General features: G+C 36.0%; 3 protein-coding genes across 6 annotated transcripts; 2 read left to right on the top strand and 1 right to left on the bottom strand.

Moving 5' to 3' along the window:
- Nucleotides 1-2,164: 2,164 nt before the first annotated feature.
- Nucleotides 2,165-79,116, bottom strand: LOC149072130 (phosphatidylinositol phosphatase PTPRQ-like). Of its 2 annotated transcripts, XM_089247425.1 has the most exons (24): nt 77,506-79,116; nt 74,023-75,172; nt 54,240-54,518; nt 48,066-48,368; nt 47,487-47,759; nt 46,639-46,935; nt 45,639-45,953; nt 42,755-42,885; nt 42,243-42,435; nt 39,782-39,928; nt 35,736-35,852; nt 30,315-30,459; nt 26,030-26,094; nt 25,376-25,508; nt 21,839-21,931; nt 19,211-19,292; nt 16,267-16,357; nt 15,228-15,304; nt 15,007-15,141; nt 11,464-11,589; nt 11,150-11,301; nt 10,749-10,884; nt 10,083-10,172; nt 2,165-2,852 (listed from the first exon to the last, which is right to left on the bottom strand). In XM_089247425.1, exons 1-24 carry the CDS (start codon nt 77,638-77,640, stop codon nt 2,826-2,828), a joined length of 4,692 nt encoding a protein of 1,563 aa, XP_089103551.1. In that variant the 5' UTR covers nt 77,641-79,116; the 3' UTR covers nt 2,165-2,825. The 2 variants fall into 2 exon arrangements, with proteins under 2 accessions (XP_089103551.1, XP_089103552.1); XM_089247426.1 differs by lacking the exons at nt 2,165-2,852; nt 10,083-10,172; nt 10,749-10,884; ... (3 more) ...; nt 15,228-15,304; nt 16,267-16,357 and having other exon boundaries at nt 19,212-19,292; nt 21,803-21,931.
- Nucleotides 79,117-103,328: 24,212 nt separating this feature from the next.
- LOC149072131 (transcription initiation factor TFIID subunit 7-like) lies at nt 103,329-114,714 on the top strand. 3 transcript variants are annotated; one of them, XM_089246969.1, is made up of 2 exons: nt 103,329-103,358; nt 103,696-106,397. In XM_089246969.1, the coding sequence occupies exon 2, from the start codon at nt 103,710-103,712 to the stop codon at nt 104,877-104,879; it is 1,170 nt and encodes a 389-aa protein (XP_089103095.1). In that variant the 5' UTR covers nt 103,329-103,358; nt 103,696-103,709; the 3' UTR covers nt 104,880-106,397. The 3 variants fall into 3 exon arrangements, 1 of the variants encoding a protein (XP_089103095.1); XR_016194479.1 differs by lacking the exon at nt 103,329-103,358 and adding an exon at nt 114,099-114,714 and having other exon boundaries at nt 103,477-105,324; XR_016194480.1 differs by lacking the exon at nt 103,329-103,358 and adding an exon at nt 109,598-110,760 and having other exon boundaries at nt 103,477-105,324.
- Nucleotides 114,715-120,518: 5,804 nt separating this feature from the next.
- LOC149072132 (mite allergen Der p 3-like) lies at nt 120,519-139,009 on the top strand. The gene is made up of 7 exons (XM_089246970.1): nt 120,519-120,720; nt 122,432-122,456; nt 124,636-124,727; nt 132,097-132,215; nt 132,336-132,625; nt 133,770-133,912; nt 137,278-139,009. The coding sequence occupies exons 1-7, from the start codon at nt 120,631-120,633 to the stop codon at nt 137,479-137,481; spliced, it is 963 nt and encodes a 320-aa protein (XP_089103096.1). The 5' UTR covers nt 120,519-120,630; the 3' UTR covers nt 137,482-139,009.
- Nucleotides 139,010-144,179: the final 5,170 nt, after the last annotated feature.

The raw sequence follows: 144,179 nt of genomic DNA on the forward strand, positions 1-144,179 counted from the left end.
TAAAGTGGATCAAGTCAATAAATTATACTTTTGAGATAATCAATGTTAAAGTTTATTAACACTAGTTGAATCCTAGTGATTTAGAGGAAAATTTTCTTTCTATTGTTGTAGTATTACGAATAACTTAAATATTGGTCATAAATTGAAAATTCAAAATTCTTTTTTTTGCACGTTCTTTCTCTCTCATTCAATCTAATTTCACACCATACTAAAGTCGTCGAACGTTCTACAACGGGTATTGCGGAGTATTTGCGCCATCTATATATACATATAGGAATGGAAAAGGTAAAATATTTTTCGCAATTGTTCCAAATGTTTGTTAGATGGCACCACCGAGTGAAGATCTGTAGCTGGTGTTGGTAATGTAGTCTAAATTATACACTAATGAGAGTATACATTCAAAAAAAAATTCCGGATCTATCAGAGCTTTTCACATTGCATTAGTGGTTAAAGCATAGGCAGCGATACGGGAAGGGCATGTCAAAGGTAGTCTGATGTACAGGGCCGCAACTAGATATTTTGTCACCCGGGGCAAGAAGGCATTTTGGCGCCCCTTGTAATGTAGAAGCAGCAGGTAAAGAGTGAATTCGGCGCCCCCTTCTGGTTCAGCGCCCGGAGCACCAGACCCGCCTGCTTCCCCCCCCCCCTAGTTGCAGCCCTGCTAATGTATGTGTATATATGAATTGCCATCATTGTGCCCCCGCCCCCAGACTAAAGTCTATATCCTCCTATGAGTTAAAGGGCCGTGTTTTATTTAGGCCAGGTGTAATGGTGTAACATAAATGGGGTGCTTACATATAAACAGATGCTACCTAATTTCAGGAAGATAAGCAAGAATTATAAAAATTAATCTCTACAATATATATATTTGAAAATATATTTCGAATTTAAAATTCAAAACATTTCGAGTAATTTCAAAATCTGTTTAAAGAAAAAGATGAAGTGTCCAAAATATATATAGAATTGTTCATTTAAATGAACAATTTTTAAAAAAAATTTTTAAAAATTATTTGAAGACAAAAATTTTAATTTGAGACATTTCTCTTTTTTAATAGATTTTAAATTTAGAAATAAAAATTATGATTTGTAACATAAAAATCATGAAAAAAATTTGTAAAAAAAATTCCCATTCATAGGGTAAAAAAAAAATCTTATTCACAGGGGTATCGGGATGCGGGTTTTAGACCTATGGGTGTTGGATGTTCAACTAGAACTTCATGCAGACACGAAAGAACAGGTGTTCCTGATGCCTCGAGCGCTGAACTAGAGGGGGCACAGTCTTCAACTGTTTCTGCTATCAGGGCCGCAACTAGGGGGGGGGAGCAGGCGGCTCTCATGCCCTGAGTGCTAGACCGAGGAGGCACAAATTTCATTCTGAAACCTCTCTTTCAACATTACAAGGGGGCATCAAAATGCACGCTTGCCTCGGATGTCCAAGCATCTAGTTGCGGCCCTGCCTGCTACATTACATGGGAGTGCCAAAATCTGTGTTGTAGCTGATGATGCTTTCAAGACAGCCCTAATAGCCAGCCAGAGCCACAACTAGGGTGGAGAGCAGGCTGGCCTGATGCTCCTGGCGCTGGAGCAGAGGGAGCGCTGAATTCACCCTTTAACTTACAAGATGTGTACTTTCCCTCACTAACAAAGTACCTAGTTGCTGCCCTGCCCACAGCATTTAGCCAACACTAAATATTAATTAATTCTTTAATTTTCAACAAAAAAATTCACATTTTGAAAAAGGAAAACAGTCAAAATAATGAAAAAAATTCTTTAATTTCAACTTCAGTTTAAAATTGAAAATGTGTTTGCATCTAATGATACATTGGTCTTCAACATCATTAGATAACATATATTTATATATATATAACAATCAATAAGATCTTTTGATTCATCACAGATAGAAACATGATTATTTTCACTCACGAACATATAATTTAAAATGTATAAAATATCCACTATATTTCAGCACTCGGATATCTTTAGAAATATACCTCTATAAAGGATAATCTCCCTATGGCACAAATTTTTCTTTTTGTTTTAGAATTTTTCCTCATATATTATTATTTCCTCTATGAAGAAGCTAACTCCCCAAGGGGTTGTTACAGAAAGAATGATGGTTCTTTCTTACAGGAGTGTTATATATATACTGAGCTTTTTTTTCAAATAAACTTCTCACATTTTAATAAACATTTAGTCATGCATGTTGAAAAATGTATGCGATTTATCTTGAAAGCTGAAAATAAAAATCAACTATATCTTGCACAAAAAAATGAGTGTAAAAAAGAAGACTAACACTTACAGGGAACACCAAAGTATTAGAATTTTGTGGATGATTATTGGCATAAGAGTAATCAGATTCATCAGAAATGAAGAATAACAAAAAATAAATAAATAGAGGTTTGGAGATTCACAAATAAACAAACATTTTGTACGGATATCTTTCAATAACATTCTGATAACTATTTTATCACAATTTGTGGCATTTGAAAAATTTACATAATGCCATAGCATTTCACATACTGTCTCATGAAATATGCCAACATCGCACAAGACAACACATTTACACATAAATGAGTAAGCATACTTTTTTGGCAATGTATGCGATCACAGTTAGAACACAATGCTTCCATTGTACATATATACAACACATATACATATATGGTTCAAATGTATTTATGAAAGTATGTACATATATGGTTTGCAAACCATTACTATTCATAAATGAATTTTTCCATCTTTTTCAGATATCTTTACTTCCATATGTTCAGTAGGTCTAATGCCAAGCCAGTCTTTTTCTCCAGTCAACACATCAACTAGTGTGAACCTCAATTCTTCTGGTTAAAACTACTTTCCTTCATCCAAAAAAAAACCCAGAAAAAACCCTCTTGTCTGTGAAAATCTCAAAAATCTTTCATCGTAACCAATATAGTGCATATCAATATTAATCAGTACAAATAAACAAATGATAGAAGTGTCAAAAAAGGTATTTGACGTTTCAGAGATTATAGCAAAATGCATCATTAGTTAACATTGGTACTAAAGATTTATACAGTATATAATCATAACTTGTATGCTTTGTGAGAAATGCACATCTGGTGGTTGGTTTTAAATTATATTTCTCATTTTCTCACACTTTATATATATAAATGTTTCATAAAAAAAAGGTTGAGTTTATTCTTGATCAAAATAACTCCCACTACGGAGATATATATACTAAACGTCATGAAATAAAATATCACTGGCAGCCAGAAAAATTATCAACGACAACCAGAATACAGTAGAGCCTCGATAATCTGAGGTGGATGTGATCGAGGCTACCTCGAATTATCGAAAAACTCAAATTTTCCAAAAAACAATAAAAAAAACTTTAAATGGTAGTTTTACTTAAAAAAAGACAAGCAAAAGTAATACTAGCATACTTGTACTGTATTTATTATTCTTGAATAAAATATAGAGATGCCATACGATTTGTTTCAAAAAATGAAGGATGCGAAAAGGAGAGATTGACTGAGCAGAGTTAGAGATGGGATTAATGGTGAATGATGCTGAAAAACTGACAGCTTTTCAACTGCCTTTCCAGTGATTTTACATAAGCAATTAGGGAACAATGCCATTGTCCACTATTACAAAGGAAACATTCAAACTTACTCCTCTTTCTCAGCAATCCCCCAAAATTAATATATGGACTATGTCCATTCAAAGAAATCTAATATTTTATTACACCAATTAGCCATTATAGGACTGGGAGCTGCCTGGTCCCTTTCAAACTCAAAATTACTGTATAATATACATACTATATGGTATTAATGAAAAATAATAATTAAAGAAGTTTCGTTCTTGAAGTGGAGGGAAAAAAGAGGGTCTCTCAGTCTCTCAAGAAGGAAATCTGAAATTTTTCAGTGCCTCGGATTATCCGGAAACTCAAACTTTCAGGATCAGATTTTTTATCAACAACAGCTTGCTCACCATTGAGAAATATTGTGGTTGATTTTGAATAAGTTATAGGTGGTTCAATGCAATTCTTTTCAAATTTTCATGCATAGATGTTTAGTCTATACTCTTCTCTAATATACAAATACAGTAAACCTCCTCTAATGGCCACCTCCGAACAACGGTAATCTCCAAACAACGGCCACATTTTGTTGGAACTGGATGGGTCCCATAGACTTAACATTACAAGACACCTCCAAACAACGATTTCTGAATAACGACCACTTTGGACAGGGAGTCAGGGGAAAAAACACGCATATCACTATGAGAAAAATAATTTTCAAGTTGATTTTAAAAGGAGTTTTCTTGCTCCCCGAACTTTTTGGGGAAAAAAAGATTATGTATACTTTCTTTTCTTGGGTACAAATACTAGATGGGTATTGAAGGAAGTGGAGAGGAAAAATTTTTGAAGAGGTAGTATAGGGGACAACAGAAGAGACCTGTTGTCAGCAATCTACTAGAGGGATATACAAGTTCACTGCACTTCCTAGTCGAAGGGGTGGTTCCATCCAAAAGAAATGGTGCTTGCAAATAGGAATAGAAAAGAATGTAAAAGAGAAATGTAAAGGGTATTAATTTTTTGAGAGGGATGTGTCGATCTTTTTTTTAAAAAAGAATGTATGTCAGCGCCTATGTCTTCAACTATTGGATTAGACTCTAGAAAGGTCTAGTTCATAGTTGCCCAAACTTTTTGTTCCATTGTGCCCCTCCTTCAACATATTTTTGTTCTTATCGTCCCCAACTTAAGCCAATCCCCATAGGATCCTATACTAAATCCATAGCTTCTGCAGCCCCTTGGATCATTCCATCGCCCCCAGGGGCTGATATCATTCACTTTGGGAAACACTGGTCTAGTTCAAGGTTCAATGTGAATGAATAACTATTTGGGGGTTGCTGGTACACCGTCTTGGTCCATATAAGTTTTTCTCGCTTGTTGTGTTCTACCTGAGCATTGCAAGCCTGAATTTTAGAATGCCATATACTGATGTAGATCATTAATCAATTAAGACAAGTACATGGTCGCTCATTTTGGTTTAAACAACCCACGGTTCTCTTACAAGTTGAATGGTGTCACTATCTTGGATGCAACTAGGGTCACTGATTTGGGAATTTTCGAGCGGCTTAGGTTTTCTGAACATTGTTCAGCGGTGGTCAAAAAAGCAAATAGAATGCTTGGTCTCATTTTCAAAAAGGTCTCTTCGCGTTCTCTTAAGGTGATTCTTCCGCTTTTCCAAGGCTTGGTTCGTCCTGAGCTGGAGTATGCTGTAGGGTTTTGGAGACCATACCTACAGAGGGACATAGAATTGGTTGAAGGGGTGTAGAGAAGAGCTACGCATGTCCTTATTGGCACACAGGGCTTGAGTTATGAAGAGAGACTTCATTTTTTGAATATGTTTACAATGGATGAACGCAGGTGTCTGGGAGATATGATCGAAGTGTTCAAAATTTTCAACAGGACGGATAAGAAAGACCATGAATTATTGCAGTACACCGTCAATTGACTGCTTTTACAAGGGGACACCAGTATCTATTGGTAAGTGACAATGCGAGGTTATGGTGTCTCAGGGAACTTTTTTCTAATAGGGTTTTTAATAAATGGAATAGCTTACCCCTGGAGGTAGTAAATTGTAACACAATTGACACATTTAAAAAGAAATACGATAAACATGTTGGGGTAAATTGAAAAGTTGTCCATACTTAGAATAAGACAACCATAAGGATTCTTATGGGCATTGTATAATATTTCATCATGTATATATATTGCTTGTAATTGCAGTTTTAGTTGGGTTGCTGTATTTTTGAAATATATGACATCCATATTTATTATGAGCATCTTTTTCTCAGCCACCTCGTTGGGCATTTTGCCTGTTGTGGTGTTGTATTTGTATTTTTGTATTTGTATTTATTATATTATTATCAAAATACAATTATATATTTTAATAATGAAAATAATAATAAATTATATAACTATCGTAATTATACAAATACAAATACAAATACAAATACAAATACAACGCCACAACAGGCAAATTGCCCAACGAGGTAGCTGATTTAAGAACATCATGGATCCCCAAGACCCTACCTACTACTGCTACACCACACATGCACCCCCCCCCCGCGGAACCCCCCAACGAATCGGTACATGCGGGAATGTGCGTGTACGTGTAATGCAACCTGACGTAAAGTTTGTTTCTGTGTAATGCTTGTTATGTGTAGTGCTGTCATCTGCCCCCAGTTTTATTAACTATGAGTGAAGTGTTATGGTTGAATGATTTACCGTTGTAGGACTGTTGCTCTCTGTGGCGAGACTTTTTAACGGGGAGATCGGCTCGCATTTGCGCCTTGAAGTTGGGAACCACAGAAAACCAACTTCAGCCGACCACCACTGTGGGGTTCGAACCCGGATTCTCGCATCACGAGTCCGGCACTATAACCACTCGACCACCACAGCGGCTGAATGGATTGTCATGGATTGTCATTACAGAATGGATTGTCATTTCACATGCTAAGTACGTTCGTCACAAATTTTAGTTGCTTTCTTTTTTCCAGAAATAAAACTACCTCTCCCAATAACTGCCACCTCCCAATAGCGGCCACATTTTCTCGATCCCCTTAGTGGCTGTTGTTGGGAGATTTTACTGTACAAGGCCACAACAGACAAAATGCCCAACGAGGTTGCTGAGAAGAAGATGCCCATAACAAATATTCATGTCATATTTCTAAAATACAGCAACCCAATTAAAAGTGCAATTATAAAAACCAAAACTATGTATACGTGATAAAACGTAATACACTGCCCACAAAAAATGTATTTATGGTTGTCTTATCTAAGTATGGATAGCTTCTTGATTTACCCCAATTTGTTTATCGTATTTCTTTTAAATATGTCAATTGTGTTAGAATTCACTCTACCTCTGTGGGTACATAATTCCATTTTTTAAAAACCCAAAAAAAAAAATTTCAGTGACATCACAACTTGGAGTTGTCCCTTCCCCAGTAGCACAACGATATGATTAGGATATTGTACCAATTCCAGTCCAACATCGTAATGCTGAATGAATATTGAATGTCAGAAATTTTTACATGTCCGATATCGAACGATATAGTAAAAATGTATTCACTCAATAAACGCCAAAATATCTTTTTTTCCCTCTAAAACCGTTTTACTCTCATTTTTACAGCATTTCATTTTGAAAGATAATATTTTGTATGATAATTAGTCTCTTTTGAAATAATCTAAATTTCTCTATGTCAAACTACTTCGACAAATGTATGCCATTTATATGTTGAATGGTATCAAAATCTCATTCTATATCGGTGTGCTACTGGGGTTACCAATTGATACTTTTTTTTTTTTACCAATCAATACTGATGTCCTCTTGTCAAAGTAGTTGATTGATGCCGCATTAATAATTCATGGTCCATCCTATCCATCCCATTTAAAATTTTGAGCACTTCGATTATATTCCCCAACACCTCCGTTCTTCCAATGTAGACGTATTCAAGAAATCAGGTCTCTCTTCATAGCTCAGCTCAAGCTTTGTGTACCAACAAGAGGTCTTCTCTGCACCCCCCTCAACCAAAACTATATCCCTCTGTAGGTAAGGTCTCCAAACCTTTACAACACACTCCTGTCCAGGACGAACTAAGCCCTGGAAAAGTAGAAGAATCACTTTGGGAGTATGCGAAGAGACATTTCTGAAAAAGAAACAGAGCATTCTATTCACTTTTTGAACACTGCTGAACAGTGTCCAGAAAATGGAAGCCACTCGTCTTTGAGAATTTCCAAATCTGTGACCCTTGTTGCATCAAGGATAATGATACAATTCAACTTGTAAGTAAAACGTGGGCTGTTCAAACAAAAATGAGTGACCATGCACTTGTAATGCTAAACGTCATGCTCCACTCATTTGCTCATGCTGCAATCTTGTTTAAGTTGATCTGGAACAACTCCCTATTGCTTTAATTCCCAAATACCCCCATTAGCTTCACATTATCTGCAAATTTTGATACCCTGATCGAGTATATCAATAAAAAGTGAAAAAAATATGGGGCCAAGGATGCTTCCTTTGCTTGCATCACTTGTCCAATCAGAGAATTTCCCATTCATCATAACCCTTTGTGACCTATAGGTCACAATTCCAATCTCATGTAAACGCTTCAAGAGTTCTTGAGCTTCTCCCATGTTGGACCAGGGAGCACATCAAGCTCACTGGATGATAATTGGGCATGGCTTCTGTATTACCCTTTTTAAATATCAGCACCACATTAACAAGCTTCCAGTCCCTTGGGACGATATCCTCAGCAATGCTAATCCTGTAAATCTGTGCGACTGGCCCCACAAATTCATTAGCACATTCCTTAAGGACCCAAGGATAAACATCATCTGATCCTTGCTGTGCTTGCACATACATTCTTTAGAAGATTTACTCCACATCTTCCACTTGAATATTGTTGATGATTTTATCGCCCCATGTAACACCCATACATTGAATATCATTTTCTCTATTAAAAAGTGAAGTGAAAAATCATTTAATGCACTACACATGCTTTCATTATGCTCTGCCCCACCCTTCTAACGAGAGGGGGGTCAACTGTTCCCTTATATCCACTATTGACATACATGAAAAATGATTTTGGGTCAGTGCCAATGTTATCTGCCAACCTAGATTAAACTTCTTTTTTACTATCCATCTCTTCAACGCCCTTTTTTTATCAGTAAACCATGACAGGTCACCTTGTCCACTTTTATACTTTCTGAATGCTTTTTTCTTTTAAAGATGAAGATTCTGCATGCTATCCGTGCACCTGAGGGTGGCGCAATATACAAATATGCTTTGTATGAAACAAGGGTATGACGTCATGCAAAACAGAGGACAGCTTTGTACTAAATTCTTCCCATGACTTGTCACCCCAATCGGTCATTGAAAATTCCTGCTACCCTTTCTCTCACAAAAATCAAAGTTGGTTCTTTGAAAACAAGGAATCATTATTCGCCTTTACCCAAAGAAAAATCACAGAGAAAACTAATGACACAATGATCACTAGAAGAAAACTTGTTCCCCCCAAAACATGCTCAACAAGATTCTCGGAACTAGTGAGAACTAAATACAAAATAGCAGTACTCCTAGTGGTTTCTGATACCTGCTGATACAAAAACTATCAAGCACCAATTTAATAAAGTCTCTTTCACATATTGATCTCTAGTTGAAAGGTTCTCCCAATTGATGATACCTGGATAGTTGAAATCCCCTAATATAACAATCTTCTTAGGCTTACACATGTAGGAAATTTCATTATGAAGTTTGGTGATGTAGTTTGGCTCCCTATTCAGTGGATTATAACAAACCCCTACAATAAGCTTTTGACGCCTTTTGTTTTCAAGCTGAATCCAAGTAGTTTCAGTATCCTTAAGTCCCTGTACTCTGACAGAGACTCACTAATATTTATTCCTAACACATAATAATATACTCCTAATACATATACACACCAATATACTTTCTAATATATATAATGTATTAGAAATATTTTTCTCATCACATAGTGGAGCAACTACACTTTTATCATAGCAGAAGTTGAAATTTTATGAAATAAAAAAAATATGGACTTTTCCCTCACATTTTAAAATTTCAGAAAATTAATTTCTTAATCCTATGTTCCAGTAGTTCTCAAAGTGTGAGTCACAGCTCCTTGGGGTCTCAACAACCTTAGTCAGGGGCATCGTGATGACCAGCTAGTGAAAATGATATTTGCCTGTTTAGTGCTTGGAATTTTTTCTTTTTACAGATCATTCTGGGAAGCCACAGATAAAAAATGACTAGAAAACTATATATCGTTGGTAAATGTGTGGGGGGAGAGAGAATAACTATATATATATATATAACACTGTTATAACCTCATTGGTGCATTGTTAAAACAAATTTATTTTACATAGAAAAGTGATAGTTCAAGTTATGAATTCACTATTAGCACTGAAAAAAATGTGTATATGAAGATGTATCACAATTTACAGAGTTCATAAATCTTGTATACTTTGATTATTTTCAAAGCCCTTAATTGATGTATTGGATAAAAAATTTCAAAATTCTTACCACATTCAGTTGCGACTTGGCATAAGTATTGTTTGCCTTCATATCTAAAATAACATCCTTGAGACATTTATGTATATAAATGTACTGGTCCTTATAGGTAAAGAAAAAACAAAAAAAGACGTAACTAAAGAGCATAAGGAATATGAATGAAATTCACGTATTTCTGATTGCTGTTGAAGACTAGCACTTTTACTCAACCAAGATACATATCATACATACAAAAATGGGAAAAGGAAAAAGCATCAGCACCTAATTAAACATAAAACATAATACAATCAAAATCGAAAACTTGATAGATTACAAACTGCTATCTTATAAATATGTGCAATGTAAAACAAAGGTATTTTTAGTGTGATAAAGTCTGCGAGAAAGTATCCAATTTCAACAAATAAATATGCTAAACCCGCAGATTTCATTATGAATTGTCAGCTAAGTAATATCATACTGAATGAATGAATGCCAGAACTTTGCCACTGGACTTATCCCATAGTAATATCATACTGTGAGTCTAAGTAAAACTGTATAAAACATAGTTTTTCTAGATATGCTTTCTCCTTTCCAAAGTTTTAGTAACTGAAATTTTGTTGAAATTTACATTCTGTCAACAAATTTCAATGAAAACAATAACAGTTATGTTTTGTGAAATATATATTTTTTTAATCTTACCTCTGTTTGCACCATTTTTACTCTGTACCTTCTTAATTCTAAAACAGTGTTGTAAACATCAACATGATGTTTATTCTGAACCTGATGGAACAATCTATCAGCAGCTATAAAAGTACCAGTACGTCCAACTCCTGCACTAAAATACAAACATTTGTAATGTAAAAGTCTACAGGAAAAATAGTGAATACTTCGCAACAGCTAAATAACAGATCACTTCAGTTATTTGACTCATTTGGTACCGATTCAATAGAATTAAATTCATAACATGATGATTTTGCAACATCTCTTTTAACATGGTAAACAGATATATTTTCAACATGGTAAACAGATATATTTTCAACATGATAAAGATCTGTTATTTTGCCAGTAGTTTGTCCTCTGATAAAGTAAAAAACATTTACCTGCAATGTATCAAAATTGGTGTAGTTGCATCATGAGGATGGTGTTCTCTTACAGCTTTCACAAAAGTAATTAGTTCATCAGAACTTTCTGGACAACCGAAATCCGGCCATCGAGTAAAATGCATGTGTCTGAGAAATCTTTTCCTAGAACCCTATTCACATGATGTATAAAACATGTATATGAACTTGATACACATGTGTATAAATGTTCAGCCTAAAGAGTTTATGAATAAAGGTTTTTATGAATTTTCAAACATGCTATTCTCACATAAAAATATTACTAAGTATAATTTTGAAAGTCCATGCAAACTTACCAGATCAACTTCAAGTACCCTATAGATAAAAGATGGAAGTACATTTTCTGATTCCAAATGAACTTTGAGATCACCATAAAACTCATCTTCCCCAACTTTTGAGGGCCAGTACTGTTCACACTTTTTCTATAACATAAAAAATTCCTTTCACAGTGAAATTCCTTTACAATATCTTATATAATGATGATTGCCTATACAGCAATATTATTCTCTGGTGCTAGCACACTTGAAATAGTGTTAATATATCATACAATATGATTAGTTCTTTTTAGCAGTCCTTTGAGTATCGTTATACAGGCTGATTCAAATTTCTTGTCCACAGAACTATCTTAACTATTGACTTTACAAGTATACTTCCAATCATAAGCACTGTAACCTTTGGGCTGAGGCTATTTCACCTCCCCTCCTCAATAAGTTTTGTGAGGGGTGGTTGAGCCCCTTCTCAATAATTACTGAATATACAATGCAATGCGCGCGCACCCCTCCTCCTCTTACATATGTGCTTGAGTCTCGTATATATGGTACGACTGGCAACTTTCAGCCCCCTCAATGTTTTCTTCATGTCAGCGCCTCTACTTCCAATTACAAAAAGTTTTCTCATGACATGTGATTTCTTAAAGTGTTGTTGTAAGTTTTTGGAGGAGATATATCAATAAGAAAATATATGAACATTTTATACAGGCCCTGTGTGCTATAACTTCCAATTAATGAAATGTAGAATCAACTTCAAAAAGTCATTTCAGAAAATTCAATATTTTTAAATAGAATATTTTGAGATATTTGTACGTTGAAGCATTTGTAGCCAATGATTGAGGGTGTGGTTCGCAAATTCAAAAAACATCAATTAAATCCAAAGTGTTGTAAAAAATACTGTAAAAAATTTAAATGTCATTTTAACAAAAAAAAATGAAACCACCTTTCATTTGTGTTTCTCATGTGCCCCAGTGGTATAGAGTTTGAATTTCCTGTGCATTCGTTTCTATCTGCGAAAGATATATTCACCACACAGTGTTTTTTCCTTTTCATTTCACTTCTCAGTTTTCATAATTTTAAATACAGAACCTCGATTAACCATGCTAAGGAAATTCCAATTTCATGTTCAGCTCTTCCCTATCCATGTTGTTGTTGGATGTTTTTTATTCATTGGTTATGTAAAACTTTGTGAAGGTTGTGATGAAAAGAAACATTTCCATTTTGAAGAACTGGATTGTGTCCATTCTTTCACAGAACTGCCCCTCCCATTCTCAGAATCGAACTCCCATGTTAATGAGTTAAAACAACAGCCCCAATATGCACATATAAGAACCAGAAATTGTGTGAGTGTCCTGGGGCAGTCAGCACTTGAAGATTTACAGCCAATTACAGAAAATTCCAGAAAGTTAGTCAAAATGTATTGCTTTTTTGCAACTAAAAGATAAGGGATAAGGCACAAGAATGGTGTAACTTTGGATGTGGCTATGTGACAGCTTGGCTCATCAGCTAGACCAGTGCTATTCCTTGTTTGTGCCATTCTCATAGTACATTTTATAACTGCACAAAATGGCTGACAGGAAAAGAATAACAGTGTTTTTTGGCTATCCGTGATCACCTTACCCAACATTAGCCCAGATAACTGAGGTTCTACTCAGGGGCGTAGCCAGAACTTTCATTTCGGGGGGGGGGGACCAAAGTGACAGAACAATGGATTTGGCCATCTTTTTCCCTTTTTTCGGTCATTTTCTCACATTTCGGGGGGGGGGACCAGACCCCCAAGTCCCCCCCCCCCGGCTACGCCCTTGGTTCTACTGTATTTCTGCCATCAATGAAACCCAGTATATTACTAGTGTGGCTATCCTTCAATTAAACTAATTTTTTATATGTTTTTTTCACATAGATAATATGAATATATACAATGGATAGTCATTTTAAACAAGTAAAATACATAAATACTTTTTCTCCAATTTTTTTTATTTTAAATCATTTTTTTTCCTCCTGGTGGTTTAACTATGTTTTTTGATTACCAGTGTTCACCTTCCCCATCATTAGCCTGGATAATCGAGGTTCTACGTTACTTTTCTATAATGCAAAATAATTTTGTTCAAGATGATGAGAAGTGCCTTACCCAGAGAGTGATGAAAACCTTTTTTTTAAAAAAAACAATGTAATAATCTAATCAAAATAAAAATCAATAAGTTGAGTTCAACAGACTGACAGAACAGCAAAACATGGTAATTTTTCATCTTTATTATAATTTTAAATCCATAGTTTTAAAAAACTTTAGTTCTAAATTGTTATCCATAGTTTTAAAAAACTTTAGTTCTAAATTGTTATCCATAGTTTTAAAACTATGGATTTTTTTTATAAATGATTTTTTAGAATAACTTCTTCATTTTGATAATTGGAAGTTATAGCACTGGGTCTGAGAAAAAAAAGTAATTTCTTTTATTCTTTAAGTAAAAAACAGAAAATATAAAATTTTAAACAACTGAAAACTTTTTTGAAAACTTTTTGTAATTGGAAGCAGTGTTCACTGATATGCATCTCAATGCATTATTCACACACACTAAAATTCAATTTTGCTCCTTCAAATTTTAGATAATTTTTTTAATAAACTTATTTTTCTGTTTTTCATTAAAAAATACCTGTCTTTTTACAAAACTACCCTTTAAAATTTTACAGAAAAGTGAAATTACTCTACAAAATTATTTTCTCGGATAACATTGATTTGAAGTACTTAGTTACTTCTAAAATTTAACAGTTGCAAGAGACTTCTGTGGATAAATAATTTGAATCAACCTGCATAAGAGTTTTCCTCTGGTACAAAAATGGTAAACTCTCCAATATTTGAACATCCTTCGAATACCAGAAAGTTTATTTTTGGAAAGAATCAGGATAATAAAAAAAAGATTTTATTTCTTTTTCAGAGGAATTTCAGCATTAGTTATTGATTTTACTAATAGCCATTGATGATGTTGATGTGAATTTCTTCAACAGCAAATATTGAGGTAAAGGGGGAGGCATAATTTCTTTCAAATTAGCAATAACGTTGAATTTTATGTTAATAACTCAATACAAATTACCTGAATGTAGTGAAAATGTTAATTTTATTTGTTTAAAAAACAGTGCAATAAATTTTAACTTTATTTTTGTCATTAAATTTTTAAATGAGTGCATATTTCAAAAGTATTTAGGTTTTTATTTATTTTTATTAGAGTTTTTTAGGGTTCTATTCATTTTAATATAATTATTCTATGTAATCATATGGAAAACTGCATTATATATAGACATTCAAATTTTATTTTGAAATTTTTTTCACAATAATTTTTGTCAACATTCTTAATTAGTATGTAAATACATATGTTGCATTCATGTACACAGAGCAATGTTTACAGGGGTGCTGAGCAGGCTATAGCCCATGGCAGCAAGTTCAAAGTGGCAAATTTTAGTAATTGATGGTCAAGATCAAAGAACATTAAATTAGAACGGGTAAAGGGTGGTAGTGTATTTGAATAGCCTGCAGGTGGCAAAGCCATAAATCCACCTGTGATCATGCAATACTTTTACCTTTCCTCGCTCAGTACACTGTGCTAGCATAACTATCATTACAACTTTCTGTTCCCAAATCATTCGCCAAAAATCATTGACTGTTATGGGTAAAGGGCCTTGACTTGCTATGTACTCCTTCTCACCACAATTACCCTGTAATGATACATTATATTTAGATATAAAGTCATAATACATGCATTCGAATGTACTACTAATGATACTATTAATTTCTAACATACAGGAATATAACTAGCATTAATATAATCAGATCCTGGCCCATCATCCATTGGCAATAGTTTCACTCTGGAATGATCAACTGGAAGAAGAAATAACATTGTTCAAAATAATAATAAATAATAATAATCATATATTATTAAAACATGGTAGTAAGAAAACATTTTCAAACATTGTCTTAGGCTTTCAAGACCCACATACAATGAAATATATGAAGCTTCGAGGATATTAGACCATTGTCCGAAAAATAATCTTCCTAGTGCAGGGCCACAACTAGGGAAGGGAGGCAGGTGGGTCTCATGTCCCAGGTGCCAGACCAGAGGGGGAGCAAATTTTACCCTTTAACTTCTGTTTCAACATTACAAGGGGGCGCCAAAATGTGTGCTTGCCTTGCTGATCAACCATCCAGTTGCTGCCCTGTCCTGACATCACTTCTGACATTGATCAGAGCCTGACACATCCAGTCAAACAAGCCAATACAATTCTTCTGCACTCAATCAAACATCAGAGTAATCAAATATCAGTTCACATGTCAGTGATGTTGGACACATCAGTCCAATAGACAAATATCATCAAATCAACAGGCCAATATCACATCATGTCCAAGTTTGAATTTCTGCAGAATAAGTAATCACATGCTACCTCATAATGTAAAACTTATTGTGTGGGATGCCAGCAATGTAACACTTCATTATTGAAGGCAGGGCCGTAACTAGGGGACCAACTGCCCCGGCAGCAAAATTTAGGGGGGCGGCAATTTTAAGCTGGAACGAAGAACACCATTATAAAATTATCAAATTTTAAAGTTGTGGGGCAGCAAAATAATGTTTGCCCCGGGTGGCGAAAAACATAGTTATGGCCCTGATTGAAAAAATATGTGATTTTTAAATATTTTATTTCTAATTAATTTTATAGTTAATGTACACCAGAAATCATGCTTGAACTTTCAACTGATATTGAGAAAGTGTTTCAAACTTCACTGAACAATAATTTATAAATCAATTAGTTGAATAAGAATAAAAAGAACATAAAAAATAAACTCACAAGGTAGAACATTCATCCAACGATTTTTTTGTCTATTTTCTTCAGTCTCTGCAGCAGTGCATGGTAAGTTTGAGCTGTTTTTTTTCAAGTTCTATTCATAAATGATTATTATCGATAAAAAAAGTAATATGAATGTACAATAAGTTTTGCTAAAGTTTTATTATAAGTATCTTTTATGTCTAAAGTTTAAGTGTATATATGTTTCTATTAATCTCTTACATGTATATAATTCTTGTAAAGAAAACTTTGAGTTTTATACTTATTTAGAAGTTTGAAATTACTGAGCAAATTTATATCAAAATACTAAAATGAACTTTGAAAGGAAATGCTACAAGAAACTATATGTATCAATATTACACTGGTAAACAAGGTTTTTGTTTCTTGGATGCTGAGTACTCTTTCTTGTGTATTTTTCGATGCTGATTCTGAATCCGTCGTCAGAAATCATCCATCAGGCACCAGTTTTCTGCAATTGCATTTTCCATTGTTGCGGGTTAGCCTTACCAGCCTTAATACACTATACTTAGAAGATCAACATTTTTAACTTAATAATGGGTATTATGAATATTAAAACTTACCTCATCTGACTAAATATTATGGAATAGTACATCAAGATTCTTTTGAGATACCTCTGATCATGTGCTAGCCATGGAGACAAGGGAATTACGAGATCCTTTCACCCTTTCTAGGGAATTCCTGACCAAACTGTCCACGGTTTGCTCATCGACAAAAGCAATTTGAGTACCTTTTTTCGAAGGAAGACGACTTAGTCTATTGCAATGATGTCGATGCTCTGTACGTTGCATTGGGGCATCAGTATAATCCCCTAGAGTGGAGGTTATTCATAGATTCCTCTAAAACCAGCTTGAAAGCAGTACTTTTGCACAATGGTAACGAAAACCCCTCCATTCGCATCACTTACGGGGCCCACATTAAGGAGACATGAAATTTTTATTACAGATAGTTCAATATGAAAGACATGCCTGACACTTCTGCGGAGATTTGAAAGTTATTGCCCTTGTACTCTGTCTTCAACTAGGATATACCAAATTTTGCTGTTTCTTGTGCTTGTGGGACAGCAGAGATAGACAAAACCATTATTTAAAAAAACAATGGCCACCAAGAAGAAAGCTCGTTCCGGGAACCAAAAATGTCATTAGTCAGCCCCTGATGGATCCTCAGAAAGTCTACCTGCCACCTCTACACATTAAACTGGGATCGATGAAAAATTTTGTTAAAGGAATGAATTGAAACGGCGACGGTTTTAGATTTCTAAAAAACAAATTTCCATGGGTCAGTGGTGCTAAAATCAAGGAATGCATATTCGTTGGCCCTCAAATTCGAGAATTAATGAACGATGCTGAGTTTGATGCCACCCTAAATGAGCAAGAAACACCAGCATGGGAGTCATTCAAGAAAGTAGTCCAGAACTTTCTTGGAAATAACAAGACAGACAAATATAAGGACCTTGTGGAGGAATTACTTCAGAACTATAAAGCTCTTGGTTGCAACATGTCACTGAAGATACATTTTCTTCATTCACATTTGCATTTTTTCCTAGAAAACCTAGGTGATGTCAGCGACGAGCACGGTGAGCAATTCCACCAGGACATATCCATCATGTAATCGCATTATCAAGGCAAGTGGCGCCCAAACATGCTGGCCGATTACTGTTGGACATTAAAAAGAAATATTCCTGCTGCAAAATACAGAAGAAAATCATGTAAAAACACCTTTTGAACTGCCATTAATATTAGAATTTAAGCTATTTTAAGTTGTAAAGAAATGCGAAAAATATACATTTTTAAAAATTTTAAATGTGTGTTGCTCAAAAACTATGCCTGACACACAAATTCTGAAAGCAGATTCGGAATCAGTGGGAAAAATACTATAAGAATGACCCTATTTGATCAAAGAAACATGAAAAAGTGAAATTTTGTTTACCAGTGTTATCTCTTCTCTCAGAAAATGATAAAAAGGCAAGTTTTTACACAAAGTAAAATAATTTATCAAGACCATTAGTAATTATGTAATATTAAATAAACAGTAAAACTTGGCTAAATGAAGAGATATTGGTGTTTCAGAGAAAGAAAATTCATCTCTGCTCTCACAGGGACGTGGACCCTGGTCTCTCTCGTTTGCCAGGCGAGTACTTTACCAACTAAGCTATGAAGACAGAATTCTCTCCCTTGGAGTGTATGTATATATGCTGAATGGCTCCATGCAATGGATGGTGGCAACATTCTGCTAATAGCTCGCAAATGACATCAGGGCCACCAAATGGGGACAAATATGTAGAAAGACATCACTCTCCCCTGTTAATACAACAAATGTGGAAAATTGGCTGGATGAAGAGATATCAGTGTGAGGGAAGAAAAATTCATCTCTGCCCTCATGGGGGCTCAAACCCCAGTCTCTCATTATAGAGAACTCAAATGAGACTGGGGTTTGAGTCCCTGCGAGGGCAGAGATGAATTTTTCTTCCCTGAAACACTGATATCTCTTGATCCAGCCAGTTTACTGTATGTGTTGTATTAACGGAGAGAGTGACATCTTTCTACATGTACATATCTATGTGGTGGCTCTGACGCCATTTGCAAGCTATTAGCAGAATGTAGCCATCCTCCATTGCATGGAACCATTCAGCATATATATATATATCACGTTCCAGGAGGATAGAATTCTGTCTTCATAGCTTAGTTGGTAGCACTCGTCCAGGCAGTCTCTCTGTGAGGGCAGAGATGAATTTTCCTTCCCTTAAACACCACTATCTCTTCATTGAGCCAGTTTTCCATATCTGTTGCATTAACTGGATAGAGTGATGTCTTTCTAAAATTTAATTGTTTCAAAAATGAAGATGGGTAAAAATAAATATGGAAGGAATGTTTTTTCTTCATTGAAGCAAAGTGAATCTGAACTAAAGTTGGATACACATGCAGCTTACCTCATATTCTATAGAAAACTTGAGAGCGGAATCAGACATCATAACATCTACATGATCAATAAATTCAGACAGATCTAATGCTCTAAGTGAATAAAGAAATTAATATATCTCTATGAAAGTTATTATCACATTAAATTGAACAAAATAAATTATTATACCACAATGATTTTTGCACAGGAGAAACACTGCAATTAAAAATAAAGCATGTTATGACTGATTCTTATCAAAACAAGCCTGAACATGTCATTTATTTATAATGTTCAAAGAAGCATTACAAAATAAATGACCAGAGATTATCCCAGAAATTTCAATATACAGTAGAAAATCTCTAATCAGGACTCATTGGGACCTGGCTGATTCTGGATTAGGGAATTTTCTGGATTATAGATCAAGTATTATTTATTTCGTAAGTTTCCATATCTAAAGCAGTAATTTGCCTACTAGAGATACATTGCATTGATTCATATTTTTTATAAAAAAATTATTAGCAAATCAAAGAATATATGAATAATAATATGTAAAAAATTCTAGTAATTTGCTTTTTATAATTTACATACTATTACAACTGATATATAAATCACTTTACTTATTCTTATAAGATATTTTTTGCTAGAATCACACTGAACACATTGTTTATTTTCTGTTATTTCATAGTTGTTTTCTATCTATTCACGGATTTTGATAAAGAATCATAATCTCTCTCTTTCATAGTTTCAATGGTTCAATAGTCCAAAACACTAAGTAAGAAACAACTTATTGCAGTCAAATCTCTATAAGTTGAATGTGCAGCAGCCGACAAAAACTTCAAGTTATTGTTAGTTTGACGTATCAAAAATTCTGATTTCAGAGTGGGGAAAAAAGAAAGATTTATTAAAGTAACAGTGGCTATTTATGAATACTGTATCAGTAAAACATGTCAAACTACTGGAGATGAAGAAATTTGAATGATAAGTTATTCTAATTTATTCATACTTAATTATTGAACGAGAATATTTGGAAATAAACTAGACATACATACTGTATTATGGAAACATATTCCGACATGATATATGTATAAATGAAACAAATTATAAATAAGGTGTATACAAGATTATTTTATGTGACAAAATGCAGTGATTTTTTACTGTCTCTCTCTCTTTTGTCCTTCTTTTGTGAGAAAGTCATTCACTTTTTTGCAAGCAGACAAATGAATCTGTTAAATTCTATTGCTAAATGGTGAATTCTATTGCTAAATGATAAATTATATTGCTAAATGATAAATTATATTACTAAGTGCTAAATTGCATTGCTAAATTCTAAATTCTCTATTGCTAAAATAATATTTTTTAAAATTTCTTTCATTCCCAAAAACTATAACTTAAAGGAAAAAACTTCAAGTTAATGGAAAATTTTAACATTAAAATAAGAAAAAAGTTCTGGGGCTGAGTGAAAACTTAAACATATATTCAAATTATCGGAGTTCGACTTACCACAAATTGACTGCATTTGAAATTTTCAGTGTTCCTTTATCACTTTCTGAATTGATTCTTCTTGATTCCAAACCTAAATTTTGTAATTTCCCACCTTTAAATTTTTTAGCAACCAGCTTGTTTTTATCAATGCCAAATATTTCTTCAATACCCTTGTATTCTAAATTCACACTTATTATACTGCTGATATATCACAAAAAGATAGAAATTCTGACATTCAATAACACATTTTTCATGTACGGTAGAAACATTGAATTTGGCATCACCATGTGTTTTGGCTCCACATTGTGCCAGCCAATTCTTTAAACTTTTTTAAAGTTTCACTTTCTCAAACTTGTGCAATACTCTAATCTGCATGCTGTATTTACAACCCATAGATATGTACTACCATTTGAAACAAGAATATTTTGAAAATGTTTTTATGTTGTTTTCATTTAAACAAAAAGAAATATATGCAAAATGAAAATGCGACAACAAAAAACTGTTGGAAATGGTTTTGGTAAAAAAAAATCAAAGGTGTTAGGAAAAAACAAAAAAACCTAACAATGTGTTCAGATTAAAGAGTTTCTACTGAATAAGGAACTAAAGAGACTACAGTCATTTGAATCTCACACAGTACTGAACAAATACATAACCTGTGCAGAAATCAAACTATCAGCTAAAAAATAGATAGATAAACAGGATATCACAGAATCATGCTTTGACGAGGTATATATAATGCAACTAAGGGGAAGAAATATAAAATATATAAAACGCTTGAACCAAGAAATGAAGAAGGAAAGTGGTATAAATCACTGTATGAGTATCTCTCTCACCTTATTTATTTCATTACACTGAAATGAAAAAAAATTCTTTTTGAATTTCATGATTTTCTCTTCCAAAAACATTGATTCACACTCATATCTTTAATGATAAGGAAACCTTATTTCTGCCAACACATGAATACAAAATAATGCATAAATTGACCTATCTGACAAGTAGATCAGCCTATTGAAATTTTCCAACGTTTACATACTGATCTGCATTCAATTATTGTAATTCTCAATTGATGAATTAAAAATTAGCAGTAAAGAGAAAATTCAAAAAGGCAGTAAAAAATTAACATACATAATTTTATACATACATAAATGAAAAACAAGGGTATAAAGTAGTTTAATACCCAAATTTAGCTGCATCAAAATTGCCATCCCATTCATTATATCCATCAACAGAGTCTGGTTTGTCATTTTCTGAAGCTTTGCAAAAAAAAATTCTAAAGAAAAAATACACAATGAATATAAAAATAATTTGAATATTTTATTTTTATGACTTGGAAGGAAGGCATTAACATTCTTAGATCACTATTAGTTAACTTCTTTACCATTTCTTTATACCCGATGTTTCATTATTTCAATACAATACATATTATTTATTTACTCCCATTTTCATAATTCATTAAACATATATAAAATAAAATTGATTAATACTGGCTTTGAGCTTCTTCACTCCCATAAGAGTCTTTTGTTCTGTCTCAATAATCTGACTTTATTCAAGTTAATAAGCCGAACATGATCATTTTAATACTTCTCAACAGCACAGTTCATACAGAAGTTAATTGAAGAGAAATGGATATTTCTATCAATTTTTTTATCTAGAAATCAAAATATTTAGACCCTGTTATACAGGGTGGGCAAAACATCCATAGAAACTTTAAAAATGAATTAAAATCGGAAAAAAAACCGAAATAAAAAACGGTTTGCAGGGTTAGCATCGTTAGGTCACAGGAATATTTTAAGACAGGAAAAAAACTCAAACACAGCCCATAGGTGGCGCTGATACAAGCGACTTCGTGGAAATTAGCAAATGAGATGGTTATAAGAACTTGTGCTTTTAATCCACAACCAGTTCACCGTTGTAAACCGTGTATGTGGACCTGCTGCACTCTGCCGTTGCTGGATTTGTGACTCACCTGCAATGTGTTATCCCCTGTGGTGGTGATCATGTGGAATACATGCTGCTGCAATAAACGATTTGGGGTCATTCTGTTCGTTATTTGAATATTTTTTCTTTGACTTGTGTACATCAGCCCCACTTATCGCCTGTTTTTGACTTATTTTTTTTCCTGCATTATTAATAAATAATACAACAAATTTAGTACTGGTTCAAAGTTTAGTGCTTAAGTATGATAACTGAAAAATTAGAGTAGACAGTATTGAAAGCTACATATTATTGTTCTCAGGGCCAATGCTGGACATTTTTCAAGTGTAAGTGAATGATATTTTGATGATATTACCTCCCCTTCAGTTGGCACCCTAAAAATTCAGCAGTTTTGGTTAATGCCTTTTGCAGCTACGTGGTTTGCAGGATTCAAGATCCAGTCCTGATTGTTCCATGGCTATGATTTTTCTTTTTCACAAAGTGAAAAGAGTGCATTTTTATGAAATTAATTAGACATATTTCTGCGTTAAAGTTTGAATTTCCTTTCTGTGACTATAATGTACATTCATATTTGTTGTTCTTTTCTCCCTCCCCTATGATAGGCTTTCTGAATCAAATTAACATGATTAAACTACCAGATTGATTCTGATACATAAATCATTTTTAAATTTCAATGCACTAATTCATTCTTGAATTGACTTGATATAAAAATATGGATTAGCAAATTTTTTTTTTTATTCAAGTAAATGTATTTACATATGAATAAGTTCTACTTCTATTTGGGTTTGTTTTGAATCATACATCAATTAATCAGTATGCTAAAGCAAATTACAATAATTAGTTCTATGGTTGGACAAATACAAAATTAATGATTTTTTAATCAATTTTCACTTATAATTCAATCAATTTTGTAAATCAAATAGTGAATTATCACCAATAACTGATGAAGCCAGTTATAAAATTCAGCAGCATAAAAGCATTTTTAAGTTAAATAAAGTAAAATTTTTTTCCAAAAAATTGAAGCAAGTCAATGTACTAATTTCTAGTTCAATGAATATAAGTTAGAATCCCTCATGTATAGCATTAAATCACGATTGTAAAACCATCATTAATAATCAATATTATCAGTTTATTCATAGATCAAAATGCAATGATATCAAGGTATACGAAAAATAAGGCCAATTTTCAAAGAATTTCTAGATGACATGCTTAAAGTGTATGAACAAATTCTAAATCATTATACAAATACAAGGGCCAGATCAGGCAAAAAGGGCAATGAGGTGGCTGAAAAAGAGACATCCCATGTAACTAAAATACAGCAAACCAAAATAAGAGCAATTACCTTGAGAAAACAAGTACACACTAAAATAAAACAAAAAAAAAATGATTATGATAAAATAAAATATGCTGCCCATAAAAAATTATGGCTGTGTCTTATCTAATTATGGATAGCTTCTTGATTTACACCACTACGTACTTCTTTTTAAATGTGTCAATTGTGTTAAAATTCATGACCCCCCCCCCCCCCACAAGGGTAAACTATTTTATTCATTCACAACCCTATTAGAAAAAATTCCCTGCACCACCACAACCTGCAATTGTCCCTCACCAATCTATCAACTGATGTTCCCTTGTCAAAGCAATCAATTGATAGGGTACAAATAACTTGTATTCCAGGCACAGATCCAGGGTAATATGTTGGGAGGGCCGATTTACCATGTAGGTTTGTTGGAGCGTCCAGTATTTTATGGAACAGACAAATTTTTTCCATGTTACTCATGGCTCTTGGGAGAGGGCGATTGCTCAATTGCACCCCTCTGGATCTGCACCTGTCATGTTCTATCCTATACATCCCATTCAAAAATTTCAAAAGTTCAATCATATCCCAGACACCTGCGCTCTTCCAATGTAAACACGTTCAAGAAATCAAGTCTCTCTTCATAGCTCAAGCTCTGTGTACCAACAAGAACCCACATAGCTCTTCTCTGTACCCCCTTTGACCAATTCTACATCCCTTTGTAGGAATGGTCTTCATAACCATGCAGCATACTCCAGGCCAGGAATAATTTATACTAATAAAGTAGAAGAATGACTTTTGGGAAACAGGAAGAGACCTTTGTTAGAATAAAACTGACCATTTTGTTTGCTTTTTTGACCACCATGGATCAATGTTCAGAAAACCTAAGCTAGCTGCTCGTCAATTAGTATTACCAAAGTGGTGATCTTTGTTACATCCAGAATAATATCACCAACTTGTAAGTGAAATATGGGTTGTTTGAACCAAAATGAGTGACCATGCACTTGTCAATGCTAAAAGTCATGCTTCATTCATTTGCTCATGCTCCAATATTATCTATGTTTTCCTGAATGCATGAAATAATTTTTAAAAAGGATACAAGTTTTTATAAATTTATGTATTCAATTGTACAAATTTACCTATATGTCCGAAATAAAAAAAAATATGCTATAAAGTTTTTATGTAAAATTTTACAGAAAACATGAACATTTTAAAATTATTTTACAAGAAAATACACATTATTCAGCATTCACAAGAGCTTATTTTTTTTATATTTAAACAATGAAATTTGGTATGAACTTTGATAGAAAATTCCTATTGCTCAATATATGTTTTACTTTTAACATTAAAAAGGACTGTCTAAACCAAGCTATATTTGCAAATCTTGAGGGAAAATGTTTCTTGTAGAATAACTTAAGCGAGAGATTTAAGGGCAATTACAAGACAGAAAAGACAAAAATAATTAATAATTATTATTCTTACCTTATTTTTGGCAAAGGTAAGTTGAACGCTCTTTTTTTCCAAATGAAACAAGCTGCCATTACAGAAAATGTTATGATTGTGATGAAAGTCAAGCCCAAGATTAGTCCTATAGATATGTTTTCATCAGGAGTATCTGTAATAAAAAAATTTATCAGCTTTATTGACAATATGTGTCGTACAAAGGAAATGTGCTCATCTATGAGAATAAAATTCTTTAAATTTTAGATATTTTAAATTTTAGCTGCTTTGTCTATTGTATTCTACCGATTTTGCCTAAAGTGACTGAAATTTTAGCTAAGGCATTAATTGTATTTATTGAGTTCATGTTATCTTGATGAACATTCATGTAATCTTCAACAATTACAACTGGAAAAATGCATGCAGATCATGTAGCATCAAGAGATATTCTGATGCCATGTACACAAAAACTGTATGGATTCACAGCATTTGGTTACCGATATATATGAGAATCATGAAATCCAACTGATCAATAATGCTCTCTTTGCTAAGTAAATGGTCATTTCTGATAGCCATGTTTTATGCTCATAATAAAACAGGTTCTGAATAAATAACATTAATATATGACTGGGATGTTTATCAAATATAAAAATTTGCCAAATACACAACCACACATTAAGTAAAAAGAATTTTTACTTGTTAATACAAAAAGTGGATAAGTTTCAGAAAATCCAGCTCTGGTGAAAGCTCTCATCTTAATCCTAAAACAAAAGAAAAAAACTACTGTTACGTATTTCTAGAAAATAAGTCACACACCTAAATGACAAGAAAAAATGGTTTTGTAGGAAGATAAGCAACTCTTTTATATATATATATACAGGATGATAAGTATCGATCGCCCAATAATTTCACACGATTCCTTGCAAAAAACTAATATCGAAAAGTGTTTTCCGTTTTATGATTCGACAAATGTTTAGTGAGTTATGATGCTTTGAATTTTTGTTATGTGCCATTTTTCTAATGATCAGTTACCTGTCAAACACTCAACTCAAGTAATATTTTCTGCCCGCAGCAGGTTGCCACTTTTTCAAAATGAACTGAAATATTCAATCCCATTAGAAGCTAAGTTAGGCCGGCCTTCTTCTTTCACGATTGGCGCCTTTTGTCACAATGTAATGTGATATTATAACCTTGTTGTCAGGGTTGGGTTTTCGACGTCAAAAATCCAAAAACAGGTTTAAGCTGTCAAAAACCATCAAAAACCTAAACAAATGGTTTTTGATAATGTTTTGAACACAATAGGTATATAACATGATGAAAAACTTACTTTTTGTATATTACACTGTTTTATTTTTAATCATTAATTTATTACAATAATTACAACAAAATATTAATTATAATTTGAAATTTTGAATTTTTCAACAAAAAGTCTAGAACATAAAATATAGTTTTGTGGTTCATTTTATCTAAGCTACTGATTACCTGTGTTCAATTTGTTTAGTGTAATAGAACTGCTTATTCAAAATATGTATGATAAGGGAATCACACAAAGCCGTCTTAACGCATGGGTCCACCCGGGCACGACCTGAGGGCCTCAAGAGAAGAGAGGCCTCATAAAAATGAGATGCGGTTGGAATTTTCTAGGATTAACCAGGTAGGGCCTCCAAAAAACCACTTGGCCCGGGGGCCCACGATACTCTTAAGACGGCCCTGGCATCACAGAGTTAGGTTTTAGACTTCAGAAACTATAAATCAGTATTAAAACAGTAAAAAACTTATTTTCAATATTTTCAAATAGGTTTTTTTAAACCTGATAGATATGGTAAATAAAAAACACTTACTTTTATGCTCATTAAAGGGTTTTATATTCAGAATTATAATTACTGAGAATCTATTTTGATACTTCAAATTTTCTGATCTACCAAAAATTTTATTCCATGTAAAAATTCTCACACAGAATCTGTTAATACACTAATTAAACACATTTATTTTCATCTAAAAATTTCTTTGAGCTCAGTGTGTATAAATTCACAGAGTTTTAAAGAGTATTTTCAACCAAAGCATAGCTGATAGGACTTGATACCAAAAGCATTTGTTTTGCACATTTAAAATTAAATACAGCTTCAACTGGAAAACCATTGCATTATAAATGCTAGTAAATATCAGTGCAGAAGTAAGAATAACTAAGTTTGACTAAGGATAAGTTACAGGAGTTTCTTAAGCTTCATGTACATGCATTGCCAAATTAAATGACATTTTAGTTCTACAATTTAGTATTTTGATCGCTAGATATAAATACTAAATATATGTATCTAGTAAATAATGTATATTTCAATGTTATGCACAATAAGAGTATCTCAGTGATTATCTAGATAATTTAATAATAACAGAAATCAACATTACATATATGATGTAATAAACTTTTTTAAACACATGTATGCTGTAAAAAGGGTACAGCAGATGGTTTATATCAAAGCACATATATAAGCAGTTGAAGAAATTTTGGAAGGTCAAGAATCATCTTGAATCAGAGAATGTCAAATCATTCCATAGTTTTTCCTTCAGTGTTTATGCTATGCTTTATTCAAATTGTATATTTTATAAGAAAAAAAAACCATATATATATTTTGTCCAAAATAATTCTGTAGAGAGTAGAAAATTATTTTAGAATAATGTTAAATATTTATTCTTTGTATAACATAGTCACTTTAAACATTACATGCAATTAATGTGTGCATTTCCAATGGGAATTTTTGTATTAAAAAGCAATATTTGAGGTTTTTAACGAGACGGTTTAAACCGTTAAAAACCTACCAACCCTGCTTGTTGTTAAGTGTAATTACTTGTTGTTGTTGCAGCTTCATCCACTATATTGGTAAATTTATCACCAGATTTGGAAAGTGTTAGCTGAATGAGATGTACTTGAAATTTTTTTAACCAAATCAACAATTTTTTGGCAAATAAAATTGTGCAAATTTGTTCTCTTTCACTATCAATTAAAAATTTTTTAGGGAAGGTACATACAGTTAGTAGTGTTTATTACGCAATCATTTTTCTATGCTGTGGTTTTAACCAGATTACATATTGATTTATAAAACAGGGCAATATTTTTTGAATCATTTTAAAATTTCATCAAAACGGTTACGTGCAAAAAACTTCAATGAAGATTGAAAAAATGGTGGCTTGATAAAGGTGACTTGTGGAAACAGTAAAATAATAACAATGATTCAATCAGAAACTTTTAATCCAACTAGTCATATTATGAATTGAAATATTCAAAATAATTAGTGATTTCAGAATTTTCCTATTGATTATTCATCAATCACATTTTCATACCGATCTCTGCATGTTGCAATGAAGATTTTTCACTTCCTTTTGACCGCAATTGATTTTTATCATGCTGAAATATTAATAAATGTTTACTTTACCTTTTCACAATAAAAATTTGGATGACTTTGAAAGTTATTCCAGCCGGCAAGAAGAATTCCTGCGTAGAATTTGATCATTTTTTCAGATGAAGGTTTATTCTGGGACGTATTTATTGGATTGGATTTCAATTTTTATGGCACAAAAAAAAATTAGGTCAAACTGCGCCAGAACAAATTACCAATCAAAAGTAATTGTTCTTGTCATGTCAGGAAAGGAGGTATATTTATAAGGGCACAGTTGCTTCAGGATGTCGCCGCCCAAGGCAATTCTAATTTTGCTGCCACTTTGAGATGCTCTTATTTGTATTTCCTTTCTTAATTTTTTTTTCAAATCCATGTCTTTACTGTCTGATGTTCCAAATATGGTTTTGAGTAGGGCCTACTGTTTCATATGCACATTCATGACATAAATGCGATGCCATAAAAATTATAAACTGTAATTGTTTATACGATCACGTTGTTTATACGACATTGTTATACATCATGACAATTTGTAACTGATCGATTTCATTCAATAGGCTTATTGTGTACAGAATTACAATCTAAAGCTGTGATGCAGTATGTAAATCTTCCAAAACTTCTGAATTGGAACTGGAAAAAAAATCTCATCTCAAAATTGTTGGCGATACTTTATTCATTTAAGGGGTGTCATGACTACCAAAGACGATTTTTCAAACATGACTTTAAAACCATGCAAATACAATGCAAACAATTTTGTATCGATAGGGTTAATTTGTTTTTTTTTCAAAATAAAAGTAAAAATTTATAAAATATAAACGTAAACAAGAAAAAACGCTTCAAACTCAATTTTCTCAAATTACAGTTTTTGAGCTCATCAGCTTAAGAAAGAAAAAAAGCCTACTACACCAAAAATTCAGAAATTTTGTAGAAATATTCATACGTCATGTTTTAGTAAGATGAACTTCGTTATCTGATCAACCATTAGAATTTTAAAGTTTGAAGAAATTTTTAAATTTCATAAATCTGAATTTAAAATTTCTTTTAAAAAATACTGGGGTTAACTTTTAAATCTGAGGTTCATTTTACTAATACATGGCGAGTAAACATATTCCAAATTTTTGGGGCAAAAATTCAGAAAAACAAAATTTCAGAATTTTTGGGGCAGCAGTATTTTTTAATCTTATGGAAGAATTCAAAAATTATAATCTTAGAAAATCATAATAATTAACAACTGCATAGAAATTTGAAAAATGCACACACGCACACAACAAGAGGGAAAAAAACTGGTCTTGCTTTCTCAATTTTTAGGGTTATATCATTGTTCAGTTAAAACAAATGCCAAGTTATACATTTGGTGTGCATTTGACAGGATTTTGAAGTGATTTCATCAATTTTTAAAGCGTTATAACTCATTAATTATGGGTCAAATAAAAAAACTGAAAACACTTTTGCATATTAGTTTTTCACAAGAAATCCCATAAGTATTGGGCGATCGATAGTTACTACCCTGTAGAATACAATTTATATTCACATTTAGGAACAAATATAACTGGAAAAATGTTTATGAGAGTATACAGTTTTATGAGACTCACCCATATTGTGTCGCAGGTCTAAGTGGTCCATTGCAATAAACATAATTTTCATTTGAGCAATTTTTTTCCAATCCTATAGTGCAATGCAAAGTATCACCTCCTACTTCTAAAGAAATTTCACAGTTCAGTGGATCATATGTATTCCCTGAAAAATATTACTTATTTTTGTAAAATATAGACATTACAAACTTACAAGAGTGTTTTCATTCACTTTAATTATGTTTCTGGTAAACAAAAACTTGATGTTTACATAATTTATGAGAAGATATTTTTCATGATTTTTCTCCCCCAGCTAATGATAATTTTCATTGATATGGATGCATACACTAACATAAAACAGCAGTGTGTAGTGTTTTATTCTTTATTTCTTAATTAAAAAATTAAGTGTTAGAGATGTTTAAAATTTTTCACTGGCATATATAAGTACAAATATACAATCACAAATATGTGTACCAAATTGGAAATGAATCAATGTTTAAATAATATTTCAAATAATATTTCTGCTAGAGCATAGTTTTTCACCTTATTCGAAAGTATAGGGGACCCCCTTCCCTAATAAATACAGCAATACCTTGGGTTTTTTTACTTTGGTTATCGTCGGTTTTGGTTTTCATTGATTTTTTGCATGAAAAATTTGTCTTGATTTTCGTTGTTGCCTCAGATTTTGTTGCCGTGCACACGTGACCTCACTGCTAATTTCCATTCTACTGCTCAGTGTGGCATTGTTTCTCGTTGTGTGAGCATCACCCACGCATCCAGCCAAACAATTCCATGAGACCCAAGAAAGTTTCCAGAGCCAGCATTTTAACAGGCTTTGAGATTTTATTTTTAGTAGCACCCAGAGGGGCATTTATGGTCTTGCCACCCTTCTCCAACTCTAGTCTAATTTTCTTGACTACTCTTTAATCAAAGAAGGCTAGAAACACGATCGAGTTGTAGAAGGAAATCACTGAAAAATATGAGAACAGCATTAAGGTTGCTGAAATCAGCCGCATGTATGGAAAGTCGCCATCCATGATAAGTTCCATTGTGGTGAAAAAGGAAGCAATAAAGGAGGCTAATGTAGCGAAAGGCGTGAATCTGCTAACGAAACAGAGATTGAAACAGAGGCTAGTTCAAAAAATTCAAGAGGTGCACTCTAGCATACGCAGTGTTACTAGGCATGGCGAAGGTACGAGTTCTGACAAGTCTGGGGCCGAAAAATTAATGATAATCTCTTACCCCACTTTAGGCAAATCTTAAATAGGCAGTAGAGACAGACATCTTTGGATGTCTTTCTCGTGTGACATGGGTTCACTGAGTCTGAAGCTGGTCCTAGTGTCAAAAGACCAAGAAGGGAAGTGAGCCCAGATACTTCTTCGATACCTAATGTCCTTATGGAAGGGGATCGCTATATTTACTCTCTATAAAATTAGTTTTTTGGTATTATTTTGGAGTGTCTAGAATGAATTAATTGGATTTACATTGATTCATATGGAAGCAATTGTCTCAATTTTCGTCGGTTTCAGATTTCACCGATTGTTTTTTGGCAAATTACTGAGGAAAAAACCAAAGTATCACTGTATTCACTTGTGGTGTGGAACCTCAAGATGGCAATATTTTGGGCTGACGTTTGTAAGCAATTCATTCTAACCAGTTTGAAACCATTTTATGACACAGGCAATATGAATTTCAAGAAAAAGTTTTATCGCTCCACTCTAATCACATGCTAACATAAAACAGTCATGTTGTGAGCAGAATTTTCTCACCAATCATCAGCACTACTCTCACTCGAGTTCGATTAACTCATATCCAATTCAGAATTTTTTTCCCGATACAAAAAAAAGGAGCGTGTTTTTTCAGAGCACACATTTTTTTAGTGCAAGACTTTAGCATCAAACTGAAGAGTCTGGATATTCTAGGAGATTATCTTTTCTATTGTATGAATCGGACACAGAAATGGGCTGACCAAATCACAAACGAATGGGTGAACACCCATGAGCTTAACTAGGTTGTGTCAACACTAGCTTTAGTAAACTAAAGCTGGTGTTGGTTGCGTACATTAATGTCAAATAAAAACATCTTCAGTATCTCTCATCTTCTTGCAGATTCCCATTTATCCAATTTTGAAGCTGTTCGATTTAGCCTTTAATCAGTTTGTCTTTTTATAGCATTCCTTGGTGTTTTTAAAAACTCATCTTCAAATTTTGGGTAGAACCTGGAACTAATCAAACAATTTTTTATAGAAACCTATGGGAAATCATGTTTCACTTACAAAGATTCCAGCTAATGTACATGATTCTGGAACGAATCATATTCGTTAGCCGAGGTATCACTGTATTAATAAATTTAATTTAATACTACTATACAGATAACAGTAATGAGAGAATATGTTATTAAGATCAAGGCATTAAGATAAAGGAAACATTGGAGGGGGCTGAAAGCTGCTGGTCATCCCGTATATATGGGACTCAAGAGTGAGGTTCCCATCAAGAGAGGGAAGGTGCGTTGCATTGTTTTTTCAGAAATTATTGGGGGGGGGGGCTCAGCCCCTTACAAAATTTATTGGGGGAGGGGCTCAAATGGCCTCAGCCACTAGGTTCTGGTGCCTATGATTCAGATACCATCACAGTCCTTAGGATAGATTTGAACACTTTTTGTCTTACTGACATGGTGTTTGTACTTCCAAAAAAAAGTTATCAATAAAATTGTTTTGACACATATAGTAAAAAAATTTTCATTGGACCATTGAGAATTTTCTCAATGATTGCAAAACACAGCCAACTAGAGTTATTTTGATTTGAAATATTTGATACATTCTACACAGTATTGCTAGCTTTTTTATTTCAAATACAGTGATCTCTCACTTATACACCCTGACACTAATGCATTTCTCTCAATTTTAAGATTATTTTCTGAACTCCCAGTCAAAGATATAGGATAATAATGCTATTCACTTATATGCATAGGCGCCAGAACCTATAGGGGCTGAGGCCATTTGAGCCCCAAAATCATAGCCAAATATCATAATGACTTGTTACTATACCTAATAAATACTTCACTAATCAAAAGAAATTTCTATCCCGAACTCAAAAGTATCTATCGTGTACCCAATTTTTAAAAAGGTGATAAAAACCTTTTAGCAAATTATAGACCTATTTCAGCACTTCTGGTTTTTTCACAAATAGTTGCGAAAAGTATGAAAACAAAATTGATTAGTTACTTGAAACGTATAAACGTCTTCGCTGAGAATCAGTACGATTTTCAAACAGGAAAAAGCACTGAAATTGAATGAATACCTAAACCAGAGCTTTAACAACAATAATTATTCAATATCAGTTTTTATTGACTTAAAAAGAGCTTTTGATAATGTAGACTCAACTCTGTTATTACATAAGCTGGAGAGAGCTGGAATTCATGGTGAACTATTGCAGTGGTTTGAGATGTACTATTATGGACAAATACAGGCAGTCTATATAGAAAATGAAAAAAAGTGATCACCTTGAAATAAAAAAAGGAATATCTCAGGGAGCAGTACTCGGCACCACTCTTTTTCGGATATATATAAATGAATTTTGCCTTCTAAAATTGCATGGTAGAATAGTGTCTTTCGCAGATGACACTGTATTATATGTTGAAGGCACTGGTGTATGCAAAGGGGGGGGTTGGGGTTCTAATCCTTCCTCAAGCCGAGATTATAGTGTTACTTTGCAGGAAAAACGTAAACCCCCCCCCCCCCTGAGAAGAAGAAAAAAATTGAACCCTCCTAAGAAAATTCTGCATACGCCTATGGTTGAAGGTTAAAATATTTCTCATTTGATAACGAAAGTTGAAGATGACCTTAGACAGATTAACACGTGGCTAGCAAAAAATGAATTACTTCCAAACACAGAGAAAACAAAATTCATACGTCTAAAAATTAGAGATCAGAGATTAGAGATTAGAGATTAGAAAACCAGAGACTCCAATATCACTAAAATTGTATGTTTGTAAATACCCCTCCCAAATCTGTTCTTGTAGTCACATAGAAAGAGTAAGAGAATGTAACTACTTAGGTGCAGTTATACAAGATGATCTAAAATGGAATAGCCATTCTAACACACGATGTCCGTAATATGATAAGAAAACAAATTGAAGCTTTATATAGATTAAGAAACATTGTAAGTGCGAAACTCCTTAAAACAGTTTTCTGTGCTTGAATCAAGAGTAACTTATGCTATTACAGTGTGGGGAGGTGCTTACCACGATAATATCAAGAACTTAATTAACATCTATAATCACATAAAACGTATGGTAGTAACATTTAATAATCCAGATCTACTAAAATCAGAAATTTTAATCCTTGATCTAAGGCAAATTTATGTGTATAAAATTATAATTTTCATGACTAAAAACCATAATTTATTTCTCAAAACTAACAACAATAGAACCTCAAATAGATACAACTTCTTTTATTCAACTCCAAAAGCAAATAAATACCTTGTTCAAAAAAGTATAAATTACCTAGGACCAACCATTTGTAACAAATTTGGAAAAAATTGTCAAACCTTAGAACAAATAAACATCTCAAGAAAGAAATCTTCATATTTTCAAATTCTATAACAAATTTTGAAAAGTTTATTGAAAATATAAATAGGTAACCAAGGTAAAATTTGAAATATCTATTATAAAAAAAAAGTAAAAAAAGAGAGAAAAAGAAATAAATCAAGAGCATGGCGTTTATTACATATAGAATTTTTTTTAAGCTCTAGGATGGACCAAATGGGTCCCTAAGAGCTGTATAGTGTATGTTTTGTCTTTTGTTCTGTTGTCTTTATTTTTTTTGTATATTATTTGTATTCTGTATTCATGTATTTGTGTGTGCTGTTTTGCAATAATATATATATATATACTGCAAAAAAATGGTAAAGATTTTGCATATGTTGGACTGCTATATCCAATAGTTACAGGTGAAATAGACAACTTCAGTGATGTCAAAGCTTCATGCAGAGACTTCCTGCTATAGAGGGTGTTAGCTGAGTCCCCTCCCCCACAATAATTTCTGAAAAAAAATGCAATATACCCAGGGCCGTCTTAAGAGCATCATGGGCCTCCGGGCCGAGTGATTTTTCTGAGGCTCTACCTGACAAATTTTCGAAAATTTCAACCAGTTCTAATTTCTCTGAGGCCCCTGGGCCGTGTCGGGTGGGCCCATGTGTTAAGGCGGCACTAAATATACCCTCTCTTTCCTGCATACACACTTGAGTTCCATATATACAAGACAACCAACAACTTCCAACACCCCCTAATGTTTTCTTCATGTTGGTGCTTCTGCTTATATGCCACACTCATTTATACATTCCTTTTCCTTGTTCCCTTGCATCGACACACAAGTGAGAGATTAATAACATGATACTCTCTGCAGAAAACAAATGAAACTAATAACCTGTAATTTGTACATACTTAGCAGAGGATTCCAGTTATTTGGGGTAGCTTGATATACATCAGAATCATTATACCAGAAGTGAGACCATACAGGCATTTTGACAGTTAAAGGTAGTGATCCTTGCTCTGGTTCACCTAAATAGAAATATCAACTTAAAAATAACTTGATCACTATGTACATAAGTTATAGTGATGTGACATATCCATATGCATTATTATGATATACAGTGAAACACCTATGTAATGATAATCAAGGAACCAACATTCCCTGTTGGTTCTCCTCTCCTCTATAGCTTAGTTATCTCCTCTGTAGCTTAGTGGTCCGAGCACTCGTCCGGCAATCGAGGGACCCGGGTTCGACTCCCGGTAGAGGCAGAGATGAGTTTTTTCCTTCCTTAAAAAATTAACATCTCTAATAATAAATATCTTCACAACATCCAGTCTTCTGTATATCTTGAAATTGTTTTATGTTTACATTGGATGAACGCAGGTGTCGAGGAGATATGATCGAAGTGTTCAAAATTTTCAATGGGATGGATAGGATGGACCATGAACTTTTAGTACACCGCCAATCGACTGCTTTTACAAGGGGACACCAGTATCGATTGGTGAGGGACAATGCAAGGTTATGGTGTCGCAGGGAATTTTTCTCTAATAGGGTTGTTAATAAATGGAATAGCTTACCCCCGGAGGTAGTAAATTGTAACACAATTGACACGTTTAAAAAGAAATACGATAAACATGTTGGGGTAAATCGAGAAACTATCCCTACTTAGAATAAGACAACCATAAGTATTCTTTATGGGCATTGTATAATATTTTATCATGTGTATATATTGTTTGTAATTTGTGTTAATTGCATTTTTAATTCGGTTGCTGTATTTTTGAAACATATGACATCCATATTTTTATGGGCATCTTTTTCTCAGCCACCTCGTTGGGCATTTTGCCTGTTGTGGCGTTGTATTTGTATTTGTATTAACGTCAAACTCAAACAAATGACAACCTTCAAGTCCAAATAGCCAATTGTTATCATTAGATCCCGGGATTATATGCATATTTTAGTTTTTTTTAGCATTAATGCATATAAATGCATAAAATTTTCAGAATAAATACATATTTTTGAAGGTTTATTTAAGCTCAATCACTTTTTTTTACAAATTTTTAAATAAATATTGTGCATGATATTTTCATAACATCAGTTTTTTTCCTCAGGTAGAATTTAATGAATTGTAATAGCGATGTTTATAATGCAGTATTTTCCAAATATCAACCATTTTATTATAATGCTATTTCTAGAGATACGTCAAAAGTGTTCAATTTTTTTTAGAAATAGCACCAAAATTCTTTTGTTAGCAGTATTTCATTACTGAGCAGCTACAACAAACAAGGAATAAAAAGATACCAAAATATAAAATATGTAGAACTTATTTGCATATGTAGTGGTTACATATGTGGGGATATTTTTTTGTAAATAAATATGTACTGAGAAATAAAAATTATGTATTTCAAAAACTTTTTTTTGCATGGTGATTTTTTAATGCATATTTTCTCATTTTTGGTGCATATTTCAGAATTTTTAGTGCATATTTTGGCATTTTTAAGTGTATATTTGCATGTTTTTAGAGCATATTTTGCCAAACAAAAAAGAAATCAGAAGGGCCACTGTCTCCCAGAGGTTGAAAATAACTGTGATATAGGATATTGTTATATAAGGATTTTCGATATATATAGGTTTAAAAGATAATTAATTATTCCTATCGCACAGACATATATATATAGAATATATTCATAAACTTTTCAATTGGGGGAATTAGCTTCAATTTAGTGTCAATCAGTCTCTTTCTGTGCAAAAAAGTAAAAAATATATGTTCCCTTCTATATATTTTTCAACAGGTACACATTTACTCATTTTTATAGACATTTAGTGAATTGTAATTTGTATTTACAGTTTATCAGTTGTATTTTGTACATTGATATGTTGATGACTGTTATATATATATGATTGTTTATACTGTAATTTGTATTTACAGTTTATCTCAGTTGTATTTTCACTGAAGTTACAATTGTGCACAATTTTATGCTTGTAATTTACTCATGAATCCCTTCCAAGTGAAAATATAATAAGCTTATGTATACCAATATTCAGAGCCGCAACTAGTGGGGAGCAGGCACATTTGGTGCAATGAGTTCCGGACCAGTGGGGATGAAAATTTCACCCCTTAACCTCTCCTTCAACATTACAAGGGGGTGTTAAAATGTGTGCTTTTGCTCTGGGGCCAACCAAGCATCTATAGTTGTGGCCAGGAACGTCATTTCAACTTTTCCCGGGGGGCAAAGAACATGTACTCAATGTATGTATGTATGTATATATTTTTTTTGCTTTTTCACTTTTTATCAATAAACTCGATCAGGGTATCGATGGGATTACTAGCAAATTCGCAGATTATGTGAAGCTAATGGGGATAATAGGAAATCAAAACGATAGGGAGTGAGGGCGCGGTAGCCCGGTCGATAAGATACTCGCCTAAAGTACCAAAGGATGTTTAGAGGTGTCGCGAGTTCGATACCCGGTTCGTCCTTGTCAGAAAAACTTTCCTGACACAGGGGTACAACAAAAAAAAACGGCGACTTGACTGCAGCAAAAAATTGCTACCGCAAGGTGTCCCCCATCGAGGGGTTAGCGCACCAACCTCTCGACGAGTATAAAAAACAAGCCTGCCGTTCGGAATCGGCAATAAATTGTAGGTCCCGGTCTAATTAGCCCTCGTGTGCAGAAAATGACCGTGGTGTGACAAAAATGATCAAACGATAGGGAGTTGCTCCAGACCAACTTAAACAGGATTGCAGCACGGGCAAATGAATGGAGCATGATGTTTAGCATTGATAAGTGCATGGTCACTCATTTTGGTTCAAACAACCCACGGTTCTCTTACGAGTTGAATGGTGTCACTATCCCGGATGTAACTAGGGTCCCCGATTTGGGAATTCTCATTGACGAGCGACCTTAGGTTTTCTGAACATTGCTCAGCGGTGGTCAAAAAAGCAAATAGAATGCTTGGTCTCATTTTCAAAAAGGTCTCTTCACATTCTTCTAAAGTCATTCTTCCACTTTTTCGAGGCTCTGGAGACCATACCTACAGAGGGACATAGACTTGGTTGAAGGGGTGCAGAGAAGAGCTACACGTGTCCTTATTGGCACACGGGGCTTGAGTTATGAAGAGAGACTTCATTTTTTGAATATGTTTACATTGGATGATTGCAGGTGTTGAAGAGATATGATCGAATTGTTCAAAATTTTCAATGGGAGGGATAGGATGGACCATGAACTTTTAGTACACTGCCAATCGACTGTTTTTACAAGGGGACACCAGTATCGATTGGTGAGGGACAATGCAAGGCTATGGTGTTGCAGGGAATTTTTCTCTAATAGGGTTGTTAATAAATGGAGTAGCTTACCCCCCGAGGTAGTAAATTGTAACACAATTGACACGTATATCGTATTTCTTTTTAAAGAAATACGATAAACATGTTGGGGTAAATCGAGAAGCTATCCCTACTTAGAATAAGACAACCATAAGTATAATATTTTATCATGTGTATATATTGTTTACAATTTTTGTTAATTGCATTTTTAATTGGGTTGCTATATTTTTGAAATATATAACAACCATGTTTTTATGGCCATCTTTTTCTCAGCCACCTCATTGGGCATTTTGCCTGTTGTGGCATTGTATTTGTATATATATATTTGTATATGTATACCATTTTTAGTGTATTTTCAAAAGTCGGGGGGGGCGTTCCCCCCTGGCTTTTGAAATTTTTATTTTATATTTCCCCTGACCCCCCCAAATAACAGCGCTGGGTGCAGCCCAGGCTATATATTATTTTCACATCAGAGTTCATCTTCATGACATATCTCAATAAAATTTTTGAAATGTTGTAGAAGAATTTATTTTATTTAAATGATAAAAGAGAGAGCTTTTCATTAATAAATGTGAGTGTTAATAAAATAAAATTACATAGAAAATATCAAGTTTTTTTATGCAGCAAAAAGCTCAAACCTATCTTTTCAGGTTGTGCTACAATTATTGTATAATACAAAATATTGCCCATCTCTGTAGAAAACATTGTTTTTGGCCAAGACACTACAACCTCATCTTTCAATGCCTTTGCTTTCCATAGGCTTGTGTTTTCAGGAAAAGGTGGAACTGCAAAAAAAAAAAGATATAATTAAAAAAACTACAGTTTCAAACAGTACAGGCATTTAATAGATTTTGGTTAAACTTTCCATAACATATACATGTATAATGAATAGCCTCCCTACCCCACTGGAAAGGGGGTAGGAAGGCAACAGGGCACTAGCGATGAACCCTTTTACTTATTTATTTTATTTTTTTATGCTATAAATTTACTATAAAAGAGCTAGTCAAAAATCCTGACCTAACTCCAGAATGTGGGAACCATAGTTTAATCTCCAAACATCTCATAATGAAATTTGAAAAGTCTTATCGCACTAGAGCAGTTTTTCTGTCTAAACTATTCTGCAGAAAGATGGGGTGGGGGGCGCTATAGTGTCCGAGTATCCAGGTTGTATGAGGGTGAACATTATAGTGCTCCATAACCTAAAAACTTTGAAAACTACTGCACTAGAGTATTAAAAAGGGATTAAATAACTATTTGCTCATCTAATATCTTGTATGAATGAATGTGAATTTTTTTGTGTTAGATAATTCAGTCTATATTCTCATATTCTAGTGTGGTGAAGTCTATGATCACACACACACACATATGTAAAATAATTTAAGCAAATCAGTCAGCAGCTGATTTCATTGTAATTATACTTCAATGAATAATATTCTCTCAGGCTAAGAGGCTATTGTAATTTTCAGTATTAACTCAATGGTTTCACCAAAAGGATTACATTATTTATAGTTTTTTTAAAGTAGGAAAGAAAGAACTGTATATAAATTGCCATAAGAATTTTCACATATTTGTAACTATTCATCCTATTTATTTCTGAAGGTGGAATACTTATTTTTATGATATTATAGATGTGATCCACAAAAGAAAAAAAATCAGTCACAAATCTCATATCTCTAGTTTAGCTTATCTCTATCCAGCTTCACCCTACAAGGTGACCCCTTTCACATTTCTGATAAAATGTTTTTCATTTGCATATTTTTTTTCCAAAAAAAAATATACAGTGAAACCAGTATAAAACGGAATGTCAAGAGACTGACTGAATCCAGATAGGTTTCCATTTTATAAAGAAACATACAAAAATATAATGCAATGATTTATTTCTATCATTTTGGGTGAAACTTAAATTTTAAGAATATCACCCTAAATACTATAAACAAACGATAACCACTACACAAGGATAACTACTATAAGCCACTACTGATTGTGCTATTGGCAGAGTAATTTGATGAAAGAGGCAAACAATTTTTTTTGCTTCTATGAACCCCATTTTTATGTTCAAATTCAATACACATTTCTTGGAGCTGGTGGTCATCTCTACACTGAATGAAGACCTCTGCAGTAGCCAAAACATGGCATCGCTAAATTGTGAACAATAATTCAATCTCCCTCATCTAGTTCTCTCTGGAACTAGTTTAAATGGAAATAATCAACATTTTCCAAGGGAAAGGGGTGTTTTCTAACAAAAGAAACGCCAAACTAAATATTGAATAGGGAAATTTGCTTCCACCCATGCCCAACCCCTTACTTCTAGAACCAGCTCAGATAGATAACAAGCATTCGTCATTTTTCCAAGAAGTGAAAAAGTTTCCTAACAAAACTGGGATCAGTAAAACTTAACTTCCATAGAAAGGACAAAAACTTGCTTTTGGCCAACAATTCTTTCCATTTCAGCAGCTTTTTCTAGCCGAAAATTGATGAAATATGCCTTCCGTTTCTGTGTTTGACAGTTTACACCCTAAAGAGGTTTCCCTTGATTAGAAAATCATTAATTATCCACTAGTCTATTTTTCTATCCCATTCAACAGGGGTTTCTGTCTCATACAGTGTCTGTCTTTTAGACAGGTTTCACTGCATATATTTTCTTTAAATTTATATCCAGTGTCCTACAATACATTTTTTGCACTAAAAAACATCTGATGTGCCAAGTAATGCATGTTTATATCAAGAATATCTTATGTAAAGCAGCATCAATTTTGGAGTTAGTGAGTAAGTGAACAGTACATAGAGACAAACAAGTCACCACCTTGGGCCTTCCACTTTCTGACAGCCTCATAGATGTATTATAACTAAAATATACCTTTCTGTCAATTTTAATTTTAGAGGCCTGAAAAAAATAGGTGCCTGCGGCCTAGGGTGACCATTATTAATGAAGTAAAAGATTTATTAACTTCACTTATATACAAACTTGCAAAGTTGACAAATTCACAATTGCTTTTGTGCTAAATGTTAAGGTATCCAAACACCTTATTCTTATTATTGACCTGATGTGCAAGTTTGCAAAGTAAAAATGATACAATATGAGAAATTATGTGTACTTACTTCCAGCTGGCAATACACACTCATCGTATATAAATACTTCTGATCCATATCCATCAACACCAACATTTTTTGCTTTAACAGAAAAATTATACTTTTCTTCAGGTTTGAGACCAGATATTGTGGTAGAAAACTCTTTGTTCCAGCAAGAAGGCATGAATTTTGTCAATACAATATTCTTGTGAGATACATATTCCTAAAACAAAAATTTAACAAAAACTAGCTTTTAGTGCTAAATATTCACAGGGTTGATAATTGTGATTGCAAAATATACATTATTTTATGCTTTGCTTTACATCAATAAAACTATATCAGTTTAAACTTATTAAATTAAATGTTTTTTTCCATTAAATTCAAATTTAATTTGTGGTTCAAAAAATTATAATCATTATAGAGTTATTAAGAAATAGTTTTTAATGAAATAATCAAAATTATGAAGAGATGAAATCTGAGAATAGCTATGCATTCAAAGAAAAAAAAAAGTTGTAAATTATTTTAAATCGGAATATACTTACATTACCCTTCATGCATGTCACACAATATTCAGATATTACGCCATTTGGTGTTTTTGGACTTTTCCATGAAACCAAAACAAATGTTGAAGATTTTGAGCAATCTGTTTCAAAACTTTCTGGTGGTCCAGGCACTTAAAAGTAAAAAATATATTATCAACTTGATTGAAACCTGTCAGAAATGTTGATAATATAATTATTTTTGCATGAATTGTCAATCTAAAATTAGCTTTCTAAAAAAATAAACTATTTTAATTTTTCATATGAATTGCATAAAAAATATTCAAAAATGCAAACTTTTTAAAACACAAATATTATTTTAAAGTTTTTACAACTCTTGCAGATTTAGTAATACAAAACTATAAATATATATTACATGTGGTAATATGATAATATGCATAAAATATAATTACTTGTATGAGAAATTTGAGAGAGATAAATGGAAAAAACATTCAGATGAAACAGTTTGAATACCGTATTACAATGATTTATGGTTTTTTTTTAAAATTATGGTTTCTTTTTTGACTTAAAAACTTAGTATTTAACATTGTCTTTTAATCCAATTTGTTGCTGTGCAATTAATCTTTGAATCGAAGTGTAAGATGAAATATTTCACATTTTAAATGCAGTAAAAACAGTATCAATATCTGAATAATATATTGAATTAGCACATAATGGTTGTTAATTGCTAGGTTGACCATATTTTCTCAAGAAAAATATGGGCTATTTGGATTCCACATACAGGAAAATATAGGATGTTGTCAATTATTGACAAAATGATGTCAAAAGTAAGCAAAGTTACCAACTATTATGAAATTACTGGAAAATTGTCAATGGCAGGAAATGAGGCTATTGCAAATTGTAGTGGATTACAATTGAATTCTACGAAATAAATTTTTTAACATGACAAATGTATGAAAAGGAGGCTTGTAGTCAGAAATTTTGTTCGGAGAGGGGGACCACTTTCATTTTGGGGAGGGGGAGCAAAACAAAAGTGGTCAAACAATAGATTTAGCCATCTTTTCCCCTTTTCTCACATTTCGAGGGGGGGGACCAGACTCCCAAGTCCCCCTCTCACTATGGCTTTGATGAAAAGAATATTCTTATTTATAGTTATAATGATATAATTTATGAGTTGGGAAGATAATTTTAATCCTTGACTTCAATAAAGTATAAAAATTTATGTTGGCTTCAAAGAAAATACGTAAAAAAAACAGGACATTTTTACAAAAAAGTCGGGATGGCTAAAATTACATGAAAATATAGGAATGTCCTGGGAACAAGGACGTAGCAGAGGGACTTGGGAGTCTGGTCCCCCCTCCCCCCGAAATGTGAGAAAATGACCGAAAAAGGAAAAAAGATGGTCAAATCTATTGTTTGATCACTTTGGTCCCCCTGAACAAAATTTCTGGCTACGCCCCTGCCTGGGGAATATCAGACGTATGGTCACAGGGGTGGTCTTTAGCTATAGATAATTTTCTGAATGTTAAAATTTTGCTGCTCTTACCTCGTAATCCTGTTTTAATCAACAAAATATTATCTGTGCAAAATTTTAACTCAATCGGACAACTACTAGGCGACCCTCAAATGCCTTGAAGTTGGAACATAGTAAGCAACATTCATTCCCTATACGCAATCAGAAATTCTGTTCAAAAAAACAGTATAATCTTCCCTATCTCAACCATTTTTTCTCTTCTTAAAAAAATTTATGTGGACACATTCAGGCAACCCCAGTAATTGTTTTAAAAGATTCTGAATCCAGTTTCCCCCCCAAAAAAAAAAAAAAAAAAATTGTCCCAATTTGAAAAATACCTGAAATAACATGAAAAGTTAGAAATATTAGTTTTTTTTTTGTTAATAATGCACACAACTTCTATAAGAGAAACACATTCTTATTTACAGCAATAATTTTTATAGAATCAAAACATAATGCTAGCTAATGAACACTGAATATTATTTTTTCCAACAAATAGAAATTAGTAGCAGTTGGGTATTTTTTATGATCTCCTGCAACGATTAGTTTCACAGATCATTGCTGAAGACAATTTTTTTGAGAAATTGGATTCAGAATATTTTAAACAATTGCTGGGGTTGCGTTGGTTGAGATAGGAAAGAGTATACCACTTTTGAATGGAATTACTTATTGCATATAGGGAATCAATATTGCTTACTATGCTTAACTTCAAGACAATTGATAACTACCTGGCAGTTGTCCGATTGAGCTAAAATTTTGCACAAATCGGTTTTTCTTTTGTTGATTAAAACAAGATAGAGGAAGGGAGAGCTTAACTTTTTTTTCTAAAAAGTTGAAAAATAAGGGCTACCTTAATGGTTATCCAACTAACTGATAATATTTGGAAGAACTGCATGAGTATGATGATGAAATAACATATCTCATACTGATATGAAATCAGTGTATAAGGCTAACAAGAGAACAGAACATATGCTGCCACTTATTTGTCCCATGAAAAGAGCAGCACAAGGCTGAATGAATGAACGCCATGACTCTGCCACTATACTTATCCCGTTGCCAAGATCTCTTCCAGGGTATAGTATGGAATAAAGTGTGTGTACCTAACAATTTGGTGTTGTGTCTGATTTTTCAGTGCTGTCATCTATATTCAAATTGTGAGTGAAGTGTAATGATTGAATTTTTGTACTGTTATAGACCTGTTGCTCTCTGTGGTGAAACTTTTTAATGGGCAGATTGGCCTACTTTTGCACCCCAAAGTTGGGAACCACAGAAAATGCTGCACAAGGCTGAAACTATCTATGAAAATTTAACTGAGTGTATGAGCAATACAATAAGATAACTAGATGAAATATTGTAATTACAGTCAGAGGATAAAAATTACATTTGTTCGAATAACGTAAAACATCAGCTTACAATCAGGCTCAGTTGTTACTGGGATGGAGAAAGGGCTGATGGATCTTCCACAGACTGTTTTGGCTTCAACCCGAAAAGAATATGTTGTGTATGGTTCCAAATTTTCTAAAAGTGTAGAGTTTGCTTTCCAAAACAATAAACCTTCTGTATGGTTGAACAGTAATAAGATTTGAGCTTCCATACATGAATTCAAATGCTTCCATACTTGAACTGAATAGTTCATAGGACCGGGAAAATTGCCAGGATATGTCCACTCAACCATCACAGAGCTCTGGCCTTTTACAAAAGCATTAACATTAACTGGAGGCAGAGGCACTGAAAAAATGCATAAAAGATCATAAAGTGAAACTGTTTACAGTTTAATGGCAATTAATTACATTGAAAAAACACAAGCTAATCTGAAATCGAATGTCAAGAAAATAAATATACACTATTACGTTAGCCGGTTATCTTCATCATATTATCTATTTATGTCATGTCAAAAAAAAATTAAAAAAATTTCTTATAAAAAAATAGCGTTACTTTATTACCAGTTTTGTTGAAGTTTGTAATGAGAGAATTGTTCTAACATTAGTTACCCTCTGCCTTTATTTGAATTTCTTTCTGTTAATCCAGTTAATTTGCCAAACATTCCAATTTTGCTCAACTGTGTAATTGACTTTGTTTTTTGTGATTTTCTTTTGGAGATGTGTTCCATGTTGTGCACTGTATGTTATAATCCTTTTTAACTAAAATCGCTGTTTACAGATAACCTTTATGTTTAATTAAATATGTATCTGCCCTATTTTTGATGGTGTGAATCTGAAAATCTGTATATTGATAACTGTAAAAGGGCTTCAGCCTAGTGTGTCCAGTGATAAGAAAAAACAAATTATTTGACCTATAAACCCCATAATCATTATCTCATTTTCACAATTAATGGTTATTGGCATAAACAGAGAGTCCAGCAATCTGAAACTGTTTCTAATTCATATCAACAACAAATCTTCAAAAGTATTACCAGCTGCACGAGTTCTTGCTTCCAACTCAATTGGCAAACTGAAAACTTCTCTTTCATACTTGTCGATGTTGAAAGCTTTCACTGAAAATCTGTATTTTGTGTATGGCATCAAATTTTCTACATTTCGACACGTTTTGTTTCTGATCATAAGTTGTATACTACTTTCAGAGATAGAAACTTCATGGTAAGATACAACATATCCATTTAAGGGCCCATAAGGAATTCTTGGCTGTGACCATGTTAAATTTGCATAAGTAGAATTTACTTTGACTTGTAGTTCCAATGGTTCGGAAGGCTCTGAAATCATATTAATATAGTACTTAAAAAATAAACAATTAACAAGAATACTATGTAAATAAATATGTTGAAGAAAGTTAATTGCTAGGATAAAATAAAATTTTGATTAAATATTGTATTTTAAATGACACAGAAATATAATTTCCACACCATACTTGTAATACTTGATTTATGGAGGCAAACTTTTCTTTTTTAATTAAGAGTATTATATAGGACCATTGATGCATGGAATGAAAAGTTATTTCTTTTTTAGAAAAAGATTAATTTTAATTTCAAAGTGGTTTTACTTTTTATCTATAAAAGTGTTGTATCGACTCATTCATAGAACTGGTTTTTTATGCGCATTTTCAACCATTGGCAACCCTATAAGCAAAATTTTTTTTCGATTGTTTTACCCCTTTACCTTGGAATTACTATTCCTTTCTTCCTTGTCAGTAAATAATGCATAATTTCATCTGTTTTGTTTTAATTAACATTTGAAAGAGTAAAATAACAAAAATAGTTTGTAATAATAAGATGTATCCATACTGAAAAATAGTATTAAATATTACCTCCAACATCTGTCCGAGCTAAAATATAAGAAGGATATCCTGCACCAGCATTTGTTGAAGCAGCAATTGACATATTATAAAAAGTGAAAGGCATGAGATTATCGACGGTAAGAACTGTTTCTTTGGTAATTTCTGAAATAACTGAGTTTGAGTCATTGAAAATGGCAATATAATCAATGATCTTCCCATTTGGTTTTTTAGGTGGATTCCATGACAACGACATAGTTGTATTGGTGATATCAAAAACTGTCAAGTTTTCTGGTGCATCAGGTACTAAAATAATTACAAGAAACATATTTCAATTTCAAAAAATAATTTTGAAAGAAAATAATAGGTGAAAAAATATTGAATATGTATCAGAAAAATTTTAAATAAAATTTATAATTTTTTTAAATGTATTTCATAAAAAAATATTTTTATTAATTTATTTTATTTGCTAATTTGATATGTTTTTAGCAGGATATCATAAACAAATATTTGTAAGAATGCAAAGTACTTTATAGCATGAAAAAGTTTCTGGTTTAATGTAAAATTCATATTGTTGATGCATGAGTAAAAATTGGAAATTTATACACTCACTGTATTCAGACGTCAGACCAATAAATTTTGTGAATTCAGACATCAGTAGTTTTCCTTCTTTATCAATATTGAAACATAATATTTTTACAATATATTCTGTGTATGGCATCAAGTCTTGAAGCAAAGCATTTACGGAAGACTTGTGTACAGAATACTCATTCCATTTTGAAATTCCACTAGATATTTTATATTGGATTTTATAGCCATCCAAAGGACCTCTGGGAATTTTTGGTTTTTCCCATTTCATCAGAAGACAAAAAGGGTCTACTGTAACCACTGTAAAATTAACAGGAACACTCGGTGCTATAGAGAAAAAAGTATGTCACATATGTATCACAAAATAAATATATATATATATATAATATATATATTTGATTATTCAAAAAATAAGAGTAAAATATCATGATAGGCATTAACAAGATGCAAAACATATGGACTTTTTAAAACCATCTACTACTACGTTCAAACAGTTCCAGAACTTATTTTATTAAGGATGAATTAGTACAGATAGAGCCTGCTTATATGGTGTTTTCTTTGCAGTAAATATGTTATGCATTAATGAATTTTTCCCATCACTCATACACCGATGTGAATGTGGATTGCAAGCCTCCTTTTGCCACATCCTCCAGCGCCTTTAGCGCATCTCGATACACTTCTTCAGGATATGAGAACCGTTGCCCCTTAAGCAAATTTTCCTTATCCAAGGAAAAAGGAAAAAGTCACATAGGGCGAGATTAGGGAAATAGGCTGGTTGTGGAAGTATTGGAATATGATGTTCTGACACCAGGAGGGACCCGTGAATCCTTAAATGTCTACATGATTCAGTGAAGTGTGTTATTCAAAGTCATAGGTACTTCATCACAATAATGCGCAAACTCACAGGTCCCTCTTGGTGTCAGAATACCTATGAAAGCATCACATTCTGATACTTTCACAACCAGCTTATTCCCATGATTTTGCCCCATGTGACTTTTCCTTTTTCCTCGGATAAAGAATTTACTCAAGGGGGCAACGGTTATCAGGTTCAGAAGTGCAACGACGAAGGCACTGGAAGATGTGGCAAAAGGAGGCTTGTGATCTGCATTTACATCTGTGTATGAATGATGGCAAAAATGCATGATTGCACAGGATAGTTACTTCAAAGGAAACACCAGATAAACAGGTTCTATCTGTGCTCACTCTTCTGTAATAAAGTCAGTCACAGAACTTTTTGAATGTAATGGTATATACCTCAAGACTTTTCAATTTTATTCTTACATCATGGTATTGAAAAATTTCAACTTTTATTTCTATCACTTTCCTATGACTACACATGTATTGGTCCAACAAATAAGTTCATTAAGGTAGCTGTTTTGGTTATGCTCTGAAACTTATGCAATATATAAAATGACAATTAAAGTACATTGTAGATTATTGAAAAATGAGGCCTTAATTTTTTTTCCCAAAAGGCAGCAGTAAATAAGGGTATCAGAGTAGTTCCAGACTAATGGGTTCTTGGCTTGAGCTTTATGTAGGAGAATGAGATTCTTGAAAATATGGAGAGTGCTTCCTCATGGCGCGGAGATAGACTTTAAATTCTGGAGGGCACTGCCATTATTGCTGGGGGGGGCACGATGATGATATCAATTCATGTATACATATATACATTAGATCAGTCGACTCCACATTTGACGCTGGAGGGGACAACGCCCCCCTACGCCCCTCCCCCTATCTCCGCCCATGCCCATGCTATAAAATACGAAGTGCCTACAGCATCTTTGGCTTAAAGAGAGAGACTGACAATTTTTCAGGAATACCACCTCAATTGTTGTCAATTGTTTACTTGAAATAGAAAAAAGTATTCACACAAATTGTTCTGTATTACAGAGTTAATAAATAAATGAGAAGATAAATGCATAAAACTTGGAAGTATTATCAACTGTTGGTCTGTGGTAAAACTTTCAAGACATTTCATAAGTGAAATGTCATTAAATTCATTGTAGGAGATTTCAAGTATGTATTAATGAGATGACTATATGAGTTTGAATGCATTTGTGCTGAGTGAGCCCGATTCTTTGAAAAAGCCATGAATTGATGCCAAAATAATGACAGCCAAGAACAAAGGCATCTGAAGCATTTTACACCTATATATTGTATTTTAGATCTTTATGTGGAAGATTTTGATTTCTGAAATAATTTGGGAATGTTCTGGCCCATATTACAAAAGACTGTGGGCACACAACATCCTGGCTGTGACAGTATTAGTGAAGAAGCTGCAAAAAAATTTTTTTTTTGCTGATAACAATAAATAAAAATGGCAAGAGAGAGACTTTCTGGTTATTAATGCTGAGACGAACTGCAGAAAAATTGACAGTTTCTGACAGGAAGCGCACTAGCCAATACACCATAGAGAGACTGTTGGGGGCTGAGAAAAACATATCTCTCCACTGTCACCATCTATAAATACCTTAAATTAATCAAACATCTTAAAAAATTTCAATTAAAAAAAAAAATTTCTATGAGCTCCAAAATAATTTATTTTCATCCATTTGCATATCATCAGATTTGTTGTTCATACCGTTCTACAAAATAACTTTGTACAATGTTGCTCCAAGAGGAATTAAATGAACTAAAACATTATATAATTACCACAGACCTATAATGTTACAGCAGACACTTTACATCATGGGTGGAGGTCATTGATTTTGTCCACTCTGTTACGAAAACAAATATCGCTCTAAAAAAATTATTATTATTTCTGCTGTTTTTCTCTCTTAAAATAATGAAATCTTATTGCTTACACATATGCTAAAAAAAAAGCAGTTTTAAAAAGTTTGACTTTTTTTTCTGTCGTTTTGATGGTTTTTCATGGATTTTCGAAATAGCAAATAGAAAAGTTTATTTTTTACATAACTACTCAAAATCGAAACTTTTTATTTCTGGCGGACAATGGGTTGCTAATTTATAATTTAGCATTTTAGTTTGAAGTGTTCTTACAATTTCTTGCCTGTGAACTGCAAAAATGCTTCTCATAACAGAGTGGATACCATTGCAACAGAGTGGATACCATCGTAACAAAGTGAACATCATAGTAACAAAGTGAACATCATAGTAACAAAGTGCACAGAAATGTTTGACTCAGAGAAAGATATTTCAAATACTCTAAATAGGCTTTGCAAATACCCTTTTATTTCTGAAAAAGTGTATACAAAATGTTATAGGTGACCCAGAGACTCCTCTATAACTTTTGAAAAACATTCACTCCATGTGAGGAAATTAAAAAAAAAAAATACATGTCCCCCCCCCCCCCTCATAGTTTGAATTTTGGTCTGGTAAGAAATTTAAAATCTGGTCAAAGTGGACACTGGACTGCCTGGAAACAAAAATAATATAGAAAAATAATGGTTCTGTCTCATAAAATGCTGAATGTATTGTCAATTAACAATCTTTACTCGTACTGAAATGCTCCTTATGACACATCTTCCCGGATCTGTGCCTGGCAAGGATTTTGACGATCTGTACTACTTAACTTTTGTATATTTAATTGAGAAATAACATGATGGAGAAAGTTGTAAAGGGTTTGAATTGAATAGATAACTTGTTAAATTTAACTTACACAACTTCAAAACCTTTTAACTAAGAAACCTTTACTTTAAATCATAGTTTCCATTCTGTTGCGTTGCTTGAGTTTTTGGAAGACGTAACAGAGTGGAGACAAATATTAGCCTAAATTATTTTATTTCATTATAAATTTAAATGATTGATGAAAACTTTTTTTATGTTTTGAAGAATATCTCCCTGTACTATCACTTGATGTTGATATAGATGAAAAAAAACTTAATTACTTATGATAATGACATAACACAGGGGACATCTGACAGAGAAAAATCTGGTACTAAACACATAAAATGAATATTAAGTCATTTTGCAAAAGTCAAAATTGTTGATCAAGCATTAAAAGTAAACCTTTCAATGATCGCAAAAGTGTGATCAGATTTAATCTGGCATAAAAATATGTTTCCCAAATGACCGTAACAGAGTGGGCATTTTAAAATGGGAAAATTTTGGGACACAAACAAAAAACGTTTTTCACAAGAAAAAAAAATTTTTTTCCAAAATTTTATTGTCTGTTTTATTTATCTATGGCACATTTATAAAATGTGATTCCAAGTTTTTTGAAAAAAATTCCAGAGATTTGCACCAAGTCTCTTTGTTTAATACTTTTTTCAAGCTGGGACAGCCAGATTTTCAGGTTTTGCTACAAACAATCATTTTTTTAAAGAAAATTAGATACCATCTGAAACAAACTGAAAATGCCATATGACAGAAAATTGAACTAGAAAAAAATTAAACTACTAATTACTAGCAGAGTGCTCTGAAATTTTGTAAACAAAATTATGAAGTCTCGGGAATGGTTTGTACACTTTTTTGGGAATGACCCATACGCCATTAATTATATTTTAATTGATGATCAGTTGTAGGAAAAAATGTTGAAACTTGAACTGCATATATATATATATATATTAAGGTGATAATAGCCCCCTTGATATTATTGCCTTCTCAATCGAATACTCATCTTTTCAATGGTAATCAATCACTTTTATTAATCAATTAAATCAATCATTTATTAATCAATTAAATCAATCATTTATTAATCAATTAAATCAATCATTTATTAATCAATTAAATCAATCATTTATTAATCAATTAAATCAATCATTTATTAATCAATTAAATCAATCATTTATTAATCAATTAAATCAATTAATTGACAACTACATATTCATAAAGGACATCTTCAGATGTTCCTAGTGGGGTTATTCACCTTGCTCTGATGCCTACCCATGCAAAGGGGAAAAGATTCTCCCTTTCTCTCCAGGGTTGCCAAAGCAACTTCCTGTCGAGATAGGCCCGGTGGTGCATTTTCTGTGATGATTCACCCCAATATATATATATATATATATATACAGGGTGATTATAAAACAACTATATCCCGACATATGGGCCCCTAACTATCATACCATTCACAGAAACTGACTGAAATTTTGGCATAAGGTATTTTGATGTATGCGCTCAAGAATGATATGGAAAACAAGTGTCACTCTAGCAGTTACGGTTACAGTGAGAAAATTTCGAAAATATCAAATGGCAACACCAAGTTTTTTGTATTGGAATGCGATCTCCATTGTGAAAAACCCTAAATAGCGTTCGAACGGCAACTGTAGCATGAAAATCACCGGCGGTAGATAGGCTAAAAGTGAGGACAACCAATAAGGACAATGAAGCAGCATAAAATAAAGCATTTTATTGTGTTTCACAAATTTTCCACATGACCTTGTGGAGGACTAATCAAGCTGGGATCTCAGCCGAAGAAACGGTGTGACGAATGAAACGAACATTAATGCTCTGGTGCACGGCAAAGTCCTTTTTACTCTTTCCTTGCCTAGCCAAGGGCGTAGCGAGGGGGGGGGGGGACTTGGGGGTCTGCCCCCCCCCGAAATGTGAGAAAGTGACCTAAAAAAGGAAAAAAGATGGCCAAATCCATTGTTCTGTCACTTTGGTCCCCCCCAAAATGAAAATGGTCCCCCCCCCCGAACGAAATTTCTGGCTACGCCCCTGTGCCTAGCCAATACCTTCTAAAGCAGAAGGTGTTGGCCTAGCTCCGGCGATTTTCGTGCTACAGGTGCCATTCCAACGCTATTTAGTGTTTTTCAGTATGGAGATCGCATTCCAATACAAAAAACTTGGTGTTGCCATTTGATATTTTCGAAATTTTCTCACTGTAACCGTAACTGTTAGAGTGACACTGTTGTTTTCCATATCATTCTTGAGCGCATACATCAAAATACCTTATGCCAAAATTTCATTCAGTTTCTGTGAATGGTATGATAGTTAGGGGCCCATATGTCGGGATAGTTTTTTTATAATTACCCCGTATATATATATATATACAGAAATACTTTCTGTATACACAAACATATACAGAATTCGATATAATAATTCGATCAAATTTAGTGTGATTCACCCCAATATATATAAATACAGAAATACTTTCTGTGTATATCAGTGTTTATATGAAATTTCAATATAGAATAAAATATATATATTTCTGGATATATATAATATTTGTGACACACAATCAAATGAGAAGAATTCTGAAATTCTTTTGCATTATTCACCAGAATTTTCACTTACTTCCAACATCTGTTCTTTGTATTGTTGGCATTGACCAAGGTCCTCTATTTTCAGTAGTCCAAGCACAAATTGTGAAGTTGTAAATGGTGTAAGGTCTCAAGTGTCTTACTATGTAAATGTTTTCAGTAGTATTTACTTCCACAAAAAGTTCTGAAGACATATTCCATCTTAATGTGTACTGTGCAATACTTTCATTCATTGACACTTTTGGTGGAGACAACACTAAAGTCACAGAAGAGTTAGTGTAATCTTCTACATGTATCAATGGAACATCTGGAGCTATCAAGAGTAATAAAATATAATCTTATATTGCATTATCTCGACACAAAATACACAATGAAATAAAATTTTTCTTAGTACTTACAACATTTAAAACTGTCTCTTAAGAGAACAGCTTTTAACTAGTTTAAAATATATATTATAGGGCACTAATTTTGTGTTTTGTGGTATGAAAATTGAGTTCAAGGGACATGGTTGTGAGAAATAAAATCATAGTTCGTCCTCCCCACAACATTAGTGATTGATTCAAGTTGGTTTTCTGAGTTTTCTAAACTTGGGCGTAAATGCCATCCAAAAATTTCACCACGGATCCACAGCATAACAGAAAGTATGTTGTCTTTTTATATTGCAACATACTTCTAATTTGGATAAAAAATGGCAGCACACCTACTGAATTTGTAATCGCACTCAAGAAAAGTCAGGTACCAGCCGAAAAGTCATCATATAATCTGCGGAATATCGCCGATTTAAAATTTCTAGAAAAGAAAATAAATATCGGTAAATTTAAAAAATGACTATATAACTAATAAATTATTATTACGATCATAATAATATATTACGTACTATTTAATATCCTATTCCCTTATCTCATTAAGATTTTACTAGAATCTACCAAAAATCGGATTTCAAAAAGTTTATTGGGGGAGGTTATTGCTTAACGGCTATTTCAAGCTTGAGGAGAAATAGAGAACTTATGTTTCACCTCGATGATCTCAAGAGCACCATGGGACCTCGGGTAAGTGATGCTCGAGAAGAGGGAGCTCTACCTGGCTTGAATTACTGGCCTACCAGAGTGTATCCTTCCTCTCGAAAATCACGTTTTCAGACCTTACACTCAAATGAGCCCCCCCCCCTGCCCTGCACGGGGGCTCATGCGTTAAAAAGGTGGCACAGGGGCTCATGGCCCCCACAAGGGTGGGGCTGTCAGGGCTCTGCATGGGCGGAGATACGGGGAGGCGTGGGGGGGCATTGCCCCCCCCCCAGCCTCAAAGGTGGAGTCGACTGATCTAATGTATATATGAGCTGACATCATCATCATCGTGCCCCCCCCCAGACTTCCAAGTCAATTTCCGCCTATGGGGCTCTGACGAAAAATCTCGTCTTCTTTGTTTTTTCACACTATAAATTCATCATAGATGGGCCCCGTGAAAATTCTGCGCTGGGGGCATGGGTGGAGATACCGACCGGGGGTCGACGAGGGCAATGACCGATGAGCCGACTGATCTAATGTACATGCATACAGTCATCATGCCCCATCCCCAGCTTTCATTATCGTGCCGCCCCCCCCAAGCCTTTCATGCCTATCCCGCCTATGCCTGGGAGCCCCTCTCCAGGATGTGGGGGGGGAGGGCAGGGCCGTATTTGTTTTTTCCGCCTGTGGGCTATACAAATTTTGCCGCCCCTCCCATTTCAGTCTAACTTTTTTTACCCTCCCATGCCATTACCCCAGTAGGGCAACGATATAGTACAATTAAAGTTCATCTCCAAAATTTGCATGAAAAATTAAACTTTCCACTTCAGTCTATAAATTTTTCTCATTTAGGCCTACAATCACTATTCATGTGAGAAATTATATAGAAATACGACAGTATGTTACTATTATATTTCTAATTTGACACTGAAATGCGCTCCGAGTAGGCATTTTACAGCTGTCCCGTTTTTTTTAAATTAATTTTCGAGTAATGTCTCTGTTTTTATTAATGATCCGCTGAGACTGTGATCGGACATTGGTTGAGGTTAGTTTTTATTAATGAATTCCGGGATTTTTACCACTTTGCCACTCTTTCTTCCTTTCAAACCGAACACAGCTCAGGCCCATCACCATGGGCATATTACTTTGTGAGTTGTACCTGAAGTGTAAGTGTGTGTACCTAACAGTCTGGGTGCGTATCTAGTGTTGTGCCTGATTTTTCAGTGCTGCCATCTATATTTCAGAACTGAAGTGTAATGATTGAATTTACAGAATTGAATTGATTGTACAGTTTGTAGGCCTGTTGCTCTCTGTGGCGAGATTTTCAAAGTGGACTACTACTATTCTAAAATTTGATGTCAAAATCCATGTTTCCTCCAGGGTGCTGCTATTCATTACTTTTTATGAATCGGTTTTTCTTTGAAAATATGCTCGAATCTAAAATTTACTAATCTCAACACCGTGGAGGAATTCAAAAACTTTTTGCTTACTCATAATGGGTACGATCATGATAAATTGTGTGTCATTAATATTGTTCACTTTAACATACGTAGCTTAAGAGCTAATTTTGATCGACTTATGGTGTCCTTGAATGAATCTATCAATTATATTGATATACTTGTTCTTTCTGAGGTTTGGGTTTTTGAGGACGAGGTTGATCACTATAGATTACCAAATTATAATTTATTTACAAGATGCAGAGAATATAACAGTTCGGGTGGTATCTTTGTCCATACAAAAAAATCTCTTCAATTTGCTGAACTCGATTCCATCTTGATGCAAACAGTTGAATTAATAGTTATTCAACAACCCACACTAAAATTCATGATCCTGAACTTATACAGATCACATTCATTTCCAGCAATACAATGTGTTGATGAACTTGATGAAATTTTAAAAAATATTAAATGCAGAGATGTGTTATATTAATTGGAGATATAAACATAGACATTCTTAACACAGGTACTGGTATTCAATCCGATTATGAGGATATGTTATCCGGTCATGGATTTCCCCCTTTAATACTAAAAATTACAAGGCCGCACTCTATATTAGGGTGGAACGAAAAAAGGTGTTTTTTTTCACTTTTTTTAGAAATTGATGTTGCCTTAGTGTTCAAAAGATGCCTTTCAATGTTTTAAGAAGTTATACTGAAATCTAGGAAAATATTTTAATATCTTGAGGTTCCTCACAGACCCTAAAGGTCGAGCAAAAAGACTTTTCTAAGTACACATTATAAAAATCTTTTTAAACATAAACGAAGTTGATTTTTGAAAAGCATTCTCTAAAAAAAAGAAAAACAATTTAAAAGCTATTCAGTACATGAGAAAAACTGAATATATATATATATAAGCCCAGAGAAATACTCACAAAAGTTGAGTTTCATATATGTTATAACTGACAAGCATATTTGCTTATTTGCAGCTGTCATGGCAGTTGAAAGGAGAATTTTTCAAGCACTCCGACTATAGTGATTGATAGAGGGAGATGAAAATGAACCCTTTTTTTTGGGGGCGAGGGGACAAAACTATAACCATGTTCCAAATTATAAAAACAAAAAAACATAATTTGACGATATAGGTGTCAGGAGAATGGCTCTATTGCTTCCACTGTTATTACATTTTAACTTTTGCAAAATAGTCAACTTTTTTTCAAACGATGTAATAATTCATGTAACTCCTTGAGTTTATTCTGGCTTGAATGAAGCCTTCACGACTCTCAGTTGTTGATACAGCAAGAGATGCTTCAGTTACGAGTCGTACGCACCGTTCAACTGCTCGTGTGTGACACGAAAAATTCGGTATAGATGGAAAAGCAGGTTCAGATCATTTTTGTGGGTCCATTTCCTGATTTTTTATAATAGGTGGTTCAGTCACTCGCACTTGATCCCATGCACATAGTGTCGAATAGTGCTTAGCAGGAAAGTTTATTTTCGGAACATGGAATGTACGGATTTTTGCTTCTGATATTCTTTCATTTCTAATTTTCAAAATTCTCTTGATTCCCAGTTTTTGTAAATGAGATTCTGATCAGAGAGTAATGAGAGCAATAAATTCTCTGGGTGGACGTAGAAGTTTTTTTCTCCCATCGCCCCCAACACAATCTAACCCATAGGATCTCATGTTATACCCGTAGCTTCTACCGCCCCTCTGGAACATTTTTGATCATATCACATATATTGATCAATCCAGAAATGCAATAGGCATTTTTCTTGACATAAGAAGAGCATTTGACAGTGTAAATCATAAAATATTGTTATCAAAACTGTATTCCTATGGAATAAGGGGCAATGCTTTCGATTTTCTCAAATCTTATCTCACCAACAGAACTCAAAAAGTCAAATGCAATAATTGTTTAAGTAATGCCATGGAGATGATCAGAGGAGTCCCACAAGGATCTAATTTAGGACCATTATTATTTATAATTTTTATCAATGATCTCTGTAATTTGATTATTAAAGGTAAAATCATCACATTTGCTGATGATACTGTAATAGTTTACTCAGAAGATGACCTCCCAACACTTATCAACAATATAAAAATATAAATACTGACCTAAATTCGTAATTGGTTCATTGCTAATGATCTCCTAATCAATGTCTCCAAAAGTAAATTTATCAACTTTTCCTTACAAAATATTCCACCTATTGCCTATGACATAATTTTGCATGAACTAATTTGTGCTATCAATAATTCATGTAACTGTCAACGTCTAGAGCAAATATCCAACATAATGGCTCTCGCATTGTAATTATTTAAAAGCAAAACTCTCTCTCTCTCCGTTTCATTATTTACAAATTGTACAATCTGAAACCATATGTAAACCAATCTTTATCATTCAATGTTCCAATCACACTTACTTTATGGTCTGCCACTCTGGGGTAGAGTGATTATCTTACCACTATTGCTCCCTTAATTTCCTTACAAAAAAAAGCTATCAGAATTTTGATGGGAAATTACATCACACTCCTTCAAATGAACTTTTTCTACACCTAAATATCCTACCCTTAAGGCATTTATATTTGTTTAGATCCATACTTATGATCAAGAAAAAACAGTTCGCTTTACCTTTGAATTCGTCACGAACATCCCCAATAGACATAATTTCATATACTCTCTGCCTTTATTTCATAAAAATATTCTCAAAAAACATTTTAGCTTCCTCATTCCTAAATTTTACAATAACCTTCCTAATGATCTCATACAGCCATCCACATTTTCGACTTTCAAAAAACTTCTTAAACAATACTTATTTCAAATAGTCAATATTGAAAACTACTTTTGATTTCGTCCTCAAATTCACACTCGCTTCTTTGCTACAGATTGACTTCCCGCTCCAACTGGTTAATTTCTCATTTAAAATTCCCTTGTTGTCAACTCTGCTGTACTATTTCAAATCGTATTATATAAACTCATGTTGAGAGATTTATAAATTTTTTTTTATATGAGTAATAAAGAGCACCCCCCCTGCATCATTATATTGTATTTTATATATAACTAATGTATTATACTTTATGTGTGTGTGTGTACATTTTGATTTTTTCCTTTTATCATGATTTTTTTTTCTCTCCAAAATTACTAAACACTGTAATTACATTTTATATTGCCAATTGTTAGTGTGTTTATAAAAATTAACTTCATTGTAACAACCAGTATGGGACCTAGGTGTCTCCTTGGTGGTTTTCATTAATCAAAAATTTAATATTTTCATTAACCTTATATTAATTAATAGATTTGATTTGAGATCGCCTCGCATTCGTTCCGAAGCTGGAAACCACAGAAAACCAACTTTAACCGACGACCACTATGGCAACGGTGGGGTTCAAACCCAAGTCCTCGCGATCTGAGTCCATCATCATGACCATTCAACCACCACAGCGACCATTTCTTCCTTTACAAATACAAATACAACGCCACAACAGGCAAAGTGCCCAACGAGGTGGCTGATCAAAAGATGCCCATAAAAATATGGATGTCATATATTTAAAAAAAAACCAGCAACCCAATTAAAAATGCAATTAACACAAATTATAAACAATATATACACATATGATAAAATATTATACAATGCCCATAAAGAATACTTATGGTTGTCTTAATCTAAGAATGCATAGCTTCTCGATTTACCCCAACATGTTTATCGTATTTCTTTTTAAACGTGTCAATTGTGTTACAATTTACTACCTCGGGGGGTAAGCTATTCCATTTATTAACAACCCTATTAGAGAAAAATTCCCTGCGACACCATAACCTTGCATTGTCCCTCACCAATCGATACTGGTGTCCCCTTGTAAAAGCAGTCGATTGGCGGTGTACTAAAAGTTCATGGTCCATCCTATCCATCCCATTGAAAACTTTAAACACTTCGATCATATCTCCTCGACACCTGCGTTCATCCAATGTAAACATATTCAAAAAATGAAGTCTCTCTTCATAACTCAAGCCCTGTGTGCCAATAAGGACACGCGTAGCTCTTCTCTGCACCCCTTCAACCAATTCTATGTCCCTCTGTAGGTGTACGGTCTCCAAAACCTTACAGCATACTCCAGTCCAGGACGAACTAATTCTCGAAAAAGCGGAAGAATGGTCTTTGTAAGGTCTAGCTACCCTTACTCATACCAAGCCTTTTTTAACACAACTGGTGGGGTTTTTAGCTCACCAACCGTTTTATTTGGCCCAACAGTAAAGTGAAAAAAATGTTCACTAGTGGGCTATGATCTATTTTTTTTTGTGAACCATATTGACTACCGTTATCGTGTTGGGTGTCTTTCATTCAAAGTGGCCCACCAGGTTGAATTTCTTGTAAAATGACCTGACTCTCTCATACAGTGCCATCTTAACGCATGGGCCCGCCCGGGCACGGCCTGGGGACATTAAGAGAAGAGGGGCCTCAGAAAAATGAGAAGTAGTGGAATTTTTCGAGAATTTGTCAGGTAGGGCCTCAAAAAAATCTCTTGTCCCGGGGCGCATGATGCTCTTGGTTGACGGCCCTGGACTCCACCCATATATTATTACGGAGGAAGGACTTCACCGCACACTCCGGTCATATATCGCCATACGGCAATTTCCAATCAGTGGAATTGGGTGGGAAATGAAGGCACTATATCTATCGGTGGTCCCCCCTGTCTCGGTAGGTAAAGAACTTGATTCTGATGTTCCTTAACGGTAACCTTCATATGGAAGACTAAAATCTCCGTACAGCGCAATGCTTATTGTTCTGAATGAAAAAACAGTACCAGAATCCTTGGCGTGTTATGTTCAGCAAAGGTTACCTCAATAACTAGCTTATCGCTTAATGGTTTGTCGCCAAGATGGCATTATGCTGCCATCCCTTAAAACAGAATTAGATTGTTAAAATTATATGACCAATTAACGATTATAATATAATAATAATGATTTATAATGCCGCAACGCAAAAAAAAACGTTTCCGACTTCTTTATTAGTAAATACACCTGTAGGCTGAACTCCATTCGGCGCGAGCCTGCGGACGGGCTATGGCGGGCTCGGACGTCGCTTCGCTACTTCGGCCGTTAAAGGGGCCCCTGCTCGAAGACTGAAAATATCAACTCTGCTTTCACCACAACCACAAACATGACAAAACTGACAATCCAAACAGAATGTTCCAAAAACGGCCATGGGCAATACTATACCGCTTCCGGAAATGTTCCGAAGTTTCAATTTTTACTAGAAAGATCAGAACCAGAAGAATTAAAATTAATTTAAAATATCAAGAAATGCAGATGGAAGGGAGGAAAAGAAACGCAACAGCTGATCTGAGTGACCTTCGATGCTAGAGCCTCTTACGTTAACCACTACACCAATTGCGGTTGCGAGTTTCAAGTAAAATTAAGTAAATATATTGTTAAACGTAGACAGGTAATATGTTGGCGCCAACCAACAGTCGCCCAAACAGAATATCTCCAACTCTTCGCCAATGCTAAGCGCCAATTTTAAAGCAACCTCGTTTATGCATTGCGCTGTAGGGAGAAACTACATAGTGGAAGACGAGCATCTTACCACTGCGCCACTCGGGCTCGAGGAAAGACACTGGGCACATTGGTATTTTATATATTTGAGACTCTCTAACACGCAATTTCTTAGACTACACATGCTAGAAGCATGAAATGATATGATATGCAGTCATGTCCGTTGTTTATCACGAAATAATGTCTGAAGCATTTTCTTTTCCGCGTTTGATTACGATTACTTTATCTTTTATCATGGCACCGTGCATTATTAGCTGGTTGAATGTCCCTTGATGCATAACACTGCCATGATAACATTGTAGAAGGATAAACCCGACACAATTATCATTAATTCTGACAGACTTGTAAGGCCACCAGAGTATTGCTTTGTTCAGGGAACAAACAGTACAGTTAAGATGATCGACTCTTGTTCGATTTCCCTTGTGATGATGGATGTACTTTTGCAGCAATCGGCGTAAAAATTCCAAGTACCTCAAGTGCGAAAATGACTGTGATGGGATATAGCATAGTGGCCAGGGATTTTTTTACAATCACGGGCGAAATTTTAGAGATATAAGAATTTTTCGGGAATCCGGGAGATGTATTAGAAATTGGGAAGCCTCTCGGAAAATCCGGGATATAGCAGCTATGATATAGTGAACGAAAAGTCGGATTGGTATCTCTGAAAATATGAGCAAGAGCAACTATTTAGGCCCATGCCACGTGAGCGCGATAGTTACCATGGCTGGGCAAATCGCAAAAAAATCTAGGCGCCAGAAAAAATTTTTAGGAACCAAAAAATTTTTATCAGTAGAAAAAGGTCCAAAATAATGCTTCTTTTGACTTTTTCAGGCCATAGTGACTCTCTTTCATATTGGCCGATATGCTGCTATAAATTTCAAACATTTTGTGCTACTCTCAGCCTGCAATTTAGTAACTACACAAAAAAGAAAATTTTATTTTACCATTACCAATTTTTTAGTCGTAATGGCAACCTGGTGCCTGGGATTTATCCGGCCCTGGCTTAAGTATATGTCAGAATTACCTTATGAGTATAATCGGTGCTCGCAACTCGAAGAAAGACCCATGTAGACCACAGAGTAAGAATAATATAGAGCGCGCGCGAGGGGTTACAACGTGAAGCAAAGATCCGGAGTCACGTGACTCCGGTCAAAAGTCTGGTCAGGGAATCTCGCTTTCAATGCTTTCCTTATGGCTATTCGTATGACGATCTACACGCGCTGTCTTATTTTTGATTAGAATGGCCAACACTTGCGCAGCTTTCGGATGTTCTGAACGGTTTAGGAAGGGGGGGGGGGGCCAGTATCCTTTCACAAGGGAATACTTTTTTGCTTATTCCCCTTCTTATAAATTAAAAATTGGAATATTAAATTGACGATTCAATGGATTTCTGACGTAGTCTCAGTTTTTAACGATTCCATTTTGGATTTAATTCAATTAAAGTTCCAAGTTTTGGTAAAATTCAAATGTCATGAGCCATTATTAAATGTTTTAATAGAATTTTTGGCAATAAATGATTGAAATAATGAGTTTTATTAACTTTTAACTGAAATATACGTCTCCGCAAGATTTGGCGAGATTTGGCGAGCTAGTGAGTTTATTCGAGTTTCTCTCAACTTGAAGAAAATATGCTTTTCAGAATAAGGAATTTATGGCAAATATTTTATTTAAATAGAATGTAATGAAAACGTACCCTCTAGACAATGGCAGTTTTGCATAAAAATGTATAACTACCTCTAAAAATAGTATTTTTACCTCTCTTCACGCCTGAGATAAAACAGAAAAGAAATTTTTTTATTGATTAATTTGTATTTGTTGTATGTGAAATTGCCCTCAAACAACAAAAATCGATTAATTAATTGATTAATTAATTTTCAGTCAATATTTTTATTAGGACCATCTGAGTTAAGATCTGAAGTCACTATGTGTACCTCAGATGTTAACTGAATGAAAGAATCATTCTAAAAACTACTTAATGCCTAAAAAAAAATGAGGATTCACATATGTATACTTCTGGAGCGAAGAGGTTACACATATGTGACATGTAACATACATTTACGTACTCTAAATTATTACATATATACGCTACACGAAATTTCATTTCTTATAATTTAGAAAAGTACTGACGATGAGGTTTTGCAATTTTCTTGAAAAATTCATTTTATTCCTGAAATATTATGTAAGTGTTTACATTTTTGTGTGACAAGGTTATAAAAGGTTTTTCAAGAATGTTGGAAATGAAACTTTTACTTATTATTTAAATATTTCATGACTGAATATGGTACGAGTGTGAATGTGTTACATTACATAACATAATATGATGCATTATAATTATATACTCAAAATAAATGTATGATTAAAGTAATTTTAATGTTCTTGGAAGATAATTTTTATGTTTTAATAACCCCTAGTTAAAATAAATTTTTGAAATTAAAAGTGACAAAGTGAATGAGAAGAGAATATTTAAAAATATAAATGAAATAGGCTGTATATATAAGAGATAGGTTATATATAATAGGATTTAAAAACTCAAAAGTCTTAAATTATTAGAAATTATCCCTTTCGGAAAATAAAAAAAATTCGTTTTTCAATATTTGTTTATATTATATAGAATTGATTTTTTTTTTCGAATCCCTCATTCCCTAAATATTTTACAAAAGAATGAATGAAATTCATTGAAGAAATGAAGGAAAGTTTTCATCAACTCGATCGAGTCAAATTTCGTTACAACAACATCCTAGTATTAACACGAAATCACTATGTTCTGCGAAAACGAGCCAAATGTAATAGCGCAGAACCTGTTCTTTCCCCGACAATACTGTTCATCTTTTCTTCACGTTCGACAAGTTTTATGAATAGCGTGCGCGGTCTATTATATCTTTAGTCTATGATGTAGACAATGCAGACAAAAGTAAGCAGATCTTTCAAGATCTGCGTGCTAAAGATCTTCACTTTAAAGCAGTGGTCTCCAAGCTGGTGTGTGGCGATGCTGTCGGCAAGAGTGTGTAGGTGTTGGTTTCGAATAGCATAAATCTGCCAACACCTCGTTATGCGTGCGCGCCTTTTCTTGGCCTCTCTTCCGCTGTTTGGGAGAGAAGGCTTTGGTTTCTTGCAGAGTAGAGATGTCTTTTAACTGTGTGTCCGTGTATTCTTATTTCGTATATATGTGTTAACGTGCCGTGTGTTTCTTCTAATTAATAAACCGTATATTTAACCGTATCTAGAATTGAACAGTCTTAGTGGAGTCAAATAAAATTTAACTATGGATAAATAGCTACTTCAATTTAAATGTCATTATCACCTCCGGCAACCACATATGGCGCCCACAAACTGGTGACTCAGGACTATCGGATATTACCTTCTGAAACCACTGTTCCAGTTCAGCCTCGTACGTTACAACGGATCATGAATACCTCTCTGCAACGTGGATTTTAATTTCAGTTTCGTGGTGAGTGACTATTTCTCTCTTTCGTAGGACTATTGCCGTCTTCATTCTTTCGCTATGGCAAATCCGCAAGCAACTGCTAGTCAGACTGAACTTTCCCTTTCGGGAACCGAAGTCTCACGTGTTTCATTCCGTGCGCCTCCATTTTGGGAAGCCGACGTGGATTTATGGTTCCTTCAAGTGGAATCCCAGTTTATCACGGCAGGCATTACCGCGGATAAGACGAAGTTTCATTCGGTGATTTCCGTTCTCGACACAAAAATCTTGTCTTACGTGAGTGATTTAGTACGTAATCCTCCCACACACGATTTATATGAGACTCTAAAGAAACGTATTCTTTCCCGATTTGCTCAATCTGAAACTGCTCGCTTGAAATCTCTTTTTCATGAGTGCGAGCTAGGCGACAAAAAACCGTCCCAGCTACTTTGTGAGATGCGAAACTTGTCGAATAACACAATCAGTGATGATGTTTTGAGCACATTATGGCAGCAAAGATTACCCGTCAGTGTTCAACAAATTTTGTCGATTTGTCGGGATCCTCTTGACTCTTTAGCTCAGATAGCTGATCGCATATTAGAAGCTTCGAGTTTCAACGCTGTCGTTTCTCAGGTGTCTCAACCTCCTCTGCCTTCTTCAGAGTTGCATGAGCTTAAAAAAGAAATTGCATCGCTCGCTACACGAGTCGAAGAGCTCTCTCGTTCTCGAAACCAATACAGAGGTCGGTCGCGAAACAATTCGAAAACTCGTGAGCGGAAAAAATCTTCAGATCGCTCCGATCGACGCAAATTGTGCTGGTATCATGCTCGATATGGTGAAAAAGCACATCGTTGCATTTCTCCTTGCCAACACTCGGAAAACTAGTGGGCAATCCTGTTACAGCGGCGGCCGGAGATTGCCACTTTCAAAGTCGCTTATTCATTTGTGATAGAAAATCGAAAATTCGTTTTCTTGTTGACAGTGGTGCAGCTGTGAGCTGTTTTCCTAAATCACTTGCCAAAGTTTCCAAGCCTGACGACCTTTCGTTATATGCGGCTAATGGCACTAAAATTCACACATATGGAACTAAGCATTTTGAACTTGATCTCGGACTGAGGAGAATATTCTCATTCAATTTCTTAGTGGCCGACGTCACAAGTCCTATTTTGGGTGCCGATTTCTTGGAGAGATTCGGTTTACTTGTTGATGTCAAGAATCGCCGGTTGGTTGATAATTTGACAACTCTATACTCTCTTGGTGTCGTTACCACTGGTCCTTCTCTCGGTCTAACTACAGTTTCTGGTGCCACTACATACCATAAAATTTTGACCAAGTTCCCAAATCTCACTGGTTCGGTCTTAAATTCTCAACCCAAACCACATGCCATTATCCACTTCATCGAAACATCAGGGCCTCCCGTCTTCGCAAAGGCTAGACGTCTTTCTCCTGAAAAACTTTTTGCCGTCAAGAAAGAATTTAACTTGCTTTTGAAGCAAGGCATCATTCGTCCTAGCAAAAGCCCTTGGGCTAGTCCTATCCACCTAGTCCCAAAAAAGACAGGTGGTTGGCGCATATGTGGTGATTTTCGTCGGTTGAATGCCGTAACTACTCCTGATCGTTATCCTATTCCCAATATTCAAGACTTTTCTTTCGGTCTGGCTGGAAAAAGAATATTTTCTAAACTCGATCTTGTAAAGGCATACCACCAGATCCCTGTGAAAGAAAGTGATATTCCCAAGACGGCTGTGATTACACCGCACGGTCTCTTTGAGTATGTTTTCATGACCTTTGGGCTCAGGAACGCCGCACAAACATTTCAACGATTCGTTGACAGCATCCTCTCGGATCTCGACTTCTGCTATGTTTACTTAGACGACATTCTTGTTGCGTCAGCTGATGAGAAGTCGCATGAACAAGATCTCGATGTGTTGTTCAAGAGACTAAGCGAATACGGTTTAGTTCTCAATCCTGACAAATGCCAATTTGGACTCAAAGAAATTCAGTTTTTAGGTCATCTTGTGTCAGAAAAGGGCATTTCCCCGTTGCCGGATCGTGTTACCGCACTTTTGGACTATCCATTGCCCAACACAATCGATGAGCTGCGACGTTTTCTGGCACTAATAAATTTTTATCATCGTTTCATGAAAAACGCTGCCTCTACGCAAGCATGTTTGCATGATCTAGTTAAAGGCAAACAAAAACGGGATAAAACAAAAATCGTCTGGTCTGAGGAAGCAAAATCTGCATTCGAGTCATGCAAGGAAATGATTTCCAATGCTGCTCTATTGGCTCATCCTATTTCAAGTGCGCATCTCCTTCTAGCTGTCGACGCGTCTGATTTCGCGATTGGCGGAGTTTTGAATCAAGCAGTTAATGATCAAACTCAGCCATTAGGATTCTTCTCGCGTAAGCTAACTTCAGCTGAATGCAGATACAGTGCGTACGATCGAGAATTGCTAGCGATATATTCAGCAATTAAATATTTTCGACATATGCTGGAGGGATCTGACTTCGAAATTCTCACAGACCACAAACCATTGGTCTATGCATTTTCCCAAAAAAGTGAAAAATGTTCACCTAGGCAGATTCGTCATCTAGAATTCATTAGTCAATTTTCAACCCGTATCAAGCACATTTCAGGCGATCGAAATGCAGTAGCCGATGCATTTTCAAGAATATCGGAAATTGAAATACCTCCTAGTATCGATTTCGCCGAGATGGCTCGCGCTCAGGATGAGGAAGAATTGCGATTACTTCGTGAAATGGACTCAGGTCTCGAGTTAAAACCAATGACTTTCGGTTCTCCTGAAGTCACTCTACAGTGTGATGTTTCCACTGGTTCAATTAGACCTTACGTACCGTCAACGTTTCGCCGCGCTATTTTTGATGCAGTGCACAACCTCTCCCACCCTGGTGCCAAAGCTACTACTGAAATGGTTCGCAGACGATTCATCTGGAAATTTTTAGAAAGGGACTGCAAAGAGTGGTGCAAAACTTGCATCCATTGCCAGCGATCCAAAGTTGGTCGTCACACACATTCTCCTATTGGTGCATTCGGATTACCTTCCGCAAGGTTCTCGCATGTCCATATTGACATCGTGGGTCCACTTCCACCAAGTAAAGGAAATCGCTACGTTGTGACTTGCAGTGACCGATTCACCAGATGGCCGGAAGCTATTCCTGTACCCGATCAGACTGCTGAAACTGTGGCATTCGCTTTCCTGTCGAATTGGATCTCCCGTTTTGGCGTTCCAGAACGCATTACTACGGACAGGGGTTCTCAGTTTGAATCTGAACTCTTCCGATCTCTTGCGAAGTTGCTGGGTGTGGACAGGGTGCGTACTACCGCTTACCACCCACAAAGCAATGGAGCCATCGAGAGATTCCACAGGGACTTGAAAGCTGCCATCATGTGTCACGCCACTGAAAGATGGGTTGACGTTCTTCCTACCATTCTACTCGGGATACGCTCAAGTTTCAAACCTGATTTTGGTGCTACGCCGGCGGACATGGTCTACGGAACATCTCTGAGGTTACCAGGAGACTTCTTCAAAGATTCCGGTAAGCACACCTCAAAATCTGATTATGTCACGAACTTGTGTATGACCATGTCAAAGCTTCGTCCTTCGCCTTTGTCCAATCATTCCTCAAAAAACATTTTTGTGCACAAGGACTTGGCCAGATCCACACACGTTTTTGTGAGGGTTGACACTGTAAGGCGTTCGCTACAGCAGCCTTACCAAGGACCTTATGAAGTTTTGAATAGGACTGATAAATTTTTTACTTTGCGTATCAATAATGAATCTAAGTGTATTTCTATTGATCGTTTAAAACCTGCATTTTTGTTTAATTCTCTCGAATGCAAAGAATCTAATGTTTGCAAATCATCTATATGTAATGCCCCAGCCTCGCCACAGGGCTTCGTCACGAGGTTCGGACGGAAAGTCCGTTTTGTAACACCTTATCAAGCTTAACGTCCTTCGGACTCGTGGGGGAGTACTGTGGCGATGCTGTCGGCAAGAGTGTGTAGGTGTTGGTTTCGAATAGCATAAATCTGCCAACACCTCGTTATGCGTGCGCGCCTTTTCTTGGCCTCTCTTCCGCTGTTTGGGAGAGAAGGCTTTGGTTTCTTGCAGAGTAGAGATGTCTTTTAACTGTGTGTCCGTGTATTCTTATTTCGTATATATGTGTTAACGTGCCGTGTGTTTCTTCTAATTAATAAACCGTATATTTAACCGTATCTAGAATTGAACAGTCTTAGTGGAGTCAAATAAAATTTAACTATGGATAAATAGCTACTTCAATTTAAATGTCATTATCACCTCCGGCAACCACATATGGCGCCCACAGGTGCCCAAGCTTGATAAACGAATTGAAGCTGACAGATATGCATCTGATGTGGAGGCTGCTAACGGTAACGGGCTCAAAGATTGTATGATGCACGATTCTCTTCACACTACGGTTCGGCTGGTGCGGTTGATCTTATCAGCAACCATAGAATTTCGCGTGAAACACACACTGCTGTTAGCAACCGGGGTTTTTTATTTTTTAATGTCACGTGACATCTCGGGATTGGCTAAATTATTTTCGCCAAGCTGAAGTTGGCTCCAGCTAGCATGCAAATTCGTGCTCATAAGCTGCATTGCGGTAAAACCCCCTCTTAATGGATACTCCCTCTTTTACGGACAAATAATAATTTACAGTTGTATAATATATAAAAGTATGAATTTCAAACCTCTTTTTAACGGTCACCCATTTTACATGGATTTAATTTTTTTGTCCTGTCCGTGTTCACAAAAAGGAGGGGTTTTACTGTATATACTAATAAAAATATTCATGTAATGAAATTTAATTTTCTGTAACAATATTTGCCGTTTGAAATTAATTCAGAGTTGAAGAAAGACACAAATTTTTTTATATATGATGACTGGAATCATCATAATTAATTTAAGTAACATATTTTTGAAGTTTAAAAAAATGGCCATGAATTTAGCACGTTTTTCTTTGTAATTAAAGTAGATTTCCAATTAATTAAATTTCTAATTAATGGAAATTAAGCATAATAATTGTAATTTTGGGAAACCCCATATGACCAAAAAAAAAAAAGTCAAGGAAAAAATTATTTTCTCCTATTTAAAAAATATATATATTTCTTTTGATGGTCAGGAAAAAAAAAATTCAGATAGGAAATCGGAATGAAATTTCTGAAAATTTCATGTTTTAAAAACTAAAAAATCAAATTTTAAAAAACATTATGATACAACATTATGAAGGGTCGTCTTAAGAGTATTATGGGCCCCCCGGGCCAAGTGGTTTTTTGGAGGCCCTAAATGGTAAATCCTTGAAAATTTCAATCGGATCTCATTTTTGGGAGGCCCCTCTTCCCTTTTGGCACCCGGGTCGTGCTCGGGTGGGTCCATGCGTTAAGACGGCACTGACTGATGCCCCGAACTCCGAGCCAGACAGGAGCGCAAATGTTAACCTTTCATCTCTCCTTCAATATTAAAAGGGGGCGCCAAAATGCGTGCTTGCCCCGGCTGACCACGCATGTCGTTGTGGCCGTGTACATCAGTATGTATGTTGCAGGGTTTAAGGTACATACAGGGCCGCAGCTGGATACTTTTTTAACTGGAGCTAGCAAGCTTTTGGCGTCCCCGTATAAGGAAAGGTTAGAAGGAGTGGTGTTAAAGGGGCAATTCGGCGCCCCCTCTAGTTCAGCACTCGATACAGTGGACACGCTCTCCCTAGTTGCGGCTTTGTGTGTGTATGTAAATTAAAAACTTCTTGAAAAGAACGGTAGGTGTGAAAATTGTCTTAGTGCACTCTTGTATATTACCCGCATAAACGTTTTGCCTAGATCAGCGGTTCTCAATCTTTTTGACCCACGGAGCCGTTTCCAGTATATAATTTCTATGGCGGAGCCCCGTAGGCCTATTTTTTATTTATTCATCAAAGTTACTGATTTATTTTTATTCAAAAATATTAATAATTATTTTTTTCAAATTTACTGGTTCTTTTTTTATTTTCCCCGAGGGCCGCGGAGCCCTTGGGAGTTCACACGGAGTACCGGTTGAGAACCGCTGGCCTAGATGGTTTTTTTTTCATTGCAAAAACAACAGATAGACAGCCACATTCATATACAATACAAAAATAAATAACAAAAAGACAATAATGAAAGTAAAACACACACACAATGCAGCTCTTAGGGACATATTTCATCCCCGGTTCATACTTAGGCTTTTAATAAACGTTTCAAAAGTTTGATATGGAGAATTTGCAAATATAAAAATATATTCCTTCAGATGTCTGATTATTTTTACTTCTAATTTTTTATGAATTTATTATAAATGGTTGGGCTCCGTGGTAATTTGTACTCTTTTGGATGAGGTAACTAATTGGTTTATTGCTAACACCTTATAATCGGGATCCAATGCATTCAAGTGTTCTAAAATATACATCTCGGTTTTAGCGTAATCACGTTAGTTTATGAATGTAATTATAACCGGGTTTTAATGTAAGCTCATGTAGGAAAGCAAAAAAATTTCACTTGTTAGAAAAATTTAATTTTTTCTTCATTGGTTTTTTTTATTGTTATCAGTGCAAAAGCGCCAAACAAAAAATTAGCTTCTGTCGAATAGAACTTCACCATACAGTTCTTCGAATTTGTCTTTTCCCCTCATTTTTATGGCAACCTGAGAAGGAGAGCAATTCCTTTGTCCAGTGCATCCGAAATCCCATCACCCTCCTTGTCAAACCACTTAATAGACAATGGAAGAGAGCAACCGCAGGTCCAGCCGAACCGTCATCAGGGTGTTCAAACCTTTGCAATACATGATGACAGCTTTCCGGTTACCCCAACCGTCCAAAAAAATGTGGATTTTTTCGGTTGAAAAAACCGCGCTCAGCAGTTGCAGTTGTATCTGTGCGTTGACAGATAAAAAACTATAGATGATGCCTCCCCCCCCCCCCAACCTCAACCGCGCCGTAGTCAGGTCCCGACCAGACATCTGTCGTACGACCTCACTGAAAGTGAAAGACCCACTGTCACAAAGCCACTGGGAGCTACCTTTGCTACCACAAAGCTTTGGGGGGGGGGGGGGCATTGAAGAATATACTAAAGTTGCCAGACTATCGCGCAACACTTCACGTACGGAAAGTTTTTTCTATAGTGAAATCGGTCCCTTTGTAAAACAAACAGCGCTCGTCTGAGAACTGGTTGTGGTTGTACGTTCCGTCCACTTCGGCGTACGACGATAATCGCGCTCGTCTGGCATCGACCTTATGTAAAAATGGCTATACACTTGTGAAAAAAAAACATATACACGTTCAACAAAAGACCGTAGCCAAAAAAGGGATCTTGAAGACCCCCCCCCCCCCCCCGAAATGTGAGAAAATGACTGATATACTCGGAGTCACATGGTTAAGTTTACCATTAATTTAATCAGTCTAAAATACTAATTTTGTCCCTTCCAAAAAATAGAAAAATTGCCTTTCTTTCAACCTGGATTAACTTTTTTTGTAACGATTTCACTGATTTTAGGAAATTTCTCCGATGGTTATTTTTTTTTCAAGATTAAAAGTTAATTGTATTTGATCACGAGAGTTATTTAGCTTGAAGTTCTATTAAAGTCAAAGATCAGGGGAACCAAGTTTTTTTTAACGCGTTAACTGGTGTGGTTTTTGGCCTTACTAGCCTTTCTATTTGGCCAACCATAAAGAAAAAATATTCACTAGCTATGACCTATTGTTTTTTTTTCGTCTTGGGTTATAACTTATCCTCACACTGTCACATCTCCATATTGTTCCTATCGAGCAGCATTTGGTTTTGTATTTCAGGCTTGTAATATTAAAATTGTAATATTAAAATAATTGTAATATTAAAATAATTGTAATATTAAAATAATTGTAATATTAAAATAATTGTAATATTAAAATAATTGTAATATTAAAATAATTGTAATATTAAAATAATTGTAATATTAAAATAATTGTAATGCAAAAATGACAACTCTGTATTATTACAAGCATGCTTTCATGTTCCCTGTGAAAATAAGCTGGACCACTTCATGAGTATGATTAGGATGAGATAGCTCACACAACGCACACAAAATCGAACAACCACGTGTTAAACTTTGAATTCTTAAATGTTTTACGCTATAAATTCATTACAAAATCAGTTTACCAAGACTACAAGAGGATAGATAGATAGATAGAACCGCTCACAGCCCCGGACTGATGCAAAGCACCTTACTTCCTTTTTCTTACTACAAGAGGAGTAGGGGCACTTTCCAAATTGTTGAGGGAATGTAATTTCTAGTGACTTATTATACACAGAATGTTCACTGATCAATGTTTCTAATCAAGCGATGTTTTTTGTGTGAGTATATAACTTGCTATAAAACTTACCTTCATAATCCGATTCATATGCAACTGTAGTTCTGTCTCCAGTGGTATTGCTGCACTGAAGATTCACGGATATGTTATACTCATGCAAAGGACATAGTTGTAATTCAATTTCTGCATGAACTGAGTATTCCTGGCAAACTGAATACACTGAACACAAATCTTCGTTGTCGTCTCCGACGGCAACTGCATCAACGCACATGCTATCCGCACCATCAAATCGTTCCATATCAGATTCCTGCCACTTGATTGAAATTTTTCCAGAAGAATTTACCACAAAAATATTAAAAAGAGACACGGTGTGGCAGTTTCTTTTTATAAAGAAGTAAGAAGGCATGTGTGTGGTGACGCCGGAGATCATAGGATCAGTTTCCGTTTTCTGCTTTACGCTGATGCCGTCTTGTCCCATGTCGATGCTATCTGGAACTGTACTCGTACTGTCTTCACTAGTACTCGTGAAATTTTCATTGATGTCACCACGACTTGTAATTGTGTTATCTTGGCTTACATTTTTATTACTTTGACTCGTACCATTGTTGTCGTTTTCTGTGCCGATGTGGTTGTTGATCTCTACCTCCCCACTATCGGCGTTGTTCAGTTCCCTGTCAATTCGGTCGTATTTCGTACCAATGCTGTCTTGTCCCGTACCTGCACCAATGTAGTTGATTACTGTTTCGATGCTATCTTGCTCTCTTTCAATACTATCTCTCACATCTTCTATATCGTGGTGTTGGTCCTCTACGTTCTTTTGCGCAGTGCCCAAGTCTGCGCTAATGTGTTTTTGATCTATACCAATCTGATCTTGTCCTGCATCAATACTGTTTTGTTCTGCGTTGATGATGTCACGCTTTGTGACAATGCTGTCTTGCATTGCATAAATGTTACCTGGAAATTTTATAAGTTGTTTTGGTTCTGTTTCCGTTGGTAGGATGTCTACTGTAATAGTACTGTCTTGTTTCTCTCTGGTATCTGTATCCCGCTTTTTAGTTCCCTTTCTGTTCACAGTATGATAATGAGTAGAAGCATCCCTTATCTTTTTATCTGGAACCTGTTCAGAGTTCCAGATTTCATATTTCTGATGTGTTGAATATGCTGAAATCACGGAAGTGTGAAAGAAATTATCGTAGATAAAATTGGTAGATTCAACAGGAATCTGAAAATCAAAATATATATTTGTTAATTGACTCAATCTATATATATAAAATTGAGTTTCTGTGTGTCTGTGTGTATGTTCTCTATATATACAAATCTACAACTTTAGACCGATCGTCGCAAAATTTTTCAGAAGTACCAAACAGAACCGACTTGAACGATAGATTACTTCAAAACTTTGTCAGAGCTGCGCAAATGCCCGAAATAGGCAAAAACTGTCGTCGGGCAGCAGTGGTTTCTAAGCCTCAACAATGACTTTCGGAATGTTTACTTTGGTTGCCGCGGTTCTTTAAACACGCATATACCTTTACAATGGTTTGTCACTTCTTTTGCTACAAAACATTATGTATAATAGTTCATTCCTTTATAATGGTTTGTCACTTTTGCAATCCTCCCAGTAATTGAAAAAAACTCGGGCAGCGCCGGGTATTATAGCTAGTACTAAATAAAACTCGTTATTAAAGGCTTCTTAGGGTTAATGTTTTGAGATGCAACGATACCCGTAAACTGAGGGGAAAATTAAACTTGACTGCTTGTGAAAGAAATAGAAAAATATATATACAGAGTGTGTGTGTGTCTCTATATATATATATATATATATATAGACACATATATATATATATATATATAGAGAGAGAGAGAGAGAGTTATTCTAACAGGCACTCCAGATTGAAAATATAAGCTATTTTCACTACGAAATAACAAAATGTATATTTAAAAGAACACACATAAAAGCTGTAAATTATTTGTTTTCGCTCACTTCCGCCGTATCACGAATCCACTTGCTTCTACGTTATACACTAGTATTGACGCGGTAATTTTATTTATGTATAATTATCACAATAGTTTGTAGTTTTCTGTGAATATATAGTACTTCTCAACACACACCTTGTACTTATCTATTCTATAATTTTTAATTTCCCTACTTACCTTTGCCCGGAACATGCACTCAACCGTACATGCACCCCTACACATTCCTCTGCGGAATTTGTTTCCAGAGCCGTCTTAAGAGCATCATGGGACCCCCGGGCCAAGTGGTTTTTCTGAGGGCCTACCTGATAAATTCTAGAAAATTTCAACCGGATCTCATTATTGTGAGGCCCTTATTCTCTCGAGCCCCCTGGGCTGTGTCCGGGTGGGCCCATGTGTTAAGACGGCACTGATTGTTTCGTGCTCTTGCTGGCGCTGCCAAGATGGCTCTGTAAGAGTCTTCTATGTGCGGAGATACGGGGTCATAACCCACTCTCCCCTTCCAGCGCCAATAATGGAACTCATTGATCTAACATGTAGGTATAAACAGTACTGTCACCATCGCATTCAAGTCTATTTCCGCCTATAAATCAAAGGTTAGGACGCTATTAACACGTCTACAGAGGGCCTGCAACTACACAGGAGAGCAAACGGTTCTGGTGCCCCGGGCATTGGACTAGTGGGGGGGGCACCGAATTCATCATTTAACTGCTCCTTCAACATTACGAGGGGCATCAAAATGCTTGCTTGCCTCGGCTGAAAAAGTATCTAGTTGCGGCCCTGCGACTGCAAGATGGCTGCAGAGGTTCAATGAGGACAGTGAAAAGTGTAAAAAGAACTACAGGTATATAAGAGGTAGAAAAATAAGAAACCATCATTTTATTTTTTAAAAAAAGATAAAAATAACTATTGAGAGAGAGTATATATATATATTAGTTAAGCACATTTCTTTATTTCATTCGGAAAGTGTCAGTACAGGCCACCTAATGACCGGTGGTATATGCGCAATATTTTTGTTTCTTAGACTCAAACTTAGTAGTCGAATTTCTGAAGAGCTGATTCAAATAAATTTTCCAATACAAACAACGTACGTGAAGACTTCCTAGGTGGCGATCATCCGGATCCCTGATAAATGTAGAGTAACAATTAACTATTCACTAACCGATTTGTAAAAAAAAATTTATTGAACATTCAGATAAAAAAGAAACTTCTTTCCACCACAAAATTAGATTTTTTTCAAAATGTTTCTTACAAAGACACCTCCATAAAACGTTTTAATGCTTAACAATTTACAGGATAACGCAATGGACGCTCTACATGATATGTTACTACCGGTATTCTTGCCTGTTTTCCTATCCATACACATACGATTATAGCAGCAAATTTTTATCATCAGTAGCGTTTAAAATATTTTGAAGTTGAAAAAATTTTAATTTTTAAAAATTTCACTTGAACTAATAATGCATATCTGACGAGGAATTGTTATGAATTTATGGCTATAAACCTTGTATAATATTTTGATTACTGATTTGTGATAATGAATTTTTTTTTTGAATTGTAAAAATTCAATGACATGAAACTTACCGTGCTCAGCGTTTCTTGTGTGCCTGAATTTCTTTCCTCTGATAACGATTGGCTTTTTAATGCCATTGCATTATAAAACAGTAGTATAAAAATTATTCCAGACATTTTCACACCAATACCGTCTAATACTGACATCGTTTATGACCGAATAAAATAATTTTCCCGACTTTACGGAAGCCCGAACACGAACGACTAAACTACCAGACAGTCTGGTTTCGTGAAAGCGTAGGTGTCAATCCCACAAGTACACGTAACATGCATCACAGATCACGTGATGTGTACACCTAAAAAAAATTCCAACCGTACACGAAGTACATACTGCATCCCGCATACTGCGATGGATCGACTCATGTTGATGGTCACAAAGCTGCGGAGTTATCAACTGGACGTTATAACGTCTTGATGATAAAACTTGATTACTGCATGAAAACACTGTTCTATATCAATCGAGATATCGGGAGGTAAAATAACGAGCTGCTGATAAGCACTTTATCATGGAAATGATTTGGAAGTCAACACATGATTTTATGAACACTGAATCCTATAATAACTCAAAAAAACTTATCACAAAACAAACAAACAAAAAATAATTTTGTTTCCTTTTTTTTTTCTTCCAAACCAAACAAATTCTAAGTTTAAAAAGATCGAGATCGGAGACTAGAACAGCAGTCTCTTCTTTTCCAGCCACAAAGATTATGAATTAGCCACATGTGGTTTTAAACACACCCCTGGCGAGCAAACGTCAGAAAGTAAACGCGATAAGTAACGTGATATCAGAGATATCTTCACTTGACGAACTTACTATCCAAGTAGGAGAGATGTGAGAAATCATTCCAGCTTAAAACAGCGCTCACAGTTAGTAGTCTATAGTCTGACATCTTCTTTAAATGTCTATAAAAATGGCGCCAATGCTTTTATATGTATTTCTTTGAAAACACTCCAAAATGATATCAAAACTTTTTTTCTCCACAAAACCTATAAAAAAATTGTCATTACAAATTCATGGACAAGTCTATGAAATATCGTCCGCAATTAATTGCTGAAATATACCGCCTGCTCGTAAACAAGTATAACTGTTTGCCACAAAATATCAATAATTTCTATAGTATAGTTTTTAAACAGCTGCTGCATGCTGCTTGTAAATTAAAAACTGCTCTCACCTCAAATTATCAATAGATATCAGCGGGGAAATAACGTACAATGATTGATTGCTGATATTTAACACCTGCTGAATTTGTTCCTTCGTATATTCAATAATTTTTTGTTGGTTGAGCGTCCATCTCTTCTATAACGTACAACGACTGATAGATGATATTTAACATCTGCTGGATTCGTTCTTTCATGGATAGTTTTCAATAATTTTTGGTTCGTAGAATGTCCATCTCTTCTGGTTATTTTCAAATTTGGTATCAGAGATAGATCTTGAGGTATCCTCTGGACCTTATTTATTAATGGCTTGGATCTCTCGATTAAAATTCTTGACGGTGAGAAATTTCTTATTCTTCTTTTGAAATGTCGTCTCTATTTTATTTTAAAGAACGCAAGAGCAATCAGTTGTTAATCAACTCTAGTGCTGTAGTAAGACGTTAAATGCATGGTATCCAATGTCAGTGTGTGAGTTTCACTTTTTTTATTATTTTCTTTTCCCCCGGAGGCAGTGATTTTGTTTTAGTGCAGCGTGGAACAGGGAAGTCATGACGAAAGAGTGAATCAACTCAAACGCTTTTATTTATTTATTATTTCTTTTTCTTTTCAAGTTAGTTTTCCGGTGGCCTTCCGGTCTCGAATAACATATCGCTGCAATAAGTAAAAACGTCTTGCGGAAGCTCGAGAATCTACCCCCCACCTCTTACCCTCAATTCATTTTCCTATTTGGCTATCAGCAAGAATTCCGGCGTGTTGGGCGATTTCTCTGGAGATCTTGAAAAATGTGGGCCACAGAGCAGCTGTTGCTTTGATAAAAAACACTGCAATAATAATGAGTCATCTGATAAGAGACAGAATTTAATTTTTTTTACAGTTACAAACTTTAATTAGTATATACAGTATTTTTACGAACTAGATACAGTATCGAGACAGGCTTCATACTCATGGATTCGAATTTGGCAATAATTAGATTAGATGTAGGCAAAAACACAAAACTTTTTGAAGTCCGACGACAACTTTCACAGGAAATTTAGCCATGAACACTCGGAGTCGGAAAACATGAGGTACGAGCAGCAGTTCTAGTTGGGTTTATTTATTCATTTGTTTTATGCATTGATGGCTTCATTGGCGTACACAAAGGGGAGCAGAGATTATGGTGTATTTTTCTGCAAAAAAAAGAAAAAAATAATTTCCCTTTTCAAGAAAAAAAAGTTGAAACCCCCGAATCCTACGTGCATGACTAGAGGGTGGATATTATCAACCCCTCAATATTACACACGAGATTCCTTGTGAAAAATGTGTTTTTCATTCTAGAATAGGATGATCATTTCGGGAGTTGTGATGTTTTGAAATTTTGTGACGTGTGAGGTTTGTAACGGTCGGTACGCGCCAAACACTCAACGAAAGTTTCTTCGCCAGAAGACGACTTTGAAAATGAACTGAAATATTAAATCCCGTTAGAACCCGAGTTCAGCCTTCTACTTTCATGATTGGTGCTTTTTTTTCTCCATGAAGTGTGATGTTGTAACCTTGTTATTACGTGTTAGCTTGGTCCACGGTATTGGCAAATTTTTCACCAGATTTGTAAAGTGTTAGCCAAATGAGATCTATTTGAAAAATTGTTTGACCAAATCAAAAACTTATTTGCCAAAATATCGTAATTTGCTGCCTTCACTGTTAGTTGAAATCTTTTGAGGGAAGGTGTATACAGTGAATAGTGTTTACTTCGGGATCGTCTTTTTTTTAACCTGTCGTGATCAGACCACGTGTTGATCAATAAAACATAACAATATTTTTTGAGCAATTTTAAAATTTCAACTGCTCGTCAGATCATACTATGATCTTTTCTCACTTATCCCACCTACATCCATGCATGTATATATCCATGTAACTACACTGCTCAAAACAATTAGGGGAGCAAGCAAAACAGTGAAGAAAACCGTGCGAGACAGCCACGTATTGGCATACAATGGATAGTACACGCGTATCAATGCGCAATACAGAAAAAAGACGTAAAAAAATTTGGAATTAAGCTTTAATTCTTTGAAAATATGGAAAAAACATGAAAAGATGATTTAGGGCAACAATTTGGTTACATGTAAACGATAAAAAAAGTACTGTTCAGACATGATGCATGAGTTTTAATAGCTCCTCGAACAGCTAAGACTGCTGCACACCTGTTTGCCATGGATGCGATGAGGTTATCGATCAGACTTTGGGGAATACTGTTCCACTCCTCACTTGACTTGACTTGACTTGACTTGTTTTACGTCCTTTTGTACCAACCTAGGGTTTTAGGAGGACGGGTAGAAAAAAGAAATATACAAGGTTAATGTGTTAGTTTGTTAGTTTTTTAGGGTAGGAAAAAAAATTTTGATACATCAACATATATGGAAAATACCATACATTTAGAAAATTATAAAATAACTGAAGCATATATATAACTATACCCATTCACTTTGTATATACCACCTATACAAAACCCATACCAGTACACAGCTTTATCACAAATTGTACAAATATTAAATCAAATTCACAATATATACAGCACAAGAAATTTTCTCGCATCAAACCAAATAGCTACATACAAGAAAAACAATCATACTTGTATGATCCAACATAATTATTCATAACAAAAATCACAATACATTAAGCAAAAAATAAATAAAAATAAATAAAATAAATTCCATAAAATAGACAAATGTATTATAAAAAAAAAATATATACAAGAATTATAACAATGTTTGCAAGACATGAGTAGATGGAAAAACAAATCAGTGATATTTACATCAGATTAATCAGGGACTTGAGGGGAAGAAGAAAGAAGAAGAGAGAGAAGGAGAGAAGAGAGAGAGAGAGAAGGAAAAAAAAAAAAAAAAAAAATGACCATTCAAAACAGGATGTATATCAAATTATCAAATTTTGAAAAAAAAAAATCAGAATCTATTACATTTAGATAAATACACTTCCAATCCTTTGACAAATAATTTTGGAGGAGCAATAAACATAGCTCTCCAATTACAATTCTGATTATTTCTTATACCAATACTTTGGAAAAAGGTATTGCGATATTTATTCCAATGTTTGCATATAAAAAAGAAGTGATCATTTGATTCTTGATCATCACAATAGTCACATTTCGCAGTCTCTTTCTGATTAATTCTGCACAGATAACCATTAGTTGGGGCTCTGTTTGACAATAATCTGTAAAATAATGTTTCATATTTTCTCTTCGTAAAGTAAGGTGAATATTTATTAATAGTATTAAAAAAACGTGATGCAAGTGGATAAAGAAACTGATATCTGAAATATCGTTCAATGTGGATGTTCCATGACTTCTCAAGCAAATTCAGCACATCTTCAACATATGAAAAATCTGGAAAAGTAGGGTTTGCATTATTAGCAGCAGTTCGAGCCAGTTTATCTGCAATTTCATTGTAGGAGATGTTCTTGTGACCTGGTGACCAGACAATTGAAATGAATTCTGCCCGGCTAGAAGCATCTATTAAAGAGAGATGTGTAGTAAAGATGGCTGAATGTGACTTTGGATTTACAGAGGCTAATGCAGAAATTGCTGATTTGCTGTCTGATAATATAACATAGTGACGTTTTTCAGATATAAATTTTGAAGCAGCAACAGCAATGGCAAGACACTCAGCTGTAAAAACAGAAGAAGAGTCATGAACTGTAGCCTGGAAAGTTCTCATATTTTTATTACAAAAGACGCCTATTGTTGTATGAACTGATTTGGATGCATCACTAGCAATTATAATTGAGTTAGACCAATGTAATTGTTCGTATTGTTGAAATAAAGGGTTGACCAAGTTTGGATCTGTCGTAATCTGGAATGGCAGTTCATCAGTAGTATACGATATATTAGAGATGATCCAGGGTGGATTAGCAAAAACTATAGGTTGAACTGGTATGAGTAGATGATTGTCCTGGATGAAATTTATGACTGAAGAACTAAACATGGGTAGAGAAGAAGTCACAGCTGTATTATTTAAGTTGGCACTAATGAATTTGAAGCTGGTGTTGTACGTTGATGCTCTGGCTTTAATAATTTGTCTTGATACAGATTTCATAATCATTAGTTCAAAAGGAGGTTTGCCACAAATACTTAATAATAATGGTATTGGAGTTGAAATGGGTAATCCAGCTGCAATTCTGAGAACTTGACGATATAATACTGCACATCTGTTTAAATTTCGTTGTGAACAATTGTGCCAGAGTGAAGAACTATAATTGAAAAAACTGCAAATGATATTTGATGCAATAGCAAGGAGTTTGCTACCAGGGGCTCCTCTAAGACGACCAGCAATGATCCGAATTATGTTTAATGTTTTTATTCCTTTTTTTAGGATGTGATCAACCTGAGGATTCCAAGTAAGTTTCTGGTCAAAGATGACACCCAAAATCTTGATGTTTTGTACTAATGACAGAGGGTTCCTATTAATGGCCAGATTACAAGTACCAATAACATTTTTCTTTGTAAATATACTATATGAACACTTTTCAACTGACAGAGTAAAACCCCATTTTCCTAACCAATCAGTAATCTTCAACAATGCATTGTTTATATTATTTTCTAAGATTTTAATGTCTTTATTACTACACCATAACAGTATATCATCTGCATAAACAAATTGATGGATAGAACTTGGTAATTGAGCAAACATATCATTCATATATAAATTGAAAAGCCATGGTGATATAACTGATCCTTGAGGAAGGCCTCTATCAAAATTGATTAGATTTGACTTGTGATTTCTCCAACTAATATAACATTTTCTTTCAGATAAGAAACTTTTCAACCAAGCAATAAATTCATCACAAAAACCTGTGGATTGAAGTTTATATATAAGAGCAGAATGTATTATAGAGTCGTATGCACCCTTTATGTCTAGAGAAACTAAAATTCCAATCTCTTTAGATTTGAAAGTATTGACAATATTGCACTTTAAATCATTTAACAAATTTTGTGTCCCAGATTTAGATTTAAAAGCATATGTCGGGACCGAAATAGCTTACATTGGGAGAGCAAATGCGTAGAAGAAAACGATTTTATTTTTCGTAATACAAAATGAGACATGCGTACACGTAGGCGTCGAACGAACATATCATACTAGGGGAAAAGAAGACACAAGCGAAAAGTCATGTAACGGATCAGTTTCGCCATCTGGAGGTGACCAGAGGGATTACAAACGTAAGATCGTACTATTCCCAACATCCTCCCCACCCTGGTCAACCTCCAGAGGAATTACCAATTGAATTGGCCGTCGAATTTCTGTTCCACTGGCTGTACGTAGAATACACGAACGAATGTTGCCGTCACGACCTTTGACGAGGGATGATATGCGTGCCTTCGTCCACATGTGTCGAGGTCTTGCATCTTCCTGTAGGAGGACGACATCTCCAACTCGTAGCTGAAAACCTTGGTCTTTATTTTTCACTTGGTGGAATGTCTTCAGCTCTAGTAGGTATTCTTTCCTCCATCGGTTCCAAAAGTCATTCAGTGAATCTTGCTGCAGTGACCACGATTTCTTGAGGTCGGTAGCTGCAGGAACCTTTTCGTGAGAAGGAAGGGTTGTCAGTCGTTGTCCAACCAGGAAGTGGGCAGGCGTGAGAGGTTCTTCGAAGCTGTCATCCAACTCGATATCTGCTGTCAATGGTCGGCTGTTGACTGCGGCTTCAATTCCAGCCAACGTAGTCGTCAGTTGTTCGTCATCGAGAGACGCGCGACCTAATGTTTTCCGTAAACAACGTTTGACGACACCAATCATGCGTTCCCACCATCCTCCCCACCAAGCCGCTCGAGGGGCTATGAATTTCCAAGTGATTCCGTGGGAGGCGTAGTACTGGTGAGCAGAAGGTGAAGTCATGGCATCCCAAAGGACGGAAAGCTCACGATTTGCGGCGTGAAAAGTCTGCGCATTATCCGAATATACAGTGTTGGGAACACCTCGACGAGCAATAAAACGTGAAAATGCCAGCAAAAACTTATCTGTAGAGCAATCCGTGACAAGCTCGAGATGAATCGCTCGAGTGACAGCACATGTAAACAAGATATACACTTTCACTGAGATAGAGCTTCTACGAACGTATAGTGGGCCAGCGAAGTCTATCCCCACGACACTGAATGGTTTCGACTGTGTGACTCTATCCGAAGGAAGTGGTGCTTCAATTTGAGCCGGTGGCGTGTTTCTAAAAATTTTACAGGGAAGACACTGGCGTAAGACACTTTTAATAATCTGTCGCCCTCGAAGAATCCAGTAATCATTTCGCAGTTCTGATAGTACCACTCTCGTGCTCAGATGATGGAGACAAATATGTACGTGACGAATGAGCAATTTGACAAATGGGTGTGAACCATCGAACACTAAAGGATGCTTTGAAGCAGCTGGAAGTGATGCGAACTGCAAGCGACCACCAACTCGTACCAGATTGTCACTAAGAAATGGATGGAATTGTGCAATTTTTGAGTCTTTTGGAAGTTGTTTACTATGTCGGAGAGCATCATAGTCAGACGGAAAACAATCTATTTGAACTTGACGAATCCAATAACACTTCGCGTTTTCGAGTTCTTTTGCTGTTAATTCGCCATGAAGTTTGCAAGACGTGCGACAGTTGTATATGAATCGTTGAATACACGAGGTAACCCGAATAAGTTTCGCGTAAGAACTGAAACGAGAAATGTCAATCACTGGGAGAGACGTAGATATCAACATTGAACTTTTCACAGTCTGACGAATTTCTGTCGAAGGTAGATTCGGACCAGTCTCAAGAGCATCATTCAGAGATGGGTGTTCGTTGACATGTGACGATGAATCAAATACTTTACGACACTTTTCCGACTCAAGAGTGGTCTTCTTCACTGCGTGGTGAGGGAGATAATAAATTCTAGGACTTGATGATTCTGGCGCGATTTCGACGTGGCCGTTCTGGATGCAACGTTCCATTTGCTGAATGTACATTTCTTGAAAAGGGCGATCCTTATCCAGACGTCTACGAAGAATGTCAAAGCGGCGTGAGGCAATAGGTCGATTGTCCGACGTGAGGCATACGTTTTCTTTCCACGGCAGTGAAACGACACGACGATGGTTTTCCCGGCTGGAAGATTCGGGGAAATCTCGCAATATTTTTGTTTCACCAGTCGAGAGTGATTTTTCGTTTACATCGGTGATTCCCATGGCCTCGAGTTCCCAGAAGCGTTTGAAAGAGTCATTTATTTCTTCAGCACGAGTAGTAGCCATGCAATGAACAGTAGTGTTGTTCGAAGCAGGAGTGTGTTGGACATGAACGTTGGAACGGGTACCGCTCAAGATATGTCCGAGATGAGACGGAACAAGAACGAAAGTGTCTGACAACTTGACCGGCGAATCAGTTTTCACTATTTTCCAGTAATAATCGCTACCGATGAGAATTTGAATCGGGATGTCGTCAGAAGAGTGAGGGTCCGCAAGCTGAATTCTGCGTGAAGTAGCAAATGCACCAATGTCTACCGGAGCCGTGGGATGTGAGGCGTAGGAATTATTGCTTTCGAAAGCAACTATAGGAATCGATCTGTTATCCCAAATGCTAGATAAGAAAAATTGCACTTGACGTCGATACATCGATTGTTTTGGCACAGCTTCGAATGCACTAATAGACAAGTTGACCGATTGCAGCACATGCAATTGCAGTTCATTGACTAAACTGCTGTGAATGAAGGAGGTTTGACTTCCGGCGTCTAACACACATCGAGACAATTTGCAATTTCCGTTGGGACCGAATACCCAAATACGTGCAGTTTGCAAATACGTAAAACGGGGCGATACATCAATTTTACCAACAGCAGTAGAGGCATGAAGTGAAGGACAAATGGACACGTGATGTTTCCTTTTACAGTTAGAACAGAAAGCTCTAGCACGGCGTGGGCAAGTTTTAGCGTTATGCGAACAGTTAGTACACAAAAAACAACGATGAGTTTCTTTTAGCTTCTGCACTCGTAATTGAACATCAGTTATCACCGAGCAATTTTGGGGCCAATGATCATACGATTCACAAAATGGGCAGAAGGGTGACGGATTTTTCTCGTTACGTCGAGTGCGAACATGAAATGCTTCCGTAGTCGGGCGGAAATTCGAAGGTGGCAAAGGAAACTCACCTTGCACTTTGCTTGATAATCGAAGTCCGTCGATTTCTTCACCGAGGAACTGCATCAGCTTGGATATGTCCATGTCCGGGATATCTTGCCGTTTAGAGTGGATAATCCACCGTTGACGAATGTCCGTAGGAAATGTGCGAAGAATCTTCGGTGTCAAAATCCGACTGTAGTTATCGACATCTTCGCCGAGTGATCGGAGAGCTTGAATATGGGCGTTAATTTCCAAGTAGGTGTCGTTGAGAAACTCGGGCGATGAAGCTGTCGCTGGACGCAGGCTGTCGAAGAAATCGATGTGGGTCTGTATTATGGTATCCTTGTTGCCGTACCTGTCGATCAGCATCTTCTTTACCGTCTCGTAGGCTTCCGATGTGACGCCGATTCCCTCGACGAGCTTCTTGGGTTCGTTTTGGAGATACCCCCGTAGAAAAACGTGTTTGTCGATGGTTGACAGTTGAGGATTCTCGTCGATCGAAGAGGTGAATTGTTGCCAGAATGTCGGCCAGTCTTCAACACAACCGCGGAAGGGCTCTAGGCGTATTGTAGGCAGCTTGAGAGCACATGGTGATGAAGTCGATGTAGGTTGAGCTGAAGCGGGAATCGAAGTAGCGACCAGAGGAGGCACCGTCGTTGGAGACTTGTTGCGTTTTCGTAGCACGAGGGAAGCATCAAACAAGGCACGTTTCGCTTTCTCAGTGTATTCCTCGCATTTTTCGATATCGATAGCGTAGTCCTCGTCCGATAGTAGAGCGTGAATACCGTCGTCAAGGCGAAGTAATTCGTCCAATTCCTCCGTCAAACAAGAAACCATGAAGTCGATTTCCGAGTCGGTTTCCTTCCCGGCACTGTCCAACGTTGAAACGAATCTAGTCACCTTGGCGCGCACCGTTGTCCGTTTCCGATGGAGCGTCGTTAATTTCTCCCGATCCATATTAAGACGAGTTTCGTTGGTCAAAATGTTCATCCGACAGGTTTCGTTCACCAAAATATTCGTTCCGGCGGGTTTCGTGCACCAAAATATGTCGGGACCGAAATAGCTTACATTGGGAGAGCAAATGCGTAGAAGAAAACGATTTTATTTTTCGTAATACAAAATGAGACATGCGTACACGTAGGCGTCGAACGAACATATCATACTAGGGGAAAAGAAGACACAAGCGAAAAGTCATGTAACGGATCAGTTTCGCCATCTGGAGGTGACCAGAGGGATTACAAACGTAAGATCGTACTATTCCCAACAGCATATGTGTTTGAAGGGAACAGTTTATATTTCAATGATATCCAGTTCAATCGAGATAAAACAATGCGTTCAAAAATCTTCATAATTGTGTTTGTGAGAGTAAGTGGTCGATATGATGAAGGGCAAGTAGGTGTCTTGTTGGGTTTGAGAAGAAATATTATCTTTCCCTGCTTCCAATCTGAAGGAATGGTGCCTGATGACCAAATCTCATTAAGTTCAGAATTGAGGAATTTTAGATGATCATCTGGAATTAATGAATAGGCCTTGCTGTTAATTGAATCAGGACCTGGAGTTGTATGTGGTGATTTAATAATTGCTGTCTTCAATTCCGAAATTTGTATTGGAGAATTCATATCTGTGGCAAAGTTTTGACAAGGGCCACAAAAAAAATCAAAGTCTTTATGGATATAAGGTTTGATGAGGGTTTGCTGTAAGAGTTCAATTTGTTTATAAGGATCACTGATGACTGTATTGTTATGACAGAATAACAAATTATCATCTTCATATACTTTGGAGTGAATAACTTTCAGTCTTCTTAAAATAGTAAAAATTTTTGGATAGGCTGCATGTTTATACAGTTGATCTTCAAATGATTTATTTCTTTGATTTTTCAGAGTTCTTTTAAAAATAGCTGAGTTTTTCTTATAATTAATCCAGCATACCTGACATGGACATCTCCTGTATTTTCGAAATGATCGTTTCTTTGCTATTAGCAGCATACGTAGATTAGCATCAAAGTAGTCATTGTATTTGAAATGATGACGATTTGAAGATCTTTGAGCTTCCATGTGTTTATTTTTCACAAAATTAAAGTAAGTAATATTTTCATCATAGTTATTCAGACTGTCATTAAATGTTCTCCAACTAGTGTATTTATGAATAATGGATGTAGATCTTGCTTGAGTTTTCAATTCTAATGTTATTGGAATATGGTCACTGTCATACAGAGAGTTACCACATGACCAAGTAATATTTCCAATTAAATCGGTACTACAAAAACTCAAATCAATTGAGTTGGAAGATTGTGAAGAGTAATGAGTTGGAGCAAGCGGTTGAATTAGCCCAATAGAATTCTGAAGATACCAATTATAAAGCTGACGACCAGCATTATCAGTTCTGGATGAGCCCCATGCAGGATGTGAGCTATTAAAATCACCCAAAATAACAAAAGGTGGAGATATTTGATCAAAAATCACATTCATGACGTTAATAATATTTGAAGAATCTGATATATATAAGTTCACAATGGTGAAATGAAAATTCTGCAAATAAATTTTGATAATAAGAGCTTCAACACCAGATGAGTTATATTTGAAAAGAATGTTTGATGGAAACTTATTTCTGATAGCCATTAATACACCTCCTCTCCCACTGTTAAGTCTATCACATCTGTATATTTGGAAATTAGGTAAATAATATAATTCATCAGATAAAAATGTTTCTTGGAAGCACATGATATCAAAATCATTCATGAAACGAAGAATATGATATTTCTTATTTTTAATACTTCTACAATTCCATTGAAGAATTCTATGGATGTTAGTCATGTGTGATTCAAACCGAATGTTCAAGTAAATTTTTAATAAAGTAGTATTTATAAATTAGTTTGGCGATGAGTAAATGTGGCATAAAATCAAATATAAAAACAGGTTAAGACTTTCTCTTTGAACCATGTCTGTCTTTAACAGTTTCAGAAATGGTGCTATTGAAACTAATTGTATCTCTCAATTGATCATCAGAAGAAGCCGATCTTTTTCTTGAAGAATTAACAAGATCTTTTAACATAGGCTGAAGCTGGTTAGATATACAGGAGATGATTTCTGGTACAATTTCTTTCAATGATTGTGTAATTATTTCAGCTACAGACTGTTTGATTTCCAGCATTATTGATTCTTTTATTTCTGCCAGTTCTTTTGCAACAAGAGATTGGATATCTTTTTTGATATTAGATAAATCTATGTGTTGAGACGAAGTTTGCACTCTAGTGGCATATGACATCTCATTTGGCTTACAGAATCTCCTCGCTACATGAATAGGCACATTATGTTCAGACTTGTAATTGAGAATTTTTTGTTCATGGATATATTTTGGACAATTTCTGTCAGTAGGAAGATGATCTGGTGATGAACAATTAATGCATTTCTTTTCACTATCACAATCTTTTGCAATATGGTTACCACCACAATATAAACAGATTTGAGACTTGACTGGGCAGAATTTTGATTTGTGAAAGAAACTGAAACATTTGTTACACATGGAAGGTCGTTCTATAAATCTTTGTGGCTTAAAGATCTGATACCATAATTTAAGTTCAATGGGCACAGAAGTCCCTAGTGCAATAATAATAATAGTTGGTGTCTGAATTTGGTTTCGTAGAATATGGCGGATATTCAAAGGGTAAAAACCATTTAGAATTAACTCATTAGCAATTTCATCTAATGGAATTTCAACTGGAATATTCCTCACAATATATTTTGAAGATAGTGTATCGGTTAGAAGTGAGTTAACAACTGGAATGTCAAGGATAGTTTTGATGTTAAGTAGCTCCTTCGCCACCAATGCAGAATTAGTAGTAACAAAAAGATCACCGCTCTTGGCTACCCTTATTTCAGTAATTTGATCTGAATTGCTGATCATATTAATAAAGTTCCTTCTGAGATCATTAGGTCTGGACGTTGGAATTCTGGTATTTCCGTGATATTTCACGGTGAAGCTAGTGATGTCTGTTGAAAAATCTATTATTTCATTATCAGAATAATTAGATGACCATACAGGGAAATTAATACCCTGACCTTGGTTTGCATTACCATTCCCTTCTTGAGTCTCCATTAAACTTGCCGCCATTATCGCCAGAGCTATGGTGGCTTCAATTTACGAAGCCATATAAATAACTGAAGACAACTTGAAATTAAGTATTCAATACGGGTATGAAGTTAGAAAACGTCTTCCGACGTTGTTCGATGACAACTAACCCAACGCTGGTACCACTAATGTTCGACACAATAGGCCTGTCTTTCAATCTATATTCCTTAACTTGGTAATTGTTAGAGAAAAAAAAAAATACAAATTCACAAAACAAAGAATTCAATCACGAAGAGCAAACACAACACGTCCGTTCATGAACTCCTCCACTCCTCAAGAAGTGCAATCTGTAAGTCTCGGACAGTAACAGGCGGCCTTGGTCGCGCAGCAATGCGTCGTCCCGATTGGATTCAGGTCAGGAGAGCACGCTGGCCATTCCATACGCTGTATTGTTTCAGCTTCAAGCATGTTCTCCACCAGACGCGCTCTATGCGGTCGGGCATTATCATCCTGGAAAACAAAGGAATCTCCAATGGCTCCAGCGTAAGGGATGACATGAGGTCGCAGTATCTCGTCTGCATACCTTCGGGCCGTCAAAGTGCCATTCCGAATGATATGCAGGTCCGTACGTCCACCTATGCTGATTCCACCCCATACCATCCAACCAGCTCGTCTATATTGTGACCTTTCACGAACGAATGCGGGGTTATTTCGAGTGCCCCTGTCCCTCCATACCAGAACACGTCGGGTGTCACACTCCAGACTGAATCGGGACTCGTCTGTAAACAGCACTTGGCTCCAATCATGTTGCTCCCAATCTCGATATTCAGCAGCCCATCTTCTTCGGGCCGCACGGTGGCGTGGGGTCAACGGAATGCAGACCATTGGCCTACGTGCATAGAGTCCTCCCTCATGAAGCCGATTACGTACTGTTTGGCTGGACACCCTTCGTCCTGTTGCCAAGAGCAACCGTCTTTGCAGCTGCGTAGCATTCTCTGTTCTGTTTCGACGGGCTGTTAACCGTATATACCGGTCATCAGTTGCTGTAGTGGCGCGTGGCCGACCTTGCCCTGGTCGACGTCTAACATTTCCTGTTTCTTGGAATCGATTCCACAGCCTTGCAACAACACTTCTGACGACTCCAACAGCGTCCGCGACACTACGTTGTGTTTGCCCGGATTCCAGTCTGCCTATAACACGCCATGCCATGGATTCCGGTAAATCACGTTGTTGAGACATCCTCAAGTCACCTTGTCTCAAAAAACAATACTGCGCAATCGAATTTCACAGTTACGGCAGTAAAACAGACGTTTCTGCAACATCCCGATTTCTGCCCTTATCTCCTTTTTCTAGTTTTTGACGTCATGAACTTTGATTCAGTGGCGTCGGAGCCGGGGGTGCTGTGGGTGCTCAAGCACCCACGGTAATTTGTGACATGGATCCGAGCACCCCCAGAATTGATCCAGAAATTAAAATTTCCGATATAAAACTAAAGACGAGCACCCACAGTTTCGAAACACTTCCGACGCCCCTGCTTTGATTTGCATATGAAGTTTTCTTCTTCCGTTTCCTGCTAGGCTTTAAATTATGGATGATTCATTTTATGTTACTTATCGGTATACATCTTTGCGTAATTTTGTTAAAACCATGTGCTCCCCTAATTGTTTTGAGCAGTGTATTAACAATTCCTGTACTCGTGTAACATGTGTAGGTGAAATAAACTTTAAAATGAAATTTGAAAACTGTTACGCTTAAAAAAGCTTCAACGAAGGATGTAAAAATGGTAGCTTTGTGACGAAGGTTTACTGGTGGAAACAGAAAAATAATAACAACTATATATTATATTATTCAATCAGAAATCTTTCAATCCAACTAATTATTTTACGAATTGACATATTCAAAATAATTAGTAGTTTCAGATATTCTCTATTGATTATTCGAGTCACATTTTCATACCAAATTCTGCATGTTTCAAAGAAAATATTTCATTCCTTTGTTATTGCAATTGATTTTCATCGCTCTGAAATGTTAATAAAATCTATTTCACCTTCTTACAATAAAGATTTTGACGACTACAAAATTTATCCCAGCCTGCATGATTCACGCGGAACTTGGACATTTTTCAGATGTGACGTTTCATTCGGGTCGTATTTTTTCATTTATAAGGGTGAGGTTGCCCAGGGCCCCAGGCCATTCAAGTGTTATTTCAGTATCTATGGGGGAGGAGGGGTTTCCGATTTGCTGACTTTTGATGACAAGGGGCAAGGGTACAGGGTGCATAGGTAACAGGGCGTATGGTATTTTGCTGGTGAACCGTTGATCCTAGGGACACACTTCTAATTCGAAAAAGTATCCAAATAACGTGTCATTCATGTTGCGAGGGGTTGTATATTTATCAAAATAAAAATTTTAAATTTTTTATACGGACACCCTGTGCTGAAGAATAGAATCCAATTACAAAGTTGTTGCCCTGTCTCTTCTGGTGCCAACATAAAAATTGCTTCTGAGATCAATGCGTTCTCCAGCAAAATACCATACGCCTTGTTACCTATGCACCCTGTATATATGTTCCGGTAAATCCTAGGTTTTACCACTTTTCGGGCTTTTACCGTAACATATCAACTCCTCATTTCTTTTGGTATTATATTACTCATTTTTTAGTCATTCTCATCTGCTTTATGGACTATCAATTTGGGGATCTGAATCAGTGGCGTAGCCAGGTTTTGGTCCGTGGGGGAGTGAAATTGTGAAAGGCGCCATTTTTTTGTTCGTGCTTAAGGCGCAAACTTAAAATTATGCATTAGTGGAAAGAACTTTATAAATTTCCCAATTTTAAAAAAAATCAAATTTATTTGTTTTTCAGTTGATGTTATTTTTCAAATTATAAATTAATTACTTTTAGAATTATTACTTATAGAAGAATGGAAATATGTCTAGTAATGAATGGAACAAACTAGCGCAGGGTTTCTCAAACTTTTTCCATCCGCGGTGCTCCGTTACTTTAATCAATGCTTTCCGCGGCTCCCCAGAGCAGTTTAACAAAGATTTTCTTTGAAAAACCTTCGGGATGCTCCGCGGTGCCCCCGACAAAGGGTGGTGACGCACAGTTTGAGACCCCTCTGGACTAATAAGTTCTTGGATTTTTCCCCTCGTAATTTGACCAGAGGGCCTTCGGGTAAGTAGTCAAACCTCACGACGCCATTGTTCATATTAGAAAGTATCGTAAGCGCTCGGATAAGTGCCAATTAAAAACTAGATAATTTTTAAGACTCAACGTTTCGTGGACACTTTCTGTTTTTCTGAAATAGTATAAGTATGTATCTTCAGTTACTTTTAAACTTTCCTCATAATACATAGACAATTCCAGGTCCGGTCCAGGTGCTTCAAGTGCAAAAGGGACTTCATGAAGATGAGATCCAGTTAAAATTTTCGAGAGTGAACTGTTAGGCAGGCATTTCTGAACAGGTAGAGAGCCTTAGATAAGTCCCTTTGATGGTCGTAACACGGTCCTGCGTAGACCACCAATGTGTTGTTATGGGAAATAAAGAAACAAATAACGTCCGGAATTCTGCTTTAAAAAGCGATGAGTATACACATAGTGCATTTTTATTATTTTATTTATGAAATATTCAACGGATTCTCAAAGTGTATGTGCTTGTGGCTCACTCATCGCCACCCTTTTTTGAGGAACGTCTCAACGCGTTGGTGTATTGATGCATGCTCATTCAGTTCTTTGTAGTGGGTTTTTTTTTACATTTGGCCAAGGGGTTCTCAAACTGTGCACCGCGACACCCTTGTGCGCCTCCAATCTTCGTCAGGGGCACCACTGAGCGGTGACAAAGGTTTTTCGAAAATATTTTTTGTTAAACAGCTCTAGGGAGCAGGCGGAGCTCGCGGACAAGCATTGAATAGGGGAAAAGGGCACCTCGGGTGGAAAAAGTTCGAGAACCCCTGCTTCAGGCTATTCTGGGCAGTCACGGATAAATGAGGACGAAGTCGGGGGGAGGGCCACGGGTGCCAAAAGTTTAAGAAATATTGGGATTAATTGGAGGGGAGATATATGTCATGAGTTAACACACCGGCCATAACTTTTTGCAGGGAATAATTTCGCCGATTCGGCACACTGCTGTATATGCATAATGATGAAACAAACAGTGATTCGTGGAAACGAGAAACTACACCATGAAAAAAGGCAATGCTTCTGAAAAAGTCACATTTTAATATAACTATGTACTATCACCGTATAATGTAGTACAATATATTGTAGTACAAATATAGAAGATTAATTTTCTCTACATATCAGAGCGCTATTGGCCCAAGATTATAGGTTTTTTATTTCCCCATTTTTTTTAAGAAAAACTCTTCCAGAAACCCCTCTTGTGCTCCAAAATCTTGGGTTTTTTAGGGCTCCAAAGCTCATAGCTGTTTTCCACCTTTTCTTAGTCTTTGACACTGCCCACAAGCTAGTAGCTCTTGCCAAGGCAGATAACGTGGCATTTCTAGGCGTTATGAATCTAGCTAAGTCCCCCATTCATAAAGTGGTATTTCTAGCCTAGAAATTCTAGGAACTCAAGCTCTACCTAAGGGGCCCAAAGTTAAGGCGATACTTCTTGGAGCTTGAATCTTAGCCATTACTTCATAGGTTCAGTGGTCTGTCCAATATAGGTTCCCGCTTGGCCCCTACATCCTGTAGCGGGGCCCCTAGGCTGGAATATTTTGCGGGCCCCTCGGTCAGACTTTTAACGGGCCCCTTCTGTAGTTGATTTATAGCGTGAAATAGCAAAAAATGATGATAACCGTCCCGGGTCCCAGGGCTAGAGCCCTGTCAGCCCCCCGCCCCTATGTGGGGACCATGGGTTCCCGTGCCTAATTTTTTCAAAACTCGCCTTAGTCAATGCTCTTGGTGGCCCTTCAGAACAGAATGAGCATTTCGTGAACGTCATATCCTCATACCTATAAAAGGTATTTCTAGGAGCTCTAGCGAGAACGACCGCAAGAGGAAAAAGAAGTGGGAAAGATTTTGTCCTTTAATAAAGGTGGGGAACAGAGGCTGGTCTGAACATGCTTCCAGATGAAAAGGTTGACAGCAATTGTCAAAAATGGTAATGAAAACCTCAACTTTCTTTTTTCATTCTTTTCTTAAGGATTAGTACAAACCCAATCACTGTGAAACTGCAAGAAGCGCAAATATAAATGTAGATTTTTTTTTCCTCCCTTACTCATCATTGTAGTCAATGAAGGTAGAAAATGAAAAAGTCAATATTTTTCAAGTTTTTTTAAAGATCAAAAGTCATTTAGAAAAATAGGCGCCAAAGTAGGCAAAATTTCGATTGGGGGAGCAATCGCTCCCTCTGCTCCCCCCCCCTGGCTACGCCACTGATCAGAATACATTACTAATCTATCCCCTTTGATTTGAAATAAAAAAGACCAATCAGACTAATCACCAATAACTATAGTTCATCATCACATGAACTTTACCTTTCATATCCTCCCTTTGCGGCATTTATACTTTCTAAAATCTGTTCTTATTTTGAAAAAAAAAAAAAAAAAAAAAAACAATTTTCTTTACTACGTATTAAATAGCTTTAGATCTTCCCCAAGATATTTATTCATTTTTATTTCATTCGAAAAGCTAATAAAACAGTTGATAAAAAACATTTCACCTATCTGATTCCGAATTTTTATAATAATTTACCAAATTAAATTTTTACAACACAGCATCTATATCCTACATCTTACCTATACCGTAAGAAAATCTTGAAAAACATCTTTTTACTATCACTAACATTCAACATTTCTTTTAAAAAATTTGCATTAACCAACCCCTTTTCTAAATCATGTTACTTTTCATTTGGCACAGGTTACCTGTCCTTAATTTTTTCGGACTACTTTCATAACACATAACGTAACCCTTTCGACTTCTTATTTATTTATTGTTTATTTTTCATTTGACTTTTTAATTAAGCAACAACATTCAACAAATGTTGGAATAAAATGAAGGAAAAGATCAAACAATTTCTTTCCAATTACTATTTCATTTTCGAGGTTTTTTTTCTCTTGTGTTTTTTTGTCTTTTTTCTTTTATTTATTATTTTATCTAATAAAATGTGATTGCTAGTAAATGTAATTGCTGCTTGTCTCGGGTTCTTAGCAATTTTTTCCCACTTATATTGTTCTGTATTTTCTGCGTTTATGAATAAAATCGAATTGAATTTTAACCTCTTCGAGTACAAGCTGCTGGCGATAAATTTGAATGATCTGCATTAGACGTACAGGCGATAAATAGAGAAGCCTTGTTCCACATTAACAAAAGGAAGAAAGGGAAAGAAAGAAAAAAAAATAAGGGTGGGGGAGAGGAACAGTAGAGAGATATATTGGATAAGAGAGTATTAGTACAGTGCCTTGCTTTTTTCACTCTCACCTACAAACTTGTTTTGTATTTTTTTTTTCTTCACTTTTTGTGTTCTCTTTCTCATTTCTATGTACAGTATATAATAGAAGGATTAGTTTTGAGAACGATACATATATGTGCCTGTGCGTGTGTGGGGAGACTGCTGTAGAGAAGGGGGAATAAAGCTGGGGAGAACTGCCACCATCGTTATCAGTTGATCGTTATCTCGTTGAGATATCACGGTGGTGGTGATATCTCAACGAGATGTTGTGTGTTGTGTGTCACACACACACACACACACAATTTTTTTCGCAGAGTTACAATAAACTTTCGCGATCAGGTAAAAAAGAGGTTGAAGAAAGAGTCAGCTCGATTGAATTAATTCCGCTGTCATTTGGACGCAATACTACGTCCCTGATCGTAAAGGGTTAAACTGTACATGTTAAACTTCATCATGACAATTTGTAACTTTGATTGATTTTATTCAAAAGCTTACTGTGTTAATCAAGTTAATTGTGTTGCAGAATTACAATTAAAAGTCATGATGCAACATGTAAAGCTTACAAAATTTCTAAATTGTAACTCGAAAAAAAATCTCATTTTAAAATTGTTAATGTGATACTTTATTCATTTAAAAGTTGATCAAAGCAAAAACATTTTTATTTTTGGGTATAACAACAGCGTAAAAATTGGAAAAGCACACACACACACACATGCGCTCGCGCGCGATGTGAGCTCGGTGAATTTGGCAGGATTATGAAGAGTCATAATATATTTTTAAAAAGCGTTATAACTCCATAATTATTAGTCAAATCAGAAAAAAACGGCAAATACTTTTCCGTATTGGTTTTTCACAAGGAATCACGTGTATAATTATTGGGCGGTCAGCAGTACCCATGTATATTTTGCTCCCGTTTCCATGGCTAGGATTGCTCATGGACCCCCAAAAGTTAAGGTATAGTATTAAGAAAACCAAAATATATTGTAGGATTCATCCTCCTACATCCATTAGAAGGATTAGAAAATCCATTAGCGGATGTTCTAACTGCCCTCCGGCGGCGTATGTGGTTCCAGCACGAGGGAGCTCCAGCTGATTTTGGGCCAGAGGTACGGCACTATCTGGATGTCACTTTTCCAAACCGATGGATCGGGCGAGGTGGTCCTGTAGCTTTGCCACCACGATCGCCCGATCTGTTGTGTCTTGATTTCTTTTTGTCAGGACAGCTGAAGAGTCTAGTATATGAGACTCCTCTTGACCGCTAAGACGACCTAATCGCAAGACTTTCGGCTGCTGCTGGGGAAGTTCGCGATATGCCTAGAATATTCCAGAGCGTTCGCTAATCCTTCCTTCGCCGCTGTTCTTCTTGCATCACTGTTGATGGTTGCTCTTTTGAGCAATTATTCTAAATTATTCATTAAAATTGCTTTTTTAACGTATACGTTATTCTTGTGCTTTCTCCTCGTATCCTCGGTTTTACTATGTTGCGCCCTGTAGCACGTTTCCATTACATTTTAGATCATGCATTCGCTGATGAAAATTATTTGTTTTTGTGTGTACTACCATCTCTTAAAGTTTCCCCCATCTTTTCTGAATCACCATGTAATTTGCGGCTCTGTACCTTGCCTCGACCAAAAAAAAAAAAAAAAAAAAAAAACAACAACAACAGCTTTACACATTAGAAAAAGAAAAATTAAAGAGAACGGCGTTGATTTTTTACACGAGCCCCAAAAATATGCTGCATTTGTTATTTTTGTCTCAGTGTCATGAAGACTACCAGGAAAGTTCCTCTCTGGCAAGCGTTTTTAAACAAGTAAAATGTAAACAGTTCAGGTATGGTCATTCTATCAGGCGGCACGTTGTTATGATATGGGTCTACAAACCCTTGCATTACGCTACGACAAATTTGTTACAAACATAAGCATGAGGTTATCAGCGATCGAAATCATTGGTAGTCCGCTGGTCCAAGACCACACTGATTAAACCATCGGACCATCAAGAAATTGTGGTGGTCCGCGGGACCCGTAATAAAAACTTCGCCCCCCCCCCCCCTGCGGTTTAGCGAACCAGTCATGTGTCTGCGGACTAGAACGTTCTCGTACTCACTGGTCGGTGGGACTAGTGACTTTTATTTTTAAATTTTAACGCTGGTTGTATTCGGCTCATGTGCCTGTGCACCGCCACCCCATCCAATATATTTGCCAAAATCTCCATAATGCAGTAGATTCTCGCTAATCCGGCAAATATCAGACCAGGGTGGGCCGTATTACTGGAAGTTAATTGAAAATGCCCATTTAATATAAACTACTATAAGTAATATAAACTTCTACGCACAGACATGCATCCAGTATCATGTTTTCCTCTTCTATGCTCGAAGAAAACCTACAAAAATTCTGTATTATTGGACGGGTGAGATAAACGCACGGCCGGATTAGTGAGAGTCTACTAATAGCCCCAACCCAAAAAAATGAAATTTTTAAGCCCTTCCAATAACTTTACGCCCATGATCACCAGCAACGGAAATGTGCGGAAAATTAGCTAGAAAAAAATACTGTATTTATAGTTGTATAACATGAGAAAAAACAATAGCCGTAACTGAGAAATTGAATTTTCTGGTTACGGCTATTTACAGGAATTTACTGAGTATTTGGAAAGAAAAGTAATTTGTCTCCTCCGGGAATCAAACCCAGGTCACCTTGCATACCAGGAAAGTACGCTAACCAATACCCAGAGCATACTTTTCAATTCCTTATAACACACATTAGTAGCGTGAAGTGCTGAGTGGAGACGGCAGCCTCCCTAACTACAGCAATTTTTGCCCCAGTTGGCGTTTTTGTAGGAGTACAAAAACGGGTACAACTGTGGTGAAAATTGCTGTAATTAGGGAGGTTGCTATGTTGACATTTTCTAAAACGAAAAATACTCCTTCAAATTGAAGGTATTTTTTAAATCTAATTATTTAATAATAATAATAACCCCAGAAGGCATGAAATGCACTTATACTGGAAGGAAAAAAAAAAAAAATAGTCAGTACGGGAAGCACTTCGAATACGGAGTCAGGTCGAAATCCCCAATAGTGGAAGCGAATCTTGCGTAGGAGGCACATACAAGTTCTGATGGAAGACTGTTCCATATTCTTGCCACACGGCATCTATATCCGTGGAAAAAGCAATCCCTTCTAGCCGTTGGTATTCTTTTTTGGAAGCGATGCCTACGTAGGTTAACTCGCCTGTCTATGATCTCAAAGAAAGGATCTCTCGATGGTAGATAAACAATTTGGTGGACTAGTTTGTAGCACATCTTCAGATCTGCAGCGATTCTACGCCATTCCAGTGAGTGTAAACCCAGAAATTGAAGTCTCTGGCAATAAGATAGACCGCTCATAATTTCTCACTGATATTAAAAAAATACCATCTTATTATAGATATATAAGGGGGAGATATCTATAATAAGATATCTATCTATATATATATAATTGATTCTCTCTGTGTGTGTGTATGTTCCATGGGAGGAGATACGGGGGGGGGGAGCGTTGTGGGACATTGCCACCCCAGCATCAAAGGTGAAGTTGACTGATCTAATGCATATATGTATATATGAATTGACATCATCATCCTCGTGCCCCCCCCAGACTTCCAAGTCTATCTCCGCGTATGGTGTGTTCTCTATACAAATCCACAATTTTAGATCTATCGTCGCCAAATTTTGCATATACAGTATACCAAACGGGACCCGGATTGTTGAACGATAGGTTACTTTAAAAGTTTGTCAGAGCTGGGAAAAAAATTGTCTGGCAACAATGGTTCCTGAGCCTCAACAATCACTTTCGGAATATTTACTTTGGTTACCGTGGTTCTCTAGCAATGCGTTTCTGACATGCATATGCCTTTACAATGGGTTGTCACTTCTTTAATACTGCCAGTATTGTGTATAGTTCGTTCCTTTATAACGGTTTGTCACTTTTTCAATCCTCCTAGTAATTGAAGAAAACCCGGGCAGCGTCGGGTATTATAGCTAGTACTGTATAATCTTTATTTCTCCTCTAAGGTACTCTCTCGTATCTAGACCGGTCTTTGCGCACACTAAAGAAAAAATAAATATTTTCAAGTCTTACGTTCTGGTTGTACTCTTGTCCTTAGTTATTTCCTTTTAGTAAGAACATTTTGTGTAAGTTCATCCACCCATTTTTCTTATTTATAAATTATTATCTCTGACTTCTTGGAATATGGTGCTTCAGCCTGGCTCAATGGTTCCAAACCCACTCTTTCAAAATTAAACATCATTTTCCCTTCTGCTACCTACTTGCCACTGTTTCTCCTAGTCAAGATCATGGACGGATACATGGGGGGGGGGGGGGTTACTAAAAAAAAGTGCCGAAGGTGGCGGGTAAGGTGGACTATCACTCCCCCCCCCCGTCCATCCTCGATAGTTTGATAAACCCCCTCCCGTTCGCAGAGCCTGTATCTGATTATGCTCAAGGTTTTTTTTTTTTTTTTTTTTTCACAATTGTCCAGTTGCTCTTGCAAGGGGCGATTACCCCCAATCGCTTCTCTCCGAATCCGCGTCTGCTTCCAGCTCGCTTTTGCAGCAAAGTTGTAACTATCCATAAGAAAGGTATGACACTTTGGGAACGCGAAGGTACAGGAGTTTTTGGAATCCTCCGAAAAATGGTTAGAGTTATTGGAAATATCTTGATAGGCGCCATATTAGAGAGAGTGTTACAGCTACAGACATCTCAAAAAAGGAAACTTTAATAACACATATGAAAAGTAAGCTGGCCATATTTCCTCGAGAGAAATACGGGAAAATGGGATTCCAAACACGGGACATCGCCAATTATCGCCAAGAACGACGCCAAAAGTGAAGAAATTTGCCAAATATTGTTGAAATTACTGAAAAATCGCAATGGTGAGAAACGAAGCATTACTGCAAATTGCAGTGGATTAAAATGAATTCCACGAAATAAAACGTTAATTTTTTTCCCCTTCAGAATTTTAGACAAGGTTGAAAAAGGCGGGGGGGGGCGGAGAAGGACGTGACGGCCTAAAAGCTATACAATAGTCTTGGCAGCTATTATTATGCAAACAAAATAACAAATGTAAACTTTTGTGAGTCCCTCCCAGTAAGTTCGGAGCTCAGGGTTGCCCCAACCTAGTTCAGGCCCTGAGTCTTGGACTTGAAACGTCTCCCCATTTTCGACATATGCAGTATATCTAGCGCACACGTATATTATATATATTATGAATTCAAGCAAAAAAGAAAAAAAAAATAACGACCGTCTCCCCTCGCATTTAATGAATTGTGCCCACCTTCTGGTCAGTTTTATTACTTCACGTGGAGGAAGAGAAGAGGAAGGTGTTTTCTTTACATACCCCGCATCAGTTTTTTTTAAATCTTTTGGGGGTGTTGTTTTTTTTGCCAGAGGAATCAGCATGTGTTCTTTGCATCCTATTTTATGTATTTGTTTCTGAATGAAATAGGTAAGCTGACCATATTTTCTCGAAAAAAATAAGGGAAATTTTGTTTCGAAATACTGGAAAACACAGAACATTGCCAACTACCACCAAAAATGATTCCAAAAGTGCAAAAAGTCGCCAATTCATCACGGGAAAGGAAGCTCCACTTCAAATTGCAATGAATTAAAAAAAAAAAAAAATGACAATTGATGATTATTCTTGTTTGTAGTTGTAATTATCATAATGTTATTTCTGAGTTGGAAAGATAATTTCAATCGTTGATTTGAAGAATAAAATCAGTAATAAAAAGTCAAGTTGGCTTCGTTGGAAATACGTGAAAAACCGGGACATTTTTGCAAAAAAGTCGGAGCAACGAAAAAAGCAAAAAAAAACTGGGACTCTCCTAAAAAATACGGGACGTATGGTCACTTTATATAATACGCACTTCTACATTATAATTTATTTCATCCAATAAAAAAAATGTTTATGAAAAAAAAAAATGTTCATGTCTAAAACCTCTTTTTTGATTCGCTGTGAATTTGAGAGTTGATATGCTCCATTGAATTGAAGCGATAATATAATTGGTCAATTTTCTTCAACATGCAATACCAGGTGGCGGGCTTATCGACTTTGAATGTAAACAAATATGGTTGATCAGTATTATATATCCTTCATATGTAATTATTTTAGAAATATTTTCAACATTTTCGAAAAATTCCCGTCTGGGAATATTTCTCAAACAATGAAATATATAAATTTACTCCAATATTCAAAATATGGTTATCATGTTATCATAATAATTTAAAGTTAATTAAGTTCTCTAAAATCCATACTTTGATTGTTATTGATCTTAAAACTTGTATTTTCTCCTGTTTTTCGATACAGAATTTATGTTTATGTTTATGACATTATTTGTGAATTATTGATTTCTTTGTTGTTTTAAGGATTCATCTCCGTATTAAATTGTTCACTTCCAACTTTACAATACGTTGTTACTAATGTTTTCTTGTCCAGCTCCCAAGTTTGAAATGGCGGATGAAAAAGATCACAATCCAAAAGACGTTGTAGAGGATGAATCATCAGTAGAATTGGAAAGTCAGCTGATTATGAGGCTTCCTCCAACTCCAGCAGCAGCTTTAAGAGCTGCGGTTAGATCCGGCGTGATGAGTCTGAAAGATCGTCTATCCATTCAGGTCGAACCTGATATGCGGCACAGCACTGTCAAGTTCGACAAATGGACACTTTCAGGTAAAATAATAGATTTACCAACAATTGTCGAATCATACAAGACACTCGATTGTAAAACCTTCTATAAGGCTGCTGATGTAAGTCAATTAATGATCTGCAAAGAAGATGATGAAGGTGCCAAACCCGATGAAGATGATTCACTGAAGAAAAAGGAAAAGAAAGACACCAAAGACAAGCGATTCATGCAAACACATGGTGTTACACCTCCATTGAAAAATGTTCGTAGACGTAGGTTTCGCAAGACCCTGAAGAAAAAGTATGTCGATTTTCCAGATGTTGAGAAAGAAGTGAAAAGACTTTTTCGTATGGATAACGAAGCTATTAGTGTTCGTTATGAAGTAGTTAATGCAGAAGATGAGAAAAATGAAGAAAAGCCTGAAGGTGCGGATGAAAATCTGATGGGTGCAAGCGGGCCAATGAGTAATTCTCAAAGTTTAGATGTTGCTGAGTATGATCTTTTCGGTGAAGTCTTGAGCAGCTCTGATGGGGAGAATAATCTTGAGTTGGAACAAGCTGAAAACAGCCAAATGTCTTTAGACACGAGCAAAACAAACAGAGATTCAAAATTACCTTTGATTGAGTTTTCAAAATGTATAATTGGTAGCTCCAGTCAAAAGCCAATACCAGAGAGTCAGGATTATGGAGCTGAAAGTGATAATGTAGCTGTCTTTCAGTTAGAATCTGAAACTGCAGGCGAGAATCTTGGCCAGATTTTGAAGGAGCATAAAACAGATGAAGAGAAAACTGTTCTTTTAGAAAAGCTTGATGAGCTAGAGCATGAAATCGCTGATTTGTTAGCACGTCGAAGGTCCCAGGAATTGGAAATCATGAGTATTGAAAACCAAGCATTGAAGCAGCGATTCCAAAATATTATTGATAGCTTGAAGCAACAAGAATATGAAAAACAGAAGGAATATGATGATATTGTCACTATTTTGCATCAAACCTAAATACTTTAATTTATTGCATTCATATATATTTTATGATTTTTGACTACATGTTACTTTGTGTAACTGTTGACTGTCTTTGTTGCATGTTTTGTGTTTTATTAAGTGTAGGTATAATTGTGTAAAATTTGCAGTGATTATGGTTTTCTGATGAATTATGAATGTGTTCTAGTACATTTTTATTGCTCAGATGAAATTAGTAATTGGGTGTTTTATAAATGTTATGATGTATGTGTAGCCTAATATTAAGAGCATTATGAATCATTTAAAAAAAATTTGAAATTTATTGTTACAAGAAATGATAATTTTGTTATTTTAAAATTTTCATGCATCTCTCTTTTTTAAATTAAGGAAAATTTGTAACACTTGCTGAAATATGTGTGGACCATATTGATTTTGATACGAATACAGAGGCATACATAGGAAGGGGCTTGACCCACAAAAAAAGGTGATCAAAAATTCAAAAATATCCTTTATACAAATTTAAAAAAAAGAAAGAAATATATTCTTTATATGCTGTTTTGATTTTTTTCTATTTAAGGTCTATTCACACACTAAAGTCATGACCCTTCTCTGTTCTAAAAGATCTGTCTTGTCTTTCAAAATATATTAGGATCAGATTGTGAACTGCGCCTGATGAGTGTGAATGTAGTATGGCTTGTATATAATGGCTAGTAGAGGGGAGAAGGATATTTTTTTGAACTGAAACACATCCAGATCTCTTGAATGTGTGTGAATAGACCTTTCTTCTCTTTGAAGGTAACTCATAATTTTCTCGAGATTCTGTGAATCCTTCTCCCCCCTTTCCAATCCACAAGTGTTCCCGGTCTCTCAATGATCATCCCTTTATATGGCCTAGTATAAGCATAGAAATTCTCATATTTTATATCAGTGTATTAGTGGTGTATGTGATATTTTACTATATATGTATATTGATCATGGGTTCCCCCTCCCCCCACATGGGAGAAGTTGACAGTGCTCGAGCCCAGAGCCCAAAATAAATCCCATTATTTTTTAAGTACTATGCTAGGGAGATAAATTGCCAGTAATGGTGACAGGGATAATGTGAATTATAGCAACCCCTTTTTTTGAGAGCAAACCATAACATCTGGTGTTGAAGGGTAGTTAGCCATTATCCACCTGGCATGGGTAATACTAATACAAGAGTACCTATTTTATTTTTTATATTATAAATTTACTATGGAAGGGCTCATGATAAATCCTGGCCAATGAGCCTGCCACTTTTATCCCAGGCTTTGTTCCTTTATGTGGGGGAGGGGAGGAGGCAGAGAGAGAGATGATAATGATCTACATATATTTTAGTCAATGTATTTCCAGCAGCTTAAAGCTTTTTATTGTCACCATCTTAAGTCGCTGCAAGACTTTTGGGGATTGAATTCTCAAAGAAAACTGTGTGTGTAGTTGTTGTGTTTTATACTTCATATATATTTATTGTGTGAAATGGGGTCATTCAAGTAGTATTACATCAGCATCAATGGGGGTTCGATGTGCTGATTTTTGATGACGGGGGGGGGGGGGGGGTTTGGATAATGCTTACGTCATCAACCGCCCTTTATAAAAATATGAAATATTCTTAATGCCATCTTACTCAGTGCGCTAAAACTGAGAACAACCTTGATAATTTGTGGGCACCTCTACTAACATTCTCCATATTGATAAGTCCCCCACAGAGCCACTTTAGTGATCTCTAAATGTTTTGCAGATCCTTCAGGTGATCTGGAAATGTCTCTGGGCCACTTAAGTGCTCTAAAACTGCCACATGTCACTTAAGGAATCTTTAAATGTGCCATGGATTGCTTAAGTCAGCGGTTCTCAACCTTTTTTGACTCGCGGAGCCCTTTTAAGTAAAAATTTTTTATGGCTGAGCCCCTACACCAATTTCTTAATTACTCATCAAAGTTACTGATTTATTTTTTACTATTTAAAAATACTTATAATTATTTTTTTAAATTTTGCTCTTTTTTTATTTTCCTCAAGCGGCCGCGGAGCCCCTGGAGAGTGCACAAGGAGCACCGGTTGAGAACCACTGGCTTAAGTGTTCTGAAACTGTGTCCGGGGTCACTAAAGTGATCTGAAAATGTGCCATGGGTCACTTAAGCGATCTGTAAAAGTACCACTTAGTTCATTTTTACAAAATTAGGTTTGAGGGAGCAGGCCACATTTGGTCTGCGGTTCATGGGCTAACCATACATGGCTTAGAGCGTGGGTCGTAATAAATTTCTCAAAAAGAAATTTTGAGTTTGTAACCTTCAAATAGCATTGAAATTAACAGAAATTGATTATGTTGGAGGCAGAGCTGATGAAATTTTGCTGACAAGGGGAGGGGGGTGTCAAAAATGACAAAAAATTTGCTGACGTAATACTTGAATGGCCCCGATGAGCTTTGATGTGAATGTTTGTTATGAACATAATGCTCGAAAGAGACTTTCATTCTAGTCAGTGTAAAACTTTCTTTATGTGATTACCCATATGACAAATAAGAGTACAGCTGTGCAATTAAAGTTTTGGATGTCTTATACTTATTTTGATTTGTTATTAAATAATATGGGTCTGGATAAGTCCTTTCGATGAGATTTCTATTAATAACATGTTTCAGCAGAGAAAACTTATGCTCAAGGATTCTTCATTTGGTTATGTTTGAAATAAGTTTGTCCATTATTCTTGTTGTGTTGTCATGTTATGAGAGAGGCACAAGACTATTTTCAATATTACAGTTGATTTAAATAATTTATAACTTCTTTTTGAAGTCTTCCATGCAAGTCAATTTTAACCCTTAAACTACACTAACATTGAAGTACTTTCTGTTTGTGGGGGGGGGGGGGGGAGAGCACAAGAGAAAAATTTCCCCTTTTCTTCCCCATATTGCAACCCATTGATAAGTTATTCAGCAGCCTACTAAATCCATCATCTATTCGCAATGGGAGTAATTTAAGAGTTAAAGTGGATTTATACCCTTAGAAAGTCAGTGCACGAGGAGGCTTTGTAGTTTTTACTTGTTATTATATGTATGAAGAAAACATTTCTACTTGAGAGGATATTCAAGTTATTGCATAAGAATTTTTGACCCCATACTTTTGTTAACAGAAGTAAGCAAACCTCTAATCCATCCTCAGTTCTTATTGGAAGTGAGGTGTTTCATCAGAATATATTTGAAAAATTTGATTTTAGTTTGGCTCACTGTCCAGGTGAGCTCCATTGCACTCACACAGGTAAGCTATCTTGCTGGTGCATTGTCATACGCAAAGGGGTTGGGGTTCTAACCGCCCCCCCCCCCAAGCCGAGATTATAGTGTTATTTTGCAGGAAAAACAACCCCCCCCTGAGAAGAAGAAAAAAATCAAACACCCCCCCCCCCCTGAAAAATTCTGTCTACACCTATGGCATGGTGTGTGGAGATTGTGCTACATAGGTGGAGATTGACTTGGAAGTCTGGGGGGGGGGGTAACGTCATTATTGCTGGGGGGCACGATGATGATGATGTCAATTCATATATACATACATAAGATCAGTCGACTCCACCCTTGACGCTGGGGGGGGGGGCATTGTGCCCCCCGTATCTCCGCCCATGGGTGTATCCCATACTATGCATTCTCTGGTTTCTCAGGGTGGTGGGGATAGTAACAAATAAATATGCATGTCTTTTTTTTCCACTAACACATAAGCTGTTTGCAACTGCATCACCATAACCTTTGACCAAACAAGAGGTGTGGCTTGCATCCCTTTGATAAACTATGTGATTGGATCCAGACAAACTGAAAATTTGAAGGGATCCAATCACTAATGAGCATTACTCATTAGTGTTTTTCTATTTGATTTATGTTTGTTTATGTTTTTGGTTTTGAATCTTACCAGTATAAGTGCAATCTTGCCTACTGGGTTGTGTGATAAAATAAATATTACACGTCTTCATGGGTGTAAGCAGAATTATCTTGATGGGAGGGGGGGGGGGGTTAAAAAAAAATTATGTATGTGGGGATTGCATTTTTTCCTGAAAAATAACTTGTATAATTTCGGCTTGAGTGGAGGTTAGAACCCCAAATTCCCCCTTTGCGTATGCCAATGTTTGTCTTTCAATACATTATATTGTCCACATCCCTTACACATCACACAAAAGTTCATCAAATTGCTCAAAGATAATGCATGGTGAGCACAATGTAGATGCACTTTAAGAGTAACATTGTAAGCCAAGACCAGCTGATGATCTCACTTGCCCACAAACAACAGAAAGGTTTTCTATTGGTTTCATCAATATCAAATTTCATTATTTTTATATGTTTATTGTTACCTTAGTCACATTTAAACCCTTGCCTTGCCATCAAAAGTAAAGATGAATTCCCCTCCTCTTATGTAGTACTTGAGTGGCTCACAAGCACTGTGGGCTGTCTGCAATTGACTCTTCTCTTATGTACAATGTCATTAATGGCCCATCAAGGCAGCTTATTCTTAATTGAATGTAAGATACTTTGTATTGCCATAAAAACAGTCTGTTATTGACTACTAAGGGATCTATTGAATGTGATTTGCTTTTTAACAGAATATTATTATTCTTTTGCTCAAGTTGTCATTATAGTTTATATAAATAGCTGATCATTAAAGTTTAATTTAGTCAATGCATGCAATTAGCTGTATGAAAATTTATATGCTTGTAAAAATCTGTTATTTTCTTTTAAAGACGCGTGAGTTTAGTCTTTTTTTTTTCAGAAAAAGCACAATAAAATGTTGGAACTCATTACCTGGATGTATTTTCCCACTGAAGTGTTTACTTCATTTTTTGAGCTGTCATTGAGTAATACATATTATGCAGTTGAGTCACATTACTGTGACCACCATATATTTTCCATAAAAACTGCATGTAGTGAATGAAATAAGGCAAGGTTTGTAAGCTGTATAGGTATAAAAAGGTGAGACAAGCATTCATATCAGTCTTTACTGTCACAACTTAAAAATGTCATTTATCATATTTTAAAAACTGATGCTTGTCGGCTTTCCAGCACCACAGTATGAATGAAATTGGACAGTGTGTGTAATATTTTGCTGGTGTTGCTCAAATGTACCGCAGCTAGACAAATGTGTCATTGTGATTAACTTGAGCATAGATATTTTGGAAGCCCAAGTGTTGTTTATGTAAGAATTAGATGTTGGCTGAGTAGTTGTGCAAGGGCTGACTGACATACTACTTGTAACATGTTAGCATAGTGGACATTGCTGTATAGGTTGCTCTAAAGTAGTTGTAATATTAATACTGTAGTTGTAATATAATTACTGTACTCACATAGTAACAAAGTTGCTTGGTACTTTAATTTGCAAGATGGTAGCAAAATTGTCAGACATCTTCTGATTGGCAAAGGATTATCTTCTTGGATGAGTCACATTCTATTCTGTGTGGCATGGATGCTGTCATAACCAAGGCAAAATCTTCAAGAACAACATTCTGTAGCCATTTCTGGAAAATTACAAGCTGGTGATAGCAGTGTCTGAAAAAAATTGTTTTATTGTCAGGGTTCTCTAGAAGTCACTATCAATCTTTACGATATGAATTCATCCTTGTATAAATCATGTATATCAATAATTTTTATTGTCTTTTTTGTGGCGCACACGAGATACTTCAGAAAGTTAATGTGGCATACCAACTGTGATCCTGAATGGTGTGAATATTGTTGAAAGATCTTCACAAAGATTTCCAAATGCTTCTCTGACTTTGCAGTTCCTTAGACTTGAACCCAATAAAATACATTTGGACCAATTCAATCATCATTGTTCTTTTTGTGGAACTTATGCTTCACACTGTCAAGCATGCTATTAATAGCTGCTGGTTAGTATAGACTAACCAGCAGCTATTTGAATGGACTGCAGTTTGTTTGGGTTTAGATAAATGTAACAGTATTAGTATATCACTTCCATCTTGCTATTGCTCGGACTGCACACAACTTTTTTCTGAATATAAGCTGGTGGTCATATTCATGTGACTTGACTCTGTGTATATACAGCAGTACTTCAAGTTACAATATGTTGCTTTTCTATCATAAAAAAAAAAATATCTCAAAGCAAAATTTCCCATTTAAAATAATTGTTCCACATCCCCACAACTTTAATACTTGTATAAAAAAAATTAAATAGTGCAACAAAGTGTTTCATTCTAAATAGAAGTAGTTTTGTTTGCAAAATGGGTACAATAAGACAATTGCAGTTTGCTTCTTGTTCGAAGTATTCAAGCTTTTGTGTGTCAACTGAACTTTTCCTCATATGTTTCAAGCTTTTAAGTGAAATATTTGCTTCCAAGTTCAACTATATTCAGAAAATATTTCTTGCTGGTAATTTGGATTACTTGCATGTCAATGTACCACTGTTTTAGAATTTATAATTTCAAGAATATAAATTACTTACGAAGGACACCGAATAAGATTTAGAGAAAAAATGGAAAATAGAGCAACTACAACATTAGTGTTGTTTGAATCGAAGTTATAGTCTTTACTACTGATAAGAATTTTGTTAAATATGAAGCTGGATGAAGCCTCTAAAGGAATGGTTTTCAACCAGGGGTGTGAGATGGAAATTTTTTTTATGATACTATATATATAGTTAATGATTTCATTATATAATTATAATAAATAATTTTTATTGATTTGACCAATTGGTCCTTCAATGGATGGCAATGTAGTGTTAGTGATATACAAACATGTTTACATAATGTAAAATGTGATTTCGCATAATTGTAATAGTTTTTGAAAGGAGTGGGGGAATTTCATTTGAAGCACTGAAAAGGTGCAGGAAATCCAATTCAAAGTTCACTGGTGATATTGATTAAGAAGTGTGACCTAGTGTAAAGGTTGAAAAAAAACTTATCTAGAGGACATAATCAGCCAAAACTGTTTAGCCCTCATTGCCAGTATTATTGAGTTACAGTTGATAATTATAAAATTCAAAATATGCACATGCATAACCTGAGTGTTATTATGGTTGAATACTTGTGAAATAAGTAGTATTGATTAAAAGTTGTGATTGACACTGTAGAGAGATGTTGTCAAAATACAAAAATTGTTATCTACGAGTGTTTTGTGCTTTTTATATTAATGCTATAAGCATCTGCTTACTTTGCTTGATGGTTAATCTCATCCTGATTCAATTGTTGTGATAATTTTTATAATCATACTCATATACAATCTGTGTGTGTGAGATTTAAATACAGATCAGATTAGTTTTTCTTTCTCACAGGGATTTACCAAAATTTATTTGACTGTGCTTTTGTTTGTATATTTTGCTGTAAGTACAGTAGAACCTCTTTTAACTGGCCCTCCTTTAACTGAATCTTTTCCTAAACCAACCTTAGAAAATTTTTGTGTTTACTCATCTGATCTTAGCATGTTGATACAATTTGTATATGCATACAGAGTAAAATCCCTTTACGTTGTATAAAACATAATCTAGTTTTAAATTCTCATTTTTATTAAGCCAACTCTTTGAATAATATATGTACTTATCTATACTTCTATATTTCTCTATGAAGTAAATACCTAACAGATTCAATACGCATACATAATTAATTTAGCCCAGGTTTCAATTTTCCTTGTTTAAATGGAGTTCTCTGAACCAGCTAACACTCCTCCCGGTTAGGCCAGTTAAGAAGGGTTATACTGTAGCGTGATTTTCAGAGCTTTTATGTGTTTTACAAAATGTCTTTCAGCAGTTTTTGAATAGGCTATGTGCAATGCAAGCTTTTGTTTTAACCACCTTGCTAATAAAAGCTTGAGTCTTCATACATACTCATATATTTATTATTATTAGTTTTTAAAAGAATTTTATTTTTGAATTTGGTTTGGCTGAAGTTCACCCATGTAAATATTTTATATACTTTAATTTAATTAAATATATCACTCCAATTTATTACCCTTTCATTTTTCTGTACTTTGTTTATGCTGAAAATACTTTTGTATTTGTTATGAATCATTTTTGATATTTTTTTCTTTCATTGGTTATATTACATTGAGACACTTTCTATCAACACCTTATATTTTGTGGCACATAGATGTGTGTGTATACATGTAATCTGCTCTCATGTTGTTGTTACATATATTCTATTTATGAAATGATGATATATGTATCTGAATGAACTTCATACACCTTTTAATAGATTCATGTCCTGTTGTTAATTTTATGTGCTAACATGGAAAATAAAATTTTAAATGTTTTTATAACAAATTTCATTAATGGTTTGAAAACTGGTATATTAATTAATCTGGTAATTAATAATCAAATATTGTCTATTTGCAAACTTATATGCTGGAAAAGAAAAAATATCAACCAATTTTTAAGATTCTATGTTCGTATAACGAAGTTACATACGTTGACATTAGAAACATGAATGATTCTGATAGGGGTTAATGAAAATGGTAAAGTTTGTATTGATTGCATGAAATTTATCTTTCAATTCATTTTATACCTGATACGTTATAACCAGTTAATGATAAATAATACACTTAAATGGCATTAGGAAAAAAATATTTTTTAAAAACTAATGGTAAATAATGAAATAAAAATTTTTGCATTAAAGGCTTAAATGGGAAGCAAGTTATTATGGCATGATAATTGGGGTGACCCCCCCCCCCCATTACTCAAAATAAAGTGTTCCGGATCCGGACTCTGCCATGAAGCTGGGCTGGAAGAGATCTCTGCAATGGGATAAGTCTATTGGTAAAGTTCTACCATTCACTCATCAAGGGGTGATTCCCTACCTACAAAATTTTATGTCCCTAAATGGATCCAATCATAATTTGGTGTAATTGAATTACAGATAACTTGAATGAGTTTTAAGGCCGTATAAAAGAAACATGAAAGTGAAAAGTTTTTTTAAAGCAATACACCTCTTGTCTGGGAAGAATATAAGGTTGTGGGCACCATTTTCCCCATGATGTACAGACGTAATTTTCAGTAAAATTCATTCTCATTTATTTGCTTACCAGTAGCGAACTTCCTGAAAAAAAAGTCCATTAGCTGCCATGGATAAAATTTTCTGAATGGTGCTGTAAGTGAAGTTACTCAAGGAAGTGATTTAGTCATATTTTTTGTTTTTCTAATCGATGAACTCATCTCTAGACTACTGCCACCAATATCAATGACTATGGTTACCAGATTCGAAAACTGAGTATGCAGGATACCTGTACGCGCACTCTTAGTCTTAACACACTTTTCTAAATTTTTACAATAGGTGGTGCCACTAGATTGACTGGCCACCAGTTTTTTACAACACAACCGAAGATGGTGTAACTTTCCGCTATTCATGCGAAGGTTTCAACAACTGGCTGATGCAAAGATGAATTCAAAGAAAATTCAACTGCCTCTGCGGAGAATCGGACCCACGTCCTTTCGCTTACCGGGTGAGCGTGCGCTAGACTACTATGCTACAAAGGCAATAAAGTACATTCATCTCACCCAGAAAACACACAAAAAAATTGGCGGTGGAGTTCAATTATTAAAACCGCAAAAATTTTTTGGATATTACAACAGTTGGCTACGTGTCGCCTCACACTTTTTGGCAATGTCTATAAAATTTTCTTTTCACTCCCTAGCTCCCCTTTTTTGTTTTCTGTTGAATACTAAGAAAGAAGATGATCAAATCAACGATAAAAGAAAGCGATGGGAGACAAAATAGCGTAATGCATAAAAATAATCATTTTTTTTTAAACTTTACGATCAAGGACGTAATATTGCGTCCAAACAATAGAGGAGGTATAGGAGTAGAGAGCGGGAACTCTTTTTTTTCCTGTGCAGACTGTCAAAGTCACGCATGGGCAGAGATATGCCCGCCCCCCAGTGTCAACTGATCTAATGTATGTATGAATTGACATCATCGTGCCCCCCCCCCCCCCAGACTTCCAAGTCTACCTCCGCCTATGAAGTCACGTGACGTATAAAAGATCTTTTCTTCTCCCACGGTGATTTTATATGTGTCTACCATAGCCATTTGGAAGTGCTGTCTGTTTACTTGCGTTATTTTTGTTAATAATAGTACTTTCATTATGTACTCGTGCTTGTTATGGAAAGCATGTCAAAGGGGGATGAATAACGTTTCACAGCAATAAAAAAATCATTATTTTTATATTTCTTCATAGATATTAGTTATTAAAGTTTGTCATGCAAAGGTGCATTCATTAAAACTTGTGTTTTTCCGCTAAATAAAAATCCAGCACAATCTTGTTAATGTACTAATAAATATTGAAATTTAGTTCAACAACCAAGTGGTTACAAATATTTCTGCACTTTTGAATAAAAATTTAGTAAAATCTTGATCTATTTGTGTTTCGCAAGTATATTCGTGTTCCTCGACAAAATTTTCCGCCAACTGCAGTAGTTCAGATGTGTGTTAACCTATTTTTGACAGCCCTTCCGATTTTTAACCAAATTGCACATAAATTTTACATATAATTACTGGTTACTTAACATATCTTAGCAGTTTCAAAAAATTAGACACCGAAACTAAATATTGGACAACTGAAAAACAAATTAATTTTTCTTTTCAATCAATTTAACTTTTTGACTTCTCAACTTTATAGCTAATACAAGGTAATTAATTTTATCATCTCAAAAGAATGACTGATTATGAGAAACCATATCATGATAAAAAATGAAAAATTAGATATTTTTATTAAAAAATTTCCTACCAAAAATTAGGATAAAATTTTGAATTTTGAAAAATTTCTTTGTACATTTTTTTTTTTTGAAACACTATGATTATATTATCTTTATCAGACCTTTTTATTTCCTAAAATTGGTCATTTCTTGTGGTGAGGTAATTCAGCACGGGTTGTCAAGTTCACCTGTAACGTCATTAAGACTGCCTAACAAGTTTGCCACATTTTGAACCTCAGCATGAGCATCCTATTTTGTTTCTTATTTTGGCGAAGAACCCTTTGGTGGGCTCACAGATACCGCATGGTGGTTAGATGTGGGGCATAGAAATCGCCAATTCTGAGTCAGATCGTGTTTTTTACGCACAACGATGATACTTTGATCTTACCCAAAAGGCCGAGAAGCGATACACAACGATGATACTGGCACGTGCAGCGGAATTTTTTTTCTCTGAATATTCTGAGTGAGGATGGACTACTTGCTCACGTCACGAGCAGCGTGCAGAGGCCTTTCATCTAGGTGCTGGGCAATTGCTCCCCCCCAGCCTTCACAAAAACTTGAGTAATGCAATAGAAATGGACAAACAAAGTGAAATACGTACATATATTGAGTATATGTTCTTTGCCCCCTCCCCGGAAGAAGTTGAAATGAAGGCCCTGACTTCTTACAGAAATTTGTATGAAAATTGTTTGAAAAATTTTTTAAATACAGCCAAATCAGAAAAAAATGGGTTTATAAAAATACAGATTTTATGGCCACCGCAAAGGAATTTTCAAAGAAGTAGCTGAAGGAAAATAGAAATACTGCTCATATGTATGACATATAATTTTAACAATTTTTTTTTTGGTATCCAAGTAATTAAATTAAAATACTTTAACATTGTGATTGTGGAAAATCTCATGTAATGAAAAAGGATTTTTTTATTGTTAAAAAAATAATTTCAGGACAAAAAAATTCCTATCGAAAATTAAGAAGAGATTTTTGAAAAAATTATAAAAAAGTAAACTCAATAATCCAAAAGTTATTTCTTTCGAAAATTCTGAATTTTCATCAATTTGTTCTGGAATTAATTCTAGAATTAATTTCTTTCATTAATTCTAGAATTAATTTCTTTCATTAATTCTAGAGTTAATCGTCTTTCATAGTTTTCAACCATATTCTGAAAATGTTCTCCAAGGGCAAAATTTCTGACGTAAGGTGTAACACTCACGAACTCGCCAAATTACGAAGCGCATAAGATAACCGCCAAACATAGTAGCTTTGCTAATATAAGTCACAGGCAGTCTCTGAGCACCCGGTCGGAAAAGGCGTGAATTGACTTTCTCCCTCTACTTCTACTCTAAAAGGCCAAAAAAATCGCCAGTGGAATAAATTCAAAAAAAATTCTCATCATCGCGAAGCTTTGTTGCAACCCTATGAAATTTTTTCACCTCCGTGATGTTTCCTTCTACCATATACATCTAAAACAGTGAAAGAGAAATCTACTCTATTATCTGTAAATTATCCGAATTTCTTGCCAAATCCCTTGTAATTGGTCATTCAAGTATTACGTCGGCATCGATGGGGGAGGGGGGTTTGGAAGATGCTTACGTCATCAACCACCCTTTATGAAAATATTCTTAATGTCATCTTACTCGGTGCGCCAAAAACGAGAAAAATCTTTCGTTAGTTTGTGGGCACCTGAACTAACATTCTCCCTAATGATAAATCCCTTACAGAGCCACTTCAGCGATCTCTAAATGTTTCACGGATCCTTCAAGTGCTCAGGAAATATGTCCGGGCTGCTTAAGTGCTATGGAAATGTTTCCGGGTCACTTAAGTGCTCTGGAACTGTGCAACGCATCACTCAAGTGATCCGTAATTATGCTACGGATCACTTAAATAATCTGGGAATGTTCAGGTACACGGGTAACTTGAGTGATGTAAAACCGCACTGGGGGGCCGCTTAAGTGCCCTAAAATTGTGCCACATGTCACTCAAGGGATTTCTAAATGTGCCACGGAAGTGTTCTGGAACTGTGTCGCGGGTTACTTAAGTGATCTTTGAATGTGGCACGGGCCTACTTCAGTGATCTGAAAATGTGCCACGGGCCACTTAAATGCTCTGTAATTGTGCCACGGGTCATTTAAGCAATCTAAAAATGTGCCTACAAAATTGGGTTTTGGGGGGCAAACCACATCAGATAACATTGGGGGTCGCGGCTGGATACATTTGGTCCATATATGGCTCAGAGGGTGGATCGTAATGAATTGCTTAAAAAGAATTCTTGAGTTCTTACCCTTCCAATAGCATTGAAATTAAAAGAAATCGATTATAATAACATATAAAGGTATTTTCTTTCGAAATTGTAATTTTTTTTTAATGTTTTTTTACATAAAAAAAGCAATGTTAAATTTTAAAATATTTTTTTTTCGTCTGGGGGAAGGCGCACGAGCCCCTATGCCCCCTCCCGCGTAAGTGTCTGATCCCACCAATATGCGTTAGGAGGTGGGGGCAGTGCTGACGGAATTTTGCTGACAAGGGGGGAGAGAGGGTCAAAAATGGCTAAAATTTTGCTGACGTAATACTTGAACGGCCCCTAAGCAAAGCGGTTAAATTTAATAAAGAGTCTCGCTGCAGTGTTGAACATTGTCAGAACGTGCATGCGTATGATTGGCACCAACATATTTCTTTTGGTGAGGTTTAATATACTTAATCCTAGAACCCCTATATAGTATATGAAGGCGTCTTACTTAATCCTGCCGGCATCTGCAATTGGTATAGTGGTTAGAGAAATTTGTGGGTTCGATTCCCTCACAAACCCAGCTGAGATTTTTTCCTCATTACCATCCTCGTTTTTTAATGTGTGATCTTAAATGTATATTTAATTTCAATCTTTTTTAAATTTTAATAAGATTTTTTTCATTGCATTTATATATAATTTTACTGGAAGAAATTGCCTCCTCTCTCATATCACGCATGCGCGTTCTAACAATGTTCAACCACGACCACCTAGATTATATAGGAGGTCGTGGTTCAACCCGCTCAACACTGCAGCGAGACTAATAAATTTATGGCGTTCGTTTTGCGCGCGCGTTTCTTTTTTTTTTCTTTCCCTTCCAGCTTCTCCCTTCCATAGAAACTTAGTTATTTCTCTCTCTTCCCCCCCTTTCTTTGTGTATGATGTACCTGATAATTAGAACTCCTTAATATATAAAGTCTTACTGATAATGTGTTGTTTGAATGACGTCACTAACACTCCAGGATTGTGCGATTTTTTGATTTTTTGTCATTCTTGGCCTCCAAAGGCGTTCAAAATATTAATATTTACATTTTTTTCGTGACCCAAAATAATTCCATCGGATATTTTTATATTTTTGTGCATATTTTAATCAGTAGAATTAATGGTAATTTTTTTTTCGAAATTTTTTGAGGATGACATTTTTGAACCCTTTCCCCGTCAGGCCAAAGCTCACAATTGTGACCCTGACAAACCAGTCACGGCCCAGACTCTGTCCCTCCAGGGATGTAAGCCTTTTACCCTTGCTGGTTGGGAGTCAATTGTGACCCTGCCACCAGATAGTGAATTATCCGAAGACGTGTGATGCCATACTTTCCGCTGTTCATGCGAAGATGAATTCATTAAAGAAAATTTAACTGCTGTAAGGAAAGAGATTCGTCGCCTTTGCAGCGTAGTGGTCTAGCACACTCACGCGGCAAGTAAGAGGACGTAGGTTTGATTCCCCGCAGAGACAATTGAATTTTCTTACCTAAATTCATCGCATAAGCCAGCAGTTGAAACCTTCGTGTAAAACACAACCGTTACAAAAAAATCAGAAACAGAAAAAAGAACAAATAACGATTTGCCTCTCTTCGCTTGTATTGAACTTTTCCTATGTTCTGGTCAGTTTTATTGCTCTGCGGCCTTTTCCTGGAGCATGGTGATGTTTTCTTTGGCCAAGAATTTTGTCTCGTTCAATTTATTGGCGTTTCTGAAAGTTTTCATCATCTAGGACAGTGCTTCTCAACCGCCGGGCCCTGATATCATTCATACCGGGCCGCGAGTGATTAGCCGTTTCATTCTTCCTCATTCATTTTCTATTTTTTCGTGTGTTTGACCGGGCCTTCGACTCACAAAAATGAATGAAACCGGGCCGCGGGCTTGAAAAAGTTTGAGAACTACTGATCGAGGAGGGGCTGAGGGTACCGCTTTATTTCTTTCAAGCCGAGCACAACTCATCTCTATCGCCATCTATGGGCAATTTACTACCTAGTGAGTTGTGCCGGAAGTGTAACCGTGTGTGTACTTAACAGTCTGAGTGCGTACGTAGTGTGTTTGATTTTTCAGTGCTGCCATCTATATTTCAGAAGTGAAGTGAGTGACGTGTTATGTTTGAATTACATTTCAACTGTTTGTAGGTCTGTTGATCTCTGTGGCGAGACTTTTTAAAGGGGAAATCAGCTCGGATTTGCGCTTTGAAGTTGGGAACCACAGAAAACCAACTTCAGCCGACCACCACTGTGGTGATGGTGGGGTTCGAACCCGGGACCTCGCGTCGCGTGTCCGTCACTATGACCACTCGACTACCACAGCGGCAGGAGGTACTACTTATCTTACCAAATGTATCAAATTGTTTCTTCAGGAGGAAAAAAGGATTACGGTAACCTTAAAAGAAGGACAAAAGGGTGAATTTTCCGACATTGTACTCGATTTAATATAACACAGAATCTCAAACTCAAATCTTTCAAGATACACAACCCGCATCGTTAGAAATGATATAGTATTTTCGTAATTTTCTATTGAGTTTTTTCATGGGAATAACACCTGTGAAGAAGGGGGATTTAAAGAACTATGCATTGTTATATTCACGTGCGTTTCAGCAATAAAAAATGCAAAATTCCCATCGTTAATGACATTGTTTCGAAGAAGTTTGATTGCATTGCACAGCTTAGGAAACTCAAGGTCTTTATTTATACTCGCTTCAGCTTTCGCGAATACTAGTGTCTATAAAGTTCTATACAAAGTTCTATTTACAAGCAACTTTGTGAGAGAACTTTTTCTTTTCTCTATCTACGCAACTTATATCGCACTTAATTAACATTCGGCCCTCTTGCATATCAAACTAATCATAATGAAATCATCCTCAAAAGACATTATTTCAAGCGTTCTATGCTTTATCGTTGTCCTAGGTTTCATTTTTGGTTTTGGAGCTGTGGTGAAAGTAAGTTTGAAAATATTTCTATAAAATACTGATTTATTATTATTATAGAGTCAAGAATTGAGAGTTAGTGTGGATTCAACATTCATATTTACTGATGATTGGATTCTGCACAGTCGTTTTAGAATTGAAAAATTGAGAATTGAGGGTTATTTTCTAATAAAATAAAACAAAGTTTTATTTATTATAGTGATTGAATCGGGAAAAATCTAGTGAATAGAAACAGAGAGCGAGAAAATAATCTCAAAAAATTATATGAACACTTTTTTTTTCTTCCTCTCTCTAACACATTTTTTTTCATACAAATTACACGGGAATTATTTTCAATCAAGATTTATTACTTTATCCTTTACGTGGTTTTTAATATTTTCCTGATCCGCATTATAAGTACCAGAGTAGTAATCACTAAACCTGCTAGAAATTGCCACCTATTTTCAAGAAGAATATATTTTTTTCGATTCCAACGAGATGATAAATGCTTCCCCCCAAACACCGAAAAATGCTAATGATAAATAACAAAGAAAAGAAAAACTATAGTTTTCTGTTATCGATGCTATATGCATAATCGTATATTACCTTGAACGAAAAGGAAAAATATCCTCTTTCTCTCCTTCTGTTATCAGACTTTGAACAAAAGCTGACTCGGCCTAATTGAATCGACAGGTTGGAGGGGGATAAAAAACATGTTTGACTGAAAAACGACTTCAACGCAGTTGCTCGGCTCGGGATTACTGAAATGAGAGGGCTTCAAGAACCCGAGATAGTTCGGGATTGCCGAAATGAAGCTGATCAAGTTAGACGAGATATCTCGTCATTGCCGCTATAAGGGTTAAAATACCATATGTTTTGTGGAGAAATCACAATAGAAGAACAAATTTTCTCTATTTTTTATTTTACGGTACTCGCACTAACTGTGTTTTATAATTTTCATATTCAAATATACAATGTGTTTTTAGTACAGCATGAGGCTTTTTTTGGATCACGTGATATTTCTCGCTTTATTTGACAGACGTACAAACCGTAGACTAGGTAACCAATCTGGCGACTTTCTGCGAGACTCATAAGAGAAACAAATCTAAATAGAAGAAATGTAGAAATGAATAGTTTTTCTTTTTGATGGCGCTAGATATTTCGAAAATTTTCTTGAAGTTCAAGTTATCGATCTGCCTGTTTTGCTTCAAAAAATGCTTGAATAAAGCTGCAGAGAATTTCCAAATTTTCGTAATTTATGTGATCATAATTAATTTCAAAACATCCTAAACTATATGGATTGATGCAGTTGGATATTATAAGACAATACGGAGACATTAATTTTCAGTTTCGTACTTGAGAAGATATAATTAAAAAGTTTAAATCAATGTTATTGCCTGAATATCCAACTCTAAAGTATGTCAGGCTAATTATTTTATATTTAATTTTCAGAGTTCCTACCTCTAAGGAACTAAGTATTTCCAAAATCGAGAATTCAATTCAATTTCTAAAATCATTGATGTGGCAGAAAACCCCACTAAATTTTCGCATTTCTCTACGATAAAAATCGGAAATTTTAATATTGATTTCTATGGAGATCATCTTGTACTTGTCCCTCAAAGTGATGATGATTATGACGTCTATTCAAAAAGCCTCATTTAGACTATAAAAAAGTTCACTTTCTGATAAAAAAATATATTATGGATATTTGGCATTTTAAAAGCTATTGTTTCATTTTTTCTAGTTGCAAAAAAAAGTGCGAACTACACGTGAGTATCTTTGGTTATTATCCCGTTCGGTAATAAATAATTAGTAAAGAAAATCGATTCAAATGAATGTCGTATAACATTTTTATTTTTAACAGCCTACTCCTGCAAAATTCATTGGTCCATGTTATTTATTGGACTAATGAATTTTTCATGCTAATTAAAATTAAAATTTTATACAGTCAACCCTTGGTTTACGAAGTTAATTCGTTCCTGAAGTCTGTTTGTAAGCCGAGTTGTTCATAAACCGAAACAAATTTACCATAAGACTCAATATAAAATGAATTAATCCGTTTCTCGCACCCCGAAGTTTTCTGGTGTGAATTTTTGCAGCAGCTCGTGGTAGATGATCATCTTACACCACGCCACTCGGGCGCATTGTGGATAACGTGAAACGAATGAAATCATTACTGAAAAAATAACTACAGTATGAAAGAGACGAAATAAAAACGATGCTAGGGACACATATTTGGTTTCATTAATATGATTTATAATCCCACTGTCAAAGCTCTCAAAATCTCTTTTCGCAATGCATCTCGCCACAACATATCTTTCAATCCAAATTCATAGTTCTGTAAAATATTTGCTGCTAAGCTTCGTCAATGATAGCAAATGCAATACGCAATTTGTAATGTAGAACATTAAAATAATGTTTTGAGAAGTTATTGAGAGTAGGCAAAAAATTATTGTGAAAACATTTTTGAAAAATTTCTCTGATGTAAAGCTTCTTGAAGTTTGAAATGAACTGCTGATCCATGGATCACAGTGAGGATAACAGGAGTCGTATTTGGGGGGGGGGGGCGTGTGAACCTATATATATATATATATATACACACATTTGATTAAAAATCAAATTCTTCAACTAACTGTTATTCGAGGATGATGCCACTCTCCGCTATCTTTCCTTAGAGCTCGTCTGCACTGAACGGGACCGTACATGAACGGTCAGACCAAACACGGGTCAAAGCTCAGTTGCTGACACTGCCACCAGATGGTGACTTATCCGATGATGATGTCACTCTCCGCTATCCATACGAAGGGTTTTAACAGCTGGCTGATGCGAATATGTATTTAAGAAAGACGGAAAATTCAACTGCCCTTGTGGGGATTCAAACCCACGTCCTCTCATTTGCCTGGTGAGTGCCTTAGACCACTCGACTACAAAGGCAACAAATCTCTGCTAGATTCCCCTGCAAGGGCAGTTGAGTTTTCTCTCTTTCCTAAATATATCTTCGCACAGCCAGCTGTTAAAAAACTTCGTATGGATAGCGGAGAGTGACATCATCCTCGGATAAGTCGTCATCTGGTGTAATCAGCAATAGTGAGCTTTGGCCCGAGTTAGGTCCGGCCGTCCATTCACGGTCTCGTTCAGTGCACACGAGCCCCAAGGAAAGATTGAGGTGTTCGTTGCTTTTGTAGTCTAGTGTTCTAGGGCGCTCACCCGGCAAGTGAGACAACATAGGTTCGATTTCCCACAAGGGCAGTTGAATTTTCCCTCTTTCCTAAATACATCTTCGCATCAGCCAGCTGTTAAAAACCTTCTTAACTCTTATTCTCTCAAATGAAAAAAATAGCCGCGTGACCAGATAATTCTGAAATATCCTCGACATTGTCCTTTTTGTGTGATCGTAGACCAAGATTAGGTCGCAAACCGAATCATTCTTCGTTGTTCTTAAACCGAATTCTTCGCAAACAGCCGTTTATAAACCGAGGGTTGACTGTAGTATGCTTCGAACTTGAATGTCATTAAACGTTTGCGAAGGCCACCCAACCTCAGAATTTTGACTTGATAAACATCGCGAAAAAAATCTCTTCATTGCATTTCAAAATCGGTCGGGGGTTCTCAAACTTTTCCCACCCACGGCACCCCTTTTTCCCTATCCAACGCTAAACAACGAGCTCCGCCGGCTCCCCACAGCTGTTTAACAAAGAATCTCTTCAAAAAACCTTTGTCAGGTCACCGTTCCGCGGCTCCCCTGACAAAGGTTGGAGGCTCACCAGTTCACCGTGGCGCACAGTTTGAGAACCTCTGCATTAGGTACCATATTAAAAATTTCAATTGAAATAGCCTGCAGACTATATTGTTATTCTTTTAGAGCAGTTAAAGCCGATCACACATACCGTTTATTGGAAATTTTTTTTTGCTTTCTTCTAATTCAGTTAAAACTCTTTTCTGTTGTAGGTCCACAGTGTCAATGTGACACAAATAAGGAACATATTACTGACGAAAGGCCTAACGAACATGATGTAAAACAAAATTTTTATCCATTCGCAGTAAGTGCTCATTAAGACATTAAAATACATCGTATGTGTTGATCGGTGAAAATACCTTCAACGCATTTTTAAATGAAATATTTCGGGGTGACGGAAATAAAGCAAATCAAGTTTGGTGAGATATCTCAGGATTGCCGCTGAAAGAGTTAACCAAATCAATACTTTTTTGCCAAAATGTGATAATTTGCTCTCCTTCACTGTTAAGTGAAATCATTTGAGGGAAGGTGCGTACAGTGCATAGTGTCTGTTGCGCGATCGTTTTTTTTTTACGCTGTCGTTTCAATTAGATCACATGTTGACCAATAAAACAGGGTCATATTTTTTGAGCAATTTCAAAATTTCATCGAAACCGTTGCGCGTAAAAAGGTTTTATCGAATGATGTAAAAATGGTATCTTGTGACGAAAGTGACTAGTGGAAAAAGTGAAATAATAACTATGATTCAGAAACTTTTAGTCAAACTAATTATTTTATGAATTGACATATTCAATATATTTAGTGGTTATGGATTTTTTTTCTATTGATTATTCACTTAATCACATTTTCATACCGAGAGCTCTACATATTGCAACAAACCTTTTTTCGATCATTTGATCATCGTAGCAGGGTCATTTTCTGCACACGAGGACTAATTAGACCGGTATGCGTAATTACAATCCCTACTTTCTTAGTAACACAGGAACCATTAGCACGCCGCTTATTGGTTAATGCGAGCAAAAAAACTAGCAAGACGTCACGAGAGGCGGAGTTTTGGGCGAAACTGAATTTCAAAGTCCATTAACGAAAAATGAAAGTATTTTTTTATTGAATCAGTAAACGATAGCTGGGCCCAGCTTCTCGAGCCGTTATTATTGTCCTCTCGATGAACATGAACCGCATTTGATTAAATCAGAAACAAAAATGGAAACATTTTTAGTAAATCAGTAAATGACAGCAAAAAAATTTGGATGGTTTTCAGACCGAACCGAACCGTTGATTAAATGCTCGCAAGCATTTGATCAACGTGTGTTTGGACACGAGCATCGAGCATTCTCGGTACTTCAGGGAGCACCGTGGTGCTCGCGAGCAACGGGTTGACGACGCCTGCTGTATACCTATATCCGTTCTCTATATACCAGGGTAAAATTTCTCGCTGAACCCTTGATAGTTATAAGGCTGGTCTGCGGAACCCCTGGTGATAATGGGGCTGTTCTACAGAACTCAAACAAATTTTTGTATGTTTAATCCAAAAAAAAGCGTGTCCCTATTGTTGCCCCAACAAAATCATAGCCCCCAGAGCAAAACGAAACAGGGCCTAGGCAGCACCTCTTAATTCATAAATTGATTGTCATAAATCATTGTACCAGATCTTATCGTGGAAGCTCCTATTCTATGCAGGACTGAGGTCCTTGAAGCTCCTGCCCGGGTGCCCGATATAATTCTCATGAGATGTAATTCATCAGCAAAACTATGCCTTCTAGAAAATATTGAAAACAATTATACAGTACAGTATTATATTTACATGTGAGAAATGCATCATGAAGAACTCCCTTCTGCCACGCATCAAATAAAACTGCTACAATTCATCGAATGAAATTAGAAACCGGATTTTGAATAATTCTGCTGCGTGAAAAAAGCAATATGACACGATATTAGTTAATATTTCATAAGTAATAATGTTAGTACTAACTTCCTAATTAACTAATACTAACCTTCAAAAAGCATTTGAAATTAACTGAAATTGATAAAGATAACATACGTTATAAAGGTACTTTCTTTCGATATTTTATGTTTTTTTTCTCCTGTGTGTGTGAAAATGCGCAAAAGCACATTTGTGATACTTGACTGAATAAAATTTTTCTTCAAATTATTTTTATAGTAAATTTTACGTGGAATTTTTATGCGTTATATAATATACATGTGCTGAAAGCTCAATTAATCCTTTGAAGGACAGACATTTTTCCAAAACCGATAGGAAAAAATTTAAACAAGTGCGCCCACTGTGGATCCCCCCTCCCCTTCAAAAAAGATTATTTTATTCATTTGATATGTTTACTCCATCAGAACGTTTTTACTTAGGAAATTCTCTTGTGACATCTTAAATCATTAACGTTACACACTACCGCACGACCTTGGGAACCACTGCATCAAGGTAATAGAGGTAAAGAAAGGAAACTCTTTTCAGACAGTCGTATCTTAAGGGCGGCAAAGTATTATTCGCCTCAGGCGGCAGAATTTCTAGGACCGGCCCTGCCTACAATTTATTTCCGATTCCAAAAGGCAGCCTTTTTTATACTCACCGAGAGGTTGATGAGGATTTTTCACTTTCTTTGACTGCAATTGATTTTTATCGCGCTGAAATTTTGTCTGTTATGAACCCGTGTTCTTTTTTGTCCTGATAAATTTACTTTACTTTTTTTATACAAGAAATATTTTCACGACTTCGAAATTCATTTCAGCCTACATGATTCGCGCAAGTTGGTCATTTTTTCATATGAATTTTCATTCGGGGGCGTATTTATAAGGGTGCTATTGCTTCGGTCCCCTCTTAGCAGAAAGGGACTTCAGGCTCTTGCCGCCTTAGGCACTACTAATTTTACCTCCGCTTTGAGATGCTCTTATATTTCGTACTTATTTTTTTTCCCGAAAAAATCATTACACCCCCCCCCCCCCACTTCAGCTTTAAATTTTCAAAATAGAAGTCATCTCTTTACTGTTTGTTATTCAAAATATGGTTTTGACACAACATAGTTTCATAAGTGTTCAAAATTTTCAATGGGATGGATAGGATGGACCATGAACTTTTAGTACACCGCCAATCGACTGCTTTTACAAGGGGCTTTAAATTTTGAAATATATGACATCCATATTGTTATGGGCATCTTTTTCTCAGCCACCTCGTTGGTCATTTTGCCTGTTGTAGCGTTGTATTTGTATTTGTATAAACACACAACATAACTGAGATGCCGTAAACATTTAAACTATTTGTTCGACTTCATCGATTTCATTCAACTAGCTTATTGTGTTAATGTGTTGCATAATTAAAGTCAGAAGCTGTGATGCAATATGTAAATCTTCCAAAATTTCTGAATTGGAACTGGAAAAAAAATAAACTAATCTCAAAATTGTTAGTGATACTTTATTCATTTAAACGATACAAATCAAATTAACACATACGTAGATCAAAGCAGCACACAGACTGGTTTGCTTTCTCGATTTTCCTTAGGGTTATACCATTGTTATCAGCTAGGTCCGGATGTTGTTGACCTAAAAAGTCCTGAAAAATGATCATAAAAATGGCTCAAAAACTCAAAAAATGCCTTAAAACTAAAAGAATTCCCCAAAAATAACGAAAAAAGCTATTAAAATAACAAAACAAATTTCTTTAGAAATTGAACCAGTCATTATATTAACTAAAGGTAAATGAAAAATAACAATTCCTATATATAGTATCTGTTGAAATTAACATTTATTCTCACATTAGATTTCATCAAAAAATGCCGATGGAATTTTTCAAATAAACAATTCATAACTTACGACAAAATAGAAATTTCTGAAAAGACAAGATAAACTTCTCTCAATATCAACACATGTTTTTGGGGGATAATTGGAGGGCGGGTGGGGAATATCTGATCTGCTCACAGTGTTTATTTCTCTTTCATTTCAAAACCATAAAGACATAAAAAAAATATCTAAATTCAATAAGTCCGATGTTTTCCCCATTATTTTTTCAAATTTCATGATAGTAAACTGGCCTACCCCACTTTTAGCACACTGACTTTATCGATAAGCATCTCAATAAGCTCCATACTTTTCTGCAAAGGCTGAATGGTGCAAACAAGAATGCTGAAAATCGGTGTTATACACGTCATCAGTTCTTCATTATTCCCAAGGCAAGGCAAAGCTTACGAAAAACAAATACAAGGCCACAACAGGCAAAATGCCCAACGAGGTAGCTCAGAAAAAGATGCCCATAACAAAAATATGGGTGTCATATATTTCAAAAATACAGCAACCCAATTAAAAATGAAATTACAAAAATAAGAAACAATATATATACATGGTAAAATATTATACTATGCCCATAAAGAATATACTTACGGTTGTCTTCTTCTAAGTATGGATAGCTTCTCGATTTACCCCAACATGTTTATCGTATTTCTTTTTAAACGTGTCAATTGTGTTACAATTTACTACCCCCTAGGGGGTAAGCTATTCCATTTATAAACACTATATTAGAAAAAAATTTCCTGCCACGCACTATAATCTGGAATTGTCCCTTACCAATCGACAGTGCCGTCTTAAGGCATGGGCCTACCCGGGCACGGTCCGGGGGCCTCAAGAGAAGAGGGGCCTCACAAAAATGAGATTTGGTTGAAATTTTTTAGAATTTACCAGGTACGGCCTCAGAAAAACCACTTGGCCCGGGGGGCCATGATGCTATTAAGACGGCCCTGCCAATCGATACTGGTGTCCCCTTGCAAAAGCAGTCGATTGACGGTGTGCTAATAATTCAGGGTCCATCCTAACCATCTCGTTGAAAATTTTGATCATATCAAATCACTTCGATCATATCTCCACGACACCTGCCTTCATCCATTGTAAACATATTCAAAAAATGAAGTCTCTCTTCATAACTCAAGCCCTGTGTGACAATGTGACAATAAGGACACGCGTAGCTCTTCTCTTCACCCCTTCAACCAAGTCTATGTCCCTCTGTAGAGCTATGGTCTTCAAAATCTTACAGAAATTTTACTGCATCCAGCATTCTTACGGATCAAAACCATTTAACATGAAAAATTTCAGATTTCCCCCAGGATACATGCAAGTACTAAACCATGTTCCCTTTTATACAATGAAAATTCCCCGCGCTCAACATAACAACACACAGGATCATAATTTCTTGAATTCACTTTCATTTATTGTTTGGTTAAGTTTGTCCAGCTCTTGGAATTTTTACTGAATACTAAATTTTCCTGGAATTGATTCTAAACTTTGTTTGTCATATATAAAGGAAGATACGAGTTTAGTGATGAAAAAAATGTTTTTTTGGTTAAAAATTTTTAGCTTATATACTTTTTATTTTTAAAAAATATCCTAAAAATGCTCTAAAACCTGAGAAAATGCCTTAAAAACGAAAAGTATTGAAAAATGCAAAAAATGCGAATGTAATCATCATCCATGCGTGGTTATCAGTTTGGGGTCATTTAAATATTACGTCAGCATCGATGGTGGTGGGTTGAGTTTCCGATTTGCTGACTTTTGATGACAAGGGGGGAGGGGGGTTTGGATGATGCTTACACGTCATCAAACGATCGTTATGAAAATATGAAATATTCTTAATGGATCTTACTCGGTGCGCCAAAAACGAGAAAAACCTGTCGGTAATTTGTGGGCAAAAAGAACTAACAATCTCCCTAAAGAGACACTTTAGTGATTTCTAAATCTTTCGCTGTTCTAAGTGATCTGGAAATGTCTCCGGGCCGCTTAAGCGCTCTAGAGCTGCGTTACGCATCACTCTAGTGATCCGTAATTATGCCCTGGATCACTTAAGTAATCTGGAAATGGGCCGCGGGTAACTTGAGTGAAGTAGAACCGCACTGGGTGCCGCTTAAGTGCTCTAAAACTGTGCCACATGTTACTCAAGGATCTCTAAATGTGCCACGGGTCACTTAAGTGATCTGTGAATGTGCCGCTTAGTTCATTTTTACAAAATTAGATTTAAGGTGGAGTGCCACATCAAATAACCCCCAGGGCCACATTTGGTCCGCGGGTCGAGTGTTTACCATATATGGCTCAGGGGGTGGATCACAATAAATTTCTTAAAAATAAATTTTGAGTTCTTCAAATAGCATTGAAATTAACAGAAGTTGATTATAATAACATATAAAGGTATTGTCTTTAAAATATTTTTTTGCATTAAAAAAATACATTTTTTATCGTCGAGGAAAGGGGGGGGGGAGAGGCACGAGCTACCCTAGCGCCCCCCCCCCCCGTACGTCTCTGATCTCATCAATATGCGTTAGGAGGCAGGGGCAGAGCTGATGACGAAATTTTGCTGACAAGAGGGGGAGGGGGGACAGAGTTTTGCTGGCAAGGGGAAGGGGTCAAAAATGGCTAATAATCTGCTGCCGTAATACCCTAATGTCCCCTTTCATTAACGCCAAGTTATACGTTTGGTGTACGTTAGGTTAAGACGACTTTAAAGGGTATCTAGAGCAGTGTTTCTCAACCGCCGGCCGCGGCTCAATACCGGGCCCTAACACTGGTTGCACCGGGCCGTGAGTGATTCGCTGTTTCATTTCCTGTTTCATTCGTGTTTCATTTTCCCATTAATTTCTCGTTAGTTGTGGGTATGACCGGGTCTTTCACTTACGTAAAAGACATTTACCGGGCTGCGAGCTTCCAAAGGTTGAGAACCACTGATCTAGAGGGTATACGTTTAGTGAATTTGCAGGATTATTAAAAGGACATCAATTTTTAAAGCGTTATAACACCATAATTATTGGTCAAATCAAAAAAAAAACTTTTCCCTATTATTTTTTCACAAAGAGTCACGTATGTAATTATTAGGTGGTTGATATTATTCACCTTGTATATGCAGGGCCGCAACTAGATACTAGATGCTTGGTCAGCCGAGGAAAACACGCATTTTTAGTACGCCCCCCCCCCCCGTAATGTTGAAGGAGAGATTGAAAGGTGAAGTGGTCGTTCCCTCCCAGTTGCGGCCCAATATGTATCGACATCATTGTGCTCTCCCCCCCCCCCTCCTCCTGTACCAGCCCTGCACGTCTATCTTCGGCTCTAAGAACGTAACTCATCTCTTCGAGGGTTAAATGGTAGGAAATTGCTTCAATGGCGTTAGAATTAAACTGCAGTTTTAATCTGTCGAGAAATGGAAAATAAAAAATGGATAGAAATAATCAATTGTCCGAATAACTTTAACACCTGCATCGTATGTTCTGTGATAGTTAAAAAATGATTGAGTTCACGCTGTCCTTTTAAAACGGCATATATTTTTAGTCAGGGCCGTAGTCAAAAATTTCTTTCGGATTTAGGCAAACTTGTATTTTGGGGGGGGGGGATTTCTCAAGTGGGGAGGAAGTTTTAATTTTTTTTCTTCTCAAGGGGGGAAGTTTACGTTTTTTCCTGCAAAATAACACTATAATCTCGGTTTGAGGGTGGGGACGCCAATGATTCCATATATATCAGTCATTTTCCACTATTTTCGGGAAAAGGGAACCCTCTCCCCTCCATTCTGGTCACGGCCTTGTCTCTAGCCAAACAATCGATTCTTTCAAATTTTTATTATAATCAAATAATCAAGTTGATTTTCAACGCAAAGGTTTTTCCGAAAGTAGTTATATATATATTTTTTTATTGCATTGCAGACGGCACTGGTATATCGCAACAAGCTCAGTAATATTACTGACGAAGGTCTCGAACCAATTTGTGGTGCAACGGTTATTACAAATAAACATGTTTTGACAGCAGCTCATTGCTTACAAAGGTAAAGGAAAATTGAATTATGATCTGATTAAATATAAATATGATCATTTATATGATATGTTAAAATGACATATATATCATTTTTATTAAGAAGGGCACTACTTTTTTTACATAATTACAGTTTCAAAAACCATGAAGATATTGATTTAAGTATCGGTGAATATGATATCAAGACCAATAACCATCTGATCAGATCAGTTGCATCATTCATTTCGCATCCAGATTTCCAGCATGGCTGCGCAGATCACGACATAGCTATAATCGAACTTAATCAGCCAGTTTTTCTTGGATATCATGGAGATACTGATCGATATATCAGAGCCGCTTGGTTACCATCTAAAAATGATATTGCTTCTTCTGGAACTAAAGTAACTTTAATTGGATGGGGATCTTTGTCATCGGAAACTTCTAGTAGGTTGGCATTAGCCGTTTTTTCTTGTCTTCTTTTCAAAGGAAAATAATGTGTGTGTGTGTGCGTGCGCGCGAATGAATATGATTATACTGATCACTAGAGCCCAGATTATATGCACGAAAAAAGTGGCAAAATATTCTTTAAAAATATGCATTTAAAGATGCCAAAATATGCACTTAAAATGAGAAAATATACATTGGAAACACAAAATATGCATTAAAAAATCCTAAAAAGTTAAAAATTACAAAATATGTACCAAAATAAAGGAAAATATGTGTTAAAAATCACCATGCAAGAGAAAGAAAATTAGATATGCTTTTAAAATGCACAATTTATATCTCTTAGTGCATATTCATTTACAAAAAAATATCCCCACATATTTATATAAACTTCTTATGCAAATAACGTCTACATATTTTTCATTTAGGCACTTTTAATTTCTAGTCAGTCGCAGCTGCTGAGTAATGAAACACCAGTAACAAAAGAATTTCGACGCTATTTCTAGAAATAAAGTAGTTATTTCTAAAAAAAGTTAAACATCTTTGACGCTGTCTCTAAAAACAGCGTTACAATAAAACAGTTGATGTTTGGGAAATATTACAAAATACCTCTATTAATTCAATAAATCCCCCTTGTGAAAAAAACCGATGTTATGAAAATATTATCAGCAATAATCATTTGAAAAATTATATAAAAAAAAGTGATCAGCTTTAAAAACCTTCAATTTGAAAATTGAAAAACATTCAAAAATATATGCACTTATGCATTCTAAAAATTATTTGATTTTATGCATTTATATGCATTAACACTAAAGAAGACCTCATTCAGACTTCGTTTTAGGCCGGGACTACACTATAAAAGTCCGATAAAAGTTCTTTTATGAAACTTGAAAAATGCAACCAATAGCATTATCGGTTACATTAGAGCGAATATAAGTAAGATTATTGGTTGAATTTTTAAAATTTTATAAAAGAACTTTTAGAAAACTTTTATAGTATAATCCCGGCCTAATCCAGGCTTAAGTTCAAAATGTACACAGATACGTATTATTTAGTTATAAAGTTATTCAGTTTATCTCAAGTTACAATCTGATTTTATAATGCATCTGACTTTCGTAACTGTTTTGATATATATTTATTCCAGAAAAGGGGCAATCAGTTATCCTTCAGAGACGTGATCTTTCCGTATTGCCTTTGAAGATTTGTCTTGATGCTTATAGCAAATATTTTACTGATGAGGAAACCGTGATTTGTGCTAAATCAAACGACAGTAAAGCCAAATGTGTAGTGAGTGCTATCAATTTCGTGACCTTTTCTTCCATTGTGAAATTATACAGATTCTCCCAAATTGTTTGCACAGCGGATATCTCTGCAACCGTTGACTTTAGAAATATACTTTCAATTAAAAAAAGTTCAAATGACGTGCAATTACTTAAAACCTCAAAATTGGTTTGAGGGGTGGTATACATGAAAAAATAAAGAAATTAACTTTTTATACAGCCCCTGTGTGCTCATAAACCAAATTAGAAAGTTGTTGCCCTGTTTCTCCTGAGGCCAACCAAAAATATTTCACTTCTTCAAGTCAATTCATTGAAATATTTGAATTCAAAAAACGGAGGAAAGTTGGAGAAAAACAGCTCTAAAAATATGGAAAAACCGTTTTACCTCATTTAACCCTGTTTTTTTCCGAAATTTCCTCCGTTTTACCGAATTCAAATATCTCGGTGAATATTTCACTTAGAAACGTGGAATTTTTTTTTGTTGGCCTCAGGAGAGACAGGGCAACAACTCTCTAATTCGGGTTTTGAGCACACTGGGACTGTATAAAAAGTTAATTTGTTTATCTTTTCCTGTATACGACCCCTCAAACAAATTTTGAGGTTTTGAATTTTTGTATTGAAAGTATACTTTGAAAGTCAACGGTTACGGCGGTATCCGCTGTGCAAACAATTTGGGACAGCCTGTATAAACGGTGTTTTGTTGAAGTGACGTAAAAATTAGAGGGGTGTAATAGGTAAAATAGAAATAAAAATTGCCAAAAAAAAATCGCGGTAAACAAGTCAGTATCTTCGAGCGCGTGGCCTAAAAGGGTTTTTCTGTTGCTCTGGGCTATGCAGTGACCTCCACGACAGCAACTTCCAGTGGCGTCAGAGCCGGGGGCCGGTTTTTGATGCTCTCATATACTTTTTAAAAAGTCATTTACTTACGTGTATGGGATGTCCATTCTTATCATTCCAATGCATAGGCGCCGGAACCTGGGGTCTCAGGCCTCCCCTTCGGACAAATTTTGGTATGGAGGCAGAGGTGCCCCCCCCCCCAATAATAAACAAATAAAAATGTAACACATCTCTCCTCCTCTTGCGTAGGGAAACTTTCACCCCACCCCAATGCTTTCTTCATATTGGCGCCTCTGGTCTAATAGTCAATTCTTTATTAAATATTTTAAATATAACTTTAAATATTTCATTGCAAGCCAAGCAACGCGCACTAGACGAACATCAAACTTGAGAGGACCCACTGACGGTCTTCACATCAGAGATATGAGTTGCGACTCTTGGGTTTTGTGTAGTGAAGGCTGTAGCGCTGCAAGAGCAACCGTGTTGTGTGTGGAAGGGGAAAAGAGGGGAAGGAAGAAATGAGAAGAAAAGCAAAAGTCTGGTGTATTCATTTACCACCCCATGATCGAAGCGAGTAAGCATATATAGAGAGACGCACCCTTAGAAATAATTTTTTTCATTTGAGCGGATTCTAAAATGAGGTCCCACAACACTTGACACATTTTTTGTAGTTTAAAGTTTCATATACTTGTAAGATTAACGGTTAAGTAACTAGCTATTGATAGGAGTGGACACCCTGTATCAATTTTGTAATGTTTTTCTAACGTTTTGTTTACGCGGAACACTCGATGGTTATTAGACTTGCACGGAACCCAAACAAACACATTAATATTTCTCAAATATAGTATAATTTTTATTGTTATACCAATAAAAATCCAGCTTTCGATACCACTGGTTGATAGACGAGCCCAAGTGGAACATGAAACAGCCTCCCAACCCTCTGTTATCTTGAACCATTTTCTAGTTATGTTAGATAATCGATTATAGAAAAAGAATGCATCACGTCCCAAAAAAATCAAAATTTGGGAAGTTTCTGACTTCTGAGAGAGACCTTTATTTCTTTCAAACCGAGCACAACCAACGCAATCTATAGCAGAAGGCCTCCATGACGAAGCCTAGCAAAAGCTTGGTCGTGACGTCACTGAAGAAAGTCATCTTACCTATAGCCATTGGATATACTACAAAAAAAAGGGTAAAGATGGCGCATGCGTTGGCCTGCTATATCCATGGGCTATGGGTGAGATGACCTTCTTCAGTGACGTTGCGAGCTTCACGTGGAGGCCTTCTGCTATAGATGGGGTCTTGCTACGACTCAGGTCTATTGCCATGGGTGATTTACTACCTAGTGAGTTGTGCCGGAAGTGTAAGTGTGTGCACCTAAAAGTCTGAATGAGTATCTAATGTTGTGTGATTTTTCAGTGCTGCCATGTATATTTCAGAAGTGAAGTGTAATGATTGAATACTTGTACTGTTTTTAGGCCTGATGCTCTCCGTGGCAAGACTTTTTTTAACGGGGAGATCGGTTCGCATTTGTGCCTCGAAGTTGGGAATCATAGAAAATCAACTTCAGCAGACCACCACTGTGGCAACGGTAGGGCTCGAACCCGGTCCCCGCGATTCGAGTCCGTCTATGAACACTCGATCACCACAGCGGCTGCTCTGAGAGACTTATACGCAAACTAAGCACATATTTGGAAAGAACAGAAAATATCCTTTGAAGTGACATAAATTTCATTGAGTTATCTATATTTAATGACAAGCTACAAGCGCTGAAAGATTGGCAATGTTCGAAAGCGAATTGTCACCAAAATTTCTCATCGCCAATTACGCAAACACTCTTCTATATATAGCTACAATCGGTCAGATTTACCAAAAACTTGTCCATTGTACCAGCTTTTGAAAGAGCGTACAATAAACCATATCGGTGATCTAGTTCAGGAGGAATTTAATCTTTTGTTTGCAATACATCGCTGAAATCTGCGTTCGTCGAAGTAATTTTAGTAGGCTTTTTTTTTGGCGACAATTCGATTTTTCACTTCACCAATCTCTCAGCACTTGAAGCTCGCCATTAAATCAAGATATTTCATTTTGATGTCACTTTATTATTTTTTCTGTTCTTTCCAAATATGTGCTTAGTTTGCATGTAGGTTTCTTAGAAATTTCACAAATGCACTTTTTTCCTCATAATCAATTATCTACCATAATTCGAAAACGGTTCGAGATAGAACAGAATTGCGTTGGTAGGGTGTTTCATGTTCCACTTGGACTCGTCTATCACCCTTTTTCGTTTGGCAGAACATGTCGTTCTGCATAACGACATGAAACGTTCTCACGTCCACATGCATTCAATGCTATTAATTATCAACACAAACTATGCTGGAATCATTCTTGAAAGTTCAAATCTGACCTGACCTGAATAAAATTTTATTTCCGTATCTACAGAGAGAATAGACGTAAAAAAGGATAAGTAAGAAGATACATACGAACTTCAAATATTAATTTAATATCGAATTATTGTTCGTAATATATTTTCAGGGTGACTCTGGAGGACTGCTTCTGTCCGATTTGAGAAATAGCACTGATGTACTTATCGGAATAACATCATTTGGACATGATGATTGCGGGAAAACCGGTGGTCCGGCAGTCTACACTAAAGTTACTCAATATTTGGATTGGATCAATGACAATACTTTGAACGCGAGCTGTGAACCCTGTTTCATAAAAGATATCGACGTCTAATCTATATTTTTAAGAAGACGCCAACGAATAAGGCAAATACACGAAAATACAAAAATCCTAATGCATTTCGACACCAATGGGTGTCGTCTTCAGACGAAAAATATTTAACCATTAGTCACGCTGACCGAGTTTCCCACTTGGGTTGAATACCAAATCTCAACGCTCGGTTGCTCAGCGAAAAAAGTACGTACGTCGTGGTCAGAATGAAGCTCTGAGCCTACGTTAGATACTAATGCAGCGTCCTGATTGGACGCTTGCGGAATAGTGCTACCCGATTGGTCTAATTGAATTTTCTTAGAATTCCCACTCAAAATGAATTTAAGACATGGTGTTGCGATCGGGGTGTAGATATATTATCGTTTACTAGTGTATATTTAGTGGTTAAATATTTTTCCTCTGAAGACGACACCCATTGGTGTCGAAATGCATTAGGATTTTTGTATTTTCGCGCCGTGCATTTGTCTTATTCGTTGGTGTCTTCTTAATATTCTTGGGCAAAGCTGATCAACACTTCCATAATTTATATTGTTATAAAATTCATGAGATGCTGTTGATGTTCATGTGATATTGCATTCATATACTATGTTGTTATCCTAGTTTTATCTTTTTTGTCGCGCCTCCGCCATTTTCAATACGCAAGGGATAATAATTAGACCGGAACCTACCGCAGTTTATTGGTGAAACCGAACAGCAGCGTCCGACATTATTTTTTCCCATGCATCCCGTTTAGGGATATGTGCGCTAATCCCTCTGGGAGGGGGGACTTCTTGCGGTAGCAATGTGTTCTGCGGTCATATAATTCATTTTATCGCCGTTTCTGTTGTACCTCCGCACCAGGAAAGATTCCGACAAGGACATGAATGGAGATACGGGGGTGGGGATGCACTGGCGGAAGTGAAGTCGGCTCCACTGTGTCACTTACATATCTACATATCGTCGCCCCCCCCCCTCCCTTCTGACATTCAAGTCTATTTCCGCTTGTGGACAAGGATAAAACGGCTATCAAACTTTTTCGTAGTAACTTTATTTCTTTACTGAAATCTCAACATGCGGACAGCACGTTTAACGGTATAATGGTAACACCAGGGGTCTTCAACCTTTTTCGCTTCACGAGCATCGTTTATGTCCAGCACCACGGGAAGAGCACCTAGAAATTATCACCCCCCCCCCTCATAAAATCAAAAATTTCTGAAAAACAAAATTTCATATTAAAAAAGGGAAAAGAGTTCTACCTTCTGTAATTATTTATTTTTATGGTTGCGCATGTACACAAATCATAACATTTTAAATACATATTACACAGGGTATTTTGTTCAACTCTGAAGCATACGAAAAATAAAATTTATTTAGCAGAACAAACTGAAATCTATTATGCGGAATTAGTTGGTTTATACTGGAAAAATTGTGACGTGAAAAAAATAAAATAAATAAATGCTGCGCATTCTCCTGAACGGAGATGATTTCGAAAACCTAATTTTGCTAAGGGAAAATCAACGCTTTTTTTTCCTATATGTAATAAAAGGATATCAAGAGAAAAATAGCGGTTTTCTGATGCAAAATCAAATACAACTCACATTCAAATGACATACAGTCAACAGCAGGGCCGCAACTAAGGGGGAGCAGGCGGGTCTACTGCCAAGGGCGCTGGACCAGAAGGAGCACAAATTTAATACTTTTACCTCTCTTTTAATATTACAAAGGGCCGCCAAATACATGCTTGCTCCCTGCATCGACCAGAGCTGCAATTCTCTGGTCGACAGCGGGGAGTAAGCAGGGTCGACCTTTGGAGGGGCGCAAAAAAGTTTGGAGGGAGAGGCACAAGGAAATTTTTCAAGAGAAATTTTAATTTACCAACCTTCAAAAAGAATTTAAATTAACTAGTAATCCGAGTACTTGTTACAGAAATTGAATAAAATAGTATATAAATGGTATTTGCTTTCGATATTTTAACTTTTGTTAACGAAAACTTTTGGCTTTAAAAATTTTTTTTGATTGGTTTGAGGGGAGGGGCACGACCCCTTTATATACGCCTCTGTGGCGACAGGATCAACTCTTAACGAATAAAATGTTTCAAATTTTTTCCCCGATTGAAGGATCCTAAAAAATTAAAAAAATACTTTTATTTCCGAAGAGTTATTTTTCAGTTAGAATCTTGACATTGAATTTCTCTCAGAATGCCATTGACATCTGTTTCGATATCGATGGTAGTAATTCTCATACATGCTTTTAAATGTTCATTACTCAGTCTTGATCTTCAAATTGTGTTCATCACAGAAAAAGCACATTCGCACGAATAAGTTTGGAAAAAACAAAGGGTTTGATACCAGTTCAAACAGTGAAGCATAGTCTTCAATCAAAACGCTCATCGAGGCATGATATCCTCAAGACATGGAATGACAGTTAAGCATTCTGTCTTGTTCAGATACTCCAAAATTTCCTACAAGTCCGGAAATTGACCATGTGTGTGTTTCTACGCTTGTTCAAGAAACAAGGTCAGTTTCCGTCTGAAGCCCATCACCAATTCATACATATCACGAAGAGTATCATGTTCTCCCTGCATGGTTACGTGTAGATCATTGAGTTTTTGAAACAGACCAACCATGAATGCCAAGGTTACTTTGAAATTATCTTCAAATAGTGTTTTGGAAATCATTATGACTGATTTTGCGATGAAATTGCAACTTTAATTTCTTCGAATACCGCTCACACACGGGAAATCGTCTTGCCTGAGCTTAGCCAGCGTAAATCGTCAAGCATCAGCAGCTCTGAGTATGGAGCATCCAAAAATCTTGTAAAAACGCTGTTAGAAGGCGCTTAGCTAATGGTTTTGACATCAAAAAGTAAATAACTTGGATATGCACTGCAAGGTTTTCGTGACATTTGGGACATTCCTCAACCGGCTGCATAAAACTTCCACGTGAATTAAGTAGTGAAAACGAAAAAAAAATCGGGAACACGCGAATCTGCATTAAGGCAGGCGATCAAGCCTTTTTTTATTCCACACAATGATGGTGCCCCATCGGTAGCCACAGAGACAAGTTTCTTCAGTTCTATTTTGTTTGACACCTGCTGGACGTGCATAAGACCATTATATGTCTTTTCCAGTTGTAGTGCCTGTTAATGGAATAAGTGCTAGAAATAATTCCTCTATCTGTCCATCAGCATTTTTGCAATGCACGAAAACCATGAGTTGTGCAACCAATGCATAATCGGTGGACTCATCTACAGCTAAAGAAAAATATGCACATGTTTTCGATTTCTCCAGTGTTGATTTATTGATGGAAGACGCAATGACACCAACTCGTCTTGCATTGTCATACATGCATAAGCGGCGCACGATTTTGGATTGTTTATACTGTCTGCACATGGTTTTTTTTTTTTTTAATATATCTGTAGTATTTTTTGATGTGGCACACGTGCATTTCTCTGCACATGACTTTTGGCAAATTGCAGCTTTGACTGTCGCACTCGCATGTGGCTCCTCAAGTGAAAAGAAGGACAAGAGACCAGACCGTTCGGATGTGCACGAAATAACAAGAACAAGATTGAATGTCGACAAATCAAATAACTTCATACGTAGTCAAGAATAACGTGCCGATTGATGCCCTTGTCGCGAGGCGTTCCATGTTTCCCTTGGTGAGAAGCGATGTTCCCGTCCTGTAACAAATTGTTCTCTCATATCCACAATAGAAGTTCTCGGGGGGTCTCCCTTCGCGAGGCGTGTTGGGGTGCTGTGGACCGCGCCGCCGAGGCCTTGTCACGGGTGTCGGGACGGAGGGGGAATAGCACTCGCGGTGCTGTCCTGACTTTGTCAAGCGGTGATGTGCCCGGGGATTGGGATTTGGGTGTGTGGTTATGCTACTTGGGGGGTTGGCAGAATATTGGTCCGAACCGGGTGTGCTTTCCCGGCCGGCTTGCCGGTTTGAGTTTTCTCCGGCACGCCTACGATCTCACGATCAATGAGCTTATATCGCAAAAGCGACAGAACCTGGGCGTTCTCGGTTCTAAACTAAACTCGTCTTGCAGTAGTAGTATCATCAAGAGGGATATTCTTAGCAGCATTAACCATGGTTTTACCAAGGCCGTAACCAGGGGCGGCTCGAGCTTACCTGCCGCCCAGGTGCGAAGCCTGATGTACCGCCCCTAATGGCGACCGTGGCAGGAAGCTGACAGGGCTTCAGCGAAGGGAACCTCGATATAAACCTGATTGTTTTTAAGAAGAAAGCCGCACAGCATTGTTTACCGTGCAAAATGTGCGTGACCATACGCCCCGCTTTTAAAGTAGAATTTTTTTTGTTGCAGAATTATTTTACCATTCCTCATAATGCCGGTTAACTTAATCCTTGAAGCAGCACTTATTTTTGTGAGACATCATCACTTATCCTGTAAAGATGATGTATAACTAGGTTATTGTACTCCAGGGACCGGACAACTGCGAAGCCGAATTTTTCCTTCGCTTTCATTTGACTATTGTAGAACAAATATTTTGGGTGAGAGCATGTCACCCCCTCCTAAAGAAAGGCCCCTAGGCTGGGATATTTTGCCCCCCCCCCCCGGGTCAGACTTCTCATGAGCCCCTTCTATAGTTAATTTATAGCGTTAGAAAACCAAGAAATTATGGGAATTGTCCCGTGCCCTTGTGGGGGCCATGTGTGAGGGAACCAAAATGCACACTTGATCTTTGTGATAGAGTACAGGGGCATGGCCAAGCGCTGCCCCTGGTCACTCGGGATGCCGCTCAAGAGGGATGTTAAATCTGAGGTGAATGGGTAAAGAAAAGTTCCATTGGCCGAAAAAAAATCAAAAGAAAAGTTTTTTCTGTCTGCTCTGGAAGGGTGCAAAATCCGAGATGAAAAGGTGAAAAAATCTATTTGTTAGGAATTGTTTGGATAAATTGTGACGGAGGGGCATGACCTCCCAAGAGTAGGGCTGACAGGGCTCCAGCTTGGGGCCCGAGACTAAAAAATCCATATAATTTTTCTTTTATTCCACTCTATAAATTAACTATAGAAGGAACTCTATGGAAAATCTGGCTTGGGCCCAGCGAAAGATTCCAGCCTAAAGCCCCTGATGCAGAATGTAGGGCTATGGGGGGAGGGAAGGCAAAAGACGAAAAAATAAGTCCCGCATAAGTACAGATTTTGTCTCGAGCCGCCCCGATAGTTTACATTCTAGTTTTTGGTTTTGTGGTCAGAGGTCCTGTCTATTTTTCCAACGTTTCCGTTGTCGAGGTGTGACTCAAAAGCGTGATGTCATGTGAATTTTTACTGTGTAAAATATTGGGTTCTTAACTAAAGTCTACGCCGCCACTCCTTAAAACCTGCCGCACCCTTTGCACCCCGCTTAAGACACCCTTGGCTGTAACTGGGATTTTTGCCGCCCCCACAACTTTAAAATTCGATAATTTTATAACGGTGTTCTTTGTTCCCACCTAAAAAAATTGCCGTCCCCTAAGTTTTGCCGGTCGGGGCAGTTGCCTAGTTACGGTTTGGAATGTCGACCGAGTTGATTTGATAACGCTCATCTGACTCCACTCTAATTAAAAGACGACTTGTCACAATCACCAAATTAATTTATTTACAAAAAATGCACACACACGAAAAAACATCAACATGTCATTTACACTCACTCGCAACTAACTGAATATTTTTTCTTCTTTCCGTCGCTTGGCGCGCGTAACCTGCGTAGTCACTTTTTACGCCAAGCGTTGGCGAAACTCCGCCACACAGCTCCCCCGCCAGTCTCACACTTCATTTGTGAGACGAAACCGAACTTCACGACCATATCGGGAGATGTAAGTTTTGTTCTTATCACTGGAACTGTCACTGGAACGTGATGAGTCATCCTGAACGGCTTTATCCAACAGCAAAAATGCCGGCTTTAATCTGTCGATGTTGACCACCTTTTCTTCGTCGTTTACTTCCACCACGAAGTCCTTGGTCAATCTACGCACAACACGGAATGGACCTTCGTACGGGCACTGGAGAGACTTCTTGAAGGGACCACGGCGGATGAAGACATGAGTGCAGGTGGTGAGCTCCTTCGGGACGTAGATCTTTGGAAGTCCATGCCGCACAGGATTCGTTGGTTTCAGAGAGCTGATGATCCTTTGCAATCGGGCAATGTAGTCGGGAGGGTTAGACAATGGCTGATCGTCGTACAGCTGACCAGGAAGACGAAGTGAGGAACCATAAGTCAGCTGGGCTGTCGAGGCATCAAGGTCACTCCTATATGCTGACCTTAACCCAAGAAGAACCAATGGGAGAGCTTCATACCAGTCTGAGTCGAGGCCTTCCAGGACCTGTTTTATCATATGACACATCAATGCTTGCTTGAGTGGCCTATGGAACCTTTCCACCATTGCATTGCACTGTGGCGTATATGCAGCGGTCCTTGCAATTTGGATGCCAAGCATTCGGGAAAGAGCCTGAAAAAGACCAGATTCAAATTGTCCACCCCTGTCGCATGTTACCCTATGAGGTGTACCAAATCGTGCAATCCACCCATGTACCAACGCTCTGGCGACACTTTCAGCCGTCTTGTCGGATAGTGGCACTACCTCGGGCCATCTCGTGAATCTATCTACCATCGTTAGACAGTAACGGAAACCATGACACGGAGGAAGTGGTCCTATCAAGTCTATATGAACATGTGAAAAACGCTCATCGGGGACTAAAAATTTTGTCAAAGGCGACTTT

This window comes from Pholcus phalangioides, unplaced genomic scaffold (assembly GCF_987345545.1).
Source record: "Pholcus phalangioides strain wild (caught in Gottingen) unplaced genomic scaffold, Ppha-v1.0 ptg000017l_1, whole genome shotgun sequence".
NCBI lineage: Eukaryota > Metazoa > Arthropoda > Arachnida > Araneae > Pholcidae > Pholcus > Pholcus phalangioides.

Coding starts and splice junctions, on each gene's coding strand:
- LOC149072131 (XM_089246969.1), top strand. CDS start 103,710: ATGGCGGATGAAAAAGATCACAATCCAAAAGACGTTGTAGAGGATGAA.
- LOC149072130 (XM_089247425.1), bottom strand. CDS start 77,640: ATGTCAGTATTAGACGGTATTGGTGTGAAAATGTCTGGAATAATTTTT. Junction 46,936..47,486: donor AGCTCGGACAGATGTTGGAG/GTAATATTTAAT, acceptor ATATGATTTCAG/AGCCTTCCGAACCATTGGAA. Junction 10,885..11,149: donor CCAATTTTGATACATTGCAG/GTAAATGTTTTT, acceptor TTTGTATTTTAG/TGCAGGAGTTGGACGTACTG.
- LOC149072132 (XM_089246970.1), top strand. CDS start 120,631: ATGAAATCATCCTCAAAAGACATTATTTCAAGCGTTCTATGCTTTATC. Junction 122,457..124,635: donor AAAAAAAGTGCGAACTACAC/GTGAGTATCTTT, acceptor TTTCTGTTGTAG/GTCCACAGTGTCAATGTGAC. Junction 132,216..132,335: donor GCAGCTCATTGCTTACAAAG/GTAAAGGAAAAT, acceptor ACATAATTACAG/TTTCAAAAACCATGAAGATA.